Consider the following 104,228-nt stretch of genomic DNA (forward strand, 5'->3'; position numbering starts at 1 on the left):
CCTTCGGGGCAGTAAAGCAAGATACAGAAGCAGGAATGCAGAAGTCAGTCCCAGCTATGAGGCGAAAGTAAAGTACAAAGGCTAAATTCGAAGGTCAGTTTTTAACAGCAGGGGTGCTAATCTGAGCCCTAGCTAATGCACCGTTGTTTACTTATCCCAGACAGCCCCATCATTCTCCCCAGGGTGCCTGGGGCCTGGGCAAATAAAGGTTAAACAAAGGTTCTTCAAAGCTTCCCATATCAACGAAGCCGGACCCGAAGAGACTCCAGATCCCAGACACACAGACACAGATTCAACCCCAGAACACAGACCCAGGAGACAGAACCCAGATCTGGAACCAGGACCCCACAGCCAGACCCCAGAGCTGAAGCTGGACAATGGACCCCACTTGCCAGATGCAGGAGCAGAACCAAGTCCTCACAATGTAAACAGAGCCAGGAGCCAATAAAGCACCGATTCTTGACTCCCTAAGTCCGAGCAGCTGGCCTCAAAAAGATTTTCATGGCAATGTAGGTGTACAATGGAAGAAAATAACTCCCGGCACTACTAAATTATACCAAGCCCTGTAGAAATAGACCAAAAAGGCTGACAGAGCAAAAAATAATAATAATGCTTACTCTTGCCGGGAGATGTCCATGATCTCTCAGAGGCTGCACTTTCCAGATGTTAGTGTCCTGGCCATGAATGTCACACGGCCGACTTACAAAACCTGTGAGGGAATAAAAATTTATTTTTGTCACACCTTCTAAGTTCTAACAGCTGGAATAACAATCAAATTCACATAATCTGATTGATGGGAGGAATTCAACATCTACTACATGGGCAAGGGAAATTCATGTTAAAATGAATACCAAACATAATGAGGTAATACTGAGTACATGGGGAATTTTGAAAAATGGAAGAACAGAGTCTGAGATTTCAAAGGTCAAGTGGAGGACATCCAGGTAATTTAGAAAAGAAGGCAGCATACCGTCCAGGTTGATTTCTGTTGAGCAAATCCCACAACTTTAAGACACAAGGAGTACAGTAAGAGGGTCAACAAGCTCTTGCTAGGAGTCTTACTGTCTGAAGCTGAGGTGATTGTGCTGAAGCTTTCTTCCTAAACCAAACTGTGGCAACTAAATCTCTTAGGAAGAAATGAGATGACAATCCTAAAGAATTTCTCAGTGTCCCCTTTCTTAATGGCCAGTTTCACATCAACATGCCAAGTGCAAAATGCTGGCCCTCTCATGACCGCCCCTGATACTTCACATAGAAGTTTTATATCCAAGAGCTACATTAGTACATTGTTCCCTATTTCACTGACATAGTCATTCAGTTTTGAGAATCAGTTACTTCACTTAAATTGTTAAATCTTACTTAAGTAAATGGTGACATGCATGTACTCCCCAAATTCACCTCATATTAAATACCTGACTGCTTGCTTACATGGTGGGGAAACAACCTTTCCTGGAACCTCAAGAATCTTTGGGCTGCTCTAATAATTCAACAGGTATGACACAGATTAGCAAATAAAAATAGTCAAATGTAAAACATACACAGCCAGGACAACCTCACGCACAGGAGAAAGTCAGAAACCCTAACCCACAGAAGAGCATAAATGGGGCAGCAATGATGTGAGGTGCCGTGGTCATTCTCTACAACAAAGATCTATCCTTAGATCTGTGGAAAAATACAGACATCACAAATATCTCAAATATCACAAATATCTGAGATGTAATAAAAGGTGTTAGAACAACTGAATGGGAAAAATGTGGGGCCCCCTATATTACATCCTCCACCAAAATCAATTCTTTAACTGATTTCAATAGCCACTCATCACTAACATAAATTGCTGAGAGCTATTGAAGTGGGAAGCTTTGGAAGACCTTTGTTCACCCAAATCCCAAGCGCCCTGGGAGAACGAACGATAGGGCCGTCTGGGAAAAGCAAATAGCAGGATAGTCACAAGGGCTAGGGCTAGCACCCCTGCAGTTAGAACTAATTTTCACATTTAGCCTTTGTACTTTGCTTCTGCCACGTAGCTAGAACTAACTTCCGAATTCCACTTCTGTATCCCGCTTTGCTACGTAGACAGGAAGACCCCGTAGACTATATAAACCCCAAGAATCCTTTGTTCAGGGATCAAAATTTGGAGATTGACTCCTCTGCGTCTGTGCACGTTAATAAACCTAGTACTCCAGAATCCCTCAGTGTCTGGTTGCTTCATTTTCCTGTAGCACTATCTAAAACATACCAAGAGATCTAAAGTGAAAGAAGGGGGAAAATATACTATACAAACATGAACCACATGAAAACTATATAACAGACAGTAGACTTGAAGGCAAAAAAATGAACCACTACTACAAATCAAGACAAGTATTTCATATCAGTAAGTTCAATGTACCAGTTAGTTCCAAATTTTTATTCACTTAATAACATAAACTCTAAGTTATATGAAACAGAGCTGCATGGAAAAAATACACAAATTAACTATCATAATAGGAGATTTAACCAACTTCTATCATTCAGATTCTGTTTCAGAGCCAATAAAGCCCACAAAAATAGTAAAAATATTTTTAAAATAACATGAGAAAAAATGGCATTCAGTGTGCATAAGTACTTCACTGCACCCCAAAACTGCAAATTACAGATGCTTTCCAAGCACCCTGGGAATTTTTTTTAAAACTGACCATAATGTGGTCTAAAGCAAGTTCCAAACAAACTTTAAAGGACTGAAATTTATATATATTTATATTTTTATATATATTTATATATGTATATACACACATAGATGTGTATATATAAACATGTATATATTTTTTGCTTTCACTGCCATTAATCAAGAAATCAGTAACAACACATAACTAGAAAGCACTTATATTTACAAATTATGAAATATACTTCTAAGTAACCACCCCCCAAAAATAACTCACAATTGCAGTTAGAAAATAATTTGCATGGAATGCTAGCAAAAACACTTCTTACCAAGGACAGATCCCTCAGGTTCCAAAGATGATAACAGCTTCAAATTCAGTGGTTTTCAACCTAAGGTTGACTTTTCCTCCAAGGGGACATTTGACACATTGTATGGAGACCATTCACACTGTCCTTGGGGTGGGGTTAAGGTGGGAGTTACTGGCACACACTGAACAGAGGTAAGAATTACTAATAAAGCACCTACAATGTGTAGAAAAATCCCCCAGGAGAAAATATTATCCACAGCAATGAGAAACCCTACTCTCTATGGAGCAGGATGGAGAGTCCATTAGAATACAAACAGCATGTGACTTTGCACCCTAGGTCTGAAATCACGCCTCCCTCTGGACAGGCAACCTGGAGGCTGAGAGCTAAAGAACAACAGCAAAATAAATAAATACAAATGCCAGCCATGTTGCAAAGACTGGAGGGGAATGTCCTTGGCTAAGAAGACACCCATGAAAACTCAGAAGCCAAGGAAGATATGACACCTTAAGACACTGTACCACACTGTGATAAACCACAGCACTAAGGGTCACTGTCCCTTTTCACTGTCCATAAATCACTTTGCAATAATCATTTCTTAAAATTACTTAGAATCTACAATCTTACTCTTTTAGATTCTATAACTCACCATCAAATGTTCTCTTTTTTGAAAATGTGGACATTTGCCACATTGTGAGTTCCTCAGATAACCTACAAGGGGCACAATTTTACTTACAAAATACTTCTGATTTCTAAAACACCACTGCTCCAGGTCCTGAACTCACTTACAATGCTAAGCATCATATTACTATTTTATTTAATTATTAATGAACTTATAACTAACAGATGTTTAACTTGTCTTCATGTTTTATTCTAAGGTTTAACGATTTTTTCATGCTTTATACAGCTAAGCTAACATAATTTTATTATTGTATAATATTTTATTTACCTTGACAATGCAAGAACATCAACTTAAAATTATTATATATAATACAATTTAGAAAATTGTGTGGTAGATAATGTGCAGAAATAAATTGCTCTTTTTTATACACAAAGAGTAATTTAAAGATACAATCAAGGAAAAGAACCAATGGTGCACTCCCAAATCCAGTGCCTGGTCTAGATGATGTGCTCATAGAAAGTGACCCCAAGGAACTGCTCGCTGACATTAGGACCTGAGACTTGTACCTCGAAACGGTGTTTTAAAAAAATCGACAGTCACTGATATTCCACTATAATCAACCGGTTTTCCTGCTGACCTGTACTAAGATGTAATTCCCCCAAATTCCCACGAGATGGCAGCAGAGGTGCACGCTTGGGACACATGGATCCAATACATAAATATAAAATTCATTGTTTTCATAATAAATGAAAACAATGAGAGGTTTTCACCTCTCAAACAGTAACTGTGTAACACTGTATATTTTGTACTATGGAAATATTCCTGCTGGAATAGGGCTTTGGATGCAAATCGGACACTTTGGGTGGTCAAGGTGCTATTCAGATAAGGAAGGCAGCACGGGCCACTAGATGTAACGAGGATGTGCGGAATTTCTGTTGAGTCACTTTTAAACACATACATATAGAACCAACTACTTCTCATCCATTCTTTTACCTACAAAAAATAACTATAGATAGATTTAAGTAAAGAAGAAAATAAATAACATAACATTCCAAATGACATGAAGGAAAAGCAAGTTTTCCCCTCCACGTTGCCCAGGCCCTGATCCCGGCGCATTGTCCCTGTGTCTGTCCTCTGCATGTCCTCTGCCTGAGTTGTTTTTTTTTTTAAGATACTCTGTTTTGCAGGATACTTTTCGCACATAATAACATTACTTAGAAGTTATTCTCAGACTTCCGCCAAGATGGAGGCATAGGTGGAGACGCGGTGCCTTCTCACACAACCAAGTTTAGAGACAACTAAATATTAGCAACAGAAAACACAGCCAGAACACAGAAAATTGAACTTTTCGGAAGTCTGTTAACAACAAATTCTTCAGCCTGACCGGTACGGGGCGAAACCAGCAGCTGGTGGAGCGGGGTTGCACAGGAAAACTCGGTCAGACGGACTCAGGCGCTCGGAACCCAGGCTCAGGGTTGGACCTAGTGAGCGACCCAGCGACCGCGGGGAAACAGCGAGGGAGCAGGGCTGCGGGTTGACTGTGGTCGCACATTTGTGTGTGGATAGACAAGCGAGGGAGTGGGCGATTGGACCGGGACCCAGAGGGTCCCCACAGCGAGCGGCAGTGGTGGGCGCCGCCATTTCCCTGCCCTGACCCCACCTCCACATACAGCGTCACAACCCAGCAACCTGGGAGTCCAAGGCTCCCCTCCTCATACTTAACGGGCGCGAACAGACCAAAAATGGCTCAAGAAGATCTCAAAGCACCAGAGCCTATAAATCTAAGCGACAAAGAAATAGTAAAACTCTCAGACGCACAGTTTAAAACACTGGTGATCAGGATCCTCACAGAACTGGTTGATTATAGCCACAAATTAGAGAAACATATGAAGGCAAAACTAATTGAAATGAATGAAAATGCACAGGAAACCAATAGCGATGAAAAGGAAACTGGGACTCAAATCAATGGAGTGGACCAGAAGAAAGTAAATAATGGCCAAACAGAAAAGAGTCAAGAAGCAAGAATTCCAAAAAAGGAGGAGAGGCTTAGGAACCTCCAGGACATCTTTAAACGCTTCAACATCCGAATTATAGGGGTACCAGAAGGGGGAAAGGAACAGCCACCAAGGGAAAACTTATTTGAACAAATAATAAAGGAGAATTTCCCCAATCTGGCAAAGGAAGTAGACTTCCAGGAAATCCAGGAAGCTCAGAGAGTCCCAAAGAAGTTGGACCCAAGAAGAAACACACCAAGGCACATCATCATTACATTAGCCAAGATTAAAATGAAGGAGAGAATCCTAGAAGCAGCAAGAGGTAAGGGGACAGTCACCTACAAAGTAGTTCCCATCAGACTGTCAGGGGATTTCTCAAAAGAGACCTTACAGGCAAGAAGGGGCTGGAAAGAAGTATTCCAAGTCATGAAATCTAAAGACCTACAACCAAGATTGCTCTATCCAGCAAAACTTTCATTTAGAATGGAAGGACAGATAAAGTGCTTCTCAGATAAGATCAAATTCAAGGAGTTCATCATCACCAAGCCCTTATTATATGAAATGTTAAAGGGACTTACCTAAGAAAAAGAAGTTTAAAAAAAACATGAACAGTGAAAGGACAACAAACTCACAGTTATTAACAACCACACCTAAAACAAAAGCAAACTAAAAGGACAGCTAGATCAGGAGTGGAAACATAGAAATGAAGATCTCAAGGAGGGTTAGCAACAGGGGACTGGGAGGAGGAGAAGGGGGGAGAAGGTACAGAAAATAAGTAGCATAGACAGTAGATAGAAAATAGATGGGGGGAGCAAGAATAGTATGGGAAATATAGAGTCTAAAGAACTTGAGACACATGGTCATAAACTAAAGGGGGGTAATGGTGGGGATGGGGGTGTAGGGTGGAGGGGAATGAAGGGGGGAATAGAGCAACTGTAATGGCATAATCAATAAAAAATAAATTAATTTAAAAAAAGAAGTTATTCTCTTTTAAAATCCATTAGAACCACCTCATTAGGTTTTATTCCTTTAATGAAATATCATATATTCTCACCCATTTTTAATGTTCTATATTTCATAATGTGAGCGAACCATAATTTAACAAATTCTCTTCTACTGAAAACTTTAAAATTATATCTGTTATTATATATGTTATATAAAATATATTAAACATACTTCATTTCATACACAGAGAAGGATAAGTAGGGAAATTTTTTAATGCTTTTCTTTTCATTGCATTTATTAATTTGAAAGAGAGTTAGTTGTTCCGCTTATGTATTCATTCATTGGTTGCTTCTTGTATGTGCCCTAATTGGAGAATGAACTGACCACCTTGGCATAGAGGCAGGACACTCTCACCAACTGAACTATCGGGCCAGGGCTACTAGGAGAAAATTTTGAAAAGTGAAATTTCTGAATCGGGGGGTATGAGGATGTTGTTTCTGGATGGCTACTCTCAAAATAATCACTGGAGAGCCTTCCCCAAGTCTTTCAGAGCAAGGGCACTGCACCTGCTTGCTCATCAGCCTCAGAGATGTCAGGAGTCCTATGGATCCCCATATGGGCCATCACACTACGTTAAAAACATAGCAGTCAGTTGTTTTACCAGCAGATAAGGGGTTTATTCAGAAACAGTAAAAAAAAATGCACTTTAGGACAAGCAAGCTGTAGCAAAAGTCATTGGAAAGATCCATAAGTAAAAGAGAGGAACGTCATGTTACATAGAGAAAGGGAGGGAGTGGGAGGGATCATTTCAACAGAAAGTGCACTGGAGGAAACCATCAGGGTGATGATGGTTTCACTCTGGCTGAGTTGCTGGGGAGTCAGTTTCTCCTGGTGATGTGGGAAGCTTTGGAAAACCTTTGTTCACCCAAACCCCAAGCGCTCTGGGAGAGTGATAAGGCCATCTGGGAAAAGCAAACAGCAGGATAGTCACAAGGGCTAGGGCTAGCACCTCCACAGTTAGAACTGATTTTCACATTTAGCCTTTGTACTCTGCTTCTGCTGTTGCAGGAAAATGAAGCAACCAGACACCGAGGGTTTCTGGAGTACGAGGTTTATTAACGTGCACGTGCTCTCAGAGGAGTCAGTCTCCAAATTCTGAGTCCCGAACAAAGGATTCTTGGGGTTTATATAGCCTTCGGGGCAGTAAAGCAAGATACAGAAGCAGGAATACAGAAGTCAGTCTCAGCTACAAGGCGAAAGTAAAGTACAAAGGCTAAACTCAAAAGTTAGTTCTTAATAGCAGGGGTGCTAATCTGAGCCCTAGCTAAATGCACCGTTGTTTAGTTATCCCAGACAGCCCCATCATTCTCCCTAGGGCGCCTGGGGCCTGGGCAAATAAAGGTTAAACAAAGGTTCTTCAAAGCTTCCCATATCACTGCCACATAGCTAGAACTAACTTCCTAATTCCGCTTCTGTATCCTGCTTTGCTACGTAGACAGGAAGACCCCATAGACTACATAAACCCCAAGAATCCTTTGTTCGGGGCTCAGAATTTGGAGGCTGACTCCTCTGGGCCCGTGCACATTAATAAACCTCGTACTCCAGAATCCCTCAGCGTCTGATTGCCTCATTATCCTGTAACACTGGGAGCACACAATACATCTTGATGTTAAGGCCTGTGACAATTTTTCCCGTAATTGACCCTGGGTGATGTTGTGTGACAGCAGCCACACTGAGCCCCAAGTCCACTTTAGTGAGGTTTCCCTTTAAGCAATTTCACAGTAATACTTAGTTGGCTTATTTGCCATCCATGGAAATCAAGTTATATTTATGGGCTCAAAACGAGGTAAGGACCAGAAACACTTTCCACTTTATCCCATGAAAGCCAGTAGCAGCTAAACTGACCCTGCTCTATGGACCCCTGTAGTCAAATTTGATGTTACTTTCATGCAAAATACTTGTAGGTTTTTCCAGTATTTCTAAATTTATTTAATTTTGCTTGGTTTTATTTCATCTTCCTATTTCTGAAAGGTTTTTACACCTGAGTTACTTAAACACACATATTGCTCATAATGCCACTTCCTTGAGATGTGAAATTCTCCCAGTGTGTTGTCCAGTGCATTTATTATGTCGTTTGTTGCGTTTAAATACTTGAGCCCTCTGGGACTCATTTTGTGTCTATGAATTGCGTGGTCAGAATTTACTGACTTAAGTTTCCACGGAATGCAATGCAGTCTTTCCCGCGTCCTCACTGCTTATGCAGCTCTAGCTCAAAGTGGGGAGTGGGGGGCACGGACGGGTCTAGATGTAATTTGGGGATCCTGACCACAGTCTGGTGGAACAAAGACACTTTGGCAGGAGGCAGGAGGCCCACGTCCACCCTAAGGTCCTGCCTGGCTCGGAGTTCCCAGCTCCTGCGAGATGGATTCCTCACCAGCGGAGGGACAACGAGCCTTGGACCTGCAAGCTGCGTGACTGGCGCTCAGGGGACCCAGGGTTGCCAATCCCCGCGGGACGGGTCTTTCGCTGACCAGTCGGGAACCCAGGGGCCTCAGCCCCCTCTGCCCCGCCCTCTCAGCTTCTTCTGACCGCCCATTGGTGGGCTGGGACCAGGGTCCCAGCACTGATTGGCCGCTATCCAGAATGGACCCTCCCCCGCACCCCCATGGCCGGAAGCCCCGCAGCTCTGAGAGGAGCTCCACGGAGGTGGGCGGCGTGACCGGGTCCCCGAGAGACTGACCGGTAAGCCGGGAGACCTTCAAAGTCCAACCTAAGAGACCCCAAGTGCCCTCATCCTGAGGGGCCCCAAATCCCTTCAGCATCGAGGAACCCGCGTGCGCCAACCCGGAGGACCCCACATCTCCTAACTCCGAACGCCTAGACTCCCAAACAGCCCGAAAACCCCAGTTCCTCTCGGCTCGGGGCACCCCACCTGCAGCTCGCCCGGAAAGACCAAATCTCCCCAAACTCAGAGACGCTAAATGCCGTCGTCCTGGAAACTAACTCAGTGGTGGGGACCCTGAAGCCCCCTCGATGAGACGCCCCAAATCTCCTCAGCCGCAGGGGTCTGATCCTCCCCCCGGCCGTCAGTGTCCTCAGCCCAGAAGACGCCCCAGGCCGTCCAGCCCCTCCTCCCGCAGGGCCCCGCGTCCCCCTCTCCCGGGGACCTGGAGGCCCGCCGCCGGGAGAAAGGCGTTCGGCCCTCTCAGCGCCTTTTCCTTCCACAGGCGCCTCAGACTCGGGGCTGAGACACCATGAACCCCGACAGGGGCCCGCAGCACAGCCCTGAGGGAGCAGCGGGGCGAATGGGGGGACACCTCAGGTGAGCTGGGGGGCCGGTGGGGAGCGTGGGGACAGGGCTGGGGACAGAGCTCCGCAGACTCCCGGCCCTGGTGGTGACCCTGGCTGTGCGGTGTTGCCTCCACCAACGCCAGAGACAAATTGTCAGACACTTTCAGGATTCAGAAATGTTATTTTATTGGCCAAAGTTTTAACCTGCGCAGGGGCAGACCCTCAGAATGTCCAGAGACACGGTGCTCATAAGAGCTGCAAAGGAGAGCCGCCCTAAGCACTTACAGCTAAGTCTTTTTATAGACGCGAGCAAGCAAGCATTGTATAGAAGCAAATGTGGCTGTTAGCTACTGGCTACTCGGGTGGCGCAAGCATGACCTAAGTTTTCTGGGTTTTGAGTAATGGAAAAATATTAACCTAGACACTTGAACAGGTGGTCCTCTACTTGTTCAGCCCCATTGGTTTTGTAGTTCCGCCTTCTCCACTCCCTATGTTCTTTCTTAACTTCCTTGTGGTTTCTGCTCTAAGTTCCTTGTTCCTCCAGGCCAAATCTCTTTATAAGGCAGTCCCTATTTTATTCCCTATTTTTCTGGTTTCAACATGCGGGTGCAGAGGGCTGGTGTGAGAGACGGGACTCCGGGAGGCAGGGCCCCTCGGGGAAGTGGGAGAAGGCCCAGAGTGAGAGCAGCCGCCCCGGGACGCACGGGGAGGAACAGCCGCCCAGGGAACCGGAACTCAATCCAGACACGGCTCAGGGCTTGCTGCACAGGGACCACAGAGGCCCCGCCTGCTCCCTGCACCCGGGGGCCACGCACGTTCTCACTCTCTTCACTGAGTTACTGATGTTTCCACTCTCCTCTCCAGGCCGAAGAAGCTTTGAAAGACGCTTCCCTCTACTTCTCCAGGGAGGAGTGGGCAGAGATGGGAGATCAGGAGAAAGGTCTGAACGTGAAGAGGAACTTCGACAGGCTCACCAGCCTAGGTAGCTAGTACGCAGGCGCTGGGCAGGAGGAGCCTGGTGACCAGACAAGCTGCCAGGCTGGCTCCGGGTCAGACGGCTCCATCCACCTGCTGCTCCCTCCTACAAGGACACCGATCAGGGGGGCATTTGCTCCTTATGTCAGAGCAGGGCTGGTGCTGACGGTGCAGTGCTCACAGCAACTCCTTGTAGACTCTCCCATCTCATTGGAGCTGGTCACACGGGCTTCCTGGAGCTTGTTCCTAATGCAAGCTCTGCTTTCAGGACAAAGGTTTTGTCTCTTTCCAGGTCTCAGGGCCCCTCCACCAACTGTCCTGTGTCACCGCAGGCAGGCCACCGAGCTCCAGGAGGAGGACCCTGAGGACTCCGATGAAGAATGGGCTCTGAGGCAGCAAGGTGAGGGGCAGGAGGAACCAGAGCTGCCCTTCTGACACGGACCTGGTTTAGGTCAGGCTGCATCTCAGGACATAACCAGGGAACAGGGTTTGCTTGTGCAGCGAACAAGCAAGATGCAGAACAGAATGTATGAGGGGCTATTCCTGTAAACTTTCAAGCATGCAACATAATCATATACTTACAGATACACTAATAAGCAGTAAATGTATAAGAACATAGAAGTGAATAAGAATTAACTAATTCAGAATAGTCATCGCAAGAGAGGGAGGAAGGTCCGGCAAGTGAGGAGTGTCCCTACACCTGGCTGCCCGATGGCCTACATGGAGACCGACGGGGAACAGTATTAACACGGTGATTACGGGAGCTGGGGGGAGGGCCAGGGTCAGGAGTGTTGATCATTGTATCATTTCCTGATGTCGGCTATGGTGCCCTTCAGCCTAGTATCACAAGTGTTCAGTGGATAGGGTCAGTCCACTTTCATGGGTCTGGGATTGAAACACAGCTGAAGCCAAGATGTGATATTCAGCTTGACTAGAATTCTGTTTCTGTGGTCATCAGACTGTTGATGCTGACCAGAGTCTAATGATTAAGGAAGGGTATAGATGGCCAGTATGTGCACAGGGGGGAGGATACCAGAGAAAGGAGGCGAGGTGGTCGTGGTGCCCTTAGCCCGACAAGGCCAGTTTGAATGAAGAAAACAGGATGGAGAAAGGGTTATGTTGAAGTCATGGAGTTTCTGTGCAGTTACTTTTATTACATTTTTGTCAGGAGAGGCCAATGTATCTTTTAATAAATGATAATAGATGCTTTATGAACATAGGGTGAAGCATAGATGACACTTTGTCTATTTTTTTAATCATTCTAATGAAATTAGTGGATGGCCCCAACAGAAGCATAGATAGGCCTTAATGATACCTCGGAAAACATTTTCATCCTGGGATTGTTCCTGGACTACTCTCATTCAGAATTCTGTGTCCCTAATAAGAATCTCCAGATTTTGGAAACATTACCAATGAAAACACTGATTTCTCATCATCTTTCAGTGAAACCGTCTTGGGTGGCCTTCAGAACGGAACACAGTAAACATAAGAAGGTGAGTATTTCCCAAATCCTGTTGACAAAATTTTCCCCACAGATAGAAAGGCAAGTAAGAGTAGGAAAATGCCGAAAGTATCCTAGGAACTGCTGACTTCCTTTCCTGGTCTCTTCAACACATTGTCCGATATTACCATCTTTTATTAAAGATTTTATGTATTGACATTTTAGAGAGGGGGGAAGGAGGCAGAAAGTGAGGGAGAGCAGCATGTGCGAGACACACCTGTATGGGTTGCCACCCACCCACCCCCAAGTAGGGAACCTGAACCGCAACCCAGGCGTGTGCCCTGACAGGGAATGGAACTGGTGACCTTTCAGTCTGCAGGCCAGTACGCAATCCACTGAGCCAACCAGCCAGGGCTCATCATCATCTTAATAGTTAACTACAGCAACAATAATAACTACCATTTGTTTCATTTAAGAATTCTATGTGAATAAACTCACTGAAACATTACAACAACCCGATGAGGTACATACTATATAACTGTCTCCATTTACGATGAGGAAAGTGAGCTTTCAGAGATACAGAAATGTTTGATTATATGTCTAAGATCACAGTATCAGGGGTAGTGCAGTCTAACCCATATTTGCTTCTCTAAAACACTTACAAACTCATTAAAACTTTGAGAGTTTTGCCCTCACCACCGTGACCAGTTGGTTGTCATGCTGCAAAGCAAAAGATCACCGGTTTGATTCCTGGTCAGGGCGCATGCCTGGGTTGTGGGTCAGCTTCCACAGGTTGGGGTGTATATGAAAGGCGAGTAATCAGTGTTTCTCTTACATTAATGTTTCTCTCTCTCCCTCTTTCTCCCTCCCTTCCCTTCTCTCAAGAAAATGAACAAAATCTTTTTAAAAATTAGAAAAATAAACTGTCATAGTTTCTAAATTTTACATTGTCTTATCCATATGCCATTATATCATTCATCTGACTGACGGTTTCAGCCAAAGTTCTTCTCTGCTATACTGAAGAGAGAGATGCACTAATACCCTCTGAATAAGGAAAGTGTACGATGTGTAGGCAGCTTGCATAGTGGATGGTCCCAGATGAAGAAGAATGTAAAATGTCCAAGATCACGGCCTCCCACTCTAATAAAAAAAAAAACATCTCCCACCCCTGAGGAGCTTCAGGTCTGATGATTGAGAAACAACAAATAATAAAATGACTTAAGGCCTCCATATAGGTTACACACTCTTCTATAGAAACTCATCCATCTGTAACTGTTTCAAATGCCCTTTCCTATAGGGTGAAATAACAGCTTCTTTGAGTTCCAATGAGGCCACTCTCATCCTATTTAGAATCATTTGTTCAACCCACCTTCCTTTCCGTTGTGAGCTCTTTGAGAGGCTGGTCCATACCTGAGACTTCTCTGAAGTCACAGGCCCATATCAGGGCCCCTGAGGGCCCCCGAATGTTTGCTGAATGAATGATTTCACAATTACAAATTAAATTAGAAGATGATCAGTGAACACTGAAGGCAATTTCTGTGGGATTTTAAATATAGAGAGACCTGAGGGGTAAATTGATAGCAGGACTATAATCTCACATTCATGTTATATTACACAATTCACAGAACACTTTGGTGAGCATTATTTAATTGCACATTTACCGTAACATTGAAAATTAGCATGTTATAGATCATGAAAATGAAGACAACTAGCTACTGATACAGCCTTAGTCAAACAGAATTGGTGGGAACCAGCTAATCTAAGTACAAATGTTCTTTCTAAGGTATTGCAAATTTTATCACCATTTTATTTACTCTCTAGATATGTTTCTGCCAACCATTTCTTTATTTTCTTCCTAATATCCTTCACTTTCTATTATAGACAGTTGAAAGAAAAGAGCAATAAAGCATGAGTTCTAATCTTGGATTCGTTACCTACATTGGCCCTATCCCCTCTAATATTCATACTCCCTAGATATTTCCAAGGGTTGAAGTATTAAAGACATGCATGTAAAATGTAACATAAGCCTTAAAAATTAAGGACATGTTATCTTTTAATATGTGACTCATATATTGAAGGCAACATCCAAGATACCATTAAGCAATGAATACAGTTTGAAGGAATTGTCAGGAACAGCAAATTTGATGACTGCAAGTGACTCAGAGCAGGCCCAACCACCAGTGTCCCCTCCTGGAGAAGTATGTGCCTTTGGAAAGCACACTAGACGAAAATCAGGTAAGAAAAAGTAATTTGGAAACTTAAGTTCTTCTAAGGCCTACAGAAGGGCTGATAAGTATGACCTAGGTATGTGAGGTGGACTGTGGATGGACCTGGATTTAAGCTGGGCTGAGCTGAGACTAAAGTTACCACTGGACCTTTGGGCAAATCCTAAACAGTTGACACATACAACTTTTCCAATAAATCCATCTGTGATAACAGCAACCACACTGTACTGGTGTTGTGTGCCCAGGCCTTTACTCAATGCCTAACACATAAAGTGCACTCAATAAATATTTTATGAATGATTACAGGTTGGCAAATAAACCTAGTAATGGGAAGATCTAGAAACTAAAACTGAATCAGTCATCTGTAGTTAGTGTGGAGTCTTCATCTTCTGAACCAATAGTTAATGGAGTAAAATACCAGAGTATGCAAAAGGACAGGTGATCATTTGATGAGAGCAGATTGTATGTTATACAATAAAATGAGAACTAACACTCCACACCACACCAGCCTTGCTCACCTGGCCTTCTCCAACTCAGAACTCAAGAGAAAGGAAATGGATGTGAAGATGTACAACCTACGAGAAATAAAGGGCCATGTGTACCAAGATATCAACGAGCCCCAGGATGATGACTACCTTTGTAAGTGACCCACACTAAGAAGTATATTATGATACAATAATTTCATCTAGTCCTTTGGTCCCCAAATCATTCCCCTCCTCTAGTGGCCTTGAGTACAGGATTGAGTCTCAATGATGTCAGTGCAGGACTCCCTCTAAAGCTCTTTGTGTCCAGGAACATGCGCTATACCTTCCCTAACCCCTGTTGCTCTCGTCTCCAGATTGTGAGAAGTGTCAGAACTTCTTCATCGACAGCTGTGCTGTACATGGGCCCCCTACATTTGTAAAGGACAATGCAGTGGACAAGGGGCATCCCCACCGCTCAGCCCTCACCCTGCCCCCTGGGTTGAGAATCGGGCCGTCCAGCATCCCTGAGGCTGGGCTTGGAGTGTGGAATGAGGCAGCTGATTTGCCAGTGGGTCTGTACTTTGGCCCTTATGAAGGACACATCACAGAAGATGAAGAGGCAGCCAAGAGCAGATACTCCTGGCTGGTGAGAACTATTTACCTCTTCCACTGTCCTCTGGCTTCCCACATTCCTTCTGAGGATTGGAGGGACCTCACCTCCTACATGCTAGACATGGAGGGAACAATATAGGCAGCTCTGTGTACTGACTGGACTTCACATGAACACAGAGCTCCTGTTTAAGGATCAGAAGGTAAGTGGGAGCAAAGTGGTGTAGACACAAAGGAGTGGCATCTCCCTTGTGGGGCTCCTACTCTGATTGGAGAGATAAACTCAGGTGTGTAGATGATGAATAAGAAAAATATCATGTGGTCACAACTGGCACTTGAATCCCCATGAAGGTGGAAAGAGCTTTGATGACAGTGGAGTAAAATAATTCTTCTATTACCTCCCCAAACAAAATAAATAAAAGGTCTTTAATTTCTTTTCTGAAACACAGATCGCCAGAGGGAGAAACTGCTATGAGTATGTGGATGGAAAGGATAAATCCTGGGCCAACTGGATGAGGTAAGGTCAACAGGTCCCTGAGTACCAAAGGGGACTCTCATCCCCCACGAGCCCATATATCTGTCCCTCTCATCATGCCTCCCTCAGTGGTCTCCCTTAGTCCTTTTTTCCCCTCTTTTTCTCCATACAGTGTTCTCTCATTTCAGGGGACATTTAGAAAAAAAGTATAACTTATGTCCTCAAAATATAAAGCTCTCTACTGGACACAGCTTGGGCTCTGGAAAGGACCTTGAAGAGCCTAGATTCACCAGGAACACTGGACTACACTTTATCAAATGAACATTAATTAAGCACTTAGTGTGTTTCAGTTTAGATGAATGAACACATTACTTAAACCGATCATACAACTTATATCCACACGGAGGACTTCTCACAGACAGACATAAAACAATTGCCTTTAGAAGCATTTAACTATAATTTTCAAGAAGTGCACACTGTCAAAATAGCACAAACCAAGGATGGCCTAAACCTGTGAGGACAGCAGACCATCCCAGCCTCACTTCTAACTAAAGCTGGGCTCTGAGGCCTGCAGAGCAATGGTCATGGGCTTCTTTCCTGAGAGGGGCTCTCTTTTATCAGGGATAATAGAATGTGAATCAACTACTATTGTTCTGTTCTATTTTACTAAGACAAAAAGGCCTCCAATTTTTTATGGTAACCTTGGTCAGGCAAGTGAATGGTATCCTACATAAAGTGTAGGGCAGTTGGAGAAAGGCCTCTTCAGAGAAAACACATGTGTGCTAAGTACTGGAAAATTAGTGAGCTAATTCAGAAGCAGAGCCCTAGATCAAGCACCAGGTTCTGTGGTATGAAACAACTTGATTTAGAGTTTGGAGCAGCCAGAGACCACTGGATATTATGGCCAATTATGGTGGAGGTTACATCTAGAACTGAGTATTAGGAAATAGTAATAGGCAGGATGAACACTGCAAGCAGGACTTGGACATAACAATTCACATGACATGCTGGCAGATGCTCAGACACTGAACAAAGATTCCCTGGAAGCATTACGGGCAGTGGGCAACACCAGAGCCTGAGGGCCTTAAGAATCAGTGAGGAGGTGGACATGGATGTAACAGGTAGTGGGAACTCACACTGTGGTTTTCTTTTCCTCCTTCTGCCTCAATCCTAGGTTTGTGAACTGTGCCCGGAATGATGAAGAGCAGAACCTGGTGGCCTTTCAGTACCACAGGCAGATTTTCTACCGAACCTGCCGGGTCGTCAGGCCAGGCCATGAGCTGCTGGTCTGGTGCGGGGATGAGTATGGCCAGGAGCTGGGCAGCAAGTGGGGCAGCAAGTGGAAGAGAGAGCTCATGGCCAGAAGAGGTAGGTACCACTGTTCTTCAAAACAGAAAGAAAAGAAAGAATTCTCTGTAGAAACACTTATGATCCAACTCTTAAGTGGAGTAAAATCCACTCTGAAGTCAGTAAAGTTTCAACTCAGATGCTTCAGAAATTCACAATTCATTCATATGCCTTTCACTCTTAGGCAAAATTTTCATATTTTTTTTTAATTCATGAACAAAATACACAGCCGCATATAGTGCTGAAAGACTGAGAGGCTAAACAAAAGTTTTCAAGCACTAACCAGTTCTCTCACCAAGGCTGTTTTTCTGACACTTTTATAGCTGTTTCTTCTTAATTTTCCTTCATACTTCCAAATAAAACATTTTTGTTTGTAGGCATTCATTATTTTTTAAAGATTCTGTCCTGCCTGGTGTGGCTCAGAGGATGGAGTGCTGGCCTGTGAACTAAAGAGTCACCAGTTTGATTCCCAGTTGGGGCATCTGCCTGGGTTTTTAAACAAAATTTTATTTATTTTTACAGAGAATGGAAAAGAGGGAGAAAGAAAAATTAATGTGCAAGGGAAACAACCGGTTGTTTATGGCACACCTCCAACTGGCCCACAACCCTGGCATGTTCGTTCGATTCCTGACTGGAATTGAACTTGGGACCTTTCAGTTTTCAGACAACACCCAACCCATCAAGCCACACCATTCAGGCAGGGCACATTCATTCATCATTTCAGTGAATTATCATGAGAGATCCTACTCTGTGGTGCACAGCATCCTGGGACCTGGAAATACAGGTTAATGTGAGGATCAGAATCACTGCTCTTGAGGAGCTGACGGGTGAAGGAGGGAAACCTGGGCACACATGCTTACGTGTGCATAACACCACACAGCAGTCAGTGCTTTGGAGAAAACTAATCCAGGACAAGTGCCTGGGGATCAGTGTGAGGGGAGGTGTGCTGTGGCAGGTGGTCCGGGAAGGGCCCCTCAGGAGACAACATTTACAAAAATACCTGCGGGCAGAGGATCCCAGGCAGAGGGAGCAGCTAGTGCAGGGAAGGAAAGATGTGCGGCGTTGAATTCACTGAGGGTAACTTGGGTCTTGTCTCAGCACAGAGGGTAAGAACAGAGATCAGACAGATGCTTGGCAGCCCGGAGATGCAGTGCCAATGATCCCAGAGGAGACACTGGGGACTTTTCTGAGTGAAAGTGTGCAGTCGTCAGCTATAGAGTGGTGTGTTCTCTGTTCTGATTATGCTTTGTTAATTTTTAGAAAATAAACTCCAGTGGGGAATCCCCTCATATTACTTCATCTCCAAGTGAGAGAGCATGGTGGGTTGGCCAGAAAGGAACAGTAGTCAGGTGTATAAGAAATGTGGTTGAAATTTTTTTTAAGTATTTTATTCATTTATCTTCAGAGGGGAGAGGAAGAGAAATATCAATGTACAGTTGCCTCTCATGTGTCCCCCCGCTGGGAACTGGCCTGCAACCTAGGCGTGTGCCCTGACTGGGAATCGAACCACAGTTCTTTGGTTTGCAGGCCCAAGCTCAATACACTGAGCTACACCAGCCAGGGCTGGGCGAAATATTTTGAAACAGGTCTTCTTAGTGTATTTGAAATGGGCTAACACTGAATGAGATGAAGCATAAATATTTGGTTTGAAGGACATTTCATTTTACTATTTTGGAAAACTGAGAGAAGCAATTCCTAGGTGGGGCCTGTGGTTTTTCTCTTTAATATGACTTAGAAGATACCTATAGATGGGAAAGGTCACTGCAGTTCCATCCACACGGGGAGTGAAATGGCCTCTCATCCTCCTCAAAAGTCCCTAGTCTGGGCAATATTAGAAAAGACCCTTCGTGTGGGCTTTCTAGATTTCTGAGGAAGATGCACTGCATAAAACTCAAAAGTAAAATAGATGGTGAGTGGACACTGGGGGGAAAAGGTTGTGTTATTACCACAGTAAGAAGGATTCATGGGGCAGGAATGCCCGCGGCCCAGGCATTCTTACCAACATCTGCCCTGACCAAACCTTTCTCTTTCAGTGGAACCAAAGCCAGAGGTGCACCCATGTCCCTCCTGCTCTCTGGCCTTCTCCAGTCAGAAATTCCTCAGCCAACACGTGAAACTCAATCATCCCTCTCAGATTCTCCTGGGAACATCTGCAAGAAAACACCTCCACAAAAAGGAGCCCTGTCCAGAGCATCAGAATCAGCAGCAACATACTAGTACGCACAGCTGGAATGATAAAGCTGAAGGTCAAGAGCTCAAAGAAAGGTCCAAACTTTTGCTAAAAAGGACCAGTCAGAGGAGAATCTCAAGACCCTTTTCCCAACCTTCCAAAGAACGAATGAGGAGCTCTAGTGAGTATGAGAGAATGATGGAGGAAGAGCCCCACAGAAGCCAGAAAGAGAGTCCAGAGGGCACAGGCAAGTTACTTGTGAAAGGACGAATGTCAAGAACAATCAAGCATGGAGGATGTTGGCAAGGCTTAAATGATAGGTCACATCTCATCACACACCAGGGGACACACTCAGGGGAGAAGCCCTATGTTTGCATGGAGTGCAGGCGAGGCTTTACATGCAAGTCAGGTCTCATCAGACATCAGAAGACACACTCTGGGGAGAAGCCCTATGTTTGCAGGGAATGTGGGCGAGGCTTTCCGTGGAAGTCAGTTCTCATCACACACCAGAGGACACACTCTGGGGAGAAGCCCTATGTTTGCATGGAGTGCAGGAGAGGCTTTACACACAAGTCATATCTCATCCAACACCAGAGAACACACTCAGGGGAGAAGCCCTATGTTTGCAGGGAGTGTGGGCGAGGTTTTACCTGGAAGTCGGTTCTTATCACACACCAGAGGATACACTCAGGGGAGAAGCCCTATGTTTGCAGGGACTGTGGGCGAGGCTTTAAACAGAAGTCACATCTCATCAAACACCAGAAGACACACTCTGGGGAGAAGCTCTATGTTTGCAGGGACTGTGGGCAAGGCTTTACACAGCAGTCACATCTCATCACACATCAGAGGACACACTCTGGGGACAAGCCCTATGTTTGCATGGAGTGCAGGCGAGGCTTTACACGCAAGTCATGTCTCATTAAACACCAGAGAACACACTCAGGGGAGAAGCCCTATATTTGCAGGGAGTGTGGGCGAGGCTTTACGCAGAAGTCATATCTCATCAAACACCAGAGGACACACTCAGGGGAGAAGCCCTATGTTTGCAGGGAGTGCGGGCAAGGTTTTACCTGGAAGTCAGTTCTCATCACACACCAGAGGACACACTCTGGGGAGAAGCCCTATGTTTGCAGGGACTGTGGGCGAGGCTTTACGCAGAAGTCATATCTCATCAAACACCAGAGGACACACTCAGGGGAGAAGCCCTATGTTTGCAGGGAGTGTGGGCAAGGTTTTACCTGGAAGTCAGTTCTCATCACACACCAGAGGACACACTCTGGAGAGAAGCCCTATGTTTGCGGGGACTGTGGGCGAGGCTTTACACAGAAGTCACATCTCATCAAACACCAGAGGACACACTCTGGGGAGAAGCTCTATGTTTGCAGGGAGTGTGGGAGAGGCTTTAGACAGCAATCACATCTCATAGGACATCTCATAGGACATCAGAAGGCACACTGAGGAACTACAATTCTCCAAGACTGTAATTAGTACAGAAGTAACTGGTTAAAGGAACCCTCCAGTTTCATGACAACAGATGAAATGGACAAACAGTTCCATAGTGATATGGGGATGTCAGCACCAATCTCCTTCATGGTTTTTTGAACTATTCTTAAACATTTTGTCTCCATACACATCCCTCATTTTCCCCATCACTGAAATCAGAGGGTTCCTGAAAAGGCACAAAGAACTCATACTCTCAGCCACAGATATTCAACTTCTGGTAATGTATAAATCTGGAATCAGTCTATGTTGGTTACTGCCCAGAGAGAGGGATCTGAGACAGACTCACCAGAGAAGGGAATTCGCCAGACTCCTGGACAGGGGGCCTTTTCTCCTAATCAGCTCCCTACCCCTCCTGCCTTGGCTTCTCTTGCTTCTTCTGGTTTCCTACAACCTCTGGAGCCTCAGAGGTGAATGGCCGGGAGAGATGGATGCTTGTGCATGGACGTGAGCTGCTCAGTCTGGGCACTTGGTCTTCCTCACTCTCCTTGCTGCCTTTTCAGGGTCAGCATTTCCTGGTGCACAGCATACAGATTCCATATCAGTCCATAGTGGGTGTGAGTCTCGGCTCTGTCTTCTCCAGCTGTGTGATGTAAGGCAAGATTCTCAACTCTCTGCCTGCTTCCTAGTCAGTTCAATGGAAATGGGAACTTCAGCCTTGTGGTTTGATATTCAAAGTTGAGTCAGCACAGACAGAATCTGGCAAGAGGATCCCTGAGATCGCAAGTCCTACCGAACAACCTTCGGTGCCCGTGTCTTCCTGGTCTTTAGTGCTGGACAAAGGAAGATTAGGACAAGGGTGTTTAACCAAATTCAGAATTTGAGTAGACCCCACTGCTTTCCCCACACAGACTGAGCTGCCCTGAGAAGGAAACATGAGGTTGGGAATGTGCCTCCCTCCCAATCACCCTCTCACTGGGCCTGGGCATCCTCAGAGCCTCCTCAACACAGGCAGGTAGTACTGAGAGTGGCCTGTGAAACAAGACCCTCACCCACCCCTTGCTGAGAACTGACACTGAAACAGCACCTGTCTGCACTGGGGTGTTAGGTGGGATAGACGGTGAGCCAAGACAGGGAGGGCGAGGAAGACGTGTCACCCACTGACTCAGCAGTCCAACGCCTGGTCCAATTCCATTGCCAGATGTTCCAGCATCACAAGAAACACCATGCTAACATGTTGAAATTCTGGGTATTGTTTCCAATACCCGGGAAAGAAAGGCTTTCAAACTGTATTCATTCCAAGGCCTAGAAGATGGGAGGGGGTCTACAGCACTCAAGGAAAGGACCCATAAAACAAATTTGGTTAATTCCTTGCCTCTGTCCACTATCTGTTTTATGAGAGTGTCCCTAGTGCTTACAGAAAGAGGCCATTGGAGCACGGGCCTGCGAACCAGACAATCGCGGTTCGATTCCCAGTCAGGGCACATGTCAGGGTTGCAGGCAGGTTCCCTGCAGGCCAGTTCCCAGCAGGGGACGCACGAAAGGCAACCATACATTGATGTTTCTCTCCCTCTCTCCTTCCCTTCCCCTCTAAAGATAAATAAATAAAACCTTTTTAAAAAAAAAAAAGAAAGAAAGAGGCCATTGGTAACTTTGGGTACCTGCCTCAACTTAAACTGTCTCCTGTCATGGATCTATTTTACAAGATGGCCAAGTGGGGTCTGAAGCAAGATAAGGATTCAGGCTAACAACCCCCCACATACCTGTGTTTGGGTAGTCCATCCCCTTGAAAGTCGGCACCACTTTTACCAAAAATCAATATGTAAATTCCTGCCCCGCATCCCACCAACTATGTAAGTCCTCAGGACAAAGAGCCTGGTGCTTTGCCACCTGAGCTCTTGCCTTTCACCCTCACCTCAGCCAGACCTGTCCTCTTCCATGAGAATGTGTCACTAACAAACCCTGTTTGCACACTAATACACTTGCTGATCTGTAATCCCTTACTACGTCGGCAAGAAGAACTGAGTTTCTCCTGTGACAGGTGCACCCAATCTGCACATGGCATTCATGAAGCTCACAAGGCAGCAGCTTCTGTAATGCACTCTCCTTGTACCTGGGCCCCACAGAGTTTAATACACCACTGACACCATCTCGAAATTATTACTTATTGTATCTTTGAACTTGTTTGTGAACTCTGATGGAATAACAGACATGCACAATGTTGGTCATTTCTGGCCACCTGTTCACAATGGCCCAGGAGCACAAAATTCCCGTGGACCCAATGGTAGGAGTCCAGCAAGACTCAAGGTGAGAACGGGGTAAACATCTACATCTGCATAAGCATAAGGAAGGGTGCCAACAGCTCCCGGAGGTCACCCAAATTTTCTTACAACCAGAGCCGAGTTCAACACACAGAGATGTCAAACATTTAGTGAGGACCCCACCATACCCTCTCCCACATGAGGGAGACCTAAGCATGACAGACCCCATTATTGCTTTAGTGGGTTCACCAAAGGGGGACACCCACCCCCATGACCTGGAAGGATGATCTCCGTGCCACAGATCTAAAGGTCACTGGCTCGATTACCAATCCAGGCATGTGCCTGAATTGAGGGTTCAGTCCCCAGCTGGGGGCATGTGAGATGCAACTAATAGGTGTTTTTTTTTCTCTTTCTCTCTTTCCCCTTCCCATCCCCTCTCTAAAGTAAATAAAATCTTTTTTTCAAAAAGACACTTGAACAACAGGAAAGTAACAGCATGCTCTTGTAGAGAAAAATATATAATGATCTCCTTTCCCACAGTTACCTATAAATGTAATATGATCTAGATTAAAATATCAGCAAAAAAAATTTTATTCCTCACCTGAGGACATGCTTATTGATTTCATGGAGAAGGGAAGGGAAGGGAGAGAAACACTGATGTGAAAGAGAAACATCAAAGGGTTGTCTCCCCACTGGGGACCAAACCCACAACCTAGGCCTGTGCCCTGACTAGAGCTTGAACTACAACCTTTCAGTTTATGGAATTGTTATGGGAGAAACTCAGCTCTCCTTGCTGACACAGTAAAGAATTACAGATCAGCCAGTCTATTCATGAGCAAGCAGGGTTTACTAGTGATACGTTCTCATGGAAGAGAACAGGCTTTGCCGAGGTGGGGGTGAGAGGCGTAGATTCTGGTAAGGGTGGCAACAGGCAAGGACAAGAGTGGCAAGAGCCTTGGGTCCTTGGTCCTGAGGAATTAGGTAGTTGGCAGGATGGGAGTGAAGAAGTTACATATCAACTGGTGGGTAAAGGTGGTGCCAGCTTCCACAGGGGACGTGACTACCCAAACTTAGGTATGTGTGGGGGTCTGTTAGCCTGAATCCTTATCTCACTCCAGACCCCATTTGTCCTCTTGTAAAACAAATATGTGACAGAAGCCAGTTGAAGCTGGGGCAGTTACCCAAAATTATTTACAGGTTTTCTGTAAACATTAGGTACTCCCTTATAAAACAGATGGTGACCAGAGGTAGACAAATAACCAAAGTTGCCTTGTGGGCTTCTTTTGGGGGCACTGTGGACACCCTCCCACCTACCAACCAGACCTTGGAATTAACACACAGTTTAATTCCAAGGCTTTCTTTTCCAGAGCTTTCTTTTCCAGAGAGTGGAAACAATACACATAATTAAAATACCTAGAATTCCCTCCTCCCATGCTACCATGTGTTTCTCGTAATGATCCGAACACCTGGCACTGTTATCAGATCAGGCTCAGGACGGCTGACGCAGTGGGTGAGACATGTCTGCCTCCTCCTCCTTTCCTTAGTTTGCTATCTATCCTCCCTAACAGGACAATGCTGCAGCAAACTGAGCCACATTGGCCAGGGCTCAGCAAAACTTTTTAAAGTAAAACAAGCTCAATTTAAGTTTACCTGTTAAAATAAGGAAGAACTAAAAGGTGTATTGTATTATGAAGCTACATTAAGTACAACAGTGGATGAATGACCTATGAATAGACAGATTGAAGGAAAAGAATACAGGGTCCATTAATACATACAGATCCACATAGAAATTGTGTTTGTTTTGTTTACTTTTTAAAAATTTATTGATTTATTTTTCATTTGGAAATTCTTCATTTGCCTCTCACATGGTCCCAACTGTCAACCTGGCCCACAACCTGGCACAGGTAACCGGGTTCTTGATGATTGCAAACAAAGAATTGAACAGAACACAAAGAGTTTCTAGCAGACAGTTGGAGAGCAGATTTATTAAGTGATAGTACACTCCACAGAACATGGGAGCAGGGTGACTCCAAACAGAGTGATTTCAGGAGCTAGAGGGATTCTATACCTACACAGTGATACTTCTTGGCTAGTTTTGGCAGGGTTTTATTGCCCATGTACAAGTAGTTCTATTACTTTAAAGCTACTATACATATGGTCTCCCATGTTCTTCCTTGACTGACCACCAGGGAAGGGGGTCCCACAAGGCTGATTTATTATAATGCTATTTATAGCATCTTCTGTGCAGGTGCAGTTATGATTCTCCATGATTCAGTGCTTTTCCAGAAAGCAAGAACAACTGGTCTTAGAACAGGGTCTCTGTCCTGTATCGATGTCCTTTCTCTTAGCCCTGGAGCACCTCCAAAGTTTCCTCCTGACCATCTCCTGCCTCAAACCCAGGTAAATGCTCTGGGAATGGAACTGGCAACCATTTGGTTTGCAGGCAGGTGCCCAGCCCACTGAGCCACACCAGTCAGAGCCATTGCTTGAGTCTTGTATGAGGCTTGACCAGGGATCAAACTTACACCTTTGTTTACCTCCCTCCCCCAAAACCCTGTAAGAGATATAAAAAACTTCACACGAGTCCTGGCTGGTGTGGATCAGCAGACTGAGCACAGGCTTGCGAACCAAACAGTCATGGTTGAAGTCCCAGTCAGGGCACATAGCTGGGTTTTGGGCCAGATTCTCAGTTTGGGGTGAGAGGAAACCAATCCATGCATCTCTTACACAGATCAACACATAAATGTTTCTCTCCCTCCCCTAACCCCCTCTCTAACAATAAATTTAAAAATCTTAAAAAAAATAAACTGAATATGAGCAGCAAAATTGGATTCAACATTTAGGGATGATCCACTATACCCAGCATTTCCTACTGATCTGCACCAAGCTGTTTTCCCAACGTGAACACCAGATGGCAGAAGAGAGATATACTTGGAACGTTTTTTCACTGATCATACTGTACTGTAAAGCAAGTTTCAACAAACCTCAAAAAATTGAAATGTAAAGCTTATTGTTGGCACTGATTGCAGGCAACCTAGAAATCAGTAACAAAGGTTTACTAAGAATTCCTTATTTTTAAAAGTGATGAAATGCACATCTAAATAACGTTGGATTTCACATTCCTAGATACACTATACCCACTTTTCCTGCAAACCTGCAATAAGGCATCATTTCCCAAAATGACCACGAGATGGCAGCAGAGACAGACAGGTGCAATGCACATTCTACTAATGGCCTGGCTGAAATGTTCCTTAGCTTTTTACCCTAAGATGCAAAGACGGGCACACTTTTCACTGTCCCCCCACAACAGAACTGCACAATGTCATCACCATTTTCTTCCCCTTCCCTCTGCCACCTTCATATGATTTCACCATTCCATAATCCCACAACATTGTTCTCTTTTGGAGCAGAGAACTCTTCCAGGTGTCTTCTGCAGTCTTCCAGAGAATGGAAATTTCTCTCCATAAAGAAAAATTCAGAGATGAACTAAATGGCCATGGGAAGGAGCAAGGTCTCTGAGTACTGTGGAGGGATCAGCACTGCGCAGCCAGGCTGGAACCGTTTTCCCTGGTCAACAAAGACAAATGTGCTCTCTCACCTATAACCTTCTTCATCTTCTGCTGACAAATTCGACTCTTTCCCGCGGGTGGAGCTTTCAGTTTGTATAACAAGGAGCAATACCTGTTGCTAGTAACCTGCTGGCTTTCCAAAATGAGCTCCTACTGCAGGACTCCCTCCCAAATTCACCACAAGGTCACCATCACCTCCTTTGGATAAAGACTGCCCTTAGGAGGGACAAGTGGTGATTCCTTTCTTTCCCCTCAATCTCTCCCATTCCACATTATTCTCAAATAGCAAAGATTCATCCTCCCTCAACACACACAATCTTCATGGAAATGAAACATTTTCCTGAGACATGGTCTCAGTGAAGAACCACTTGTGGAAATCCACTCATGAAGGGTCCCCCACCATCCCACTGAACTCCTGTACATCCCAAATGGCAAAGTGATTAACATAACCAAATTGGTTCAAATGATTTTTGAAGCCTAATTATGATATAGTGAACATGTTGCCTGTCTCCCACCTGCCATGACATGATCTGTCCTCAGTGAGTGTCTGCCATTGAGGGCTCTCCACTGCACCTGCCCTGCCTGCGGGAGAAATCTCCAGCATGAAACTTTGCAATCCACTTCGGACACGTTCTGTCAGTCACAGCATCTTCTCCACACACACCAGAGATCTTTGCTTGCCTTACCCTTGCACTTGTATCTTCCTTGAAATGACAATGCCAAAAAAGACCAAGAATGTTGCTTATCTGCATGCATCTTCACTGTGAAAATGGCCAACCATACACTCACCACTTGTGGTGACATTTTTTTATCACATACCAATAGGACACGCATCATGATACAGTCCAACAGGATGGTTTCAAATGAAGTTAAAGACAAGTCATGGCATCCACCACAACCCCAACCTTTAATCCTAACCCCAAATTATGTCATGCACCAGAGAGCAGACTGGGAGTCCAAAGCCTGTCCCTGACTCCAGATGCCTGACTCTGGACATCATACCACTGAGAACAGCGTGTCCTCCTATTTAAACCTGTAAACCCCTTGAAATGTAATCATCTCAAGTCTAAAACCATAAAGTAGGTTTCTGTAAAAAAAAAAAAAGCTATATTAGATCAAATGATGCAATGATGATGCACGTTAGACATGAGATACATGAGGCTGCTGCTGGCATAACAAGGCATACGCTTTGAAAGAAAAATTGGTGAAAGTAAATGAGTAAACGTGATGTCCTCCTGATTAAAAAAGTCTGGGTAGCAGAAGAAGCTATTTGCAGAGTAACACCACCCACAGAATTGAAGTGAATGGTTTCACATTATACTTCCGATCAGACTCTTTCTTCCACAACAAAGAACTATATGACTCATCAATGAAGAAACACCAATATTATTTTAAACATTATATTTACTTATTTTTAGAGAGGGGAGGGAGGGAGAAAGAGAGGGAAGGAAACATCAATGTGTGGTTGCCTCTCACACACCCCCTACTGGAGGCCTGCATGCAACCCAGGCATGTGCCCTGACTGGGAATCAAACTGGTGACCCTCTGATTCACAGGCCGACACTCAGTCCACTGAGCCACACCAGACAGACAGACATCAATATTTTTAAAGAGCTTGAATACTCCCTTCTAAAGAGAAGACATTCATATGAGTAGTAAAAAAGAAAAAACATTCAATGGCTAAGTCACGGTGCAATACCCCTTCCACAACTACAAAGGCAATAATGCGAAAGCAAAACTGATAAAAGTTTATACTCACAAACAAAAATTAGAATGACCATTTCCTTTGTAAATGTAAAATATTGCAGATGTTTTATAAACTGATTTGGCATTTCCTCAAAACAAATACCCTACTGTGTTCAATAACTCTACTTTGAAATATATACCTGAGAAATTGAAGACAGCTATTCTAAGAAACACAATTATTCATGTTTGTTATAACAATACAGGATTATTCATAACAGCACTGTTAACAACAACTGAAAGGTAGAAAGCATTCAAATGTCCATCCACTGGTACACAAAATTTGGTTATTCTGTCACTGAAAAGGTATTGGACCCAAGGTGGGTTTGCCCTGGCAAGGACTCATGTGTGTATTCTTGACTTCCTGCAGTGAAAATTTCACAACACACAGCTGGGGAATTTTGAGAGTTTCTATATTAAATCTAATGACAGTGAAACAAAGAAAGGGCTTCACAGAGAAGAGGCCCTTCTCTGTGAAGAGGCCCACAGCAATAAGAGTGAGCACAGGCGGAACTGCTTCTTGGGAAACAGAAAAGTTAGACACAAAGAAGGTGCCTGGAGACAGGATCAGGGAGTCAGCCCTGGACAAGCTGCCACTGCCCATGGCTCCCCTGGCTGCCAGTCTTAGGGACCTCTGGAGATAAGGAGGGAAAAAGGGAAGATACACAGCAAAGAAGAGAAGGGAAGGCGCATCTGTGCTCAACGAACAGTGCATACTGGGTCCTTTATCTTTAGGGTTTTACCTGTTTTCTAATGTTGAGGACTTTAGAGGAGGTCTTAGAAGAGTCCTTTGCACAGAATACTCAGCTTTCCAGGGGTGCCCTTTGATGTGCTGATGTAACAAAGTGAGCACACAGAGTGATCAGCATCCTTCTCTGATGAATTTCTCCTTAAGAAAAGTCACCAGAGAAGGGCTGGGACTGAGGTGGGTCTTCGCCTGCGTGGTCTGGAATGTCTGAACCATTTGCTCTCCAATGCCCTTGGTCAGGGAAGGTAAGATCCTCGGATTTATTACCCAGCTATGAATTGCTAGGCCTTATTTAGCTATCAAGCTCAGTTTTCCCATTCCACTACCAAGGAATTATCCTACATTTTTAATTAACCTGTCTCAACTCCATACATACACTTGGGGACTCATATTGGCACTGATTTCACACAAAGATCATCTCTTGACACACACCAGACACCAGAACCAAACTCAGGATCCTGGACACAGACCTTTGACTCCAAAAGCTAGACCCCGGAGTGGACCCAAACCAAAACCTGGACTCCAGGCCCAAAGCCTCAAACCCAAAGCCATGTGCCCTAATCTGAGCCAGACCATGAAGTCCAAAGGTCAAAGACCAGATGGCAGGGATTGACATCGGACCCTTGTAATGCCAGATTCCATACACCAAAGCCTAAATGTTTATCTGCACGTGAACCTCGCATGTGAACCCAGGGTAGACACACAACTGAATACATTTTGACTCTGAAGCACAGACCCTGGACACAAGACACAGATCTCTAACCAGAATGCTGATCTGTAACCAGGATGCTATGGCCAGAATTTGGAGTTGAAGCCAGACACCGGGGCCCCCTTGCCAGAGGCCACAGGCAGGAGCTGAACTGGATCCTCCCATTCTAAACAACCCTGTGATCCAATAAGATAAAACTTACGTCTCTCTAAATGCAAACTTCAAAATCTTGCCAAACCCAGCAACAATGACTGGGCCAAACACAGAGTGAATAAAAAGGATGCTGACCTTGGAGGGCAGACGTCCATGATCTCTCAGCTGCAACAGGTTCAGGAGTTAGCACTGTCTCACCATTTGGTCCACAGTACCAGCTTTTCAAAACTGTGAGGGATTAAAAAGGGATTATTTTCCACAAATCTTGTTGGCTCCAACACCTGTGGGATAATAATCAAAATAACATAATCAGAACAATACAAGATATTCAACATTTAATATGTGCACAAGTACAAATGAATACGAGACAATTAGGTGATATCAGGTACATAGGACCTTTGGGAGTATGGGGAAACAGGGTCTTAGAGAAGTAAGACCGGTGATAGGAAATTTATGAAAAATGCAGCATTCATGGAAAGTTACTTTTTGTTAGGCAATCCCACAAACTGCAGCACAAAAGCTAAATTAATAAACTTTTCATAATTTCATCAATGTAATCATTCAGTTGAAAATAGGTTAGTTCATTTAAACTGTTAAACCTTGTGGCAACAGCAGCAGACACGGCCTGAGAGAGCGACCAGCTGCCAGGAGGGCCTTGCATCACCCACAGGGGGACAAAGGACTGAGTGTCCCTGTCCAGTTCATTGCAGACCATCTGCCTTGGCCTGCAGCTGGTGGTGGGCAGCAGGACCTGTGAGCCCAAGGCAGGTGACCATGAAGCCACAGTGAGGAGGTGAGCCATAGCCACATAGGTGAGACAATGACCCAGTCAAGACCTCAATGCCACCGGGACATCAGGCGGCTGGGATATGGGAGCTTATCCCAGTGCAGTTGGGACATCAATGCAGGAAGACAAAGGCACAGCCAGGACATTGACACCACCAAGACACATACACAGAAAGGACAGTGGCACAGCTCACATACTGACTCAGTTGAGACATCGATGCAGACGATACAGAGGTATAGCTGGGACACCAAGAAAACTGGGACATCGACAAAGATAAGAAAGTAGCACAGCCAAGAAATCTACGCAGGTGGGACAGCGGCACAGCGGGGACATCAAGGCAGATGGGATGTTGAAATACAGGCAACACAGCAACAGGACCTCGACATTAACACACACAGGACAGTGATGTGGAAGGGACACAAACACAGACAACATGGCAGCACAGCCAGGACATCAAGGCAGAGCGGACCTAGATACACAATCACGATTTCGACAAGGCTGGGACATTAGCATGGCACGGACGTGAACACGAAAGGGACATTGATGCTGACAGGATGTTGACGCACACGGGATATTGGACCACAAAGATGTAGACACAGTTGAAACATGAACACAGGTCTAGCCCATGAGAGGCACCTAGTTTCCTGATGCAAAGACACCGCTGTTGTACATAGGGGAGAGAAGGAAAAATGAACTACAAAGTCTGTTTACGTGAAAGTAATAACATCCATGACTAACATTCGTTCAACATTCATACATCATTCACTACAGCTGACCACCTTTCTTGCCAACCTGCACTAAGGTGTCATTCCAGGATAACAGCAGATGCACACATAACACTTTGGATATTATCATATTGTGCCATCTGTTAGTTTTTAACAAACTTCAAAAAACTGAAATTATAAAAAATACATGAGTTGTCCTCATTGCTACTAAGGTCAGAAACAGAAGGTAACTAGAAAGTCCTTTTATTTGAATTTAATGAAAGCCACTTGTCAAATAACATTCCAAGAACCCTTAGTAGATAATTCACTATAATCAATGACTTTTCCTGCTGGTCTGTGTCAGGATGGGCAGGGTAGGATGAAATGGCGGCTGGACTACAATAAAAATGGCGGCCAGACTACAATCTGGAAAAGACAGCTGATGTCAAACCAGAGAGACAGAAGTGTGGGCTTTGCCAAAACAGATATCCATGTAGCAACCTGAGTCCGAGGAAAAAACCACCAATGATGTATTGCCGCTTTGTTCAGAGGGGACCAATCCTCAGCTCCCACAGGAAGCCAATGAAAATAAAACCCTACCATTTTCCCTATTTGCGCAGTGACTTCCCCAACCCCACTCTGTGGACTGGGGAACCTCACCTGGGAGCGCAAACCCCAATAAAGCTCTTTACTGCCTGACTTTGTGGCGACTGGCATTTCTTTCTCAGAGGAGCCTAAGGAAAACCTTTCAGACTGCACAGAGCAGTTATTCCCAAGTGACACATGACATGGCAGCAGAGGGCCACACTTGGGACACTTTTCAAAGGGACCATCCTGTAGTAAGGCAACTTTTAACAAATTTCAAAGGATTGAATTTATATACAGTTTGTTTCTTTCTGTCACTGATGTTAATATAGAAATCAGGGAGAAAAGGTTAACTGGTTAGTCCTAATATATAAAAGTTGCCAAATACACGTCTAAATAACATTACAATCAACATTGATTGGTACTCTACTACAGTCAACCACTTTTCCCGCTCACCTGCCACTAACATGTTATTCCCAAAAGGCCCACGAGATGGCACCAGAGATGCACACTTGGAACACTACTATTTGGCCAAAATGTTCATTCGATTTTTAGGTAAAGACACAACGAAAGAAACATTTTTCGTTTTCACCAATAATTTCATTGAACAATGTATTCACCGTTTTTTCCCACTTATTTCTGCAATCTGTGAGGCATCTCCATTATTCCATCTTCCCAAAAGTTTTTATTTTTTGGCCAAGCCAATAAAAAGCCAGTTTCAACAACAATCCCAGCATCGAAATCATATACAGTATGTTTCTGTAGCTGCTCTCATTGTAGTGAAACTAGAATTCACTACAACTGAGTGACTGGAAAGTCCTTATATTTGGTAGTTATGTAATACACTTCTAAATAACCACAAAATAAAATAATTTGAATTACAAAATAAACTGAATGAGGATAAACATACTACATACCAAAACCTATGAAAAACAATTCTGCCCTTACATGCACAGTATCAAAAATAAAAGCTGAAAATATGCAAGTTTTGTGCCCATAATTATAACCTAAAATAGTAAATGAAATCCAGAGAAACTAGGCAGAAACGTTCACATCAGCATATCTGCAAGTGTATATACATAAATTGATGGTCGTTCTTTTTAACTCTTGGGGTAGAATTTTTATTAAAATTTTTCTCATTGTTTAAGTTAAGCAGCAACAAAGTAAATTAAAAATGCTTTTCAAGCACACTTTAAAAATTTTTTAAATAACTACATTTAGCTATAAAGCAGGTTTAAAAATGTCTCACAAACTATGCTTATTGCTCTCTTTGCCATTAATCTGAAAATCAGTCACAAGGTAACTAGAAAGTCCCTACATTTAGATGTTTTAAAATACACTTCTAAACACCTTCCCAAAATAAATCACAGAGTGGAAAATAATTTACATAGAAAAATAATAAAAATACTGCACACTAGACCAAGACCCTTCTGGTTTCAAAAACTATAAAAGCTTCAAACGGTTTCTCAACCAAAGGTAATTTCTGCCCCCCAAGGGGACTTCAGGAAATGTACTGAGCCATTTTAGATTGTCCTGAGGGGAAAGGAAGTGAGGGTGTTGATGGTGAATAGAAGTACTGGATGCTAATAAGCACCTACAAAGCAGAGGACAATCCCCCAGGAGAATGAATCCTCTGGCCCAAAACGTCCACCGTGCTGAGAATGAGAAACCCTACTCTGTATCATGAAGACTCCATTGGAATACCAGCAGCATGTCCCTTTGCATCCTAGATTTCAAAGGTTGCCTTTCTGGAAACAGGAAGCACAGAAGGTAAAACTTAAAGAATAAAAAATACCAGCCATCTTGCAAATGTTGGGGAGAAGTGTCCTGGGCAATAGGTCAGGAGGCAAAGGAAGATCTGTCCACCATAACACACTGTGATTACACAGAGTAGTCATCTGAGGATCCCTGCTTCTTTCCATTGCGCATACATCACTTTAATAACTGATTCATGATGTTACTTAGAACAAAGAATCTTATTCTGTTAAGATTCCAGATTTCACCAGCTCAAGTTCTCCTCTTTGAAAATGTGGACATTGGTTACATTCCGTGTTCCTCAGATAACCTACCCGGGGCACATTGCCTGTCACAAAATACTTCTGATTTCTGGACACCATGCTTCCAGACCCTAAACTGATTTAAAATGCTAAGAAGGATGTTACTATTTTTTTAGTGATTAATATATTCATGACTAACAAAGCAATTTTTCTAGCTCCTCACATTACCTCACTTCTTGTTTTCTTTCAAGCTTTAACTATTTCTAGGTCACCTACACCTACAACCATGTAATGATCATTATTGCATGATAGCATGTTTACCCTCGTAACTCATGAGAATCAACAGAAAAGTACTACAAATAGAATTCAGTGCAGTGACGGGAAAATAACATGCAGAAATAAATATGTAGAAATGGTAAGTTAAATATATAATTTTTTTAAAGACTCAGTAACAACAAAACAGGTAAAAAATGGGGAATAAACATAACAATGTACAGGATCTGTATGAATGAAATTGGAAATTGCTATGCAATAACAGAAACTTTAACAAATGAAAAATATCATCTTCGAGGATTTCCGCCAAGATGGAGGCACAGGTGGAAACACCTTGCTTCCTCGCACAACCAAATCTAAAAACAAGAAAGTTTTAACAACAATAAACACAACCAAACCACAGAAAATCGAACAATACAGAGTCCGAAAACAACAAACCGCTCAGCTAAACTGGTAAGAGGGGTGAAGCCAGCAGCGGAGCGGGTTGGGCAAAAAAGATCCCCCGACCCGGGCAGCACACAGGCAGCCGAGGGCGCAGATCCCAGGTGCGGGCTAGCTATGGGTGGACACAGGGAAGGCGCGGTGCGGCTGGCTGTCTGAGGTCACGCATTTGCGCACAGATAAACCAATGAAGAGACAAGCATTGAGACAGACCACGCAAGCTCCAGCACAGGGTGGTGGGCTAACACATTTGCACTCGGATAAACAGGCGGGGGCAAGCGGAGAGGACCACTATTGCTCCCTCTCTGACCCCACCCCAACATACAGCATCACAAACCAGCGACCTGGGTGGCCCCGCCCTGGTGAACACCTAAAACGTCTCTCCTCATACGTAACAGGCACAAACAGATCAAAACATGGCTCAAGAACAACTCAGAGCCCCAGAACCAATAAATCTAAGCGACAGAGAAATAGCCAAACTTTCAGATGCACAGTTCAAAACACTGGTGATCAGGATGCTCACAGAACTGGTTGATTTTACTCACAAATTAGAGAAACATATGAAGGCTAAACTAATTGAAATGAATGGAATTGCACAGGAAACCAGTAGTGATGAAAAGGAAACGGGGACTCAAATCAAGGGAGCAGAACAGAAGGAAGGAAAAAATGACCAAACAGAAAAATATGAAGAAAAAAGAATTCAAAAAAATGAGGAGAGGCTTAGGAACCTCCAGGACATCTTTAAACACTTCAACATCCGAATTATAGGGGTACCAGAAGGGGGAAAGAAACAGCCACCAGTGGAAAACTTATTTGAACAAATAATAAAGAACTTCCCCAATCTGGCAAAGAAAATAGACTTCCAGGAAATGCAGGAAGCTCAGAGTCCCAAAGAAGTTGTACCCAAAAAGAAACACACCAAGGCACATTATAATTACATTAGCCAAGATTAAATGAAGGAGAGAATCCTAGAAGCAGCAAGAGATAAGGGGACAGTCACCTACAAAGGAGTCCCCATCAGACTGTCAGCTGATTTCTCAAAAGAGACCTTACAGGCAAGAAGGGGCTGGAAAGAAGAATTCCAAGTCATGAAAACCAAAGACAGACAACCAAGATTGCTCTATCCAGCAAAGCTTTCATTTAGAATGGAAGGGCAGATAAAGTGCTTCTCAGATAAGATCAAATTGAAGGAGTTCATCATCACCAAGCCCTTATTATATGAAATGTTAAAGGGACTTACCTAAGAAAAAGAAGATAAAATAGACGAACAGTGAAAGGACAGCAAACTTACAGTTATTAACAACCACACCTAAAACAAAAGCAAACTAAGAGGACAGCTAGATCAGGAGCGAACCATAGAAATGAAGATCACGTGGAGGGTTAGCAACAGGGGAGTGGGAGAAGGAGAAGCGGGGAGAAGGTACAGAATATAAGTAGCATAGATAGTAGATAGAAAATAGACAGGGGGGAGGGTAAGAATAGTAGGGGAAATATAGAATCTAAAGAACTTGAGGCACGTGTTCATGAACTAAAGGGGGCAATGGTGGGGGAGGGGTATGGAGGGTAGAGGGGAATGAATGGGGTGAAATAGAACAAATGTAATGGCGTAATCAATAAAATAAAAATATATATATTAAAAAAATATCATCTTCTTCTGGGGTTAAAAAATGGCTATCTTTGTATATCTATTTACCAAAGTTATCTATAACTGAAATATAATCTAGATAAATAAAAAAAGTGGTCTCACAGGAATTAGCTAAATTGGACCTGAGACATGTACCCCAGAAACAGTCTGGCCCCCCTTTCCTGCCCCCCCCAGGGTGGCTGTATCTGCCCCTCCCCCCCAAACACAGCTCACCTCCTGCCCCTGGACTGCATTACTTGCATCACAGTTAGGCTGTGAGCATCACCTGGTGACCATGGAGACCAGCAGCCGGCAGCATCTAACCTCTAGTATGTGTAGTTGTTCATCTCTCCACCAGAACGGCCCGCCCCTCACACCTGCCAGCCTAAATTTCCCTCCCACTAGCCCCACCCAATCTGTGGCCCCCTCTCACCTCCAGCCCAGTCCTGCCTCTGACCTTAGACCCCGCCCCTCATCTGTAGGTTTGATTTTTAGTGGTCCATTTAAACAAAACCAGCCAGAAATCAGGTACACTGGTGGACATGCAGTGTAATGAAGCAATACATTGATAATGAATACTTTATAAAATTGAACAATACTCTGAAAAAGTTCAGATAATAAAAGGACAAGACACAAACTGGGAGAAAATATGAATGACCTAAAACATGGGGTGAAAAAACATAGAAAGTAAAAGAATGAAAAAAGACACACAGGATGGTGCAAAAGCAGCTTTACAGTTGTTCACATGGACAATGTCATAATTATTAAACAATAACACAACAATAAACTTTGTTTCTTGTCCTCACAACTCTAAACCTACTTTTGCCCCACCCTCTACTATGCAAACATAAACCACAGGAAAATTACATACTAACATGCAATGGACTTCAAGGTAACAAGCATGACTAGAGATGAAGGGCACTTCATATCAATAAGTTTAGCTGACCAGGAAGATCCAAATTCATAAACAATGTCATAAACTTAAATTATATAGAACAGAGACACAAACAAAAATGTATACTCATAATAGATTTACCAAACCTCATGAGAATACAGCATTCCACTTTCAGAAACAAGAGACCACCCCCGAAAATTCAGTAAGGATGTAAGAAACACCATGAGCAGCAAATTGGATTCAGCATCCACTGATAACTGACTATGCACATCTTTCCTGCTGACCTGCCCTAAGGTGTTATTCCCAAAATGACCACGAAGTAACAGCAGAGATGCTCGCTTGGAACTTTTTTTACATTGACCATATTGTGATGAAGTTTCAAACAATATTCAAAGGATTGAAATTACATGAAGTTTCTGGCTCTCACTGTAGATAACTTAGAAATCAGTTGTAAAGGTCACCAGAAAATTCTTACATTTGGAAGTTATTAAATACACTTCTAAATATCCCTCCAAATGATTCACAATTGGAGTTAAAAAATCATTTCAACTAAATAATATTTAAAATAATACACTAAAAACCTATGGGAAAACACAGTGATAAATCTGCACATTAGGGGGAAACAGTTCAAAATTCATATGTTTCACCTCCATATTACAAGCCCAGAAAAATAAATTAAATCCAGAGAGAGTAGAAGAATGGAAATAGGCAAGGAGAGGTGTCTGGAAGGGTATGTATGTAAAACAATAGCAGCTACTACCTGTTTGGGTGGGATGTTGAATTCATTTTTATTTTTCTGTATAATTTAAGTAAGCTGCCACAAAAAAGGCAGTCTCAGTTTGGGTTAAAAAAAAACAGTACAAGAGGAAAACTTGGCATAATTTAAGAGCAATAATAACCTAGACTGTTGTGGAAACAACACCAGAGGCCTTTCCTCTGCTTCCCCAGCTGATCTCCTCACTCAGAGGGGCCCCTTTTCCAAAGTGGCTTCTTTGTGTGCAAATGCGGCTGAGCAGAGAGGAAATGACAGGACCAGACCTGAATGAGCAGAGCCCTGCTGGGCAGCACAGCCTGAGGGGGAACTTGCCCTGGGGCTGCCTCACTCCAGGGCCCCCTCACAGCCAAGACACTTCACAACTAAGCAGCAGCAGCACTGGGCTGACCCACACAGGTGCTGCTTCATGATTCACCTGGAACAACACTGAGCTTCTAACAGCCATGAAGCACTCACACCCATTAGTACCAAAACGGAGCTACTTACACTAAACAGAGTTTCCTTCTTCCCCACACCCCAACTCTGGAACTCCTGCTGGCATTGACTTGGAGCCAATGACCATCACAGACACCAGATGTCACAGACAGACTCAGGACCAGACACAGGCCCTAGACTCCAGAACCTCGGCCCCAGAACAGACCCAGAACCAAAAACTGAACCCCAGACCCCATCCCCAATCCCAAGACTGTCCCCACGACCCAAACCAGACAATCAACCCTGAATGCCAGACACTCGACACCAGAGACTGACAGAGAACCCTGGACACCAGATTCCACATATCAGAGATAAGAGCCAGAGCTGCACATGAACCCCACACACCCACCCAGGACTCGAAGCTGCACCAAAGAGACTCCAGATCCCAGACACACAGATACAGATTCAACCCCAGGCCATGAACACAGGAGACAGAACCCATATCTGGAACCAGGACCCCAGAGCCAGACTCCAGAGCTGAAGCTGGACAATGGAGCCCACTTGCCAGATGCAGGAGCAGAACCAAGTCCTCACAATGTAAACAGAGCCAGGCGCCAATAAAGCACCGATTCTTGACTCTCTAAGTCCGAGCAGCTGGCCTCAGAAATAGTTTTTCATGCCAATGCAAATGTACAAGAAAAGAAAATAACTCCCAGCACTAAATGATACCAAGTCCTGCTGAAATACACCAAAAAGGCTGACAGAGCAAAAAATAATAATAATGCTTACTGTTGCCAGAAGTCCATGATCTCTCAGAGGCTGCACTTTCCAGAAATTAGTGTCCCGACCATGAATGTCACATGGCCAGTTCACCAATACTGTGGGAAATTAAAAAATTACTTTTGTCATCCTTCTAAGTTCTAACAGCTGGGATAACAAATTAACATAATCTGATTAATGGGAGATATTCAATATCTAATATATAGCCAAGGGGAATTCATGTTCAAATGAATTACCAGGACTTCTGGCCAAGATGAAGGCATAGGCAGACACACTGTGCCTCCTCAAACAATGAGAAGGACAACAACAATTTAAAAACAAAAAACAACCGGAACTTCCAGAAAACCAAACTGTATGGAAGTCCGACGACCCAGGAGTTAAAGAAGAAACATTCATCCACACACGTAGGAGGGACGGAGCCGGGGAGCTGGGCGGAGAGGACTGGCAGCACAGTGGCAGCTGGCGGAGCGGTGGTCCCACATTCACGTGCAGATAAACCAGGAGGAGCGAGACAGACCACACAACCCAGGGTCCCAGCACAGGGAAACAACGCCTCAATTGAAAACGTCTGTGGGAGTTGAGGCGGCAGCAGGAGAAACTCCCAGACTCACAGGAGAGTTCACTAGAGCAATCCATAGGGCCCTAGAACATACACAAGCCCACCTAACTGGGAATCAGCACCAGAAAGGCTCAATTTGCTTGGGGGATATGGGAGAAGGGACTGAAATCCAACAGAGAGCGGAGCAAGCACCATTGTTTCATCTTGGACCCCTCCCCACTACACAGCGTTGCAACGCAGAAACGTGGGCTTCCCCACCCAGGTGAACACCTAAGGCTCTACCCCTTATACATGACAGTGCATCAAGACAAAAAAAATGGCCCTAACGAAAGAACAGATCAAAGCTCCAGAAAAAATACAATTATGCAATGAAGAGGTAGCCAACCTATCAGATGCACAGTTCAAAACACTGGTGATCAGGATGCTCACAAAATTGATTGAATTTGGTCACAAATTATATGGAAAACAAAGGCTACGCAAAGTGGAATAAAGCAAAATGTACAGGGAATCAACAGTGATGGGAAGGAAACTGGGACTCAAATCAAGGGAGTGGACCAGAAAGAACAAAGAAACATCCAATCAGAAAAGAATGAAGAAACAAGAATTCAAAAAAAAATTAGGAGAGGCTTAGGAATCTCCAGGACATCTTTAAATGTTCCAACATCAGAATTATAGGGGTACCAGAAGAAGAGGAAAAGCAACAAGTGAAAAAGTTATTTGAACAAATAATAAAGGAGAACTTCCCCAATCTGGCAAAGGAAATAGACTTCCAGGAAATCGAGGAAGCTCAGAGAGTCCCAAAGAAGTTGGACTCAAGTAGGAACACACCAAGGCACATCATCATTACATTAGCCAAGGCTGAAATGAAGGAGAGAATCCTAGAAGCAGCAAGAGATAAGGGGACAGTCACCTACAAAGGAGTTCCCATCAGACTGTCAGCTGATTTCTCAAAGGAGACCTTGCAGGCAAGAAGGGACTGGAAAGAAGTATTTCAAGTCATGAAAGGCAAGGACCTACATCCAAGATTGCTCTACCCAGCAAAGCTTTCATTTAGAATGGAAGGGCAGATAAAGTGCTTCTCAGATAAGGTCAAGTTAAAAGAGTTCATCATCACCAAACCTTTGTTATGTGAAATGTTAAAGGAATTTATCTAAGAAAAAGAAGATAAAAATATGTACAGTAAAATGACAGCAAACTCAGTTATTAACAACAACATCTAAAACAAAAACAAACAGCAAACTAGAACAGGAACAGAACCACGGAAATGCAGATCACATGGAGGGTTATCAACAGGGGAGTGGGAGGGGGAGAAAGGGAGAAAAGATACAGAGAATAAGTAGCATAGATGGTTGGCAGAAAAATAGACAGGGGGAGGGTAAGAATACTATGGGAAAAGTAGAAGCCAAAAAACTTATATGTATGACCCATGGACATAAAGGGGGGGAATGTAAGTGGGAGGGGGTGGGCAGGGTAGAGGAGAGTGAAGGGGGAAAAATGGAACAACTGTAATAGCATAATCAATAAAATATATTTAAAAAACTAGAAACAGCCCATCATGAACAGAACACAGAAGACAGTCTATTCATGCACTGGGACACCACACAGCACCTTTGCACATTCATTCCCATACCCCCCCAAACACACACCCCAAAAGATAAAATGGGTGTTGTATCCCCTGGGTTTCTTAATGCTTTGCAGCCTTCTCCACTGGAGCACTGATGCTGTCCCGTGTAGGTCAGCTTCCTCCCCAGAACCCTGAGTTCCCAGAGGCATGAATGCCGTTGCCCTCATCAGCTGTGTGATCATTCAAAAGTGGAGGAGAGGAAAAGATGGGGCAAGGGAGGACGAAGACAGGAAAGGAGGGAAGGAGATGTAGACAGATGACGCGTTATCCTGCTGTGCTGTGTGTGGTGCTGTCACACATGTCTCAGCCACAGGCTGAGCCACCCGTGTCCTGGTCGCCAAGCAGTGGCTCTTTGACAATGTGCCCCTTTATTTGTTCTCTCTCTTTCCGTGCCACACTTTCATTTCCTCTCATTCCTACTTTCTGGGGGTTTATGACACAATGAAGTGTTAACATGTATGCTTTTGCCCCAGGCTGATGCCAGCTGCCTTCTTTGGAACATCAAATGTCCCCTCGAGAAGACCTGTCCCCTGATTAACAGATGAAGAAACGTAAGCCAACAGTAAAGAACAGGCTTGCCCATGGCCACCCAGAGACCAGTGGGGGACTTGAGGTTTTCTGACAGCTCACGGTGACCCCCCTCCTCTAACACCTACCCACCCATGGTGGTCAGCCTGCAGCAGGTGCGTCTGCACTATCTGACCTGCCCCATGTGCACAGCTGGCTCAGCCTCGGCTGGAATCTGGAACTGAGACAGAAACGCCAGTTATCCTGGACTGCTCATGGGAACTGAAGCATCAGGAACTGGGGGGACAAGGCCGCACTTGTGGGCCGGCCACATTTGCAGAAAAGCTGGCGTTCCAGGGAGAAGACTGAAGCAAACATGCTGAGAAGCCGAGGTGAGAGCTGGAGAGGGTCCCCCTCTCTTCAGAGGCTGAGCTCCCTCTGGGGTCTGTGAACATGCTAGAAAGCCTGTCAATGAGCTAGCACGTCTTCGTTTACTGTAACTTAGCTAGTAACTTCTGTTATTTATGATTAGGTAAGCCTTGACTGAAACACCAGCATTACTTCTTCACCTGTTCATTCTTCCATTCTCCACCCAACACGCACTGGGCGTCTCCTCCACACCAGGTGCTGAGGACAAAGAGATATACAGAGGTCAAGATCGAAGAGCAGCCAGGAGCCTCTAAGCAACAAGACAGTCGGGACCACCCAAGTGAGGAGGTTAAGAGAACCTCCGGCGGGAGAGAGGTTTGAAAGGCAGAATAACGAGCCATCGAATGTAAGTTGACCAAGATCTAACTCACTTTGATGTGGGAAGTCATCTCCTAACTGGCATTGCAGAGGAGAGATGTGAAGAAACCTAATGCTGGGAAGACCAGCTGATGTTCAAGGTGTCTGAGCTTGTTGGAGGGAAGGGAATTCTGATCGAAAAGAGCTGACACCTGCCCAGAATTTTGGAATCCCATCCTTTTGGTTGCTCTGGGTACCATGGGTTTTTTTGTGTGTGGTTTTTTTTTAGATTTTACTTATTTATTATGTATTTTCAGAGAGGGGGAAGGGAGGGAGAAAGGGAGGGAGAGAAACATCAATGTGTGGTTGCCTCTCACATGGCCCCCACTGGGAACCTGGCCCGAATCCCAGGCATGTGCCCTGACTGGGGATAGAACCAGCAACCCTTTGGTTCACAGCCCACGCTCAGTCCACTGAGCTACACCAGCAGGGCTGGGCACCATGTCTTTATCTTTAAAAATTGCAACCCTAAAGTGGTTTTTACCCGTATTTCAGAAGAAGAGTAACTGAGAAGTGAGTGAAGTTTTCTTGGTTTCTTCCCCATTGTGCTCCCTTATATTTGACCTAAAATAAAAATTAGGCAAAAGAAGAAGAACAACAGACTTCTGCAAATGTCTGTAAAACTCCTCAAATCTCCAAAAACAAGGACTAGATACTCTATCATACTCAGTGACCCAGAGCAAGTTTCTAGGACTTTGTAATATGCACACTTTGCATTTGTTTTATTTCTGGCTATGGCCTTAATCTTGCTCTTCTTCTCTTTTCTCAACTACTTCTAATATACATAAACCCTGTAACTTGAGGATCTTTGTAAATTGCTTTAAATTCTTTGTGGAACAAAATAAAATATAAGCAATGAACATGTATTAGGCTGACTCATATGATGGTGCTGTTTCTGTGGGTACAATAATGGTCAGAAAAATAATCAGGTTCACATGGCCCGACCCCGTATGTACTCACAGTGAGATCTAAATGTCTCTCAGTGTTGTGATTGCTCTGTGACCCCAGCTCCTGCAGGAACACTGGTCGTGGTGGAGGGGTCACAGGGCACAGAGGCAGAACACCTGGATTCTATCCTGGCCCCCTACTAGGCGGCTGAGTAAGTGGATGCAAGCATCATTTTGCCAAATAAATAGAACTCCAGTTCTATCTTACAAAGAAGAGAGGGTGATCAGGATCGAATAATAAGCAACATGTGAACACTCTACAAAGTCCTGTTAAAAACTACTGGATACTTATATTGAGTTTGGTGCACCCAGAATCCTAGCTCTGAGCCCAGCTCCGCACCACCCAGCCCCCCGCCCCCACCCCCACATCCCACGGTGCCACTAGTGCTCACTGTCAGCCCTCCCTCTCTTCCAACCACCTGCTCCCTGCTGTCTTGCCTCCACCCAGCTACAGTTCAAAGTTCTCTGAGTCTGTCCACATCATGAGCTCTGACCACCCTCCCCTGACATTTCTGCAAGGAAAGCATTTGTTATGCTAGGGTGGAGCCTGAAGTTCAGAAGTGTTAAGTAATTTTGCGCAAAAGCAGAAGTTTGTAAGTAGAACAGCCTTGATGCAAACTCAATTCCTCTGATCCCACATTCAGAGCTGTTTCACAGAAGGAATTCCTCTCAGACACGACTTCCAAGAGCTACAGGCTGGTGTGGAGTGAGGAGCACAGCTCCACCATTTGATGGTTGTGTAAACTTGGACAGCCAAGCTCTTACTTCCGTGTTCTAGTCTGTAATGTGGGGGTGACAGCACACAAGACTGTGGTGAGCTGTAACGAGGAAGTAACCACGTAGGCGCTCAGCACAGGGCTTTGGTACATGATGAGCACTCCATAAATGCTAGCTGTTGAAGGGATGTGGGTTCACCTTTCAAAATCCAGCAGGCATAAATAAAATCTTTTTTAAAAAAAAAGCCCTGGCTGGTGTAGCTCAGTGGATTGAGCACGGGCCTGCAAACCACACGATCGAGGTTCGATTCCCAGTCAGGGGACATGCCTCAGTTACAGGCCGGTTCCCTACAGACCAGTTCCCAGTAGGGGACGCACGAAAGGCAACCACACATTGATGTTTCTCTCCCTCTCTCCTTCCCCCCTTCCCCTCTAAAGATAAATAAATAAAATCTTTAAAAAAAAATCCAGCAGGCCACACCGTTCAGCTGTGATATTCACAGCTCAGGGGTTATTTTCATACTCCGCCTGGTCCTGCTGCATTCACGGGAAGCAGCTGGAAGAGGATCCGAAGCTGGGCTCCACCTGTGTTTTGGCGATTCCAGAGCTTTCTCTGGACTCCAAGGTAATGGAACCCAGACGGCTGCGCTCACTGAGCACCTTGCAGGGTCCCGGATGCTGTCCGAGGTGCCGAGGTCCTGGGTGCTGGGGTGCTGTCCGAGGTGCTGAGCGCCTCAGGCTCTGGGCGCAGCCACCGTTGCATGTCCGTGGGCCTCTTAGAGAAGGCTGAGCACTGGGGCGGGGCAGGTGACACCAGGGCCATAAGTACTTCTCCCATCATTTCTCCGAAATGCTCAGGTCCATTCATACTCTTTATAGTTTCTTGCACATTTTCAGGATCATAACCTCTTACCGCTAGTTCTTCACAGGTTTCTTGCAAAAATTTAGACTTTGCTCCCCTAACAATCCCCACAGAAATTCAGACACCTATCACCCAGCCCTTCTCTGTAACCATTTCCTACAAAAATTCAGGACCCCATGCACCTTATCCCCACACATCAATGCAAAGAAAAATTAATTCCACCTCCCACCCCTTCTCCCACAACCTCCTGTAATAGAAACAGGCTCTCCTGCCAGTCCCCCACTGTTGCCTGTGTCTAAACAGCATGGACTGACTTCTTGGGAGCTTGAGGTCCCACCCAGGTGATCATTAGAGATCTCTGGGGTATGCTTACCTTGGGGATGCTCACAAAGCAAGGCCACCTGGGTTTTGGCCACGGGTAGTGTCATTAGTCCAAAGGCAGCCAGGGGTCATGTGGAAGCCCCACCCAGCTGCCAACTGGCTACCCGAGGGCACTGCCAGGCTGAACTGGTGCTGGGAACTAGGGCTGCCAGAACTTCCTCAAGCTTCGTAATAAAACCTCTGCATCAGTGGCTTGAATCACTTCTTGCTCCTCCAAGTTGCAGTGGGAACAAGGGAGTTTTGTCTTTTTTTTTAAAGAGGAAGAAAGATCAGAAGCCATCTCAGTTCTGGTTTGCAGGTCCTGCAAAGTCCTAGTCCTTCAGCCCCTTCTTTGGCTCTGCTGCTGAGACGCTGCTGCACTCTGGCGCCCGAGAGCATCTCTCCAGCCTAGATGTGAGAGGGTTGTGTGGGGCGTGTGCCGGAAGGAAGGAGCGGGCGCCTCAGGGGTGGGAGGTGGCTACCTGCAGCTGTGGGAAAGGCGCCTGCCCTGCCCCAGCCCCTCAGCCCCTGCTCCCAGGAACAGACTGGCTTCACAACTCAGCTCAAGCCTCGTAGAGCCCCAGAGGGTGGGTGCAGACACAGGCAGTGCCCCTTGGGTAAGGACCAGTAGGGGGTGCTCACAAAGTCTGTGCTGCAGGTCCCAGACTGGGGCAGGGGTTTGAACTGGGGACTCCTTTCCTTCTGCACCCTCAAATGTCAATGTCTGTTCGCAGTGGAGGAAAGAGAGGAAAAGAAGAGTGGATGAGTGTGACAGAAAGACCAAAAATGTGGGTATCGGTGCTGGTTTCAAGACACCTGTTAGCACGCCTCCTACTTACTCCCAGGACTTCCCCCGAGTCCCTCACCAACGATCTTCGTTTCCCTTCTGACAAGAGTAATCCACACAATCCCAAGCACCTGGCGCTACAGGACGTGGAAAGTGAGTGGCCCCCTCTGCCCTGGCTCCAGGCATCCTTCCACTACTAGTCAGCTCCCCAGAGGGACCCTGCATTTGCAAACCAGAAACCTGTAAAATCCAAATATATAGGCACACATGGATTTCAGGTTTCCTACCCCAAAAAAGAATGTCCTGCTTCATCTTGAGTCAATTTTAGTCACTTACATTTTCCTAGAAAGTAGTCCATCTCATTTATAAGTTCCAATTCACAAGCTCAAAGAATCACCTTATTATACAAATATACTATACAATACTGCTTTATAAATTCTCCTCTTCTCTAAAACTGTCCTTGTACCCTTTATTCCTAGTATTTGTTTTCTCCCTCCTGATCTCCAATTTTTTAACCAAACATGCCAGAGGAGTATCAAATTTATTGATCTCTTAAAAGCATAAATACTGTTCTGTAATTTGCTTTATCACTTAGTGTGTCCTCAGTATCACTTACAAAAAGGTGTCTACAGGACTTCCGCCAAGATGGAGGCACAGGTGGATGTGCCGTGCCTTCTCACACAACCAAGTTTAGAGACAACTAAATATTAGCAACAGAAAACACAGCCAGAACACAGAAAATTGAACTTTTCGGAAGTCCGTTAACAACAAATTCTTCAGCCTGACCTTAGGTAAGGGGCGAAACCAGCGGCTGGTGAAACGGGGTTGCACAGGAAAACTCGTCGGACGGATTCAACCATGCGGAATCCAGGCGCAGGGTTGGACCTAGTGAGCGACCGAGCGAGCAACTAGGCGAGCGACCGCGGGGGAGACAGCGGGGAGCGGTGCTGGGTGTTGATTGTGGTGGCGCATTTGTGCGTGGGCGGACAGGAGAGGGAGTGGGCCGTTGGACCGGGCAGGGCGGGTCCCCGCAGCAAGCGGCAGGGAGAGCGCCGCCATTTCCCTGCTCTGACCCCACCTCCACACACAGCGTCATAACCCAGCGACTCTGAGTGGCCCGGCCCAGGTGAACCACCTAAGACGCTAATCCTCACCCAGCTGTGAGAAACAGCAGAGGGGGTCGCCATTTCCCCACTCTGGCCACGCCCCCACATACACGTCACAACCCAGCAACCTGGGAGTCCAAGGCACCGCTTCTCACACTTAAAGGGCACGAACAGAACAAAAATGTCGCAAGAATATCTCAAAGCCCCAGAGCCCATAGATCTAAGCAATGAAGAAATAGCAAAACTCTCAGACGCACAGTTTAAAACACTGGTCATCAGAATCCTCACAGAACTGGTTGATTATACTGACAAATTAGACAAATATATGAAGGCTAAACTATTTGAAATGAATGGAATTGCACAGGACACCAATAGCAATGAAAAGGAAACTGGGACTCAAATCAATGGAGTGGACCAGAAGAAAGCAAATAATGGCCAAACAGAAAAGAGTGAAGAAGCAAGAATTCAAAGAAATGAGGAGAGTCTTAGGAACTTCCAGGACATCTTTAAACGCTCCAACATCCGAATTATAGGGGTACCAGAAGGGGGAAAGGCACAGCCACCAGTGGAAAACTTATTTGAACAAATAATAAAGGAGAATTTCCCCAATCTGGCAAAGGAAATAGACTTCCAGGAAATCCAGGAAGCTCAGACAGTCCCAAAGAAGTTGGACCCAAGAAGGAACACACCAAGGCACATCATCATTACATTAGCCAAAATTAAAATGAAGGAGAGAATCCTAGAAGCAGCAAGAGCTAAGGGGACAGTCACCTACAAAGGAGTCCCCATCAGACTGTCAGTGGATTTCTCAAAAGAGACCTTACAGGCAAGAAGGGGCTGGAAAGAAGTATTTCAAGTCATGAAATCCAAAGACCTACAACCAAGATTGCTCTATCCAGCAAAACTTTCATTTAGAATGGAAGGAAAGATAAGGTGCTTCTCAGATAAGATCAAATTCAAGGAGTTCATCATCACCAAGCCCTTATTATATGAAATGTTAAAGGGACTTATCTAAGAAAAAGAAGTTAAAGAAACATGAACAGTGAAAGGACAACAAACTCACAGTTATTAACAACCACACCTAAAACAAAAGCAAACTAAAAGGACAGCTAGATCAGGAGTGGAAACATAGAAATGAAGATCTCAAGGAGGGTTAGCAACAGGGGAGTGGGAAGAGGAGAAGGGGGAGAAGGTACAGAAAATAAGTAGCATAGACAGTAGATAGAAAATAGATGGGGGACAAGAATAGCATGGGAAATACAGAATCTAAAGGACTTGAGACACATGATCATAAACTAAAGGGGGGGTAATGGTGGGCATGGGGGGGGTAGGGTGGAGGGGAATGAAAGGGGGAATAGAACAACTGTAACAGCATAATCAATAAAAAAAATTTTTTAAAAAGGTGTCTACATCTGTTATGGAGACATGTATCTCCATAACATGCAAGTACAAGGTAAAGCAGCCAATGCCCATGTAGAAGCTGCAGCAAGTTACCCAGGTGATCTAACTAAGGTAACTAATGAAGGCAGCTACACTAAACAATGGACTTCCCATGTGGATGGCACAGCTTTTCACTGCAGGGAGTCTTCTCATCTAAGACTTTCATAGCTGGAGAGGGGAAGGCATTGCCCAGCTTCCGAGCTTCGAAGGACAGGTTGACTCTCATGTTAGGGGCTAATGCAGCCTGGGGCTTTAAGTTGAAGCCAATGCTCATTTGTTATTCTGAAAATCCTACGGCCCTAAAGAATTAGGCTAAATCTACTCCACCTGTTCTCTACAAACGGCACAATGAAGCCTGAATGACAGCTCACCTGTGTACAACACAGTTTACTGAATATTTTAAGCCCACTGTTTGGAACTACTGCTCAAAAATTCCTTTCAAAATATTAGCGTTCATTGCAGCATTATTTACAACAGCCAAAATATAGAAGCAACCCAAGTGCCCGTCAATGGACAGGCGGATAAAGAAGATGTGGTCCATACACACACAATGGAGTATGACTCGGCCATAAAAAAAAAAAATCTTGCCATTTGTGCCAACATGGATAAACCTAAAAGGCATCACGTGGAGTGAAATAAGTCACGGGATGAGTGTGGGTGGGGTGAGGCCTGCTCATTTCTCCCCAGGAGGCCAACCTCCCCTATCCCCAGCACAGGACATTTTTTTAAAAAAGGGGGGACTTCTCATCTCCCCTGGATCTTCAGTTCAGCCAGATGTTTCCTATATAAATGACTTGTTCTGCCTATTCATTTTGGTGGGTAGCCTTTCTTCCCTCCCCCCCAACCAAACCCCTCCTTGTTCTGTGCCCAGGCTCCACGCCCTGGGACCATCTGGGGCTGTCCGTGGGTTCTCGCTCCAGCTGGCTGTATTGTTTTTAATATTGCACCTAAGGTCTTTTAAATAAAGCTTTTAAAAAACAGAGATAACTTATCATTCATCTATTATTTATATGGGTTTCCTCCCCTTCCCATTTCCCATCCTACCCAATCTGGTGATTATTTCCTTTAAATAAATACCCAAAAGTTACATTTCTCAGTCAACATGTAGGCTTTGAATAGACATTGCCAGATTGCTCTCTGATACATGGCACCACTGCGTCAGTCCACAGCACACCCTCATGCAATACTATTTTTAAAAACATTTGCCAATGAGAGGCAAATGTGTACATTTTCTTCTTTGCAGTCATATCTCATTTGCTATTTATTCCTCACATTGGCTATTTGGGGCCTCTTTTCCCAATTTTCTTAGTAAGACTTGATCGGGGCATAAGTCTTAGTAAGATTTAACGTTGAGCAAGATCCTGTCCTTTGGGGAAAATGAAAAAAGCAGGAAAACCAGCAGGGGCAGTAAGCTCCCAACTGAGTTCCTGCTGCCTGCCCTGCTCCGGCACTTTACTGCCTCCCCCTGCAGACACTGTGTTGAAGGCAGCAACAGAAGTTGGCACAGCATCATCACCACTGTCCCCCTTCTCACCTGCTTCCATAGGCTCCTTCAGAAGCTGTTTCACCTTGTCAGAATAGAAGTACTTTATAAAAATACCCAGACAATATTTCAGCCAAAATACATGTCCCTGAATGGCTGCTCTGCCTGGTGTCACTCATGATCACCCACGTCCCTCTGAGATGCCGAAACAGAGCCAGTGCCAGCAGGTCCCTCCAAGGAGCGCCCTTGCTCAGCTAGCCCACTTAAACGCCATGAGCCTGTGCCTCTGGGCCTGATGAGAGCCCCGCAGCTTCAAAATAATTTTGTCTAAAAACCCTTCTCATCTCCCAAAGGTGATTCCTGGCGGGCAAATTTCCAGCCTGCGCAGACCTGCCAAGTGAAGGGCTCAGTCCCACAAGACTGTCCCCAGCCGCTCCCCCCACACACACATTACAGACGCCAACCCCCCAGTCCAGGCTGCCAGCTGCACCTCTGCCCAGCTAGCTACAGGCTGGAGGCTGTGCTGGCCCCATATCAGGTCCCGTTCACATGCTGGAGCGGCTTGCAGAGCTCAGAGAAACACCCTCCTCATTAGATGACAGCTCGTTATAAAAGGGTACAATCAGGAACAGCCAGAAGGAGGGATGCCCAGGGCTGGCACTCTCCTCACGTCTGCACGTGTCCTCTGACCTGGAAGCTCTCAGACCCCAGCCCCTTCGGGTTTCTACAGAGGCTTCGCTGCACAAGCATGATCGATTACATCATCTGTCACTGGTGACTGAACCCAAAAGTCCCTCAACAAAAGACACCTTTATCAGCCTCAGCACTTAGGAAATTCCAAAGGCTCTAGGAGCTTAGTGCCAGCAGCAGAGATGAGGACCAAATACAGACTTCCTGTCATAAATCGTCACATTGCACTTGCACGCTGCACCAGCCCTGCACGCATTCCTTCCTTCCTCTCCTCCCTCAGCAACCACTGGCCAAGGGTCCACCCATTTGTGGGGCCTGGCGCAGGGTGCTGTGGTACAAATGACATGAAGTCTCCATCCTGGAGGATGTAAAGATCAGGCAGCGATGCAGGGATGCAGCCACAGTGCAGTAAGAGACAGAGGGAGTTCCCTGCGGGCATCAGGCGTCAGCACCGCCTCTGCCTGAGGGCAGGCCCTGGGCCTGGTGCTGCTGGGGCTCCGGAAAGTCTGGAAGGTCCTTAAGGACGTGGTCAGCCTGCCACTAAGTGCAGGTGCCATCCGTGCTTCCAGACTGTGGACACCACAGAGTGCTGTCAGGCCCAGCCCATGAACTGGGGGCAAGGGGCAGCAGGGGGTGCAGAGAAGATGTGCAGCAGGCAGGGTAAGTTCATGCACCAATAACCTTGTGCGACCCCACAGCAGACTCATGAAGGGAGGTGGTCTTTTTGCTTGCATCTTATTAAAATCCCTCCTTGCCTATGAAGGAGCATGGGGTGAGGTCCCAGCTCTGGCTTCCCCCCCCCCCCCGGGGCAGGCAGGGATGCAGTACAGATTACCTGAGCCCTGGAGCACAGGGGATTAAGGGAGAGGAGAAGGCAGCCCCATCTTGAATGCTGTGAGAAAGGCTACATCTTTCCCAGTGGTTGTCATGCTGCCATGGCGACAGCCAGTTAAAAATAGTGCAGACACAAGCTGAGGAGTTCAGCAGACACCGGGAGAGCTCCTGCAGCCGTGAAGAATGAGCCACAGGACACACTGCCTCCCGGGACAGGTGCCCCTTACAACAGGGGTTCATCCATCCTAGGGAGTTGGCAGATTTCCCTGTGCAGAGAGAGGTGGGCCCAGCAGGTCGTGCGGGAGAGCTGTAAGCTGGCAGACAGAGCCAGACATTCAGGGCAGCCCCTCCCGGCCTCCTGGCCTCCCTGCCCCTCCAGGTGCCCCTCACCCTGCAGCTATCACATGCACCTCCCACTAGACTCCGCAGGGGGCCCCTGTTTGCCTGAGGCTTAACTTTTAGGGGATGTCTCCTCTGTAGGGACTGAGTGAGTGTATCAATCTTGAAAATGATCATGATGAATTCCTGTCTTGGAGCATCTTTTAGAATTTCTGATGCACAGCACTAGGAAGCCCTGATTCGTCTGTGTCCACTAGACTCGTGTGCCCAGCCTGGCCAGGCTGGGTCTTGATGGCTCAGGGAGCTCAACACCCACCTTTTACAGAAATATGGAGAGAGCCTTGTCCTGAGTTGCAGACACCCATTTGCGGAGTTCCCCAGCCAGCGCTTTTGCTTTACTAGCTTTTCTCATCTAGAGATAGGGATCAACTTCAATTGAGCTTTCTCAAATTAAGATGATTGTTTTCAAGAGATGCTCACTAATGGGCTTTCTCGTACCTGGAGGGAGGCAAGGGCTGGGCTGGCAGCTGCAGACAGTTCTGGAGTCCTGGGGGAGGGGAGCGGCTGATCAGCAGCCCAGCACACCCATCGGCACCGGCCCCTCACAGTCCCCCAAGCGGTGATGGTTGTTGTCAGTGTCATCGCATCCAGAACAGGGCCACACACAGGAGGTTCCCAGGGCCGGACTCCGCTCATGCCTGCTGAAGCCGTGAGCAATAGCCAGCCACCACCCTGGTCAGCCAGTACAACCACCAGCCCCCACCAGGAAGTGGGGGGGAACTAGGCAAGTCAACTAGGAGGGCTCAGGTGGCCACCCCAAAATATGCCCAAGTGGCACATTAGTGCTTCTGAGTCAAACCTACTTGAGAAACAGCCAGTGTAGGAAAACACTCTGCCCCTCCTCTGCCTCCCTGAGAGGGCAGCCTGAGGGGCCAGCAGGGAGGGAAGAACAGGGCAGGGGGGAGCACAGGCCCACGTGCAGGAGGGGATGAGAGGCACGATCCAGTCCCATCAGTCACAGCAGACCCCCTGCCCCAGATGAGAGGGGGAGAGAGAGAGAGGCACGCTGGGACAGGGCGGCAGCTACTCGTCCTCCCCCAAGTCCCATGTGGTGGCACAGGACAGGGATCAGACACAACGACAAGGTGCTTCTAAATGCTCCCCATTAGACTTCCGGGAAGGAACTGGGGAGATGTCCAAATGGGACAGGGCAGGAGGACACTGAGCTCACCCCGCCATGAGCAAACTCCACACTCGGGGAAAGACAGCAACTGCGGCTGCGGGGACAACTGAGGGCTGAGCGACAGCTCCGGCAACGAACAGGAGGAAGAGACCCAACGGAGACAGGGGGGGGCGGCAGGAGCTACAAGGGGGGTGGCCGGCCCACCTGCAAGGTCCCCACAGGGCAGGGCAGTAACAGCTACATGGCCTGGAGCCTTGGGCCTCTAAACAAGGGAACCCCAGGGACAACAGGGCGTCACCATGAGCACCAACCTCCCTACCCAGCCAGACAATGCCACACATGCCCCGAAAGACAGAACCCCCCGCTGAGGACCCCTGATCCAGCCACACATCCCACACCTTTCTCCTGGGCTCCCTCCCACCCACCCCGACCTGTTCCCTTCAAACAGAGGTTCAGACTGAGACACATGACAAACACGCTGCTTCTCAGCAGTGGAGAAAACCCTGCTCTGAACTCTAGAAACTTCCATCTCTGATGATGCCTTCAAACTTACAGTCGGAAGCTACAATCCTTCATTTATCTGAACACAACCAGTGTATTTGTTGCTGCCCTGTATCGAGTTTATGGAGGAGGATGCTGTATGTTCCTGTAGATGCCACCCTCTCCCCACAGCTGTCGCCTCTCGATCCCTGCACTGGGTGCTACGCCACGTCTGACAGAGAGATGTCAGGCTTCAGAAGCGTTATAATCAAATCTATAGTCTACTCCTATCAGACGGCACCAAACAGAGAAACCTGGAACAGGAAACAGTGCTCTCCCTGGGAGAAATATTTTCACATAAGTATTTTGGTATTTGTTAACGCACGGGAGTTAATAGAGAGGTGTGGGAGGTGCTGAATAGAAATCCAATTTGTAGTGATTGTTTCCAAATTAAGATTAGCGCCGACACCTGCCTGCAGTGGGAGGCACAGCGTGCTGCTCCAAAGAAGAGGTTCTGAGGGTGTGGGTGTGCGAGAGAGAAAACTGCATGTACGTGCTCTTGCAACAGGAATGAGGAGCAAGCCTGCAGGTCTCCCGTCAGCCAGGGGCACAACTAGGAAAGGAGCCTCACCAGGGAGCTCAGAGGCGGCCACAGCAGCCACTCCCTAACCCTGACCCTGGCAACACCCCTTCAATGCACCTGCCAGTTGTGGCTTCCAAAGAGCTTTTGTGTATCAGACATTTTAAATAAATAGGTAGATGCATGGGATAGCCTCAAAAAGGGATTTACTATGGGATTCCTAAGGAGAAAAAGAAAGTTTTTTGATGCTATTTATTTGCTAATCTTAGAAAATCTCATTTCTGTTTACACGAGGAGGAAGGCCCAACCATACTTAACACGCAGCGAAGGAGACAGACCAAAAATGGCTCTAGGACAACTCAGAGCCCCAGAACCGATAGACCTAAGTGATGAAGAAATAAGCCAGTCTTTCAGATGCACAGTTCAAAACACTGGTTATAAGGATCCTTACAGAACTGGTTGACTTTAGCCACAAATTAGAGAAACATATGGAAGCTAAATTAATTGAAATGAATGGGGATACAAAAGAATCCAATAGTAATGGAAAGAAAATTGGGACTCAAATCAAAGGGAGAGAACCAGAAGGAAGAAAAAAATGGTCAAACAGAAAGGAATGAAGAAATAAGAATTCAGAAAAATAAGGAGAAGATTAGGAACCTCCAGGACATCTTTAAACGTTCCAACATCCGAATTATAGGGGTACCAGAAGGGGGAAAGGCACAACCACCAGTTGAAAAATTATTTGAACAAATAATAAAGGAGAATTTCCCCAAGATGGCAAAGGAAATAGACTTCCAAGAAATCCAGGAAGCTCAGAGAGTCCCAAAGAAGTTGGACTCAAGAAGGAACACACCAAGGCACATCATTAATTACATTAGCCAAGATTAAAATGAAGGAGAGAATCTTAGAAGCAGCAAGAGCTAAGGGACAGTCACCTACAAAGGAGTTCCCATCAGACTGTCAGCTGATTTCTCAAAAGAGACCTTACAGGCAAGAAGGGGCTGGAAAGAGGTATTCCAAGTCATGGAAACCAAAGATCTACAACCAAGATTGCTCTACCCAGCAAAACTTTCATTTAGAATGGAAGGACAGATAAAGTGCTTCTCAGATAAGACCAAATTCAAGGAGTTCATCATCACCAAGCCCTTATTATATGAAATGTTAAAGGGACTTACCTAAGAAAAAGAAGATAAAAAAGACGAACAGTGAAAGGACAGCAAACTCACAGTTATTAAGAACCACACCTAAAACAAAAGCAAACTAAGAGGATAGCTAGATCAGGAGCAGAACCATAGAAATGAAGATCTCAGGGAGGGTTAGCAATAGGGGAGTGGGAGGAGGGAAGGGGGAGAAGGTACAGAAAATAAGTAGCATAGACAGTAGATAGAAAATAGATAGGGGGAGGGGTAAGAATAGTAGGGGAAATCAGAATCTAAAGAAATTGAGACACATGTTCATGAACAAAAGGGGGAAATGGTGGGGGAGGGGAAGGAAGTTGAAGGGAAAGAGGGGGGGAGGAGAGAAAAAAAGTAAAAAAAAAAAAAAAAAAAAAAAAAAAAAAAAAAAAAAAAAAAAAAAAAAAATAAAAAAAAGAAAATCTCATTTCTGATTGGACTCGAACTGAAAGACAGAAGCTCTCAGAGAGGACAGCCTGTTTCCTGGCAAACTGTTCCCGGCATTTCCTTTGGATTCTTTCATTCTCTCAGCCAAAAGCTTAGCATATTCTGTGCCGTCTTGTTTTTATTTTTCTCTGTACATTGTTTCTCAAGAGCCGCAGGCCGAGGTTTCTGCTGCAGGACACGAGGAGCAACAAGACACTGAATCTCAGGGGCTCTGGTCACAAATTTCTCACCGTCTTTGGGGTCTTTCTCACCACATACTGGTGGACATCGTCTTCTTTAGAGAATGAAAAGTTTGCTGATTCTGCCACCTCTTTGGGCCCCAGGGGACGAGACAAAGTGCTATCAGTGAGACTGAGATACCTTCCTTCTCCTTGTTCGCAGGGAGCAGGTGGAGCACACGGACGGGCACTCTCTCTCTGCCCAGTCCTCCTCGGTCCATAACAGCAGTACCTTGCTCAGCACAGGCGGACACGGCCATGAGTCCAAACCCCTGCTGCATGGAGAAACCATGTCTATCCTTCCCGCAGCTGATTCGAACCACATGCCCCTTCCATTCCTCACCCAGAGCATCGGCGGCAACTTCTGCAGCCACACACTTCTCTAAACTGTACCAAGTTTGGTTTATCACCCACTTCAATGAGCTTCTGGAAGCCAGTGGCTGGGACAGAGATGTCTGCCTTCATCCTGAAGCAGCCAATCACCTCTAAGGTGCCACGAATAAGAGATGAAGAAATTGAAATGAGCGACATAAATTGCAATAAGCTTTTTCCTCATTGGTGGGGCTTCTATTGGGTTCCATGTAGTGCACATGGCATCGAGATGACTGTCTCACTCTGTCACAGCGCACTGTGGAAGACGGTGCCATGTATAAAGCAGTGTTGTCAGCCCTGTGACAGGGGCCTGATGGCTGTCCACAAAGGCGGCTCTGACCCTGTATGGGAGGCCGGGAGGGGAGAGGAGTCAAGGAAGGCTTCCTGGAGGAATGACAGCAGAGCTGAGTAGGACTGGATGAGAAGTCGGCCCCGTGACGGGGCAGAGGCGCTCCTGGCAAATGAGCCCCTGCGCCCTGGGCATTGGCAGCTCAGAGGCGTTGAGGAGGCGCTGAGTTTGGCACTATGGGGGCACCATGTCTAGGGCAGGCAGTGGCCATGGAGGGCCTGGGGGGCCCTCTTACAAGTCTTTCATCAGGCCAGTGCTAGGAACCCATGGAGCTCAAACTGCCTCTGCCGAACAGCCTTCAGTGGTTCAGCCCTTAGCTTCCAGCACTGAACACCAGGGTTTCCCTCCTCAGTGGCAGATCTGACGTGGTCTCCTCATCGGGAGACAGTGGTCTCTTCCACCCTCCAAGGGTCGGCATGCTCCAGGTGTCTGTCCTCAGCCTGTCCCTCTTCTCTGTGTGTGTCTGTCCGGTGGCTTTCAGGCCTTGTCTCTCAAGTGAACACCAGTAGCTCCAGACGCCCACCTCCCAGACCCAGACACATGTATTCAAGTGCCCACTCCCCATCCGGACTTGGGTATCTGTACCAGAATCAATGTTCAGTCGCATATAGCAAAAACCCAAAACAGCAGTGACTACAAAAATACAGACACTCGGAGAGGAGCCATTCGTGGCTAGTACAGTGGCTCCATGGTCTTGTAGTACCCAGGCTTTACCAGATTTCCACTCCTCGTGCACACAACGGAGTCCCACCCCTCCCGTCCAAGCCCCAGGCGCAGCCTGAAGGACTGCAGCAGGGCAGGTGGCCCAGTCCTCTGGACTATCTCCTCTGGAGACAGAGGCTGCGGGTCTGTGCACCTGAGGACCACACCTGTAGGAGTCGAAGGAGGCAGGACTGGGAAGAAAGAAACGCTGAGCTGGAACTGAGTCTCAGTCCCACAGCTCAAACAGCCCTCGAGCCACGCCTGGTGCCCATCAAGCCCTCCATCTGCTGTCTAGGTCGCCCCACTCTTTTTCTGATGCAGTTGGCATTCGATGTTCTTTTTTATTAATTTATTATTTTTATTGATTATGCCATTACAGTTGTTTTATTCCCCCCTTCATTCCCCTCCACCCTACCACCCCTGTCCCCACCATTACCCCCCTTTAGTTTATGACCATGTGTCTCAAGTTCTTTTTTTTCTTTTTATCTTTTTTTTCTTGTTCTTTAGATTCTATATTTCCCATACTATTCTTGCCCCCCCATCTATTTTCTATCTACTGTCTATGCTACTTATTTTCTGTACCTTCTCCCCCCTTCTCCTCCTCCCACTCCCCTGTTGCTAACCCTCCTTGAGATCTTCATTTCTATGTTTCCACTCCTGATCTAGCTGTCCTTTTAGTTTGCTTTTGTTTTAGGTGTGGTTGTTAATAACTGTAAGTTTGCTGTCCTTTCACTGTTCATCTTTTTTATCTTCTTTTTCTTAGGTAAGTCCCTTTAACATTTCATATAATAAGGGCTTGGTGATGATGAACTCCTTGAATTTGATCTTATCTGAGAAGCACTTTATCTGTCCTTCCATTCTAAATGAAAACTTTCCTGGATAGAGCAATCTTGATTGTGGGTCCTTGGTTTTCATGACTTGGAATTCTTCTTTCCAGCCCCTTCTTGCCTGTAAGGTCTCTTTTGAGAAATCCGCTGACAGTCTGATGGGAACTCCTTTGTAGGTGACTGTCCCCTTATCTCTTGCTGCTTCTAGGATTCTCTCCTTCATTTAATCTTGGCTAATGTAATGATGATGTGCCTTGGTGTGTTTCTTCTTGGGTCCAACTTCCTTGGGACTCTCTTGAGCTTCCTGGATTTCCTAGAAGTCTATTTCCTTTTCCAGATTGGGGAAATTCTCCTTTATTATTTGTTCAAATAAGTTTTCCACTGGTGGCTGTTTCTTTCCCCCTTCTGGTACCCCTATAATTCGGATGTTGAAGCGTTTAAAGATGTCCTGGAGGTTCCTAAGCCTCTCCTCATTTTTTTGAATTCTTGCTTCTTCACTCTTTTCTGTTTGGCCATTATTTACTTTCTTCTGGTCCACCCCATTGATTTGAGCCCCAGTTTCCTTTTCATCACTATTGGTTTCCTGTGCATTTTCATTCATTTCAATTAGTTTCGCCTTCATATGTTTCTCTAATTTGTGGCTATAATCAACCAGTTCTGTGAGGATCCTGATCACCAGTGTTTTAAACTGTGCGTCTGAGAGTTTTGCTATTTCTTCATTGCTTAGATTTATAGGCTCTGGTGCTTTGAGATCTTCTTGAGCCATTTTTGGTCTGTTCGCACCCGTTAAGTATGAGGAGTGGAGCCTTGGACTCCCAGGTCGCTGGGTTGTGACGCTGTATGTGGAGGTGGGTTCAGAGCAGGGAAATGGCGGCGCCCTCCACTGCTGCTCACCACGGGGACCCGCTGGGTCCCGGTCCAATCGCCCAGTTCCTCGCTTGTCTATCCGCGCATGAATGCGTGACCACAGTCAACCCGCAGCCCTGCTCCCTCGCTGTTTCCCCACGGTCGCTGGGTCTCTCACTAGGTCCAACCCTGCACCTGGATTCCGCGCGCCTGAGTCTGTCTGACTGAGTTTTGCTGTGCTACCCCGCTCCACCAGCTGCTGGTTTCGCCCCTTACCAGTCAGGCTGAAGAATTTGTTGTTATCGGACTTCCGAAAAGTTCAATTTTCTGTGTTCTGGCTGTGTTTTCTGTTGCTAATATTTAGTTGTCTCTAAACTTGGTTGTGTGAGGAAGCACGGCGTATCCACCTATGCCTCCATCTTGGCAGAAGTCTTGATGTTCTTTTATATCAGTGCCAGGTGCATGGCACCGCAGTGAGACAATCGTACACTTTACAAAGTGGCTTCCCCCAGTAATTCCAGTACCTGCCAGCACCACACACAGTTTTCACGGTATTACTGACTGTTCCCCATGCTGTGCTCCCCCTCCCAGGACTGTTCCCTAACTGCTGGTCTGTGCTCTCAGTCCCTCCCCTTTCCCACCCAGCCCCCAGCCCCACTGCCATCTGGCAACCATCAGTCTGTTCTCTGTGTCTATGAGTCCATTTGTTCTGATTGCTCATTTATTTTATTCTTTCACTTCTGTGTGTAAGTGAAATCACAAGGTCTTTGTCATTCCCTGTTGGCACACAGACCCGAGAAACCAGGCAGCAGCCACACTGTGAAATGTCATGGCCCCTGTCACAGCCTGGTGGAATCATGCCTTCTGGCCAGCAATCAAGACCCTGAACCCATAGAGCCGAAGCTGTGGGAACAGAATGAGACAGTCGCTGGAGTAACGTGAGCAGGACTTCCCCTTCCTCCATCCCTCAGCTCCCAGGCCACATAACAGGAAACTACTGAAGTCTTCTGAGCAGAGAAAGAGCAGTTCCACAGGAGCAACGTGGAGGACAGGCCACACAGGGATCTGATGCAGGAAGACTGGTGACGAGGCTGCTAGTGCTGTCTGGGCAGGAAAGAGTGTGTGCCTAACCACGGAGTGTTCTTAGAACCTGGCGTTTCCTTCAGCAGGAAAGCGGGCACTTGGCTTCTAATTAGTGGCCCTGTTGCACCAGGAGACATGCTGCAAGGCAGGCATACTGCACGTCAAGAGAGACGTTTGTTAAGCTTTTCCCTGCACTCAGGTGAAACTGTAACAGAACCACTCCAAAAATAACCCAGCCAGCCCAGCGCAACATCAGCTAGAGCAGCAGAGACACAGAATCACGGCCACCCTGGAGGACAGGCAGGTGGGCTTGCTGTACCAACCCAGCCCAGAGCGGGGCCAAGGACTCCCCCCACTCACCCTTGGTCCCAGCTCATTCTCCTGTCATGGAGCAGACGGGTTACCACCATCAGCCTGGGACCCAAGACATTTTTACCTACGAAGCAGCACTCCCTGGACAGCAGTCTCATGGGACAGGAAGCTGCTCCTGACTCTCACCACCAGTGACCTCTGAGTGAGGTCCCTGAACGACTGTCTGTGACCAATGATCACAACAGAATGGATGATCAGTAACATGTACTGGACCTGTGTAGGGGCCAGGACACTGCCCATGGACTTACACACTCATTTAATCCTTCCAAAAACACTACAAAGTAGACATCATCATTATCCCCACTTTACACAGAAAGAAAAATCAGCACAGAAAGCTAAGCAGCTTTCCCAAAGCCACCCCGCTCTAGAGTCCTGTGTCGCCGACCTACAGCTTCAGCCTGGACACTACACTGTCACTGCCCTTCCGCCGCAGTCCCACCAGGCTGCAAGGGAGCCAGGAAGTGCAGTCCCACAAGTGGGTGCCCCAGAAACCTCTGGGAACTATCACTCATGATTGCTTCATGGTGGACACACAGCTCCCAGAGCCCCAGGGAAAGCTTTGGGAGGGCAGGGAAAAGCATCATTGAAGCTGGAAGTTTATCTGGTTCCAGAGGCTATGATCCTAATCAAAACACAGGAAGACAGACGCCAAAACGTCCACAGCGGTTACCCCTAGGACATAACACGTAGGACATCTTTACATTCTCCTTTTTATTTTCTGTCTTTCCCAATGTTCTACAATGAACCTGTGTTTCCCTTTACAATCAGAAAAGGTTAAATGCTCACAAGAAAACATTATCTGCATAACCTGTACTTCCCCTTTATGAGGCGGTCCTCCCGCACCAGCCCTCAGATACTGCCTCTCCCTTGCTCCTTCCCCAAATGCCCTGAGAAACCTTCTCCTCAAGCCGTGACACAGAAGACCGTCCTCACTGGTGTCAGGGCTCTCCCATCCTGAGAGGTTGGCCTCACACCAGAAAGCTTCCTGGACGGTCGTCTCAGGGGCCAGCTCACCAGGCTGGGTGGAGAAGGGAGCCACCCCGGCATCCACGGCTGTGGACCCACCTCCAGCCCGTGCCCCCGACCCGCTGCCCAGCCTACAGCCCGGTGCTCCTCTGAGAACTTCACACATCCCTCTCACACAGCATTTATTTTCAAGGGATCAAAGGTATCATCACAGTTTCTGTGTCATCCCTCCTCCAACCTGCTGCCCTCCTTCTACAAACCAGCACATCAGCAGCAGGGAGAATGTCCTGCTCCGGGACCCAACCCCCACTGCCCAACCCCTACCACCTGTGAGCATGGGCGGAGCCCCAGGACCAGAGCGGCCTCTCCCCACTGGCCTCTGCCCCATGAAGGCCTGCTCGAGCTGCCCTGTGCTTCAGCGAGGAGCCTCGCCGCTGGTCATGTGACCTCTCATCACCTCCTGTCAGTTCCCTCGATGGCTGAGAGGGTATTTCAAGAAGACAGTAGTACAGTGCAAAAATGAGCATAAGGAACTCCTACAACTCAGTAGCAAAAACACCAATAACCCAGTTACAAAGTGGACAGAGGACCCGAGTAGATAACTCTCAAAGGAGGACACACAGATAGATGACCAATAGGCATACAAAAAGATGCTCAATGCCACTAACCAACAGAGAGACACAAATCAGAACCACAGTGTTCTCGCCTCACCTGTGTTAGGGTGGCCATTACAAAAAAAGGCAGGAAATACAAGTTGGCGAAGATGTGGAGGAATTGGAATTCTTGTGCACTGTTGGTAGGATTGTAAATGACACGGCTACTCTGGTAAAGAATATGGGGATCCTCAAAAACTTAGAAGTAGAACTATGATATGATCTGGTAATCCCATTTCTGGGTATTGATCCCAGAGAATGGAAAACAGGATTTCAAAGAGGCATCTGGACCCCCAGGTTCACTGTAGTGCTGCCCCCAGGAACTTGGGAGGGCCCGAGGCAGAAACAGCCCATGTGTCCACCAGCAGATGGACAGATAAAGTGTCATGGACACACAGACAACACAACAGTATGCAGCCTTCAAGAAGGAGTCCGGCAGTTCGCTACCCCGTGGAAGAACTCGGAGGGCACTGTGCTGGGTGAGTAAGCAGGACTTAGCAGAAGGACAAGCACTGTGCCCATGTGAGAAACTAAAGCAGCCCCACGCACAGGAGCAGACCGCAGAGCATGGCTGCCCGGTGCTCACAGAGCTCTGCTCATAACGCCGGGAACGAGTCCTGGTGTGTGGTGAGCAATGCCGGACTCTGCACTGGAAAAATGGTTGAGTGTGGGTCTCATGTTGTGTGTTTTTCCCCCAAATTTAGAAAAATAACCAAAATACAGCAAGGAAACAGCCCGCATTAGCTGTGAGCATCTCTGTTTACACCACATCACTTTAGCCTAATTAAAAAGTGGTGGAGCAGGGTCATGGGAGGGTGGGGACAAGAGGTGACAACCAAGTCCCATTCACTCTGCCCTCACGATGTACCCCAGCCTAGTGGCACACGCCTGTGTGAGCACGCAGGTTCACGAAGCTGCGCGCTTCAGTGCTTGAGTGTGTGCGCAGACGTGATACTTCAGAAAAACACACAGGAAAGGGAGAAGAGCAGTCCAGGCCTTGAGGAGCCAAGGAGTCTAGACTGTGTCCTGTGATTAGTGGGGGCAGCTGTGATATTCTGAGCAGGGAAGAGGCCCAGTGGCACCTGTGCAGTCTCTGGAAGCTTCTTCAAGTATTTGGCCTCCTGTGCTGTCCACCGAGTATGTGCCTTTGCTCCTCCCCACCTGGACCCCTCGAGAGTGGGATGCCTGCTTCATCTCACCCCTGCTTCAGCAACCAGCTGGTAACTAAAAGGGGGGACCACTACAGTGGGGGGGGGAACCCCAATCACTTGGGGGAAACCAGTAGGCAGGCTGGTGTTCAAGGCCGACCTCTTCAGCACCAATAGACCCCGCTGGGTGCGGTCACAAGAGGGACACAGCCTAGAGAAGCTGCTGCAAGGACAGCTGCCCCGCCGCTCGCCCCACCAACCTCCAGCCTCCATCCCAAGCCCTCCGCACTGAAGTCTCAGCTACCCTGAGGGGACAGAGAAGGGCTGCACACAGATGTGAGGCCAACACTGCAAAAACGAGCAGAGCAGAGCTGTTCACATCGCGGGAGACTGAACTGTCTGGAGTACGCTCAGCCACCAAGAGGGAGGCTGCTACCCAGACAGAGAGGCCTCCGCCATAACAGGACCGTTACCGGGAGAGCGGAGGAATGCCTTCTGTGTTCACACCCTAACGTATGTATTAATGACCGCCCTACAAACCAGTCTTGCTGATGACAACCAGCTGGCTCCAGAGCTTGCTAACACCTGGACGCAGGACAGCGAGGTGCACACATGACCACAGGTGTGACCAGAGATGAGCCTCAGGGCAGAGCCTGCTGTCCTGCTGCTGAGGCCAGCAGGGGCCACACCAGCTGGGGTAGGATGAGAGGCTGAGGCCTGGGTATGAGTTGCTGGTGACAGAAGAGGTGGGCCAGGCACCTGCAGAGCAATGCAGCCCAGTCACTGGAAGTTGGCAGTGACGTGTCACCACAGCTAAAGCTGTCAGTGCCCACCCGTGCCTGGTGCTGCGCTGCACCACTGGTTGCTCACGTCCGTTTTTCCCTGTTGCAGGCTCAGCTGTTTCCTACAACAGACTGGGCAAAGGACTCTGAATTAGGGACCCAAGATTAGATCTGGAGGCAGTCCGCCTTCCTGCCCTTGGAGGGAAATGCCTCAAATTTATACATCCCATGTCCCCAGCAGGATTTTGTCAGGGCCCAAGACGTTTCCAGCAAGCATGAGCTGTGTGCGCACTGCCGGGGAACTTGCTCCCTGGATGGAGGTGGCACTTTCCCATCGATGTGCCAGGGCCCTTGCAGGGGCAACATGCTGGATGGGCAGGGAGCCTCAGCAAGCGGGCGGCTCCTCCAAGCCCCTGCCTCCACCCACAGGGGCAAGGGAGGGCAGGGTCTTCGAGCTGTGCTGGCTTCCAGCCTGCCCGTGGCGCCAGAGTGCTGAGGAGCAAGATGCAGGGGCTGGCCAGCCGCTGTCACGGTGATTCTTTTTCTGGTTGTCTGCCCCCCTGACCTGGGGGGCCAAGGAGAGAGCACAGGGCCCATTCACTGGTATTACCTGTCAGTCTGACCTGTGACCGGTACTGGGCTAACCCATGTGGCGCCCCTCCCTGCTGAATCTCACTTTCTCCGTCTGTCTGTGCAGACAAACACACACTGACGTGCCCTGGGGGCTGCCGGCTGGTGCTGCAGGAGACTCAGTGCCCTGGAGAGGGGGCAGGTCTCGGGCATGCTGAACTAGAGGCCTATGGTGCTGCTCGATGGCCCTGTGATTTGGGTGGGGACAGAGGCCTCTGTGGGCTTTGGTTTCCTCATCAGTAAAACTTCCTCATCACTCAAACTGAACAAAGCAAAAAACATGTGAGTGGTCTGTGAACTGGGGAGTGACAGGCGTTGCTGCCTACTGCTGTCTCCCGGCCAGGATGGACGTCAGGGACCACAGACATGGGCCCTTCACCCAGTTCACCCAGAGGTTGCATGGGGTGAGGGGTGGGGGCCGGAGGGGCCTCAGATCTGCACTGCTTTGATCTCCATCCAGGATGAAGGGCATTTCCTGCAGCTGGCTTTGCTGTCCCTGGTTCCCTTATGAAAGGCAGACTCTTCCTGCAGCCATCCATAAAGATGAGGATGTTCTCCTCCAGGGATTTAATTTGAGGCTGCATGCCTGGCCCCGGAGTGAGCCCAGGCTCCCTCCTCCTCTTCACTCTAAGCCCGGCAGCTTTGTGTGCTCCAGATGAGCCTGCATTCCCCTTAATGCCCTGGAATTGCTTACTCACTCTGAAATCCCGCTGCCTCAGGGGTTTCCCGCCAGAAGTAAGCCTCCTTTTCATGGGCAATCAGGCAGCAGCCCCGGAGAAGGGGGCAGAGGTGCCTGCATGCCCCAGCGGGCCCCTGCAGACAGTGCCTTGCAGAGGCCTCCGCTCCCTGACCCCAGGCCAGCTGTGCAGTGACAGGAACGGGGAAGCTGAGGCTGAGTCCAGCACCAGATCCCCCTGGGCCTGTACGTGGGTGTACACCACAGGCTCTAACACTGCAGGAGGTTCATCAGTGCTGCCATGGACATTGAGTCTGCGTGTGGCGGTGAATGTGTCCTGAGGACAGAGACATGGCCACACATCTTCTCCTCTTGGGAATGTAATTCACAAACCCAACTCTCTCAAGGCTGCGTTTCATGGAGGGTGGGCCGTGTGGGTCGACCCTGCATCTGTGCCCATGAGTGTGTGGGGCTGTCACTCACATACAGGCCTTGAGAGCCACCCCATCCCCCCTACCACCGAGTGCCCTGCCAGTCCCTACAGGCTGAGCTGGAGAGGAGGGTGGACCTTGGACCTGGAAAAGCTGGACTCGCTCCCCCCACTTCGCAGCTATGTGTCCTCAGGATTAAGTGTTCTCATCTGAAAAATGTGTATGACCCCAAAACCTGCTCCTCAGGCCTGGGGATCAGCTGATGTTTGCAGGTAAAAAGGTCCATCCCGCCTCAGGCCTGTCCCACATGTGCACACCAGGGTCCAACTGCACCATGTGCCCCCGGCCAACCAGGGCAGTGCAGGGAGGGAGCACGGCACCCACAGGGCCTGACAGTCCTGGGTCCTGACTCTGACTCTGCCCCCTACTATGTGACTGGGCATGCTAACTGGCCTCTTCAGACCCCAGTGTCCCCAATAACAAGTGGACATAAGAGTAGTGCTGAGTTCAAACTGTGGGTGTGACCATTAAGTGACATAATTTAAAAGTGAATTAAAGAGTTATTAATATTTTAAAGGGCTTTGCACAGAGATGTCCCAGTAAGTCTTAAATAAACGAGAGCTGTACTCTTAATCATTGACACTCTTGCAGCCCAAAGGTAAATACAAGCTGTCTGTCTCTCCACATGCACAGCTTCAAACGCATCCAAAAAAAAATTAGAAACACACTGCACAGTTATGAGAACCGTGAAAACGAACTACAACCCTGGAGAACTGATCACAGAGATAAATGCTCTGCTTCTGCCCCTTTGAGCCCAACAGTGGCATCTCACCAGGTGACCACGGGGCAGCTCCAGCACCACAGGTCCCACGGGAGGATGGGGGCTCCGGGTCCCATTTCACACGGCCACTCCCCCATGCAGCCAGCCAGCCCCTCCCTGGCCTCTTTCTGTCCCAAGCAGCTGGCTGGGTCTCTGCCCTCCGGCAGCCCCTGCCAGCCCACTGTGTGTCCTTCTGGGCCCTCTCCACTCTCCTGCTTAGCAGTGGAGACTCCGGGTCTGGTCACGTTGAGTAACTGCAACCTTGTGAAAGAATGAGGGACCTCAGCCACCTTTTGGGAAGGAAGGGTGCTAAACAGACATCACTCACCCACTGCACACAGGTTCCGTTTAACATAAAAGGAAACATAGGAAAGGCTGCATATTTACCTGGAGTCATACCAGGGGTGAGAACTAGAAACTGGGCACTCGGACCCCCATATCCGTCAGGGGGTATCACAGCTGCACACCAGGGTCAGTCATCTGGGCCCAGCAACAATGCCACACCCAGACCAGCAAAGGCAGAACCTCTGGGGACCTCGTGCGGGCATCTTGTCGGGCAGCCCGGGAGGCACACGGCCGCACCAGAGCAGGGAGGGGCCTCAGGAGCACCCCGGGACACGGCTCATACTCTCACTCCGCTCCCAGCCCGCTCTTCCCACAGACTCGGACATCCTGGGCTGCACGTCTGGGTCACTCATAATGCCCAGGTGAAGCCAGCATGCAGCTAAGGGGGAGAACCACGGACTGAATGCAGCATTTTAATCTACCTTTAAAACTCTACTTTATTCTTTAAGGAACTCAACACTTAACTAAGAAAAAAAGTGCCTGTTCAGCTGAGATTGGTCCACTGTGTGTAACCTGTGTTCACGGCCCAGGAAGCAGGAGCACCTGCGGTCATGAGAGCATCACAACTGACCCCACCTCACGCATAGATGTAGCTAGACCTGCTTACCTGCCACTCAACCTCTGCCATTGGCCAACTCAGCAGGCATGTACTGAGTTCGCTATGGTCACTTATGAGTCTAAAAGATCATTCTGAATCAGTGGCATAATAAATAACTATCCCTAATGCAACAAAAAGACTGTAAGTTCAGTTAGTGCCATGAGGCATTCTATCCTAACATATGGTTCCTATAAACTGGGTTTAGAGAGTATCCATCATTTGCTGAAGAAAACGCCTGAAATAAACTTTCACTCAAATCAGATGGAAATTCCTGCCTTTTTTTTTTTTTAAGATTGCCAAAAACTCCAAAGCCCTTTGGCCTCTTTAACCACCTCTCAAAAATTACAAGAAAGCCTCAAGAATAAGTGCCCCCCACCACCTGAGCTCCGCCCTTGCAGGGGAGACCCTACACCAGTCGCAGAGAGAATTGTGAACCAAGTAGAGGCTTCACTGAGCACAAAACCCAAAGGTGGCTCCAACATTCTGGGGCAGAGAGCAAGGACTGGGCCCCCGATGCCTGGGGCACCCTCCTCCTCAAGCCCCCTGCTGTCCTTGGGCATCCAGAGCAGGAGCATCAGGTGTCCCCAACACGCAGGTGACCCTTGGGCCTCTGGGGGCTGTGAGTGTCAGTCACATACCCTTATCAGTTCTCCGTCCAACACTCGGATTCTCAAAGCTGGCTGGAAAAGTGATAAGGGGATGTGACTGGCCAGCGCGAGGAAGTTCTGATGAGCCTTTACAAGACGAGATGAAAGTGACATTCGATTTCCCCACAGAAATGTCCACTGGTCCTTCTCTGCAACTCCTCCCCTCACCCCAAAGCCTCCCTGTGCCCCTCTGCTTTGCTCTAGCTTCTCCCCAAGTCTCTCCTTTTCACACTGACGTTTCTGCACCGAGAAACTGAGACATGCAGCCCTGAATAGCTATGGAAAGTAATGGATTCTTTGTAATTTTTTAAGCCAATTAAAGTTTAGCCCTGGCTGGTGTGGCTCAGTGAACTGAGTGCCAGCCTGCGAACTAAAGGGTCATGGGTTCAATTACCTGTCACAGCACCTGCCTGGGTTTTGGGCCAGGTCCCCAGTATGCAGTAAGCGAGACACAACCACACACTGATGTTTCTATCCCTCTCTTTCTCCCTCCCTTCCCCTCTCTCTAAAAGTAAATAAAATCTTTATTAAAAACTTTAAAATTAATTTAAATTTTAAAATTCATAAATAAACCAGAATCAGCAAGCTTTACCCAACAGCTCCTCCAGGTCTGAGGCCGGGACCTGGCACACTCTGCTCCTGGCTGTGCTCTGAGCCCACACCCACCCACATGCCATTCATAAAGTCCCCACCTTGAGACTCCTCCCCCAGCCGGGATTGGTCCTCCGTCAGTGCTGGCCCCAGGCCAGGACCCACCAGCCGCAACTCTGCTGAAGCTAAATGTGTCCACTGTGCTGGGCGGCCTTGACGGAGCAGGCCAGGGTGCAGCTGGGGTCTACAGTAAGCGACCTCCGTGCACTCAAGCCCACGAGCCCATCACAGCAGGTTCTTTTCTCCCGACTGCTGACCCTCCACACTGATCTGCACAGAGTCTGCGGCTCCAGCGGTGGAAACCCTAACACAGCCCTCTGTATTAGGGTAAAATCCAAGAAAGATCACTCGGAGTTCAGGAATGGATTGCCACTGAAGAGTGCGTCAACTTTGGGTGCCATCTGCCTGTCATGCTCCCTGGCTGTGTGGCCCTGAGGACATTACCCAGTCTCCCTGAGCCCCGGCCCCTGCTCTATGACAAGAGGCCACAGCACCTGACTCCCAGGGCTGCTGTCAGAACCAAACAGAAACAGGGACGGAAGGTGCCTGTGCTCAGACCTGGCTCAACCACTCATTGGCGACTTTTGGCAGGTCTCTTAACCGCTCTTAATCTCGGCTGCAGCTTCTGCCAAAGAGGGGTTGTAACAGCCACCTCACAGGGTTGGTCTGAGGACTGAAAGAGATACATGGTCTGCGGCTAAGAGAAAGGCCTGTGTGGTTAATGGGGCTGGACTTCAGTCCTGACGTGGTCATTTACCGGCTCTGCATGTCGCTCAGCCTTGCTCTCCACATCTGCAGACTGGCTGTAGCCCCCCGACTGCCTGCCTCATGGGGCTGAGACAAAGGTTAAATGCAGTGAGCTGTCAGAAGCCCTAAGCACAGGGACTACAGTGATGTGCAGCTGGTATCATTGAGATCATATAAGCACAACAGTGATACCCGGGAGATGCCCAGCAGGTGGCAGCCAGCTCAGCTAACGCTCCGACAGATACACTGTTCGGCCACCTGCATGGCTTCCCAGGGTCAGGACACTCAGCCCTATGGATGAGCCTCAATGCCATCTGCACCCTGTCAAGAAGGCGCTGATACCCCACAGGTTCAGAAACCAGCTCCTTACTCAGGACCAAGGGCCCTCTGATGCTTGAGGGTGAAGGACCAAGCGCCCAGAGCTCAGAAAAGCAAATAGTGTTGGGGCCTGTGGCCAAGGAAACAATCAAGCAGGTCCCCAAACCTGAAGAGGGGAGCACTTGGACACTTGAGGAGTCAGGTGTGCGGGAGGGAGGCTGGCCCCAACTGAGAGGTCGGGGCCCACTCCCAGTCCCTCTGCTCAGCCTCTTGGGGACATGGTCCAACCCTTGTCCCTGTTTGATCCATCCCCCCATTTCACACGTGGGAGAGCAGGGCCCAGGCTGAGACTCAGCCAGAATCCCAAGGGTGCAGCTCCCCGGTCCCTGACTCAGGTCACAGAAAGCTGGTGATGCAGACCGGGCCACAGGTGCTTTCAGAGAAGACGGGAGGCCTGAGCCTGAAAGGAGAAAAAACTGACCAAGTGCTGGCCTGGCAGAGCCAGTCAACGTCCGTGACAGGGAGAAAATGCCACAGGTCATTTCTCTGCCATGGAAACAACTGCCCCACCTCACAGCTACTACAACCCCACCTTCACCCCGTGGGCCTCAGTTTCTATAAACACTGACCGGAGCTTGAAAAACAGAGAGGTGCTCGGACCAGAGAGAGTCTGAGAACACAACCGCTCCCACTGATCGAGCCCTGTCTGAGTGCACACACACGTGGCTAGGTGAAGGGCTACATTTTCAACCCCTCGACTCTCCTCCCACCTCGCTAGTCCAAACGGTGGCCATGTCTGGGGGTTCAAATAAGACCCATGGCTTCAAATGTGTATTTCTTATGGCCTTTCCATTGACTCCATTTGCACGGGGCTTTTCCATTACAATTGGGTTCATCCAATAGGCGCTGAGCAGACAGCTCATTGCCAGGGGCTGAATTCAGTCTCTGAGTGAGAAACCATGGCTGACGCTGACCCACACGAGGAAAGGGGTGTGCACTCCCTTTGGGGGGGACTGAGAGAAGCTGACATTTGACCTCCACCCAGGAGCAGAGAACAGGGAAGGAACTGAAAGGCGGAGGGGAGGCTCGGGGAAAGGTATGAAGGTGGGAGGCAGGAGGGCCTGGTGAGGACAATGCCAGCCCTTGAATTTTAAACTTTATAGATTCTTTAAATGAATAATGCAAGTCATGATATTTATATTTGGGTAATAGCTACAGGCCACAGGCTGGGCTCAGCTCATCCATACACAAATTCACTTAATCCTCTCAACAACCCCAGTGTGTGTATGTGTGTGTCCGGCTCCACCCTTCCTGGGGGCAGGGAGGGGCCCGGAAAGCAATCCAATCCACAGAATGCCAACCATACGGGAACAAGAGCTCCACCAGCCTCCCTGCCAAGGTCCCTTCTGGGTGACAAGGCTGCCAGTGGACGAGGGCAACAGTCACACGGCAACCCTGGTTCACTACACTGGTCACAGCTCTGCAAGGGGCACAGCACAGGTGTGCCAGGCCCGGTACACCCACGGGCCCTCTGGTTTCCGCCCAAGCCTTCTGCACTGATCTTGTCCCCTACATACAAAAACTCACTTCAAACCCTCTTCCTCTGCCAGCTCACAGATTATGTTCCACCCCAGTTAGAGCCCCCACATCGGCACAGGGCCTTTGTGACTACGATGCCACCAACACCAGCAGGGGCCCCCACGGGGCTGGCCGCAGAGGCTGCCTGCAGGAACCATCCTGGCCCTGCGCTCACACACAGGGCCCCCCCAGCCCGCCCCCTCTGTGGCCTCTGGGCTACACCACTCTCTGGCCTCCCGCGCTCCTCCTGATTGTGTCTCAGGACTTGCTACCGACAGGTCCCAAAACTGCTAACACGCGCATCACTGAGGCTCTGGATGTACCACCTAAAATACACTTCCACGTGCATAGTACTTGAACTAAGTTTTCCCACTTCCAGTGCATTTTCTTTGGGACCAGTTCTACCCAAAAGTAACATCATCTTCTCTTTACAGTGAAATGAATCCAGAGAGGGTGAGCAACTTGTCCAAGGCTCCGCAGCCTGTCAGAACTGGGTCCCAGACACGTCTGCCCCTGCCCCTTCCGTGACATCGTCCTCCCAGGCTCTGTGCACAGCCGTGGATGTGGGCACAGTGTGTGGCGCCTCCCGCAGTGATTCCGAGCTGCCCATGGGCTTCACAACAATGTGCTGCTCGTCAGCCTGGAAGCCAAAGGTCATCCAGTCAAGAGGCAGAACGACGGCCAAGACGCTGGCATGCCCTGCCCACCTTTCGTGGACAACAGGCCCAAACAAAGCCACCCGTGCTTCCCACCCCATGCCTCAGAACTGCTTTGGCCTTGGCTGACCCCCCTGGGTTACAAAAGCCCCACCCCTCCGGTTCCCTGGCCCAGCAGTCTGTCACATCAGCTCTGTGTCTCACGTAATCCGCTCCTGCCGACTGACTGGTTCTGCCACGGCCTGTCCACCCGCTTGTTAATGAGTCCCTGTGAGTGCCCAGGGTTGGGGGCGGACTGGGCTGTAGAAGGGGCTGAATCCGGACAGCAGAGGTAAGGAGACCAGCCAAGTACAGAGCCCCTCTTCCAAGCAGGCTGCCCTGCCCAGCTGTGCACAGGGCCACGACCTCTGTCCCCTCCCTGTCTCCATCCGATTGGGCTCATTTCATCCAGTCTAATGAGCTCAAGAATGCAGGCTTGGTTGAGACACCCAGTGTTTGCTTTGGCCCCTCTGAGTGGCAAGGTGCCTGGGGCTCTTCTCCTCCTCCTCCTGCAGGACTGCTGGAACGTCCAGTGGATAGGGCGAGCTACACCCAGCAGGGCTCGGCATTGCATTCTCTATATTCTGAAGCACAACAAATACGCACCAGGCCTGCCCTGCAGAGATGCTGCAGGTCCCACACAGAAGCCAGGGAGGTATCTGTCTCTGAGGCTGGTTCTGCCCAGCTGTCAGCCTGCCTCTGAGTGTGGCATGGCTCTGAGGGCTGTGACCAGCACACGCTCCCCCAGAGCCACAGGCCTGTCTGCACACACAGCTGAGAAGCCCAGTCTGAGCCCAGCTATGTGCCGGGCTCTGGGCTGGGGCCCTGGGACTCGAGCCAAGGCCGTGCTCCAGGCTGCGGGGGGCACGGGCATGCTCAGCAGCCACCGCTGAATGAGCCAGAAGAAGTGAGCGGGCACGGAAGCAGGGCTGTAACTCCCAAACCAAATCTGGGATCCAGTCGTGACTTTGCGCTAACTTGGGGCTTAAGAAAAGACAAGACAAAGAAAGCAGAGGTGGGCTGGGGATGTCTCCACGGCCAAGCACAGAAGAGTGGCTGGGCCCCTCCCCTGCAGGTGTGCGGGGCAGAGGGCAGAGGGGAATGGTGTCTCACACACACTGGCCTGTGTTCCATCTCCCCACTGGAACATGAACTCTGGGCAAACAGGAAAGTTGCTTCTCTTGTGCACGGCTGCTTCACCCTGCCTGCAGCAGAGGCTGGCAGGCAGAAGACACTTGTTACATATTTGGTGGGTGGGTGGATGGATGGATGGATGAGCAGGAAATGACTTCTTGGGAGAAGGGTTGTTTAGAAATCTAAGTTTCTGTTCGCACTGGTTCTGGAGCCAACACTCTTAAAAAACTCAAAATCAAGTTTCTCATCCTTCTGTTCCCTCACATTTTCTCAGTCTCCCCACACTGAAGCCTGTGGCCGCTCAGTGAGACCAAAGCAAACCCGCATGGCCACCCTGGGCCTCGAGCCCCAGCCCCTGGAGCAGCCTTCACCTACACACCCTGCAGAGCTGGGCCCTCAGGGGAAGCCGTACACCACCAGCCAAGAAGGGCAGCCGCTCCCACAGGGAAAACAACTCCGATTCCACAGAGGGGGCAGCAACTGGGGGTACAGTGGCCAGGGACCAAGTCCCACAGCTGTGCCTTGCTCTCAGGAGACGGAAAAAAACAGAGGCAGAGGCTGCTCTTCCAGAACCCGCATGCACAAGGGGTCCTGTCATCACTGCCGCCGACCAGACCCCTCATCAGGCTCTGCACACCTTTCCCAACTGCGTGCTTCTGGGTCACTGGTGAGACCCCTGCACACTGCGCCTGCTCTGGAACCTCAGTGGCCTCCACAGCCACCACACCCACTTCTCCCTCCACCCAGCATCCTGGCCCCTCCTCCCCCCACCATCTTGTCTGACATTCCTGCAGGAAATGTACTAACCACCCACAGCAGACCAGCCAGGGAAACACGGAACGCCCTCCACTTTCCCTTTTCTGCAGCATTGTCCATGTAGCTCTCTGCATTTGGGCTGCCTGCTCCGTCCAGATGCAAAGCCCAGCTCAGAGTCCCGCGGAGCTGGCCTGGACCCTGACCACTGCGGGAAGGCCCTCTGCTGCGTTCTGCATGGTCGCCTCCACTGGGTCCTTACTCCCCAACCTCCCTGCACTCATCTCTCACTGTCTGTCCCGGAGGCACAGGGCTGTCCTGCAGCGAGTGCCCTGAAGGGCAAGTGCTCTGCCTGCCAGGCTGGGTGCTCACCAGCACTGATCCGAGTGGACCCTGCTGGCTCCTCTCTCTTCCTGGGAGCCCCCAGGTCCCCTTGCCCACCACTGCAGTGCAGGTGGGCAGCAGGAGGAAGGTGAGTGTGAACTTCTGGGTACTTGCCATGGCTGGGGGCACATCAGAAGACAATGCCATGCAGTCCTCATGTCAGCATGCTCTCGGACACTGCAGGTCCGTGATGGCAGGGTTTCCACACTGGAGTCCACTCCTACGCGGCCTCAGTCATCATTCTCCCCACAAACACCCCACAACCACAGTCCATCCAGCATCACAAGATTGCAACACAGTCACCCACAGGCTGGCACCATTTCAATTGCCCCAAATGAGACATTTCCTTCCAATTCAATATAATCTCTGTCTGCCAAACAAAATAGAATATCAAAGTACTGCAAAACTTGCATATACACATATAGAATCTCTTCCAGGTATATTTATTATGCCTGAACGAACCAATGAAACAATGAACAAACCAAGGAAAACACTCCATTCTCTGTAGCCAACACGGGTGGCGACCCCACCCTGTCCTCTTCACTTTGCTGGACAGGCCCTCTGCCACCAGCATCTGCAGGGCCCCATCAGAGGGGTTTTTTTTTGGCCTGTACGAGGGAGTGAACCCCCCAGGGGGAGGTGTCCCAGCTATCTTGCAATTGGAGAGTCACTCTGAGAAGTTCCCCCGAGACCTGCTGCAGGACTGGGCCCCAGCTGCCTATGTGGTGAGGGGCTCACACACTCTGTATTGTCTCCAGGGATAGGCCAAGTTCAGGTGCATACTCCTAAAGTGGGCTTCTGAGATATCAGAGGAAAAGCAAATGCTCAGCATCACCCTCCAGGCAATGACAGGGTGGAACTAAGAGTCTACTCTTGACTCTCAAGTTCAGGGCTGGACCTTCTGTGCCATGAGGCCATGAAAAGGTTTAATCAAGTGGCAGGTGCCTCCTGAATCACTGGCCAAGTTCACAGCCAAAGAAAAACAACCAACAAGTTCTAACATTCCAACCATCTCCCATGAACCTGGAAAAACAAAGGGGAGAAAGGGCTGAGCCCTGTCAGAGCCCATGTGCCTACGTGGCAAAGACAGGTCCATTCTACAAGCAGTCACCTACGCAGGTCAGGCCCAGGGAGGGCCTGCACTCACGATAGTCATGTGAAAAGCAGCCACATCTCCAGATTTCTCCTCGGCTATGGTCACGGAGACCTGGGGCCTATTTACGGAGAACGAGATTCTCTACCTCCAACTGAGCCGTCCAATCTTTAGGAAGGGAAAGATGGAGCTCAAAAACCAATTCTCTAAATGCCTACCCATTTTCTGTGACAGTCTGCTCCAGACAGAGGTTGCTGGGACATCCAGAAGACGAGGGCGGAGAGCCTGAACCAGGACACGGCTCAGTTTACTCCAAGGCTACAAAACACCTGGTAGGGTGAGTGTGGGCCTGTAATTCTGGCAATTCCCTGCAGAGCCAGGTCCCCTCATGTCTACTCTGCTGCGTCCTGGCCCCAACTGCTGTGGTGAGGACACAGCAGAATTTCACACCAGGGCAGCCTGCTCCTGCAGAACTGTTCTGAGAGCTGTGAACCTCTCTGCATCTCAGCAAAGGCATTTGTGCACCTTGGAGGAGACCTGTAAGCAAGCCCCAAAATACCTATACAGGGCATAAAAAGAAAGAAAGGACAAAAAGAAAAGAGAAAGAAAACACGCACATCATCATATCAAAAGGGAGCAAAAAGGTATTTTATAAAACCAAATACCTAACAGAAAAGTACTGTGACTGCCCAGCAGCCTCCACCTGCGGGCCGGGGTTTTATTCAGAGACATGGCGGTGCCGCCCTCCTGCTGTAGAAGAGGCGGTTTGCTCGGTCACAGTGGCCACAGGGACTGTGCGGGCCATGCAGCAACAAGGATCTATTCTACAGCCCTTTGCAGAAGTGTGTGCTGACCTCAGTTAGAGGCAAAGCACACTCAAGTCTGTTTTTTCTCACAGAATAACGGAATTGTCATTAAACTTATAGAGTATATGTTTCTATTCACAACAAGAAATGTAAATAGAAAGTCATTACTGAAATGAAAAATAAGAGAACAGAAATACCTAGTTCTCTATTGTGGGGCCTGAGTTGGAGTCCCTGTAGGGTGACCACATACCTGGATAACTCAACCTGGGCTCAAAAACTCCCTTCCGAGAGCCCGAGCCCTCCCAGACTGTTCTCTGCTACCCGATCTTCCAGGCTACAGGACGTCTGTGCCAGACCTTGGCGCTCCCCTGGCCTATGAATACTGGCTGTCACCAAGAGCCCTCCCAGCTGGGTGCACTGTGCTGCCACTCCCCACACCCCCTTTCCTGGGCTCAGCTGGAAGGAAGAACGATCCTACGGAGTCGCCGGAGTCGCCGTCCTGTCTGCCTGAGAACCCAGGACTCCCACCTGCCACCAGGATGCAGTGACTCGTCCCCTCAGCTCCTGGCTGCTCCAGTCAGCCCCCTGTCCTAACAAAGAGCTAATTAACATGGAAACCATAGACTGAGCCCCTGCCATGCCTTTTAATCACATTCTCAGCAACAGCTCCAAAGCCACCTCTGCCTTCAGAACACGTGACTCTCCTGAAACTTGAGACCAAACACTCCTTGTGCTTTGAAACAGTGACCTCCTCACTCATTTGAAATGCAGGTCCCGGGTTCGGCCCGCCCACCACACTGGCACACCTACCTTTAAGGGGGCCTCCAGAGCACTTAGTCCCATGTTTTCTGGACCATAAGACGCACACAGGTTTTAGAGGAGGAAAAACATTTTTGATGCAAAAAGTGTGCTAAAATATTTAGTAACATAAATAATATTGCACCAGTATAAATGTAAATAGAATTCAACAGCAGCATTAACAACCATTACCACTGACTTTAAGCTTTAGGCACGGAAACTCCTCCAGTCATCAGGGAACCCCAAGAACCCTCGTCACTACTGTCCACATTTATGAAGCTCAGTTCCTCAGAATCACTAGTATCCCTGTCTTCACTCTGTTCACAGAGGATGTCATCTTCAGAGCCATCTATGGCATTGCTGATGCCACATAAGTTTTGAAGGACCTCACAACGGTTTCATCCTTAACTGCCTGCCATGGGGTTTTCACCCACCCGCAAACTCAGATAACCGTGGGCCTCTGCATTCGTCCAGTTGGTGTCAGGTCATCATCTCCACCAGCCATCCATTTGTTCCACTCCTCTCTCATGAAAACTCTAAATGGCTTGTTAATAGAAACGCCTAAATGTTGCAACTGGCTAGTAAGCCCCCCAGAAATTATGGTGGGATGGGTTTTATCTTTGTTAATCTCTTTTTTTGTGGCTTCAGTGATATGTGCCCTTAACTGGTCAAACACTAGTAAAGCAGATTTTTCCAGAAGCCCTCCAGGATGTTTGGACCACACTTTTTCTATCCACATCTTCATGCCATTTTCATCCACCCATCCTTCGTCATGAACATGAACAACTCCTCTTGGGATTGCCTCTTTTGGCATGTTTCTTCTCTTGAAAATCAGCATTGGTGGCAGTTTGGTGCCATCTGCACAGCAGGACAACACCACCACGTAATGGGTTTTGTCACGCCCTAAGGTTTTCACAGTTATGGCTTTGGCACCTTTCACATCTAAAGTCTTGTTTGATGGAACATCAAAGGTTAACGGGACTTCATCCATGTTCCCAATCTGGCTTATTTCAAATCAATTTTTCTTTCTTGCATCCAGTACAAATTTGTGAAAAGACACAATCTTGGATTCATATCCCATAGGCATTGTTTGTGCAATCCTAGTTGTGGTGTGCACAGCAAGGCCACATTTCTTCGTAAAACTGTGGCACCATGATGGTGATCCAGTGAAGTCCTCAATGCCTTTCTCTGCAGCAAGATGTTTGGCTTCACATATGATCATTTCTGTAGATACTGAAAAGCCATTGTTCCTGTGACGTGTGATATACTCTTTCATATCCACTTCTAACTGTGGCCATTTTGCAGCAAGCTGAACATACACAGCACAAAAACATTGTTTTATTTTGTCCATTTTTTTGCAGTTGATCCTCTTGTTTCCTCCATTGCCGTATCATTTTTTCAACTGGAGGTGGCGCAAAGTGTCTCTCTGCTGCTCTGTTCCCATGTTCTTTGGCGTACTTCACTACCTCCAGTTTAAAAGGGATTTTATATGAAATCCTTCTCTGCTTTGACATTTTTCCACAATTATGGTAGATTCAGCAGGAGACTACAGTACACTATCGTATCTTTCTACAACAAAATACAGTAATGACAGAACTATCAGCACTGTGTCCTTCATAGTTGCAGGGGCACTGTAGCTGAGAACATCAGTGGATGACACACTGTTATGAGGGGATCTGCTGCTGGAGGGCTACAGGCTGTGCAAAACTCTCATATGGGGGTGTTGCAGTGTTGCACAACCTGGGTGGCTCTGCAGCTGTTTCCAAATCACAGCTCCCATCATCCCAACCTGTCCAAGCATGCTGGGAGTTGTAGTTTTGCAACAGCTGCAGGGCCACATTGACAGGTGACCTTGCAGTGAAATTTCCCTGTGTTGATGTTAATGGGGGACACACCAGTCATATGATGGAGGCACGTAGGGGTGCTACAGGCCTAATGTGCCTGCACTGCCTGTGCCCTCCTCCCTAGCACTGTACACCGCAGTGGGGACTCTGCTCCTGCCTCCCTTGCTTCGTACCACCGGGATACGCGCTCCTCCCACAGCATCCCCCCACCCTTGCTGCCAGCTTCATGCAGCAGTGACTGTGCTCCTGCCTCCTATGACCCTGCTCCACCACCGCGCCCCCCCCCCCAGTGAGCCAGGTAAGCTACATTCAGACTATAAGATGTGCACTCTTCCAAATTTGGGGGGTGCATCTTATGCTCCAAAAAAAAATACAGTAAATGTTAGTTCTTACCTGTGTGACCAAGACACAGGGTGAGGACTCAGGGTTCTATCCTCCCTCCTCATTCACAAGCGTGGGTGCCATCAGGAACTATTAGGAGACCAAAGCTGGCTCTTGGCACCTCATAGGAGAAGTTGCTCATAGCCTCATAGGGAGCCAGGGACATCACACTTGAAGGAAGGGACCACCACTCCCAGCCTCATGCAAGCCGGGAGAAGACGACCCACAAGACCTGTTTGAATCTCTATCCCCTGGACGATCACCATGTGGGGACGGGCGGGCTACATCCCAAACTCCAAGGCAAGACCACAAAATTTGGCTTCATCTCAGCAGGTTTCTGGGATGGAAGAGTTGAGTTAACCATACTTTTAATTTCTATAAATTGATCTTTAACATCTACAAAGTGACCGCTCACTGTTCCCAGGTCCACCCTGTCTCACCCCAAAACATCACCCCAAGCCATGTGCTCTAACAGTCACAGCACATGTGAGTTTTGAGAGGCACTGCTTTCGAACACAGCAAGCCAGCCCTAAGCTTGTCCTCCGGCCTGGCCTGCCCCTCCCCAAGGAAACCACAGCAGAGGCACTGCCCTCGGCACCCCCTCCCTTGCCTCGACACTGACCCGTGCCTCCCTGGTGTTCTCCCCAGGGAGCCCTGAACAGATACAACTGTGAACCACTGTGCAGTCTCTAGTCTGCATCTGCCTCACCAAACCTCCCCAAAGTTACACGGTTAGAGCAATTGGAGACCAAGATTCAAAACTGGGGCAGCTAAAGGGTCATGAACTGAGGGATATTAGTGAGGAAAGTGAACTGGATGGAAACCAAGAGAAAATTCCAAGAAACGAAAGGAAGAAAGAAAGGGATCTTACTCAGAAGACATCACTACAGACTGAGTGCCTTTCCATATCTAATAGGCTTTATAGACGAGTTTGGAACTTGCTAGAGAAGCTTTCCATCCAGATTCAGAGGCGTGTGGGGGGCAACCCTGAGAACCCACTGAGGGGTATATAATTCCACTTCCAGGCAGGCTGGAAATCAGTGCAACAGCGCTGACAAAGACTAGTAGTAAGAGGCCACTGTCACCTGCAGGGTCAGAGCCCCTGACTAGACTCAGCATGACAATGAAGATGTGGAAGGTGGGCTTATCCAAGCTGCAAACGCTGTGAAGCTAAGTAAGTTGGATGATACAGCCAGGAGCCACAAGAGCCCTCTCTGCGCAGCACAGCTCGGTAATTGACAGGCTCAGACAGGGTCCACGTGGGATCGAATCCCAGCTCCACCACTGACTGGCTACTCATCTTTGGGAAATCATTTCTGCTCCACCCATCACTCAAATGAGCATCTCCCTTACCAAATCCAAGGGTGGGAGGGGGAAGCAGGGGACAGGGACAGGTGGTGCCAGGCCTAGTCAGTATCTGTTGAAGTGGTGGAAAGCAGGTAAGAAGGCTCTGTTTCAGACAGGAAAGCAGGGTGTCCATGTGAATCTGGACCTCATCTACAGAGAGAAGTACAACATCCCCAAGTCTGATGGCTTCCAAAAGTCCAGAAACCCCCAGGTGCAGAAGGCTGGCTGGAGAGTGAGCCAGTTGAGTGGGGGCAGCTATCACTGCCGTGGGCTTGGAGCGCAGACAGGGCAGGCGTCCTGCACCAGCCCAGGCCTGCTCTCAGGCAGGGGCAGCCTGCTGCCTCGGGCCAGGAAGGGCAGTCTGAAGGCCCTGAGGGAGCAGAGAAGAGGTGTGTACTTCTGCATGGGTGGACTCCCAACCCCAGCTAGGAGCAGAGCACGGTGCGGTCCAGGAAGTGCCTGGGTCAAATCCTCAGTCACCGGCACCACTCGAGACATGAGAAAGCCAGATGACAGAGGCGGTGGGCAATTTTAGGTAACTGACACAGGAGCTGACACACCATCAGCCAGGTAAAGCCAGCTGGCATGAGCCACCTTCAGAGACCCCTCCCCCTCAGTCCTACACACCCAGCATGTGTGGGTTGCCAGACACTGGAGACCCAGCTCAGCCACCGACAAATGCTGTTATCTGGGGCCAGTCACTCAGCATTTCTGAACCTTAGTGTCTGCAGCCCTGCCAGGGAACACCCTGCTTCCCGAGCCGTTGTGAGGGTAAAATGAACCCACTCTGGTCAAGTACTTAGCACAGTGCCTTCACAAAGCAGAGTCTCAAGAGCTAATGCTTTCGTCCTCCTTCTCTGTCCCTTGCTCGACACTCCACCGCAGCCAGAGTGGGGCGCTTTTGGGGAGTATTTTTGAAAGAAACTGGAGTTCTGGGGGTGAGTTGGGTAGGGTGAAGCCCGGACTGGAGCTGATCACTGAGGTCCAGAAGGAGCTGGACTGTGGGGACATAAGTCTTCCAGTAATGCAAGCTGTCAACCCCCATCTTTGAAGTTGCCCAGGGACGCTACAGTCCCTTCAAGAGCTGGAAAGCCAGGGCCACATCCTCAGCTGACAGGTCTGTAGAGCTCAAAGCTCCGCTACCAGCCTGGGCCACCAGGGACTAGGCTGCATTTCCTTGGTCACTAGCACTTAGCTGGGGGCTTTGGCTTCCTCAGTAATTCCCCCCAGACACGCACAAATTCCAAGGGGGAAGTCCCCGGAATGCCGTTGTCCTGGGTTCCTCTAGACCACGGCTCCTGGGAGCACTCTTTCAGAAAGCAATCAAAGCTCTTGGCCCTCATCCAACAAAACCGCTTGTACACACACGTCTCTTACCATTTCAGAAACCAGATGCCCATCAGTCCACTGACCCCTCAGGTTGCCAGTGGGGAAGCGGAGACCCAGAGAGGGAAGAGGCTTGGCCAAGATCAAGCGGGGTCAGTGGCAGAACCAGGGGGGTATTTCTCACTGCGCCTCTTCATACCTATCCTCAGGGAGGCTCACCTGGCCAGAAGGCAGAGTCGCCTGTTCACAGCCTCACCCTTGCTGACATCTAAGGAAATCATTAGGTTTCTCTCCAGCAGCCAAAGTCCTCCCTCACCACTAGGTGGCACTCATGGCATGTGCTAGGCTGGGGATACAGACCAAACACCCAAATGCTGATCCAACTACCTACTCCTCCTGATTGCAAATGGGAAAACTGAGGCCAAGAGAAAGCAAAGGACTCCTTGTGTTATCCTGAGTGATTATCTTCCTCCTATAATCTCCAGTGTCTCCATTCCAATCCTAAAAGGTATTTAGACTAGAATACTTGAAACTATAGCTTGGTCTTAAAAAATAGGTTTCAATGCCTACAAACACCATAAGCCCACATTACAAGGCTTGGGCCTTGCGTTCTGGGGTTCTAGCCAAGGAGAACTTCAGTTAGGGGTACGTTTAGTGTGTGCTGATGAGGTCTACTGTCCATGTAACGTGGGGCTCAGTCCCTGTGAGCTGACTCGGTGCAGCAGGGGCTGCACTCCCAGCAGCCCTGTGCCGGGCACTCAATACCCTGCCTCAGTCGCAGGGCCAAGGCAGCATCACAACAGATGCGTGCTAGGCGGCTACTCCAACGCCAAGGGCGCCACTGGGGGACGCAGAGTGGGAAGAACCAATGGGTTCAGCCAAGTGCAGTCAAAACAGCTGACGGGCCTGATGGCTGAGGACCTTTCAGAGTCCTGCAAATCCACCTTTGAAGACGAGGAGGGGTGCGTCAGAGAGGAGCAGGGTCCCGGGCGAAGGCAGCAGCACGAACCAGACGAGACAAGGCGGCCAGTTCAGTGAGGGCGAGGGGAGACTGGTGGGAGAGACTGGACACATGGCCCATGTTCCCACCTGAGGAGGTGAGACCACAGCTGGGCCAGTGGCCAGCACAGTAGCCCCATGTTATCGATACTTCCCTTCCACTTCTAAGATTTTGCCCCCATTTCTTTTTTCTTTTCTTTGTAACTAACAACTTTTTAAGTTCTGCTCAAATGTCCAAGACAGGGGACTTGAGGATAACTGCACTGTGACAGCAGATTTTTAGTCCAACACCACCACGTCGAGTGACTCCACCTCTCCCTGGTCAGGCCCTGCCAGCACCCCCGCCCCAGGGGCAGTGTCGTTCTGAGAGCACTGGCGCAGCCAGCAGGAAGCAGAGGCTGCTGGCTGCCCAAGCCGCACTGAGGGGGCTGGGCAGGTGGGTCAGGGCTCACCACCTTGGCTGGGTTCAGGTGATGCACTGGGAGCAAGTTACCTGCTGGCTGCATGAGTCCCCTCCAGGTCAGAGCAGCAGGGTCTGTTGGTCCTGTCCTCTGTCACAGGATACCTGCCTCGGGAGCCAGTCAGAAGGGGTCTAAGCCACCACCCTCAGAGGGGCACCTCCATGGCCCCATGTGCCGGCCTTCAGTCCAAGGGAAGTTGCAGAACAAACGCAGCACAGTCTACAGCAGCGTCCTGCCTCTCAGCCTGGCTCTCTCGGGGGGGGGGGGGGACAGCCAGGAAGCGTGGGGGGCTGTGCCTTCTGCTGCAGTGTGTTCCCAACGTCCATCTTTTTTCCTGCCAAGCGTCTACTTCCAGTTCCAAAGCAGCACATCTTATGTTTAATTTTTAAACCCAAGTCATACAGAAGAACACTCACCCAAACCAAAATCAAACGTCTTTGCTGATCCCAGAACTGCATCAGGCCTGGAAACAAGTGAAGGCCTCGCAGCCCCCACCACTGCCCTGGGGGGGGGGGCATCCTCCCAACCCAGGCCTATGCTCAGACAGGCACCTGTGCACCTGGGCAGACACCAGTCATGCTCACAGTGCACAGTGTCTTTGTTCGAGGGGCAATGAGCGTGTTAGATAGGAAACAAATCACAAAGCTTTAAATACAAATACAGATACAGAGCACCCTGTCCCTGGATGGACTCACTCTGACCCCTGACCTCATCCTGGGGAAGGAAATGTCAGGAGCACATCAGGGAACGGGCCATCGAAGTGGCACCGGCACCTGCCCCTGGAGAGCTCCCAGGAGTGCCCAGAGTCGAGTGGACAGGCCCACTAGTCGTCAGCTCTGGCCACGTCTCACAGGACTGGCGACCAGCCCACGGCCAGCTGGACGACACACCCAGACCCACACAGGACCCTGCAGAGGGTGACGGGCACCCTGCCATGGCTGAAAGTCACGGTAAACACCAACATTTTGAGGACCAGTTCCAGGCGAGCAATTTTGGGTAGCGCCCCACTGAACCCCACAACGGCCCTGCCACACACCTGTGCCTGGGAAGCCGAGGCCCAGAGGAGGGACGCACGGGCCCAGACCGCTGACTGGAGAGAAGCCCCACTCTCACAGCCTCCCTGGGGTCAGAAGGCGCAGTGTGTCATCTTTTCCCAACACCCCACCAGGAAGACACTTCCCTCCCCCACTTGACACATGAGGAGACTGAGGCCCATGCAAGTCAAAAGGGACCGCCTCCTGTTCTGGAGCACCGCCCACCCGCCCGCTCCCTCCAGAATCCCAGGTGGGGGTGGTGCTGGGGAATCCAGGAAAGGGCCGGCTGCCTACCATCCCTCGCTCCCCGCCCCGGGGCTGTGAACACCCACTTTCCCCATTCACGAGTCTGGGCGATGAGTGGTAGGAGTCAGGGAAGGAAATTTTTAAAACAGCCTTCAGTCAGGGAGTTTCACAGGATAATTATATAGTGAGGACACCAAATTAGCAGGAAGCGGGCCTGTCAGCTGCAGCAGCCACACACCACTGCCTGCCTCCCACAGCGCAGCCAGCTCCCAGCCTCAAGTGGGCCCGGGACTCTCCCTCTGTATCCTAGACACACTCAACACTTCCACTCATAGAAACACACAGCTGGACTTGTCCTCAGAGACCCCTGAGCCCAATCCCGACACCTCAGTTAGGGAAACCGAGGCCCCCAAGGAGGGTCCCATGCTGGAAGTCCCACTGTGACAGGTACAGGACAGAGGCCGGGTCCCCCCAACTGCGGGCCCACACAACCTCTCTGAAGCCAAGAGACAGCAATGCACCACACCTGGGCTCCTAGAATCCAGCATAAGCCCACTGTTTTTGCATGGTCACCATGGGTATAGATAACCAGGGCCACGGCAAAACACAGCAAATCAGTTACTAGAGGGACACTTTCCACAGGGGCGAGGCTATGGAGCTGACAGCTGGCCTGGCATGTCCCTGGCAGACCCACCCCTGCCGCTCCCCACCCCCAGTCCCCCAAACAGGGAGTGGAAACAGAAGGGTCGCACGGTCTATTTCAGCCCTGCTCCCAGCCAGCAGGGTGGGCACAGCTGCGTTCTCTCTAAGGCCTGTGGGCAGCCACTGGCCCTGCATGATGGGTGCTCAGTTCTCAGAAGAACTGGGGAAGGGTGAAGATGTAAGCCCCTTGTGAGGCCGTTGTTGACCACACGGGGACCTCCTCTGTGTCCTCAGGCTCCTCAGTCACCTGGGTCCTGTCCTGACTGGCAGCTGATGGCAGAACTGGCTGCAGTGGTCCCTTCCCTGTACCCAGGCCTCCTCCCACCAACAGGAGGCACTGTCTGTCCCCCACCCACCCCGAGTCTGGACTGCCCCTCAGGCTGGTGTCGGCCAATGCATGTGTGGCCAGGCCACGGGTACGCAAGTCCCCCATCTCTGACCATGCGCCTGTGTCCTGCCAGCACTGGTGGAACCATAGCAGGCTGACCTGTCACACGTCAACAGGGCAAAGTCAGACCCCAGCTCCACCGTCACCAACCTCTCCTGCCAAAGACTCACTGGTTCTCTGACCTGCGGTAATCCACACACACGGCACTCTTGGTTCTCCGAGAAGCAGATGAGAGGCGGGACACACTCGCTGCAACACCAGCCCAGAGGCTGAAATGGGGGAAACATCTTTATAAAAGGAGGTGAGGACTGAGGGGGAAGGCCACAGTCCGGTGGTGAGGTGGGTCTGGACCCCGGGAGGGACTGAAGAGAAGAGGTGAGTAGGGTCTACAGACATCTGCACAGAGTTCCTGGGCCAGGCTGCTGACCAGGAGGCCCCGGTCTCCCAGGAGAGGTCAGAGGGCGATGCCTTCACATAGAAGCAGCCATGGGTTTCAACTCGCAGCAACGAGGCCCTCGGTCTGCTTCACTGTCTGCACCGGGAGATCTGCAGGACACACCCTCACAGCTGCCATGACCCTCGGGGTCAGACACCTCCTGAGCAGGCCTTCCCTGGTGGCTCCCCCTCCCGCATCGCTGCCATTCTCCTGGCTCACACTTTTCAGATTGCTCTTATCACCACCGATTATACAATCGCTTGCTCACTCATAAATTTTATTGCCACTTGCCACTAAAAAGTAAGCTTCATGGTACAAGAATTTTTGTCTGCTGTGTTCACTGCTGTATCCCCAGGATGTGGAATAGTGTCTGGTGCTCAAAACACTTGTTGAATGAATTCACAGACGAGTGAAAGGCAGAAGGGAGGGACGGGAGGGGTGGGAGAGAGAATAAATACTTCCTGACAGGGACTGAAGGTCCACTTTCAATGTTGGTAGGCCCCATGTTTGGGACTGAATGTTTGTGCCCCCCCCCAAATTCCCATGTTGCACACTTGGAGGTGCAGCATCAGAGGTACATAGGGTTATGGGAGGTCATGAGGCTGAAGCCCCAGGATGGGAACAGTGCCCTTGCAAGAGGAGACCAGAGACCTCGCTCACTCTTCCCCCAGTTCAGAGGAAAGGCCACAAGCGCTCACAGCCGAGTCTGCAAGCTGGAAGCCTCCTCACTGCACACCGAGTCAGCCAGTGCCTGATCCTGGACGCCCAGCCTCGAAACTGGGAAATGTTTGGGAGGGATAAACGTTTATTGATTAAGCTGCCCAGTTACAGCTGCCAAAGCCACGCCATCCCAAGTCCAATACTGGGTCCCACAGTGGAGAATCTACAATTTCTCAGACCATTCCAAATAGTGCCCCAGATAAACGTATTTTACTCTCCATACTGAAGTGTCAACAGGAAGTGGGGCTGCCTTTCTGGTGGCTCCCGCTAGTTGACAAGCAGATAGGAAATGGTGTCCTTGGGGCTGGTGGTGGCAGACACATGAGAGGAAGGGAAGGGGATGCTATTCTCTGGTCAGACCTCTAATTTCCCACCCCCTTAAATTCCCATCCCTGCCTGGACACTCACGCATCAGAGCCCGGGAGACGCCATGGCAGAGGAAGGCAGTCGGCCTGCTCTCACCAGCCCCTGAGCAGGGGCAGGCCTCACTTTCCTGTTGCCGTGGCAACAGGATCCAGCAGCAGGTGTCCACCTGTCACCTGCACCAGGGCCAGACTCCTACTGCATCTGAACATGCCCATCAATGTGGGGAGGAAAGAAGCAAACGTGAAAAGGCCTGTCACCTCAGGAAATCCCAGGTAGCAGCAGTTAGGAAGTCAGGCCACACGTCTGCTGACATCCATGTGGATGCCCTGGTGTGCACTGGCGGCGGCGGCACCGAGACCCCCCCCACTGGGCAGCGGTGGCGCGTTCAGACTTCGAGCAAGACACCTGCTGCAACAACAGCCCCTCACCTGCACCAGAAACTCAGGTTCTGCCTGAGACCTGAGGCCCACACGTGTTCCCACCTGCAATCCAAGGGCAGGAGTCGGAGCTCCATCCCACTCCTGTCTGCTGGCCCACGGGTCACCCCCATGACCTGCTTGGCTCCAGCACTGTGGCATCTCCAAGGAGCCAAAGTCTACCATCCCAGCATGTGTCACCCTCAGATGGCCAGTGCAGACTCCAGGCTCTGCAGTCACTCTCACTGCCGCCCAGGCCCTCGATGCGCTCTCCTCTCCTCCTCTCTGTTCGCAGGGAGAGCTACCAGCCCTTCACCCCATGGCCAGGGTCAGGCCACTCTCCTGTCCATCTGACCATGGCAGCCGCCGTCTAAGCCATGCTCTGAAGCCACCCTTCCCTGCCTGTTGGGCCCTGAAGCAACTCGGTCTCCCTCCCAGCCCCAGCCCCAGCCCCACACCTGCACCCCACACCCCACCCCTGGGCTTCTTCCGTGAGACAATGAATGAGGGATGTGTGGGCTGAGCTTGTTACTCGCAGCCATAAGCTGTCTCGGTGAACATACAACCAGTCTCCCAAGGAGACGGGGCCCTGGCTGAGCAGAGCTGCCACATGCACACGCTCAGCACCGGACGCCTCCTTGGGCCTTTGGTGGGGTGTGCAGCTTGTTGCTGTGGCCCAGAGGGAAGGAGCTGGGTTCACACAGAGGTGGTAAGTTCAACGGGTCAGCATTCTCATGGACCCTGCTTCCTTCCCCTCTCTGCCTTCATGGGATGCAGGGAGCTCATCTCCCCTCACGGCCTCAAAATGTCTCAGGATGGCCACGGTCCCCTTCATCAAAAGATGCAGCCTCACCCCTCCCATGAGCAACCCAGCACTCGTGTGTGCACAGAGTGGAGCAAGTATACCTGCCAGACAGCCAAGGGCCGAACCGACAACAAGAGAAAGAGACTGGACAGAGAAACCGGGAAGCAGGGAGCCCTCCAGGTTGGAGGGGCTGGTAGATGCCACCATTTAGGGCCCCTGCACCTGCACAGGGCAGCGGGAACACCACAGGGTGAGAGGACAGGTGCCCGAACACATCATCTGAGCCCATGTCGGCCCCAACAAAGGGAACAAGCTTATCACAGGCATCACTGCTGGCCAGGTGTCTCTCATCACTTTTTCAAACTTTCTATTCAATTACAGTTTACACTCAGTACTGCTCTGTATGAGTTTCAGGTGCACAGCGCAGCGGTGAGACAGTCACACACCTTACAGAGTGATCCCCCTGACAGTTCGTCCCCACCTGGCCCCACACACGGTTATTACACATTACTGACTGTGTCTCCTACGCTGTGCTCTGCATCCCTGTGACTGCTCTGTGACTGCCAGTCTGAATGTCTTGATCCCTCCCCCTTTCTCACCCAGCCCCCAGCCCCCTCCCTCATAATTTCTAACAGCCTTTACTGAGTGCCGAGCGCAGTGCCAGACCCTGTGCGTGCACCAAGGTCCCTATGCAAGGTCTATGGCCCCAAGGCCATGGTCAGGGACCTTGCAAAGTGGTCACACAGCCCAGCTGAGGGACAGACAGGGAGTGGCCAAGGACAAGCACAGACACAGCCACTGTCGGTGTCCAGCACTGCCCCAATGGGTGGTGGCACTTGCCAGCCAGGCTGTGACAGGCAGGTGGATTCCACTATCCCTGGATTTCACCTCTGACTGAACAAAAACTAAGCTCACAGAGACACTGGGCTCTAAATTTAGCACCAAACTCTGGGAAACTGGTGCACCGCCTGCAGCACAGTGGGCTGTGAAGCTGCTGTTCCATTTCCCCCCTGCCACATCTGGGCTGTCCTGGTGCCCAGGAGTCCACTTCTGACTCACCAAGTCTGGTAGGAACAATGCCTGAAGACCGTGCTCTGAAAGGCTGCTGTTCCACTGGGGAGGGAGACAGGACAGGCAGGGCCTGTCACAGAAAACCCGGTTTCCAGTGGGCCCCATTAGCCCAGCATCCTGACTCGCAGCCCCCATGCACAATGTACCCACTCCAGGGCTTGAACTGCATGCCACCCAGACTGGCCTTGTGTGGGGAAGGAACACTGGGCTCCACCCCGCTCCAGCTTGGAGGTCTGGGCTGAGGGGAGGTACTGGGCTGGGCAGTGATGACTCCTTGCCCACCATCCAGCTCTGAAAGCCCTTCCTCCAAGGGAGGGTGCTGGCCTCTGCACAGCTCTTGGGTTATAGGCTATAACTGCCTCCCTGACGCCCCGCATCCTCTCCCTAGATCGCACACACCCCTGTAAGGATGCCCTACAATGAACCCATCTAGCTATTGGGAAACTGAGGCTCGCAGAGGCTAACAAACCTGCCATTCTATGGCTGGGTCAGCACACTGCCAGCCTCCAACCTTACAGTCTCCACTCTGTGCCCCGTGCCTGTGCTCAAGGGCCCCCGACCCCCACCACCGCATCTGGGGCTGGCACTCTGCCCGGCAGCTGCTGCTGCTGACCACCCACAGCCTGTGCGACAGAGCCTGGGTGCGCAGGGGGCTCCTGGGCATGTTAACAAGCCTCTGTGGGGCTCAGTTTCCCCATCTATAAAAAGGGGTAGTTTTGTGATATGTCATCTTGGCTAGGCCACATTCTGCAGGATTCTCTGCTTGTACTTCTGGTTAGAGTGGGGCACAAGGCACTTCCAGTGCAGCCCTGGGTGGACGTGAAGTAGACTACACTGTGCAGCACACACAGGCTGTTGCTTCTCTGAGGACACAGCTCTTTAGTATGGGCTGCGGCACTCCACCTTCCCCGGCACCTCTCCTGCTATGTCTCAGATGTCCAGGCCAGGCCTGTGTGTCCAACTCCAGCAGAGGTGCCGGCTTCTCCTCTAGGACACCCATCAAGGCTGGAGGCAGCAAGACAAGCATGGTTTCCAAGGTGCCCTTGTCTCTAGCTGGGGTGAGCACCTGCTCCTGCCTTGCCCAGACTTTGCCCAATCAGAAGAGTGAAAGTCTCCCATCTTAGGAACTCCTCAGTCCTAGGAAAACAGGACAGTTGGTCACCTTGTTCCAGTTCATGCTCACAGGCCCATCTGGTTCTTTCTGTCCAGCTCCTTTCCCAACCACCTGCTCTGTGGGATTCACAGCCCAGCACAGATGCAAAGGAACAGCCTTACAGAGCCTGACTAACCAACCCCTACACTGTCAAGGTCAAACTCTGCAATAGGAGAGTGGACAGTTGATGGATGGAGAGCTAATGGATGTGGATGGGTAAGCAGTTGGATGATGAATGAATGAATGGTAGATGGAAGATTAAATGATTAAACAGGTAGATGGTGGGTAAAGGGATGGGCGGATGAGTGGACAGACAGATAAGCAGATAAGATGACAGACGCATGGTACATAGGAGGCTGAGTGGTTACATAGGTAGATGGTAGATGAAAGGGCACCTGGGTGACAGGTGGGTAGGTGGGTTGGTGGGTGGGTGGATGGATGAACAGACAGATGGACGGATATTGACAGACAGCAGGTGGTAACAGAGCTGTGAGCACCAAATGAGGCAGGCACACGCACAGGGCCTGGCCCAGAGGAAGCATTCAGTGCCCATCACATGGAATTGCTGTCACCGAACAAGGGCCACAGATGGGTCCATGGTGGTGACCACGCACTGACCTCGGGCAACACTGGTTCTCTCTGGCGGCATGCTGTGCAAGAGGGAGCAGGAAAAGACTGCCGGGGCACAGGCCCCAATCTGCCTTGACACGACTGGGGGCCACATGGCGTTGTACCGATGGGAAGCTTAGTTGAGCTGCACTCACAAGATGTGCACAGATCACTGCGACACATGAGGGTCTGATGAAACACCGATCCTTTCAACATGCTGGGAAAACTTAAACGCTGCCTGGTGCCCCTCTGCCATCTGAGAGCACCATTTCATGGAACATCTTTGGACCGCCATTACCACATCTGTGAAATGGGGAGGCCCTGCCAGGTGTCAGGGAACTGGTCCTCATGACCCACTCATCCCCCAGTTCTCTAGATCTTTGTTTCAAAACAAACAAAAAAGAGGCAGCTGAATCAGGCACGATGCAGTAAAGGACTGGGGCTCTCCCTGTAGGCTGCCTGGTGCTTGCACTTCCAGGCACTGGCCTGTGGACAAGGACAGGTATGAGATCTAGCCCACACAGGAAGTACCTGTGCAAGCCCTTCAGAAAGACCATCATGCTAGCGTTGAGGTGTATGCACAAACTTGAAGAAACTGCGGGTTTTTTTATCATTTGCATTTTGTAACTTTACTATATACAATAAAAAATAACTCCAGAAATCTTAAAATTAAAAAAAGTATGGTTGTCAAAGAAGCTATTTTTCTCTCTACGGGAAAGGGTGACTATGTTTCGAATTCAGGAGTCAGCAGGGCATACCCCTAACCCATCCTAAACCGGCGCGAAGTTAGGCTGTTGGTGCATCTGCTGTCTCACACAGGGACTCTGACTGTCCCCACTGCCATGTGCCTGCTTTCAAGTGTGATTAACAGAAGACAGGCTTGGCTGGATGCAGGGAGACTAGTCGGAGACGACTGCATGGAGAGAAAAAGTAAAAGCGCTATTAGACCCATTGCCATAGCAACAGCACAGCAAAGCTATTTTGTCGTTAACTCCTGAAACAAGAGGCAGGATAAAAATTGGTATAAAGTTATCGTCCAATTTGGATCACAGGCACTTAACCTCTTTCCTTGACAGTCCCAGTCGTGTATCAGCAAGTTCCCTGCATTGGGGATGACCCCAGAACCCTGCTACAAACCGCACCGAGTGGCCCCTGGGGATTCTGTTCAAATGCAGAGTCTGACTTAAAGGTGGGTCTGGAATGAGGTCCAACATGCTGTGTTTCTAACAAGCTGTGTTTCTTCTCCACTAGCTGGAAACAATCTCACCTAGGACTTGGATTACCCAACGGGGGTCAAATGCTCATCTTTAAAACAATCCCCGTGCTCCAAAGCATGGTTCCTTGGGATTGCCCAGGCCTGGGCACATGTCCCACATCTGCAGTCTAAACATCACTGACTGCGATTGACAACGCCACCAGAACAACAGAGCACAAGCCAGTCTGTCGGAGAAAGTGCTGCTTAGGCGGAAACTGAGGTGGACAGAGTCTACTGCATTCCACCCCTTAAACACCCAACATGCACACACATGCACACGTACACACAATTCCCCCATACATGTAATTTTTTTTAAGATTTTTTTTAGGAGAGGGGGAAAGGAAGGAGGAAGAGAGGGAGAAAAACATCAATGTGTGGTTGTCTCTCACATGCCCCCCCTACTGGGGACCTGGCCCACAATCCTGACATGTGCCCTGAGTGGGAATAAAACTAACGACCCTTTGGTTCGCTGGCTCAATCCATTGAGCCACACCAGCCAGGCATATAATTCTTCAAATGCCCACCTAACACAATGCAAGAACCCTACACACATTGAATATGTACAAACACATGCATGTCTCTCACCCAGACCTGGACCTGGCTCCAAATAGTCATGCAACCTATGACAGTGATGCATGCAACCACCTAGACACACTGAACTGCAATGGCGGAGGGATGATGGCTCACACACTCAGCCCACTGAGGAAATGGACAAGGGAAACCAGCAAGCACAGTCCCCGATCAATAGTGAGCCACAAGGACCCCATGGGCTCCATTACCTGGCCATGGGTGAATTCCTCAGCCTGTCACTCTGGGTGCCCCCTATTGTGCCTGCTGAGAAAGCCTCCTTTGTCCACTGTTCTCCAGCCATGGGTTAGAGGGGTGTGGGGCCAAAGTCCCTTCTGAAGCACACACTGCCCTGAAAGCCTGTTCCTCTTGGAATAATGAGGGGGTCCTGGGGATTCCCTTTGAATTGAACCATCTCAGACTCAATTTTGCCAGTTTGGGGCATTACATCACACCAACTCCTTTAAAATGACAGTCTTCTGCCAGAAAAGTCCTTTTCTGATGTCTCCTTTGAGCTTGGAACACCCACTGTGTAAATCCTGTCCAGTCGCAGTCTTTGAATCTGAAACCCTCTTTTGTCATTTCTGCCACTTAAAAATGACCCTTCAGAGAAAAGCTGGAGTGGACCTAATTTGGTGGAGAGACTTTTGGTGTGTTCTCATATAGAATGAGTTTCTTCTGAAATTTTTAAAGAATGCCTTAAGTACACTTGGAAATAACACAATGAAAACATTTTTTCTAAGCTATCCAAACCTCAGTTCTTTCATCCTCACATGCAAGCAGAAAACCCACCTACCCTGCAGAAGTTCAACGGGAAACAAAAATCTACTTTCTGCACAATGTGAGGTGGCTGAGAAGCACAATCATATTGTCAGCCATTTCTGCCATCACCATTCAGAACCCAGGAGAGTTAGCACTGTGGGGGAAAACCAGATAAAATGTCCATGTACCAAATTTGGGGGCACTATCTCTAAAACTGAAGTTGAAACTTCATTCCCCACCCACCCTTAATCCTACATGAGGCCTGTATGGAACAGATAAACACTTTCACAAATATATAAATGAGCCACACTTCTACTGGGTGGACACACTCTCGTTTGAGGGACTAGTGTGGAGGTTACTGGCTCCTTCTCATCACTACAGACCACTGTATTGAGCGGGGTTCCTGGCTACAAGCAACAGAGCCTGCATCTAGCAGGGGTGCCCAACCCGCAGCCCATGGGCCCTGTGCAGCCCAGGGTGGCTATGAATGTGGCCCAACACGAGATCGTAAATTTACTTAAAATCTTTGGTTTTTTTAAGATTTTTATTTATTTATCTTTAGAGGGGAAGGGAAGGAGAGAGGAAGAGAAACATCGATGTATGTTTGCCTTTCGTGCATCCCCTGCTGGGAACTGGCCTGCAGGGAACCGGCCTGTAACCCAGGTATGTGCCCTGACTGGGAATCAAACCACAACTGTCTGGTTTGCAGGCCCGTGCTCAATCCACTGAGCTACACCAGCCAGGGCTCTTTTTTTTTTTTTTGATCATCGGTTTTCATTAGTGTTTGTGTATATAACGAGTGGCCCAAGACAACGCTTCTTCTTGTAGCGTGGCCCAGAGACACCAAAAGGTTGGACACCCCTGGAAGACAATAAAGCAGCAAAGTGGCTCATGAAACGGCAGCACCTTGCTCTCTGCACTTGGAGGAAGCTGAGCCTTGCATCCAAGGTTCCTACATCTGTGACCAAATCACACCACTGAACTGCCCTGTTGATGAGCCCTCCTTCGCTGCTGCACACTCCACTGTCCCAGAGTGGACCCCCCATCCCTGGAAGTCAGCTGCCTTGGTAGCACCCACACCTACAAAAGGGATGCCACCCAGAGCCTCCTCCTCGCCATGTGGCCTCTCAAAGGGAAGCCTGGGGTGGGGAAGTCTGATTCACAGAGATGAGGCCGTGTGTCCTGGACCCCAAGCAAGCTGGGGAAGTGAGTTTTTAAGGTGCTCCTTTAGGGAAGATGATGGGACCTATAAGGCTAGACACTTCTAAAGGGAATAAGGAATGTGGCCCCAAAGCTTGGACTGCCTTTTTCATCAAACTACATCTTACCCCTGAGAACCCACATCTGGAAATTTAAGTTGGATAACTGCCAGAATCCTATATTTTTAGGAGCTACAGATACCACTTCCAGGCAGCTAGAGACTACCTCATGGATGAATGAAACCAGGACCAAGACATCTCTCTCTAGCTTCTTCCCCAAAACCTTACTAAATTGGGTCTATATAAACCACTGTTGAATGAACTCCACGGTGAACACGTTTGGTTTAGAAGGATTCTCCGCTCTCTCCAACATGATAATGAGAGTTCTCTTCCAGGCAGAGTGGGAGACTCTCCCTGTGCCTCAGGCCTCCTCCTGCTTACATCTGGTTTGCCAGAAGCCTGTTATTCTCAGAGTGATTGGTCACGTGATACAGGGTCTGCCCCCTTTAAAGAAACCGGGTCCACTCAGTTTCTTTAGAGAGAACTCTCAAGTGCATTCCTGTTTCCCCCGCGGGACAGCCTGGGTATGTGTGTGCAGTGCAAGGGGCTGGGGACTGGAAGGTCAGTTCCGGGACACAGAGGTGTTAACCCACTGAAACCCAGCCCCTCCACCAGGGCCCCCACCCGGCCTCCGCTCCCCATGAGCTTGGCGTTCACACCTCAGCTCCAAACGGAGACCCCACCAGGCGGGGGTGCTCTCATAGACGACCATCTCTTCAAGAAGATCCTCTCTGCTCCATGAAACCCCAGGCTCTACTCATTAAGTAGCTCCTGGTGACAGAACAATGACTTTTATTGAAAAAAAAGACAGATTCTACTCTCTTCCCTCTCTGTATTAGTTTCTTCTTTTTATCCTATTGCCCCTCCTCCTCTTTCTTCCTCTTCCCTACCTCCTCTCTTGTCCCTCCTGGTCCTCTTCCTCCCTGCCCCTCACCCTCATTCCGTCTTCTCTCTTCGCCAAGCTGTAAGCCAGCCAAGAGTGCCTGCTGGCATTTACTTCGTTCTTCCTGCGGGCTTCAGAGACTGTTAACAATAATAAACCCCCAGCTATTGCTGACGGCAGCATTGCATGCTCATGGCCCCTCAGGTGGCATCATTTACACTGTAACAGCTGCATCGTGATCACCAAAAGCAAAGATTTTATTACACATCAAGTGTGCTCCTGCCATACGATTTTGAAAGACAAGTCATTTCTTGGAAGAAAGACTAGTTTGGGAAATGTGAAGGTTTAAAATTCTTCCACAGCACAGTATTATAGCTCTTCGAAGTTCCTTTGCTTACCAAAAGGAGTGTCCAACCACCAGCGTCCCCTGTGTGGATGAATTTGGAATGGGAGCCTTTATCCTCAGAACATCTCGCCACCACCCCACCCCACCCCACCCATCTGTATGCAGGCCTGTAACCTGGGCTCTTGGCCCAGGTCTGACACTGGCCCCAGGTGCTTGTTTCTGCTGCTAAACCTTCTGCCCTGAGGAGATCTCAAAGGCCTGTGGTTCTGGCTGGAGGTGCTTTTTTACATTCAATTTGATCCTTCAGTCAGGTTTAAATTCCAGCAGAATGGATTAGGTTCTCTGCTTCTGGAATCGCTTTCACTGCCTTTTGTCTGAATGCTGATGTCCTGAGGCAACTTAGGTCTCAACAGTCCCGTGGGTCAAGGCCTTGTTGGCTCAAGCTCCTGGTTCCATCCACATGTTACCATGTGTCCCAAAGACTGGGAAAAGATACTCTGACCAGGAGACATCTGAAAAGAGGGAGACTTGAGAAAACTGAAACATGAAGCTATTAAATCAGATTTTTTTCCCCCAAAGACCAAAGTCCTTGAGAAAGGCATCCTGGGCCTGCAAGACCACAAGAGGCTTACCTAGCTTTTAAAGTAAGATTTGACCTGGCTAGTGTGGCTCAGTGGATGGCCTGCAAACCAAAGCATTGCCAGTTTGATTCCCAGTCACGGCACATGCCTGGATTGTGGGCCAGTTCCCAGCGGGGGACGCACGAGAGGAAACCACACACTGATGTTTCTTTCCCTCTCTCCCTCCCTTCCCCCCTGTCTAAAAATAAATAAATAAATAAAATTTAAAAATAAAAAGAAAGATGCGCATGCATTGCAAAGAGACAAACAACTTAGAATTACAAACGTTCTAAGTAAATGCTCTATGAAAAGGAAAGTGGGGAAAACTGCTTTTACTTTCAGGAGAACTGAGCCTTATTTTTAATTTGTATTTGCCCTTACGGGTATGAAGAAGCTGTTGGCAAAACTTTGTTTTTAAATGGTTCTTTTAAAAAATAAATTATGAAATGCTTCTATTGGGGGGGGAGGTAAAATTCCTTAAAGAAGAATCTTGAGAGAAATGGAAGTCATGATTCTTAATGATGTAAACAGCCACTTTATGCAAAGTGGTCTGCACATCTTTGAGGCGCCTCAAAAGTCAGTGAATGCACAACCAGCAGAAGTTGCTATGGCAGCAGCAAAAGTTAGTGTTATTTCTCATATACTTGGTGGTGAACTGTCTGCAGCTGCTGCTGAGGGCAGGAAGCCATGTTCCTACTGTGGAGTACTTAGTTTTTGCACCACATTCCAGGCAGGAATAGGCTGAGAGGACTGTGTGAAAATTGGGGTGTAAAAGTAGGGCAGACACAACATGAGGTCTGAGCAGCCGCGAGTTAGAAAGCAGAGAAACGCTGAAAAGCAGAAGTGCCCGGCTTCCTCCTTTCCCAGCAGTCCTGACTGAAGGCCGCAGCCTGTGGTTGCCATGCCCTGCACAGACACTCAGTGATTTTACACACATGGTCTCCTCCAACCCCTCCAGTAACTCAGCAGGACCCACACCACTACACCCATTACACAGATGAGGGAGAGAAGGCTTAGGAAAGTACAGATGACGTATCCGAGGTCACAGAGTTGTGGCAGGGCCAGGGACAGAATCTAGGTTCTTGATCTCAAAGTGAGAAGAGTTGGCAGTACTGATGTGAGAGGAAATTCATAGAAGAAATGCTTTCCCTGAGGAAGGACTTGAGGTTAAAAGAGAGACCAGAATTATCAGCAGTGGTGAATTTAGTTTCAGGTTAGGTAGACAGACAGAGGCAAAACAAAGAGCAAAAGCTGTTGGCATAAATCAGCAATTTTCAGTCAGTGTGCTGCAAGAATTTTTTAAATATGCAATACCTGACTGTTTAGTCAGGGCACTGACCTCTGACCTCTTTTCCCTTCGACTGTCAAATAAAAAAATTACAACAGCCAACACACCCATAGCCACAGGGTATGACTGCATCAAAATTATACTTGTATTTTTTGTCAGATCAGCCAGAAATATATCTTTTGGTGGGTCGCAGAATGTTAGTAATTAGGTGATGTGTGCCATGAAATGAGAAAGGTTGAAAATTGCTGCCATAGATGAATGCTTCACCAGAATATGAATCATGAGGGAGTGAGCATTCTGTCTGTTTCATTTACCTCTGTGTCTCTGGACCTTAGAACAATGCTGGGCACAGAGAAGGTCCTTGACAGAAAGCTGATGAACATCTGTTCAATGAATTCACAACGCAAGGCTTAGGGAAACAGGCAGTGGGGGTTGAACAGAGTGGATTTAGGGTCTCAGCAAAGGCTGAAACAGCACATCGCAAGACCTGTGACAGGTCCAAGGCTTGCTTCTACTTACGAGCTACTGAGTTAGCCCATCACAGCTTCCTGGGTGCTGGCAGAAGATGCAAGCCCCCTGAGTCAGAGACAAAAGACTTTTGACCACAGTGATAGCAAGAACAGAGTGTCGGCAATTTCTGTCCCACAGGGTGATGTGCAGAGGTCCAAGAGACACATAGAGTGGCACCCCCCAGAGTGATCATCTAGGGCTTCTACACCCAGACCTAAAAGCATGTAGCTTCCACTCCCTGGCCCTCTCAGAAGCCAGCCACCAGGACCAAGGCCCGGTCACCATGCTGGAGAGACCAGCCACTCTGACTGACAGGGGGCGTTAGAGATGTGCAGGTGGAGGTGTCAAGAGGAAAGTCAATGCAGGCAAGTTTTCCGTGTTCCTCTGAACAGAACCAGGCCTCCCCTGTGCTGCCTGGGCAAAGAGCTGCCTGTGACATCGGAGGAGTGTGTACAACTGTAAATGGACAGGCTGTGCATGTGTCTCAGAGGCACGTGATTGGTGTGTGGGATGAGTGTGTGAAACAGGCTGTGCAGTCCCTGCACCGTAACAGCCTTCCTCCTACAGCCCAGGCCACTCCTGCCCCCTCTGTGCCCGGACTGCTAAGTCACCAAGCCTTACAGCCAGGGCCTCACTCTGCCAGATCTAATGTCACACTTGAGGCCTGCCAGGGAGCCCTTCCTCGTGCACCCTTTGAGACTGTCCTTGTGTGCCAGCCTCTCGTCCATGCTGGCCTCCCAGCCTCCACATCTCAACCTCTGTGTCCCCCAGCCTCCCCACTGTGCCCCAACCCAGGGGCCATGGGTAGGGGTGGCACCAAGGCAACCATCTGCCTCCTTCTTCTGAGAATTCCTGAAGGATGCCATTCCCCCAATGCCCCTGCAGAGGTCGCTGCTAGTCCTTGCACACACTGCTCTGCTGTTTCTCCCACACCACCCACTGCAGGGCAAAGTAACACTGCTCCAAAGAGGACACCGATTGGTCTAAGCCAATCATGATGCTCCCCATCTCTTACTCTGCAAGAGATGGGTAGAGAAGTTAGTACGTGAGCCAGTTCTGACAAGGAGATGAAAGGGGAGGTCTACTCAAGGATTCTAGGAAGGAGTTCCTTGCCCTAGGAAGGAACCCAAACAGCTCCCCATTTGCCGACACTTTGCACAGTGCTGCATCCACCCACAGGGACACCTTGAACTAACCGGCACCAGAACTCTGTGCAGACCAGCCACAGCCCATGTCCACTCATGGCAGAACCCACACCTGTCACAGGGCTTCCCTGGCAGCTCCGGGCCCCAAGGGAACAAGGGCCCAACTGGAGAGTCCCTGCTGAAGGACAGTCCTGAGCAAGAGAAAGTCACTTGCCACAGCACTGTGTAGACTATTCCGTCTTCTGTCAACTCCACACAGACCCTGTGTTCACTTTATGTCATGAAGGAAAGTGAGTCGTTCTGTGAATTATAAGCATTAGTTACATGGGACAATACAAAAAGGTCCCATGAGCAAGGGGAACTCAGGTAAAAAACAGCAGTCACTAAAGCCGCATTACAAATTTTGCTCTGAATTTCCCGACAGCCAAAATTCAAGGAGAATCTTGGTGAATTACATAACTCTTCATTCAACCAAGTTACATAATTCTTCGTCCAACCAACCAACCATCTGCCAGGACCGATGGCGCTCTGCTCCTTGCCAGGCACCGTGCTCAGCACAGGCTGGGGGGTAAAAGGCAACAAGACGGGTATGACTCTTGTCCTCAAGCAGGTTACTTTCTAGTGGGGAAAACAGATTTTTTTTTAATGCAAGTAAGCAGACAAATCTGTAAAATGCTTACAAATTCTAAAACATGGAATGAAATTAACAAATAAGGGACTGAGAAAGAGAATAAGGGATATGGGGAAGTTCTATTTACATATATACATACACACAAGTAGAAGTAGTCAGGGAAGATCCCCATGAGGAGCAAACAATAAGCTCAGGCCAATGGAACAAAAAGAAGCTAATCATGAAAGGAGAGGGAAGGGAGGCCAAGCAGTGGGAACATCATGTGCAAAGGTCCTGTGGCAGGAGAAAGGTTTGATAAAGCTGTGCCACTTGCTCCAAGCCACACATTGCATAACTCTGATCCACCTCCTCATTCTTCTTGGAGTCAGTAAGAATCTGCTTCCCCACTGAACACATGGGAAGCCACATGTCAGTCTACAAACTCCAGCCCCCATCCAACTGTAGATTCAACTAAGCCATCCTAGGCACTGCACCAATTCAAATTTGAGACAAGAGGGTCTCAGCCAGCCCAGGTTCTCACAAGGAGAGGTTAGATACACAGCTACTCTCTGGGCCCTGGGGTCCCAAGTGACCCACTGTTACAGGCCCAGAGCCCTGGGTTTCTCCTCATCAGGACCACGGAATGGCTATAAATAACACACAAGGACTGGGGCCCCCACAAGTTCTCTGCATCCTCACCCCTCAGACCACATGTGCTTGGGTTCACATTACCCAAACCATCAATGCAAAGAAACCAATAGAGACAGAGAACCCTGGATAGAATTTGCTTGTGACTTTCCTTCCTTCCTTCACTCAATCAATCATTATATGACACCTACTGTGTGTCAGGCCCTGTGCTTCCCAGACTGAGAGGCTTCAGAAAGAGACTGAGAAGCCCTTTTTGTATTGTAGAATCCCACTTTGGTAAGTGTAATAGCTTAGAAGAAAGTCAAAATTAGATAGAAAAATATATATGTAAGAGCTATTATCTCTTTACTATATATATTGCCTTAACTTTTTCTGAAGAACCTGCATTACACTTAAAATCACATGGAATGATTCCAGAATTCCCCACCAGGAACTCCCAGACTTGCATGAAGGGGATGGTCAGCCTCCTGGTGTCAGGAGTAGGGTGTGGGAGGTGTGGGGAAGAGATGTTCTCAGTCCAAGCCTTAGACCGGTGGTTCTCAGCCCTGGCTCTGCTCTGGAATCACCTGGGGAGCTGCCTAAAGTACTGATGCCCAGGTCCCACCCTCAGGGGTTCCAATTTAACAAGCCTGTGTGAGTCTGACCACACGGATTTTTAAAATCTGTCCAAGTGGTTCTGAAGTACCCCAGGGCTCAGGCCCACTGGAGTGATCTGGTTATTTTCCTGATTTACACCTCCATCAGAGCCTCTCCCTAGGCCCAGGAAGGGTGGTTTTGCTCCTGCTACCCCTGGGGCCCCACAGAGAAGGAGCCTGGGCTGGCCTAAACTCCACAAAGCAGGGACTATGTTTTGTTTGTCACTGTGTCCTCAACGGCCCAGCCCAAAGCCTGGCACAGGTGAGGGGCTCTGTGAAAACTGGTGGCATGAGGGGTATGTGGAAGGAAGGCGGGAGGGAGGAGGGAAAAAGGGAAGGAGTCCCACCCTCCAGCATCTGGAGCCCGCCCTCCCTCCCTCCCTCCGGAGGGCCTTAAATCCTACCAAGTGTGGGCTGCAGACCAGCAGTCCCATCACCAGGTGCTTGTTAGAAATGCACCCTCGGACCCTGCCCCAGAATGAGAGCCTGCATTTCAACAAGGCCTCAGGTGGTTCCCATCATATTAGTGTGTCTCCAACTTTGCTGCATATTAAAATCACCCACCAAAGTGTATAACCTGCCATGGCCTTTTGTGGGTGCTCATGAAATGTCCCAGGTGACTACATGCAGCCCAGCTTCAGGGCTCACACACCATGGGTCTGTCACAGTGGTCTCTGTGCAGGCCCCCCTTAGTTGGATCTGGCCCATCTGAGAGATCCTGCCCCTATTTATGATAGAAGCCAACCACTCTGCAACCCTGGGACCACCCACTCATCTCTACACAGACCCTAGGAGCAGACCCAGTTCAAATCCCACCTGTCACTTCCTAGCTGAGTGACTCTGAGCAAGTCACTCGCCCACTCCATGCCTGTTTTCCTCCTCCCCTCTGTAATAGAGCTAGTAATAGGGGCATGAAGGTGGGGGCAAAGAACCTACTCCACAGCACGTGTGAGGATTAAATGATTTAATTGCTCCAAAGCACCTAGAAGAGCCTGGGTTAAGAATCTTCCTCCTGCTTCCATAAAGAACGCAAAAGAGAAGGAAAGTGGTCATAGTGTAGGGTCCCTCCTGGGAAAATCAAGACTAAATGAAGAGGTTTAGCCATCTGCCGTCTTTGTTTTCATTATTCCTTTAGAAAGATCAGCCTGACCAGGTCCTTAAAGAGAGTTCCCCCAGCACCTGGAGGAAAGGCTGAGGTTCACACGGTCAGCAGCTCTCCCAGAATGTCCCGCCCCCACTCCCAGGAACTCGAGCATACGCCATTGTGCCCAGGCAGCTGAAATTCCTTCACAGCGAGGTTTCTTGGTGTCCCCCTGGGCGCTGAGAAATGGTGTCCCTCCCTCCCTCCTTCCTTTCTCCAGCCAACTGTGCACAGCCATCCCAGCTGCAAACAGGCTGGCGGGCTGGGCGCCCTCCCGTCCGAGCTCAGCCGCTGCCTCTGCTGCAGATGGCGCACGCTCCCCGCTCCAGCGCCTGCTAGCCAGCAGCCCGCACCCTCCCGGTGCAGCAGCATGCGGGCGCTGTGACGTTCTCGGATAAATGCCCTGTAACTGTGTAGGCGAATGAAAGCTAAAAATAAGAACGGAAAATCTATCATTAAGGTATCATTGCGCCAGCGCAGCTATTTGAAGGCTCCCATAGTCCCCAGCGCCTGCATTTGAAGCCTGCCC

The 104,228-nt window shown here is 48.8% G+C and overlaps 1 protein-coding gene and 1 long non-coding RNA gene across 6 annotated transcripts; one reads left to right on the plus strand and one right to left on the minus strand.

Moving 5' to 3' along the window:
• The first annotated feature begins 9,164 nt into the window (after positions 1–9,164).
• LOC119057248 (histone-lysine N-methyltransferase PRDM9-like) lies at positions 9,165–25,404 on the plus strand. Of its 5 annotated transcripts, XM_053658939.1 has the most exons (12): positions 9,165–9,246; positions 9,732–9,826; positions 10,660–10,777; positions 11,063–11,170; positions 12,214–12,263; positions 14,290–14,446; positions 14,974–15,075; positions 15,275–15,546; positions 15,959–16,026; positions 17,159–17,352; positions 18,435–18,552; positions 19,365–19,645. In XM_053658939.1, the coding sequence occupies exons 3-12, from the start codon at positions 10,717–10,719 to the stop codon at positions 19,546–19,548; spliced, it is 1,314 nt and encodes a 437-aa protein (XP_053514914.1). In that variant the 5' UTR covers positions 9,165–9,246; positions 9,732–9,826; positions 10,660–10,716; the 3' UTR covers positions 19,549–19,645. The 5 variants fall into 5 exon arrangements, with proteins under 5 accessions (XP_053514914.1, XP_053514909.1, XP_053514911.1 ...); XM_053658934.1 differs by lacking the exon at positions 18,435–18,552 and having other exon boundaries at positions 19,365–25,404; XM_053658936.1 differs by lacking the exons at positions 9,165–9,246; positions 18,435–18,552 and adding an exon at positions 9,483–9,514 and having other exon boundaries at positions 19,365–25,404.
• Positions 21,689–69,411, minus strand: LOC119057249 (uncharacterized). Its single transcript, XR_005084043.2, has 3 exons — positions 69,362–69,411; positions 30,260–30,405; positions 21,689–21,774 (listed from the first exon to the last, which is right to left on the minus strand). It is a non-coding gene; the product is annotated as an uncharacterized LOC119057249 (long non-coding RNA).
• Positions 69,412–104,228: the final 34,817 nt, after the last annotated feature.

Source organism: Artibeus jamaicensis, unplaced genomic scaffold, assembly GCF_021234435.1.
Source record: "Artibeus jamaicensis isolate MK-2021 breed Jamaican fruit bat unplaced genomic scaffold, CSHL_Jam_final scaffold_612, whole genome shotgun sequence".
Classification (NCBI taxonomy): domain Eukaryota; kingdom Metazoa; phylum Chordata; class Mammalia; order Chiroptera; family Phyllostomidae; genus Artibeus; species Artibeus jamaicensis.

What these genes read in the sequence shown, in the direction of transcription:
- LOC119057248 (XM_053658934.1), top strand. Translation starts at nt 10,717, where the DNA reads ATGGGAGATCAGGAGAAAGGTCTGAACGTGAAGAGGAACTTCGACAGG. An exon ending in GCACACTAGACGAAAATCAG is followed by an intron (nt 14,447 to 14,973) that starts GTAAGAAAAAGT and finishes TCTCCAACTCAG; the next exon opens with AACTCAAGAGAAAGGAAATG. An exon ending in AGAGCTCATGGCCAGAAGAG is followed by an intron (nt 17,353 to 19,364) that starts GTAGGTACCACT and finishes TTTCTCTTTCAG; the next exon opens with TGGAACCAAAGCCAGAGGTG.